The sequence below is a fragment of the Lissotriton vulgaris genome, chromosome 5 (assembly GCF_964263255.1).
Source record: "Lissotriton vulgaris chromosome 5, aLisVul1.2, whole genome shotgun sequence".
NCBI lineage: Eukaryota > Metazoa > Chordata > Amphibia > Caudata > Salamandridae > Lissotriton > Lissotriton vulgaris.
In genome coordinates, this window is record NC_141693.1 from 24500824 (window position 1) to 24645002 (window position 144179).

General features: G+C 45.7%; 1 protein-coding gene across 1 annotated transcript; it reads left to right on the forward strand.

Annotated features, from left to right (window-relative positions):
• Positions 1 to 25540: 25540 nt before the first annotated feature.
• Positions 25541 to 101610, forward strand: LOC147710031 (uncharacterized). The gene is made up of 14 exons (XM_086919310.1): positions 25541 to 27046; positions 32722 to 32760; positions 36884 to 36905; positions 39214 to 39783; positions 40144 to 40404; positions 40456 to 40820; positions 41530 to 41568; positions 70538 to 70576; positions 80197 to 80235; positions 83175 to 83304; positions 85742 to 85780; positions 89351 to 90121; positions 90862 to 90983; positions 100549 to 101610. Exons 1-14 carry the CDS (start codon positions 25541 to 25543, stop codon positions 100831 to 100833), a joined length of 4227 nt encoding a protein of 1408 aa, XP_086775436.1. The 3' UTR covers positions 100834 to 101610.
• The last annotated feature ends 42569 nt before the right edge of the window (positions 101611 to 144179 follow it).

The following is a 144179-nucleotide window of genomic DNA, read 5'->3' on the forward strand; positions in this document are numbered from 1 at the left end:
AGCCGGCAAGTGACCAGACAATGCGTCGAGCAGCAATCAAGCAAAAGGGCCCCACGCAGATCACCTGGATTCTGGAGGGCTGATCTTCTGTACAGGAGATGCTTGGAGCTGGGGCTTCTCAATCCCCAAAGCACTTCATTGAGGATGCCTCTGAAGTTGTGCTGGAAGCGAAGTGCAGTTTCTCCAAGATGGCCGGTCCCGGTCCCACGTGTCTCGTCACACCCACGGATCTCAGCTGCGCTGCAGATGTAGGTAGATGTCAGAGAGGTCTGGAAGTCCAGGTCTCGTCGGGCTCTGAAGTCTGGATCCACTCGGGAAGACGACAAAGTGAACCGCTGGAATGCTTGATGGTGCCTGCTGGTGCAGGGTGGTCACTCCTTGACCACAAAGGAGATTTCTTCAGTCTTCTGTGGAGCAGAACGTCAAAGTCCAGAGTTTCTTCTTGTAGAGTTTCAAATCGGGATTAATCTAATTTGGAATGGGACAAGCTCCTACCTTTATTCTCCTAAAGGGGGCTGTACTATGACTAGGTCCCTTCTATGGGTGGGACCAGGAAGGGGGGTGGTTACACCCCCTATCCTTTGTCCGGTTTCGCGCCAGAGCTGGGGCTGGAGAGCCCCAGCATCTGGTTTGAACCATGTATGCACAGGGACACCTTGTGTGCCCCAGGCATGTCTCATTCCTTTCAGACCTGTCCTACCTAATACACAAAATCCTGTCTGGGGTGGTGCTAGCACCTCCCAAGGCAGGAAACCCTTTGTCCAGGCCTCCCTCACTGGAAGGACTCCCAGCAGCAGGAGGTCAGACTTGTGTCTGTGGTGGCAGCATCCATTTTGTGATGCTGAGGCTAGAGTTAACTTTAACCAGGGTTCACAGTTACATACATGTCGTGTCCCTCTAAAAGGGTGGAATGCTACCCCCGTCGCCGAAATTGGCGAGGAGGTAGTATTCCAATTCGTATGACACCTTACTCGACATGTTTTGATAATGCTATGCCAAAGTTAGCAATAACCGCAAGGATTATAATGCACTTAAGAGTATATGGTATAGCGTTATCATGGAAACAGCTGAAGGACTTGGTTTCGAAAGCTGCAGACAGACTCAGCTCATGCCAGAGCACCATCTCACATAATTCCAAACACTCTGCCTCCAGGATTGTTAAGGCCTGCCATAGGAGTGACTTATAGGAGTATTTGTGTCCATTTTAGGTTTAGATATAGGTATACTATATCTAAAGCAAAGGGTGATTACACCCCTTGCCCCAGCTGATTGATCAGCCAGTTGTGTCAGATTTGGATGGCCAGCCAGGGGTGGCATAATACATGCTGCAGGCCCTGGGAGCCCTTGGATGCACTTATGCCCTCGGTACCTATGGTACACTGTACAAGGACTTACAAGAGTGACCCAATACCAATTGGTAAATGCACCTAAAGTACATGGATGTCAATTTAGAGAGAGAACAGCTAGGCTGTAGGTCTGATTAGCAGGCCCACAGCCAAGGAACGTCGTAAACCAGTAAAGCAAAAAGCAAAAATCTGGGGTGACCATAGGATTGCAGACCCTACTCTCCTACATAACCCCCCCAAACGTAGGGACATTAAACTAACCTTGACCAGGTGAGTTTTCCTGTTCGAAGTGGAAATACCTGGAGAGACCATCTGCATTGCCATGGTCAGTCCCTGGTCTGTGTTCCACTGTAAAGTCCATCCCCTGTAGGGAAATGGACCACCTAAGAAGTTTGGGGTTTTCACCCTTCATTTCATTTAGCCACAAGAGGGGCTTATGGTCGGTCTGAATCTTGAAGTGAGTTCCAAACAAGTATGGCCTCAACTTCTTCAGGGCCCAAACCACAGCAAAGGCATCCCTCTCAATAGCTGACCAACGTTTCTCTCTAGGGGTCAGCCTTCTACTTATAAAAGCAATGGGCTGGTCATGACCATCAATATTCAGCTGAGATAGAACAGCTCCCACACCCAACTCAGAATTATCTGTTTGGACAATGAAGGTTTTGCAGTAGTCTGGACTCTTGAGAATAGGTGCAGTGCACATGGCCTGCTTTAGGTCATCAAATGCCTTTTGACAGCTAACTGTCCACTGAACTTTCTTTGGCATTTTATTACTTGTCAGGTCATTAAGAGGGGTCACAATTGTCCCATAATTTCTGACAAATTTCCTGTAGTAACCAGACAGGCCCAAGAAAACTCTGACCTGTGTCTGAGTGGTTGGAGGAGTCCAGTCCTTTATAGCCTGTATCTTGCTCTCCAATGGTTGAACCTGGCCTCCACCTACAAGGTGGCCCTGGTACACAACCTGACTCTGCCCTATCTGGCACTTGGTGGCCTTGATAGTGAGGCCTGCCTTTTGCAGGGCCTCCAAAACTTTCCTCAGTCGGATCAGGTGATCCTCCCAGGTGGAGCTGAAGACAGCAATATTATCTAGATATGCTGCACAAAAGTCATCCAACCCAGTAAGGACTTGGTTCACCAACCTTTGAAAAGTGGCAGGTGCATTTTTCAAACCAAAGGGCATCACCACAAATTGGTAATGACCTCCTGGGGTAGAAAATGCTGTTATGGCCTTGGCATCCTCAGCTAACCTGATTTGCCAATAACCAGCTATTAGGTCAAATATACTCAAGAATTTGGCAGAAGCCAATTTTCTCTATGAGTTCATCTGCTCTAGGTATTGGATGGGCATCTGTCTTAGTGACAGCATTGAGACCCCTGTAGTCTACACAAAACGTAATCTCTCTCTTACCATCCTGGGTTTGAGGTTTAGGCACTAGAACTACAGGACTAGCCCAAGGGCTCTCTGAGGGTTCAATGACTCCCAATTCCAACATCTTTTGTACTTCTTTCTTTATGCAGTCCTTGACGTAGTCAGGTTGCCTGTAGATTTTGCTCTTCATAGGCAGACCGTCACCAGTGTCCACCTCATGGGTGCACCAGTTTGTCTGACTGGGGGTCAGAGAGAACATTTGTCTAAAGGATTGAAGAACCTGTTTGCAATCATTTTGCTGATGCTCAGAGAGGCTGTCAGAAAAGACCACACCATCTACTGACCCATCATCAGGGTTCTGAGTGAGCTGGTCTGGGAGAGGGTCACTCTCTACCTCCTGTCCCTCATCTGTGGCCATGAGCAAGCCCATGTCCGCCCTGTCAACAAATGCCTTGAGCCTGTTCACATGAAGTACTCTGTGAGGGCTCCTAGGAGTGCCAAGGTCCACCAGGTAGGTGACCTCTCCCTTCTGTTCAATGATGGTATGGGGTCCAGACCATTTGTCTTGGAGAGCTGCTGGGGCCACTGGCTCCAACACCCACACCTTCTGTCCTGGCTGGTAAACAGTTAGGACAGCCTTTTGGTCATGCCAAGCTTTTTGAAGTTCTTGGCTGGCCTCAAGGTTTTTAGATGCCTTCTCCATTTACTCTGCCATCTATGCCCAAATAGAAGCTCAAATGGCTGTAGCCAACCCCCTTCTGTGGGACCTCTCTGTAAGCAAACAGAAGGCAGGGTAAAAGGATGTCCCATCTTCGCCTAAGCTTTTCAGGTAACCCTTTTATCATCCCTTTTAGGGTCTTGTCGAATCTCTCCAAAAGCCCATTGCACTGTGGGTGATAGGGTGTGGTAAATTTGTAATTTACTCCACACTCCTTCCACATTGCAGTCAAGAATCCTGACATGAAGTTTGCACCTCTGTCAGAGACAACCTCCTTTGGAAACCCCACTCTGGAGAAAACTCCAAGTGGGGCCCTGGCCACAACAGGAGCTGTAGTGGTCCTAAGGGGAATAGCTTCTGGATACCTGGTGGCATGATCCACTACCACCAGTATAAATCTGTGCCTATTGCATTTTTAATTCTTGTGTTTCTTCTGCCAAGGGGGGCTTAGGCTCGAGGCTATCTCCGACTGAACCCTTATTTCTTGTTGTGAAGTTACTGCCCAGGTTCCCACGATTACAGGGCTCCTCCATAAATGATCCTTGCTGAATAAAATGGATAGTGCCTGTGAGGTGTTCATAGGTTACCTGCGCCCTTCACAAGTGCAATCCAGGCATCCACCCACAGGGTGCCGCAGCCCTCTGAGCCCCTTCTACCTGTCATCAGGAGCCTAGTGCAGAGGCCGAGAGGGCTGACCTATGTACTGGCACTGTTCATGCAAACACCAAAGGCCTGAATTCCGGAGCACGGCTCAGGTATCAATCAATCAGTCAGGGGTTTATAAAGAGCACTACTCACCCATCAGGGTCTAAAGGAGCTGAAGGGGGTCCCGAAGGGGGGCAGCTCCTGATCAGTTGAAGAGCCAGGTCTTGAGGTCCTTCCTGAATGAGTGCAGGCTAGGGGAGCGTCTGATGTTCACCCGGAGCTCGTTTCAGGCCTTGACTGCGATGTAGCAGAAAGCTCTCCCGCCTGCTGTGTGTCTGCGGATGCGAGGGACCTCTGCTAGGCAAGGTCAGTAGAGGTTCCTTTTGGGTACATGGAAGGAGATTCTCTCGTTGAGGTATTTGGGTCCAATGTTGAGGGACTTGTAAGTGTGGATGAGGAGCATGAAGATGACTCTTCTTGACTGGGAGTCAGTGGAGGTCTCGTAGGTGTTGGGTCATGTGCTCGTGGCATGGTGTTCCGAGGACGAGTCTGGCTGCAACGTGCTGGATGGTCTGGAGTCTGTGTATAATAGTTCTGTTGATTCTGGCGTATAGGGCATTGCCGTAGTCCAGTCTGCTGGTGATGAGTGCGTGAATGACGGTCCTTCTGCAGTCGGGGGGATCCATTTGAAGGTCTTGCGCAGGATGTGCAGGCAGTTGAAACTGGTATAGGCAACAGTGTTGATTTGGCGGTTCATGGAGAGGGAGGAGTCGAGGATGTTGCCGAGGTTTTGTGCGTGGTCTGTAGGGGGGGTCGCTTTCCAAGGGCGGAGTGCCTCCAGGTGCTGTACCATGCGGAGAGGGAGGGGTGGAGGATGAGGACCTCAGTTTTCTCTGAGTACAGCTTCAGGCAATTGTCTTTCATCCAGGCTGCAACGTCCTTCATTCCTGTGTGAAAGCTGAGACTCGTGTCTTCAGGTTTTTTGTGGCGAGAGGATGAGCTGGGTGTCTTTGGCGTAGGATACTGTGCTGAGCCCATGCTGTCTGACGATAGCAGCAAGGGGGGGCCATTTCGATTTTGAAAAGCGTTGGTCTGAGCGACGATCCTTGGGTACTCCGCAGTTTATGTCAGTGGGTTCGGAGAGGAAGGAAGGGAGTCTGATCCTCTGGTTTCTGCCGGAGAGGAAGTATTGGATCCAGTCGAGGGCGGCTCCTTGTATTCCTGCGTCGTGAACTGCAGCTGTAAGCGTACTATGAGAGACAGTGTCGAAGGCAGCGGAGAAGTCTAGGAGGATGAGGGCCGCGGTGTGTCCCTGATAGAGTAGCATGCGGATGTCATCCATGGTGGCGAGGAGGGCGGTCTCGGTGCTGTGGTTTCTGCGGAATCCAGATTGAGAGGCGTGGAAAATAGAATTCCTTTGATGAAGGTGGTCAGCTGGGCGTTTACGAGTCCCTCTGTGACTTTAACTGTGAAGGGGAGGAGAGAGATGGGCCAGTAGTTTTTCAGGTCTGTTGGGTCGGCTTTTGGCTTCTTGAGGAGGGGTTTAACCTTCACCCAATTCCAGTCGACTGGGAAGATTCCAGATTTGAAGGAGGCGTTGATGGTCCCTCCTAGTTCGGGTCGGATGGCGGTGGCGGCCTTGTGGAATATGTGCGCTGGGCAGGGGTCCATAGGGGCCCCTGAGTGGGTTTTCCTTATGGTCGTGGTGATGTGTTCGATGGTGGTCGGATTCCAGGTCATGATGGTTGGCTTGCCTGCAGTGGCGGGGTTTGGGGGAGGTGTCCGGCCTTTGTTTGTTATAGATTTAGCAGTTACAGGGAGATGCAAGGGACAAGACGTGGAGCCTGCCTCACTGGAGCCAGGAGTGTACCTTTAAGCCCTTGTTAACGATCCACCCCTCCCTACATGATTGGCTTTAGTGGACCTGGTCTTTGGTGATATCTGACAGACATTATGTGAGGTCTTTACCTTTCCAATCAGTCAATCAAGACAATACATTTCTTTATTTCCAGTCAAGTGTTCCTGTGTTAGCTGTTGGCTGTAGAGTATTTCAGTGGATTAGAAAGCAGAGTAAAACATAGTTCAATGGATTTAATTTTCTCATCAAAGAATTTAGCAAGTTCCTATTATTTTACATATGGATCTTTAAAGAAAGGGTAGGTCTATTAGGTAATTTTACACTTTCAAGAGATATTTTTTTCTAAATTTGTGTCTTTTAGAGAATCTTACAGCCTCCCATAAATTTCTTTATAAATATATGTTGAGAACCATGGTCCATGGTTCTTTTTCTGTTCCATTTTTAGAGATACTTGTTGTAGGAAGTGGTGGGGCATTAAATGTATGAGAGTGCAGATATGGGGGAGGTTAATGAAGGGTGTTAGTGACAAGGTGATGATTTCAATATTATGGGCTAGATGTAGGTAATAGCAAATTACCGAATGGTAAATACCGAATTTTACCGATTCGGTATTTACTAATCGGTAATTGCTATGTAGGAAAAAAAATCGGTAAAAATACCGAATCTGTAAGATTCGGTAATTACCGATTCGGTAATTACCGAATCAGTATTTGCCATTGATTCCTATGGGCCTTTAAGCCCATAGGATTCAATAGAAAAATACTGATTCAGTAATTACCGAATCGGTAAAAATACCGAATTTCCAAGGGGGACAGGGTGTCACTTTGACACCCTGTTGCACCCCTGTTTCTGGCTTGTGTGCCATGTGACACACATACTTTCCCTTAGGGCATGTATGTGTGCCACATGGCACAGGTGTACATGTACAGATGTGCATGTACACAGAAATTCGTAATTTACCACCCAATAGTATTGGTTGGTAAATAACTAATTTCTAACGGCCTGTGGCACTGTAAACTGTGCCACCTACATATTGAATTACAGAATCGGTATATTTACCGATTCGGTATTTCACCGAATCAGTAAATTTACCGAATCGGTAAATATACAGATTCTGTAATTTTCTAGCCCCCTACATTACAATACCCAAATACCGGTCGGTAACGGCCGAAATCGGCCATTACCGACCGGTATTTGGGCTCCTACATCTGGCCCTATATCCCTTACAGTTTGATCAAAGGTTTTGACTTGTGAAACTCAAAGGGAGAAAGTGTTAGACAATAACCATATGAAGCTATGCGGATTGGGAAATTGAACAGAAGAGGGTCTTTCTAGAAATAAAAAATTCAAGAATAGAGTTTAATATGTAAAATCAGGATATTTTAACTGACAGATTGAAACTTGAAGAAGCGTTGCTGATCCCGTGGCTGAGGTGTAATAAAAATGTTATGTCTGACCTTGGCCATCCAGAGTACTCAAGAATCCGGGTACAATGCAGTCGATGACCAGAAAGGAATTAGAAAAACAGGGTCTGATTCTTTTGGACACTATAAGACTGGTTACTGAGAGTACAAAACCTTACGTTCAGCATAATCAATTGATTTTATCTTCTTTTAATACCCATCGTATTTATTGTTTGTACCTGGTGGCTATGACAGATTTGTATTAACTCATTTTATATGTAACATTTATCACAGGCTCGTGAGTTTCCCAGGTATGAATGATTTGTCACAAACTCTAGGTCCGTGTCTGTGCGACAATTGTTCAGAACAATCGACAATACATGTATTTTTATTCTGCAGATTTTATAGTAATTTGAGGAAAGTTTGGATTGTCCCGATTCTGAGGGAGTTGGGTCTGAGACAATGTCGTCCAGCTTTCCTCACGCTGCAGATCATGGATGATATCTACAGGGACTGGAGGATATGAATGTTTTTTAAAAAAGTACTTGGCCACTGGAAAACAATTGTATTTGTAATCATGGAGCATAATATGATTTTTTTTGTATGATGATCCTTAAAAAAATGTTGCATATATTATTACATTTTTTAAGTTTTTGAATGATTGCATTGTTAATATGTACTTTTATGATTGTATTATAAAGCAATCGAATGAAGTCATTTTGAATTTGAGTTTAATATGTAGTCTTAAAACACTGTTGGACAAGTTAATTGTACACTAAGAAAGAAGTGACCATGTTGGCAGCTGTGTCATTTGAATGACCCCAGAGAAGGTGAAAATTGAATAGGAAAATAACGCTATAAAAACAGATGAACTAAGTTATAAAATGTTCCATCATTGCTCAAGGAGTTTGCAGTAAGCATGGGCGAATTTTGCGAATCTCGCGTTCGCGAATTTTGCGGATTTGCGAACTCGCAATCCGCAAAATCTCGCGAATTTGCGGATTTTTTTTTGTGTGTTTGCGCGGGTTTCTGCCAGTTCGCGAGGGTTTTGTACAATTTCGCAAATTGCGAACTTACCTGTCGGGTAGCAAGTTTCGCGAACTTGTTGTTTCTACGTGTCCAGCCTGTTTGGGACACTCTTCTTCATCACTGCCACTCTCTGTCACCACTGCCACTCTCTGACTACTCATGCCACCCTCTGGCCCACCCATGCCACCCTCTGTTTCATCACAGCACCCTCTGGTTGTCCAGGCAGTGTACATTATTGTGGCAACGCAAGCACACCTTCCCTGCCTCAAGTGACCTGAATTAATTTGGGGCTGATTAATGTGTCACAGAATATTTTTTTAGCTGGCACCTGCTTCCTTAGTGCTTCCTGATTAGTGATCTTTTGCACTTGCTAAGTGCTTTCATTGTTGCAAAATTAGTTACAACACCTGCCCTGCCCCAACTGACAATAATGAATTAGGGGCTGATTAATGGATTTGAACTTCCAGCCTGGCTCCTGCTTGTCTCCCTTAGCTGTAATTCAGGACCTTTGTGGCATATGTGTAACTATTCTGAGGTTCAGAGCAGGGTCACATAATAGTTGCAACTGGCAACTGAACTCTGGAGGGGCCCCTCAGGAAGCACTACAGGAAATGGCTACTAATGATGAGCCTGAACTTTTGAACCTGGTAAGTAGTTTCAGTTTTGCTAAGATCGTATTTCTGCAATTTTGCACTTATTCGCGGGGCGCGAAGTTGTACTGGGAAGCCGCGAACTCACGCGAACAGTGCGAGCAGTGCGAGCAAAATCCGCTGCTCGCGGATTTGCGGATTTTGCGGGAGATTCGCGAATCTCGCGGATTGCGAATTTACCGAAAATCAGCAAAATCCGCGAGCGAAACGGATTTTCCGCCCATGCTTAGTTGGCAGATCACAGCTAGTCTGATGGGGTGACTCTGGAGATTTGAGTACCAGGTTCAGTCATTCAAAGGAGGAGTGGGGGTCAGCAGGAAGTCGTTTGCAATGAAATGAGATTTTGCAGAAAATGCAAGCACTCGGTGTCTGACAGGCCTGTTGAGCACCGTGGTGCTGCCGGAGCACCAATATGTCAGATAGGCCGTCCAACACTACAACCCACCACCACACCTACCACCACAAAGACATAGAATATTAGACTATACTGGAATATGTAACACCCATATTGTTCAAGACGAGTCATTGACAAAATTAAGAGCTTGATTTAGATCTTTGCGGATGGGTTACTTGTCACAACAGTGACGGATATCCTGTCCGTCCAAAAATTAATTCCGTAGGATACAATAGCATTTATATTTCAAAGGATGGGATATCCGTCACAGTTGTGATGGAGTAACCCGTCCGCCGAGATGTAAATCAGGCCCTAGGATACAATAGCATTTATATTTCAGAGGACGGGATATCCGTCACCGTAGTAATTGAGTAACCCGCCCACCGAGATCTAAATCAGGCCCTAGGATACAATAGCATTTATATTTCAGAGGATGGGATATCCGTCACCGTAGTAATGGAGTAACCCGTCCACCGAGATGTAAATCAGGCCCAAGGATACAATAGCATTTAGGCCCTAGGGTTTCGTGGTTAAGATTGAGCTTCTTCCGGTCAGAGTATTGCTGCGGTTCGAATATGAAGATGACACAAAAGAGTGTAAAAGGCTGCCCAGGGGAATGGTGTCATGCAGAAAAGGCTCCAGTGGCGTCTGAAAGAGATTTTCAAGACTGACTTTCCCTAAGGAGAGAATGGCGATATGGTGGTCTATTTCGAGAGACACTAAGAAAGAGTGATGCAAAGTCATGATTGCGGCCATCAAAGCGGAGAGATACAAACCAGCGATGTCGCGACAAGGCTGAACGTTGCTATTTTGGAACTATTCACATTGGCAGAGGGCAGCAGTCCAAGATATGTCTCAGAGCATCTCATATGTCGGTAAGATTGGTATCAGCGGGATACAGTGGGGGCTTGGTTGAGGGGTACTTTAAGGTCAGATAATGTATATGAGCAGTGGGTCCCTATTTAAACATAAGATCTACAGCAGTTTGTGAATTAACATTTTACATTGCATGAGCGTTTTGAATGGTGCTTTGTTATTGTACAGTATCTTTGGAATCATGTTTGACACTTTTACAGGACAACTGGAGGCATGGATGCTTTTTATTGGTTGTTTCTGGAACATCTGGGATGGTTTTTATGACTGAATAGCGGTGTATTAAAACATGCTTCATAGTTCAACAACGTCTGGGTGCTGTTTGATTTAATTGTTAACCTAGCATGCCATTTTGTAGTTGAACCATTGAGTCTGCAATGGTGATTTATTTTGGAAAAACTGAACATTGACTGGTATTTTAATACTGAACAGCCAGTTTGTAACGGTGATGTAGAGTTCCAGAGCTGTGGTCAGGGTAATGCGTCATATGACTGCTTGTTTCTGAAGCAGTGTTTATTATTATGCACTGGGATCTTAAATGCTGTTATATTGTTGAAGAGCTGTGTTACATTTGGGGGTCTCTGGTTGGCACAGGTAGGTACTTGTGACAAGCAGGGACCCTCTCCTCTAGTCAGGGGGGAAAGGGGATTACACTCTTAAAATAACCCCTGCTCACCTTCTAGGTTGCGTGGCGTGAGTAGTCATGGCTTATTTCAGAGGCGTTGTAAGTTAAGCAGTTGTGACCACATACAGTAACCCAGTGACAACACTACAAATGGACACCGCACAGGTTTTATATAAAAAATAAGTAGACTTTATATAGAGTTACCACAAGACCATTAAACGACAAAAATACACACTATGATTACTTTAAGATGGTAGATTAAGCTTAGTTCAGTTCAGTTCTTAGATGCAACACTCTGCGTCAATGTACCTTAAGTTGCGTTGCGCTTCCACAACAAGCAATGTCGCAGCGATGGGAAATGCAGCAAAAGTCAGGTGCAAAGAAATAAAGACGTGAAGATCTTCCAGATGCGGCGTGCTTCTCGGGGATGCGAGAAACTCTCTGTTCGATGTGTGGACTGCAGCGGCGACACCCTTACGATGCAACGGCAACAGCTCCAGCGGCAACGCTCTTCTCCACAATGCGTGAAGCTTCCGCTCGATGTGACAACTATAGCGGCAACATCCAAGATGCGATGGCAGCAGCTCCGACGGCGGCGCGCTTCTCATGGAAGCAAGGTGCTCTTGGCTGATGCGGTGCAATGCAACAGTTCCAGTGGCGACAACTCCTTCGGAGTTGCGACGGTAGGCACAGCGACAGCGACACGCTCCGACCTCGTTGCGTGATTCTTCTCCTGATGCGGTGAAGTGCGACAGCTCCAGCGGCAATACCCTCCTTCTTCGGAGTTGCGACGGCAGCAGCAGCGACGGCGCCACGCTTCCTCTTCGTTGCGGCACGCTTCTCTCCGATGTGGTGCAGTGTGACAGATCGAGCGGCGACACCCTCCTTTCTCCGGAGTTGCGACTGCAGGCACAGCGACGGCGACACGCTTCTTCTCGCTGGGTCGCGCTTCCAGCTCTTTGCGACACGCAGTTCCTCAAAGGCCCAAAACAGCAGCAGGCACTTCCAAAAGAACTCTGGGGAGCTGGGGGTGAAGTCTGTTGTCCCAAGTTCAAAGCAAAGTACACAAAGTTCCTTTCTCCTTCCTTTGGCAGTAAGGCAACCACTGCAGGCCAATCCCCCAAGCAGCACTTCAGCTTGGGAATAGTCTCTCCTCAGTTTCTTCATGTTCCTCTCCACAGTAAAGGTTTCTTCTTGTAGTCCAAACGTGATCTAATTTCATTGGATCAGGATCCCAATATTAATACCCAGAAATCCTTTGTTTTCTGAGGGGAGAGGGGCCTTTGGCCAGTCCAAACCAGTTCTGAAGCACTCGGTTTACCAGACTTCTCCTTTCCTTTCACAGTGTAGGGCATGCACATCAGACGCTCCACAGGAGGTGGAGCCAGCATTGTGGAAGGCAAGTACAGTCCTGGAGCACTTTGTTGACAAGACTCCTTTTATTCTTTCAGTGTGCAGGGCAGAGACATCAGCTACTCCCCAGGGGGTGGAGCCAGCATTGTGGAAGGCAGGCCCAGCCCTATTCACAGTTCAGGTGCACTCCTCCCTCCCATCAAGATGCAGATCTCTCTATTCACCACTGGGTGACTCAGCCTGTCTCCTGGAATTCCCCAGCCCTGTCACTCACAGAAACCAGACATAGGAATACACAAACTATCAGAGGCAGGTTTGAATGGTTAGACAAGCAAATACCTACTTTCTAAAAGTGGTATTTGCAAACACAGAATATTAAAATAAACTTTACTAAAAGATATATTTTATTATTCTGAGTTCAGGCATACTAAACTCGAATTTCTACCATGTTCTCTGAGCCTGTTAGGATTGAAAAATGTAACAATTCTAACAGCCCATTCTGGCCTATAGAGAGCAGGTAGGCTTGCAATAGTGAAAAACGAAAAAGGCTGTAATTCACTATTAGGACATGCCACACACATCAGGGCTTGTCCTACCTTGTACTTACAATGCACCCTGCCATTGGGCCTACCATAGGTGTGACTGATATGAAGAAAAGGGAAGGTTCAGGGACTGGCAAGTGGGTGCACTTGCCCAGTCAGCATGACAGTACCAGACTGCACGCAGGCTCTGCAATGGCAGACCTTAGACACATTTTGCAAGGCTGCTTCTGTGGGTGGCACAACCAGTGCTGCAGGCCCACTAGCAGCATTTGGATTACACGCCCTGGCACACTGAGTGCACTAGACTGGGGTCTGACAAGTAAACAAAAGTAGCCAAACATGGAATCACTAATCCATACATCAATTTGCATTAGGGAGCACTTGCACTGTGGCACTTGATAGCAGTGGCACCGTGCCCAAAGCATCTAACACAGCAAAAACACATGAGGCTACAGCAAAAATGGAAGGGAGACCCACGCCAATGCTGCCAGGTATAACAAGCTGTAACTGTGTTCACATGTTATTTGTTAACACCTGTATACACAATGGGATTTGTTAGGTCATTTTATCCAAAGCGCTTTGTGTTCTGCACTGTTTCTTCGAATAATTATTTGTATTCTATTAATGACGCTGTCCAGAACCGTCCTTTATTATTCAACAGTTGTATCTAAAAAAGTATTTTATTGTTTATTAGAATATTGGAATATTGGGAGCTCCATTGAAAACAATGGAGTGCTCCAGGTATCTAATGGCCGGTAGAAGCCCTGAGTTACAACATTCCAATGTTTGTTCTAAGCTGTTGCTGTGAAGGAAGGCCTAAGGAGCCCGAGAGGGTTTCAATCCGCCTCGGACTCTGTGAGGCCCTTCTTTTACAAATTTGAAAATTCTGTCCTCTAGCGGCAGAATGTTCTTATAGCCTTAGAGCCCTCATAGCTGGGCTCTACCAGCCATTAAAGTCCTGCTCCCTTGTTAAATGCCTCGCCTTCAGCTAGGGCCTTTAATGCTGGAGCGGGCCTTTAATGGCAGGTAGAGCCCAGCTATGAAGGACTCTAACGCTACAGTAGTTCTTTGCAGAATGTTTCTCATTGTTTCTTGGATGGTGTTGTACTGCTGAGCAGTTGTATCAGGAAAGACGTATATTGTTGAGTTTAATCTGGGATAGAATTGTATTAATGAAACCATTCCATGGAATGATGTATCATTGTTCAACTTTTGTGTCTGGAATGGGGATTGATGATTTGTGTGCAGTTTACTTCTTTAAAATCACAAGTTTCAACTGGAACGGAATCCACTGAATAAACAGCGATTCATTGATTTGAAAATGCATTTTTGAACAGTCTTCTCGTCAATGTGCTTTTTTTATGATTGCTCAATTGTATCTGGAATGGTTTTATTGGTTATTAGATTTGAAAGCATGTATTTTATTGTCCCAGGGTGTTTCTGGAGTGGTTTCATTACTATTACAGTTGGCTGCTTGCATCTGGAATAGCATTTGAACCTGGAATTGTTGGTAATTGGTTTCACCTGGAACCCTGCTTAATTGACAATTGTCTGCTCCCGGGATGCATTGTTATGATTGAAGAATTTCAACTGAAGTCACGTTTTGTTGTTCATCCTTTATATCTGTAATATTTCTGTATTGTGACAGTTCTCTGGAGTGGTGTTTTTTGCTGACGTGTAGTCCTGATTTCTCTTGTGAATGGGTTGTACCTGGGAGTTGTGCAAGTATTGTTCTTTTTCGGGTACTTGTGCATCAAGTGATTCTCACGTCCCATCCAACGTCAGGTCCAATGACTCACAACATTCCGATTTCAAATCAACATTTTTTTTTCCATTCATCACATCCTAAAGCTTCTATTTTGGGGCTGTCATTTTCAATAATTGGGTTTTCAGAAAACGAGTGACTGCGCTCTGTGCCAGCCCTGAGAGCCACTCCCATGGACCTGGAGACAATGGGGTGTGTCGTGGTGATTGCACGGAGCGTGCACACTTGCAGATATCCATATATATATAGATGTATACACAGCTATATATATACGTACACACGCAGCACCTCATTCACTTGTGGATGCATACCTGAAGCTGCGGCCCTGTACCCTGTGGAGTGTGGATTATCAAGCAGCCAAGGAAAGGATTCCGGAGCCATGACCCGAGAACGAAGAGGGTCAAAGGTCCCCTTAGGGGGCCTCCTCCTGCTGCTGGTCATATGTCTTCACACCACAGGTAAGACCCTTAACTGGTAAACGCGTCTTCAAAACTAGAGTAGTGCATAACTAGCCAGCAACAACTGTAAATCTGACAATTAAACTTAGCCTCTCATCCTTCAAGGTCGATACATTGAGTGCCCATTGAGCTGGGCACCGCTGACACTGTGATTCCAGTGCTTTGGGAGTTTGATGATGACAGAGCAAGCAAAGAACGCAGTTATTAATATATTTACTTAAATAACTGAGGAAAGATGGTACACTTTAGGATCGTCTGAGGCCCCAGTAGAAAGATTGTAGCTGTGTGCGAAATTCACGTCATTTCATTTTGTGTAGTGATACAGCAAAAAATATACAAAATGAAAAGAAATGCCAGTCTGTCACTTTGCTCTATTATTTGTGAAAAATGAGTCTTTCTGACCATTTGGATGCGAGGACGCAGTTCACACTAGTAAAAGCGCCTCTCCCAGCAGGCGCTCGTGGTCTGTTGAGGCGCCTTGTTCCCCGCTCCTACCATGTCATTTAACCACAATAAATGAGTTATGTGACATGGCGTACAGGTGTATTTTGGACCTCCTTTCGGGGATGGTTACACTTAAAAGTGGAGTTTCTGTGGAATGACTCACCCTGGAGAGCTGTGGAGGATGGGAGGGGTGAAAGGTCACCTGTGAGCGGTGTGTACAGACACCCTGTGGGTGGGCGCCAGGGACCCCTTCCACAGACCAGCAGGGTGAGCGCACCAGCCTCTGGACTGGAGATGGGGAGCTGCTCGTGCCATGGTGAGGTCACTTCCTGTAGCAGCCTGGAGAGTGCGTGCAGTCCTTTGCTGCCAGGCGCTGCACACTCATGTCTGAATTGTTGCTGGAATAATAGGGGTTCCTTTCATTTTAATGCTGCGTAGGATAGAGTTTTGGGGTATCAGATACTTTAGATTACCGCATGTTCAGAGAAGGTTTGGTTGAAAGTTGTATTTACCTTTGATTATTGGACCTCTGTGTCTGGAATGATGAACAGCTGCATTCAGAATGATTATGTATTATTGGAAGGTTATATATAGAGTGTTGCTTTGGAATGCTGGTATATGTGAAATACCTTCCTCTTGATTAGTATTTCAATATCGAACAGCATCTTTGGACTGATGTCTACAGTTGTACAGAATATCTGGGGGGATGGCTCATTGATTCGTTTGTATCTGCAATGGTGCTTTAATGTTCTTATCCGGAATGTTTTTTATGATTGAACATCTGTGTCTCAAAACATGCTTCATAGTTAAACAATGTCTGAGTTGCTGGTTGATTTGATTGATAACCTCGAATGGCATTTGTTTGTTGCACAGTTGAGCCTGCAGTGGTATTTTATATTGGAACAACTGAACAGTGACTGTTGTTTTAACAAAGAACAGTTCAGTTTGGAGTGGTGATTTAGAGGTGTGTTCAGAGTGATGCTTCATCTGACTGCTTGTATATGGTATCTAGAATCGTGTTTTATTGGTTTTCCGATTGCGATTAATATATTCTATTGAGCTCGCGTGTTTCTGGAATGGTTAGAAAGTTGGACAGTAGTATAGAGAATCTATTTCCTGTTGACTGCTTGCATCTAACCTGCCATTTTATTTTCTAACATTGAGACTGGAAGGAGGCTTTGTTGGTAATTGTTTTTACCTGGAACGCTGCTTACTTGCTAATGGTATGCTCCTAGAATGTAGTTTTATGATTGAGCAATTTCAACCTGAATCATGTTTTGTTATTCATCGTTTACATCTAGAATATTTCTTTTTATTGTTCATAGTTTCTGGAGGTTTTTCTCCACTTAATTGTAGGCTTGTTTTTATTCTGGATTGGTTTTATGCAGGTGTGTTAGTATTTGGTTTTATCTGTTTTTGTATTTTATAAGCCATAGTGTTGCATTCTCATTATATTGTATTTTATCCCTGCACCTTTAAATGCTTTGTTATGTTTCAGTTTCTCACTGTTCTATTAGAACCTTTGGATTTCACTATCCATCAGAGTCAGTTATTGCATCTACTGCTCTGGCTTGGCTGTCCTCATTTGTTGCTGTGCCGCTCACCAATAAACCTTGGACTACAACTTATCTGTTTCATGGATTTCTTACACATAGCTTGAATGTAGAATATGTCTTACTGTCGCTATTTTTCTTTGAGACAGTGGATATTTATTAAACAATTATTTGTGAAATTGTGTTAATTGAAAGCTGTATCTGGAATATCATTTTATGGAGATGTGTGTAAGTTAATAAAGGTTGTTTTAATTCCACGTGATATAGGCCTAGATGTAGGTAATAGCAAATTACCAAATGGTAAATACCGAATTTTACCGATTCGGTATTTACTATTCGGTAATTGCTATGTAGGTAAAAAATTTGGTAAAAATACCGAATCGGTATTTGCTATTGAATCCTATGGGCCTTGAAGCCCGGGTAAGGATGCCCCTTGGTTCACGCCAGCACTGAGGGACCATAAAAAGAAACTTAGAGCCCAAGAAAGAAGCTGGAGGAAAACTAAACTGGACTCAGCCAGGAACCCCTACCGTGCCTCCTTGAACGCATACAAAAAACACATCATCCTTGCCAAAGCCGAGTACTACGAAGCCTGTCTAAGTAAGGCAGTCAACGTGCAGAAAGAGACTTTTAAGATCCTGTCGGAGTTGACCAAAAAACCAGACAGCGTTTAGTCTCCCATAAACTGCAATTGCTTTCAGGATTATTTCTTGGAGAAAGTAAGAACCATCATCCAGGACATAAAAAATGGGCCGCTTAATGGAATGGCTACACCTATAATCCCCCAAAATCAAACTGACTGTGCTATCACACTGTTCCCAGAGATTGACATCTTGAGCCTGCAGCAGTTGATGGCCAGAATCAAATCTGGATCTCCAGCGGACCCTTGTCCACCTAAAGTTTTTCAGGCAGCCCGTCCACTATTGGAAGAGCAAGTCATCCATCTCCTAAATAGATCCCTGGAATTAGGACAACTACCAGCAGCACTTAAGGAAGCGCGGGTAAGACCGCTGTTGAAAAAACCTGGCGCAGACCCCGCAATACTAAAAAACTATAGGCCGATCTCTCAGCTACCATTCCTCTCTAAAGTACTGGAGCAACATGTATTAAAATCTTTGTCCATGTACTTGGAGTCCCACTCCCTGCTTCACGAAAGACAAGCAGGGTTCCGAGCACACCACAGCACCGAGTTGGTGATGCTCTCGGTGCTGGATGAACTGAGAGGCTTGGCTGACGGTAAAAAACCGAGTGCCCTGATTTTATTAGACCTTTCAGCGACGTTCGATACCGTCAGTCATGCGCTGCTACTGGAAAGGCTGAGTGACTTTGGCATCAAAGGCCGGGCTTTCGAGTGGTTGCAGTCCTTTCTGTCAGGAAGGACACAAAGAATACAATTCGGAGAAGAAATCTCCGCAGTGGGAGAAATAGAATGTGGGGTACCTCAGGGCTCGGCCCTATCCCCACTGCTGTTTAACCTATATCTGCAGCCTCTGATTGCCTCCCTGGCGAGTATGGGCTGCACAGTATATAACTACGCAGACGACACGCAGCTGCTGCTGAGTGTTGACAATACAAACATCGCCCAACTCCACACTCAGAATATCTTGAGACACACGGTCCAGTGGATGACAGGAAACCTCCTAAAAATCAATCCAGACAAGACTGAGGTCTTGGTTATTTCATCTACCACCTCACCATGGTGTGACCTCTACTGGCCCGCAGAGTTAGGTCCAGCCCCAAAACCCAGTTTGAACGTGAAGAGCCTGGGGATCAAACTGGATCGTGACCTCTCTATGGTCAGCCAAATCTCTTCAGTGGTGGGCAGCTGTACTAATATCATCCGACAGCTACGGAAATTAGTGCCTATCATTTCCCAATCTATGCTACGTTCCATCGTCGCAGCTACTGTGATTTCACGCATAGATTATGGAAATGCCCTCTACCTTGGCCTACCAAAAACTTTGATAAATAGGCTACAGGTGGTGATGAATGATGCCGCTCGTCTTATCTTCAGACAGCCAAGACACACTAAAGCATCCCCCCTGCTACAAAGCCTCCACTGGCTCCCTATTAAGGAGCGAGTGGAATTTAAAAATCTGTGCATCGCCCATAAAGCCATCTATGGCATGGCACCTGCTTACATCAAAGATCGCCTGGCAATGTATAGCCCAAAGAGAGCTCTTAGGTCCTCAGACTCTCAGCTATTAGTCTGCCCTCGGTACAAACTTGCCACCAAGGGCGGTAGAGCCTTTTCGGTGCTGGTTCTGCATTTATGGAACACACTACCTGAGCCACTACGAAAGGAAGGAAACCTCCTACGTTTCAGAAAGGGGCTGAAAACGCTGTTGTTCAGGAGAGCCCTGTGAGCCACGTAGGCTAGTGGATGCCCTATGTACTGTCAAAGTTGTTGTTTACCATCGATTCCCGAGCGCTTAGAGGCCTGTAGGTGATTGAGCGCGCTACAAATCAAAAATAACAATAACAATAACAACAAATACTGATTTGGTATTTACCGAATCGGTAAAAATACCGAATTGCAAAGGGGGACAGGGTGTCACTTTGACACCCTGTTGCACCCCTGTAACTGGCTTGTGCGCCATGTGGCACACAGACATGCCCTTAGGGCATGTCTGTGTGCCACATGGCACAGGTGTACATGCACAGATGTGCATGTACACAAGAATTCGTTATTTACCATGCAATTGTATTACATGGTAAATAACGAATTCTAAAGGCCCTGTAGCACTGTTAGAAGTGCTACCTACATAGGAAAATACAGAATCGGTAATTTTACCGATTTGGTAACATTACTGATTTGGTAAAATTACCGAATCTGTATGTTTTCAGTGCCCCTACATACCAATGTCAAAATACCGGTCGGAAACGGCTGAAAATCGGTATTTTCGGCCAATTCCGACCGGTATTTTGACACCTACATCTGGCCCATAATGTTCTGTTTTGAGATACTTGAGCGTCAGATGATTCTTACATTTCATCAGACATCGGGTCCTTCTTACTCAGCATTCCAGTTTCAAACAACATTTTTACACTCATCCATCATTTACCAAAGCTTCTATTTTGGTGCCATCAATTTCAATAATTGACTTTTCAGAGAATGAGTGATTGGGCTGTGTGCCAGCCCTGAGAGCCACTCCCATCGACTTAGAGACAATGGGGTGTGTCAGGGATGATGGCCTGGAGTATATGCAGACATGTAGATGCATATATAAAGGTAGTACAAGACACACCACTTGTGAATACATTTCTGAAGTTGCTGCTCCAGCTATTTGTGGAGGGTGGATGTTTTAATGATTCATAGTGTGACATTTTCTGATGTCAGATACTGTGGAATTACCTCACTCTGGGAGCACTCCTAAGAAGGATTGCTTTAAGGATTTGTTTTTCTGCTGGGCTGGGGTTTTTGAGTGTTCAAATACTAAACAATTGCCACAAATTAATGAGAGAGCAGCCACGTTTTAAGCTGCTTTCTAAAAGCTGTCTGCTTGTTCTGGCTTTGTTAAAGAAAAAGAAGAGAGTCCACTTGGTGGCCCCTGAAAGGCAAGGGGTCTAAAGCCTTGTTGGGATTTTTGTTATCTGAGGAACTTTAAGGAATTGAGCAGAGGATGGCCGTAAAGTTCCTGAAGAGGAGCAGGAAGTGAGCAGTTGTTTGATATCTGCCGGGCCCTAATTGTGTAAATCCATAAAAACGATTACAATTATAATATATCACATTTTACCTATAATTTCATCCTTTTCTATGACAACAGAGATCGCTTTGGCAGCAAGAGGTTGCCCAGCATCCCTTTAATGTTGCATGGGCAAAATATAGAGGCCATACCAAAGTCTCCATTCTTATATGTTTAATTTAATTTAATTTTAATTTAAAAAGAACTTATAGAGCGCACGTACACTGAGTCAGTTTCATGGCGCTGGTGAGGTCCCTAAAAGAATGAAATAAAAGAGCTAGTGATGATAGGATAGCTAGGTGCCAAAAGCCTGCTGGAATAAAAATGTTTTTACTGACCTCCGGAACTCCATGTAGGAGGAGGAAAGTCTTAAAGACAGGGGGAGGCCGTTCCAGAAGGTGGGAGCAAGCACAGCAAACTTCTGCCCTCCTGCCCGCTTCTTTTTGAACCGGGGCGTGGTTAGTAAGGCTAAGCTAGAGGAGCGAAGGTCTCTAGAAGGAACATAGAGAGAAATAGCCGAATTAATGAAGGCCGGGGCTGTACCTGCTCTTGCACTTATGTTGTGAACATAAGTGCTGAGTCATTAGAAACAGTAACAAGACATCTGCTGAGGCAAACACAAGGCTGATGCTGGGCATAAGCAGAATGGATGGATGTAAAATGGTTCGTGTGAGACGTAAGTTAGGTACATAGATAGGGGCCAAGGATTAGATTTCATCCAGATCTTAAAATCACCCAGTAGTAAGAACTTACAGGAGTCAAGAATAAAGTCAGACAGGGGCGTGGCTTAGCAGCATGCCGAGCTAGACGCAAGGCTCGGGAGCTCCCGGCCATCGCTACCAAAATCCGACATAAACTTATTGCCACAGACTTCAAAATCACCACACAGATCGCCTGAAGGGACGCTGAAGCTGCGACGCCGCCAAGAGAGGTCCGCTGACTCGCAGAAAGCCTGTTTTCCGCGATTTCCCGGGTCAGAGGCGGAGGGGAAGGCGAAACTAAGATGGCGCCCCGGGATCGGCGTTAGCCTCAGCCGGACACCGGACGACGAGGAGCGGAGCGCAGCTACCTAGAGGTGCACACACTGGCACTACAGGGTGAGGAGCAGGAGAAGAGGGTACTGCGACCCGCCTGATCACACAGACTGACCCCGGGGAACGGTGGAGCCGCTGTGGTCGGACGAGGTACTGGCGGCGAGGAGTCCGGTAGCCGGTACCGGGGAAGAATGTCGCGCTGCACGGCGGACCCCGGCCGGACCTTGAGACACCCGGCGGCGGTGACCCAAGTAAGAAGAGGGAGTCCCCCCCCCCTCCACACTGACCCTCGGCCGCGACCGCACTTTACCAACATGGCGGCCTGACCTGCGGTCCGGGGCTCGGGACTGCCGGGGGGGACTTGGCCTGATCGGAGACCAGTGTGCGCTACCCGAGGGACCTCCACACTTGCCCGCAGACGATCAGGCACAGCGGCAAGAGGCCCGTGCAACTTCTTCAAACGGGGCTGCCCATCACCAACATGGTGCCTAAGTAGGCATCCCCGCGCCTGACAACGACGCGCCCGGGAGCAGCATTGGCGTTGCCGCGCAGAGGAGGCGGACAGCAACAAGAGGGGGCGCCGGCGGACCTGGGGGCTAGTCAGGGCCGGTCCAGGGGAGGAGGCTCAAGTCTACGCCGGCAAACATCGGAGTGAGGTGGCCCGAGGAGAGACACGAAGGTGGGGCCCTCTGTTGCTGGGGTGACAAGTCCAGAGGAGGAAGACGGCGCTGCCTCCGGCCTAGCTTATATCGGACCACGGACCTGGAGTTTTGCCTGTTCCCCCCCCCCATCCACGTGGGCCTTACCCCTCGTGACCAACTGCCCATCCACTACCATCGACGAGCGCTTGGCAGCTGGGCGAGATCCGCCCAAGGGCCCCGAGAGACTTGAGGAACACGGATACCGAGGCGCAGCAGGGGCGATTAAAGATTAACTTACGGGGTGGAGGAGACCCAACGGGCAGAGAGCGGGAACACGTGAAGCCCTCCTGGGACACACAGTGGACTCTGGCGGCTGCCACGCGCGAGCCCTAGCAGCATACAGACCGCATCAACCAGCGCACGGGGGAGTGGACCTCGCCGGCAACAGAGCCATACGCCTCGTCCGCGGGCGAACATGGGAAAGAAGGATCCTGTTCCTAAAGCCCTGAAGCAAGGCCCTATGGACAATTTCGCGACTTCCCGCCCGGGAAGGGATCACCCCAACACAGCTCAGGAAGGCTCGCCAGACACCGATAGACTCCTAGCGGCCATTCAAGCCTCAAGATCCGACATCCAGGAATCGAGAGCTGCGCTGGAAGTTAAAATAGGCGAGGTGGGATCCGAGGTCACCCTCCTCCGGCAGGATTTCAGGAACCTTTTGGCGCGAGTAACGGAAACTGAGACACGAATTGGTGAGGCGGAAGACTCTCTTACCACGCTCCGCAAAGAAATGGTGGAACTCCAAGCATCTCACAAACAACTCCTTTGGAAGGTGGATGATGCGGAAAACAGGGCACGCCGCAACAACCTACGCTTTGTGGGCTTTAGGGAAGGAATTGAAGGGAACGATATGGCGGCCTTCCTTCACAAGTGTATTTATTTATTTATTTCTAAATTTCTAAAGCGCGAACAAATACCATAAATGTTGTCTCGGCGCTGACCACGACCTTCCCGACGGCGCGCTTTTTGGCGTGCTTCGTAATTGAAAGAGCCATTAGGGCACTGCTGGCGAAGCCCCCGGAAGGTGCAAGACCTAGACCAGTGATAGCACGTTTCCTGAACTTTGCGGATAGGGACCTAATTCTTCGTGAGGCCAGGAAAATGGGGGAGATCCGGCTAGAAAAAACCAACATCATGATTTTCCCGGACTATAGCCAGGAGGTCCAGAAACAGCGTCGTTCCTTCGACCTGGTGAAAGAAAAACTGAGGACACTAAAGATCACCTACATGCTGCTCTTCCCAGCGAAACTCAAGGTTCTCTACAAAGACAAGTCAATCTTCTTCACACACCCTGAGGACGCGTGGCAGTGGCTGGAGGAGAGGCCTATCCTCAACAGCAGAGAGGCGGCAGGACGCGAGGAATTGGACAGGTCACTGAGAGAAAGAGTCAGCTGGGGGCTCCCAAAACCACAAAGGCGGAAGTCAAGGAGGCTGCACTCCCGCACTCCTGGGACGCCATATCAAGCCGGCACGTCCGCGGGGGCCAGAAGAGGGCGATCGGAATCGCCGGGAGAATACTCTACGGCGGGCGCACGGCGACAGGTCCCACGACAATCGGCACTCTCAGACGGAGACGGCGAGGATCGACAGGAAGATGGAGAATCAGACCCTGAGGAGGTGGACCACAATGAGGAACGGGACTCGATGCACCCGCCGGAGAAGGAGATCCACCATCTGGAACGGGACTCGTCTGGCAAACAGAGTGGAACTGACTCCGCCACGCAAGACTCACACTCGTGAACACTGCAGAGTGGCATTCTAGAGAAGACGGCCGGGAGGCACGAAGACACGCAAGTTGACAGTCCTCTCTTGTGTTTTGTTGTCTTTCCCATGTCCAGTGTATATGTTTTCTTTCCTTGAACTGGTTGAGACATTGGGCTAGAAACGACACTGGACCTAGTGCTCTCACAGCCTTTCGAGTTGGGGTGAAAGGTGAGGGCTAGTTAAGTTGAGGGGAGGAGTGGGTGGGTGACAGACCGTCTCCCGCTGAAAGCTCGGTCCTATATTGGGATGAGCCTGGAAGGGGAGGGTGGTGGGGAGGGGGGGGGGGTTCAAGGGGGACCAGAGTTATTTTGAGTTGGGGGAGGGGGGGACAAGGTTGGGGGGTAGCCACAGTTGGGGGACACGCACGAAAACATACTCTGCCACTTTCACAGACACACCCACCGTACGCACCGCTAACAGCTGAGAATCAACACATACGATGGCAGGTACACTAACAGCGCAACCAGGGGAGGAAGAGGCATTATCCATTTTAACGTGGAACGTTAATGGCCTCGGGTCGAAAGTCAAACGGGGCCTGGTGAACACATATATTAAGAGGCTAGCACCGGATGTCGTTCTCCTGCAGGAGACTCCCCTTAAAGGTGACAAATGTGCATTCATTGCGAGAGGTAGGCTCAGAGCCCTGGCACACGCGGGGTACACCTCGGACTCGAGGGGAGTAGCGATCCTGGTTAAGAAGTCACCACCTTTCTGCGTCACACACACGTGGAGCGACCCACAGGGCACATACGTGGGGGTTCAAGGGACGTGGAGGAGACAGCGATACACTATAGTGTCGGTCTATGCGCCGCCTAAGCTTCAACCACGTACACTGCAAGCGATCACGTCACTCCTCATCGACACGGCAGACACCATACAGATAGTGGGAGCTGACTTCAATGACGTGATGTCGGACGAACTGGACCGTACGGGGTAAATACGTAGAGGAGGATCACAGACAGTTCTGGCACAAACGATGACCACACTGGGACTCACAGACTTATGGCGATGGCGACACCCCACACAACCCGCCTACTCCTTTTACTCAGGGGCACACAAAGTCTTCACCAGACTAGACTATCTTTTTATGGCTAGGCAACACTTAACGGCGGTCGATGTAGTGGACTACAAGGCAAAGGGTATTTCTGACCACTCGCCCCTATACGCGAAAGTGGGGGGGGCGAGACGGAGGAGAAGAACTGAATGGCGCCTGGCGGCATGGGACATCCAATCCCCAGACCTTGCCCGCGGCGTCAGGGCGGACATTAAAGTGTACATAGCCGAAAATGAAGGGTCTGTTGCTTCTAAGATAACCCTCTGGGAGGCGATGAAGCCAGTACTAAGAGACAGAATACAGGGTAGACTAAAAGAGGCGAGACAGAGGCAGCAGGAGGAAGTGGCGGCCTTGGAGGCCTCCATCCTGACACTGGAGGAGGACTATCAGGCACATAAGGGGGAGGACACGTTGCGGCGCCTGCTGGATGCCCAACGGAAATATAGGGAGATGGTGTCAAATGAGGCAAAGACACAGTCGCTGGCGACTCTTCATCGTCTATACGATGTGGGGGATAAGTCCGGTAGGCTTTTGGCCTGGCTCAGCAGGAAGGAAAGAGATGCACGGTGGGTAGAGCAAATCAAAACGGGTGATGGTGATGTGCGCTGCACCGACGCTGGGATAGCGGAGGCGTTCGCGACCCACTACGAACAATTTTACACAGCTAGAGACCTAGGAGACGTAGCTGTGGCGCTACAATACCTGGAACAAACGGAGATGCCAGCCCTATCTCCTGAAGCCAGTGCGGCCCTGGATGCCGACATAACGCTTGACGAGATTGCAGACGCCATAGCGAAACTAAAAACTGGCAAGACGCCGGGCCCCAACGGGTTCCCTGCGGAATTCTTCAAAAAAACGTCAGACCTCCTGACGCGACAACTTAAAAATCTCCTTACTGAATCTTTCCAGAAGAATGCGCTACCACCAGACCTCGCGCTGGCCACCATCGTGCCGATCCACAAAGAGGGCAAACCTAAAGAGGACTGTGCATCATATCGCCCCATTTCCCTCCTTAATATCGAAGTGAAGGTGTTAGCGACCATCCTAGCAACACGCATGAGGGGGGTGATCCCAGACCTTGTCCATATGGACCAGTCAGGATTTCTCCCGGACAGGGCGACGAAGCTAAACCTTAGAAGCACTCACAACTGGCTACAGGTGGTCAAGGGCAGGAGCGAACCACACTGGTTCCTCTCCCTTGACGCAGAAAAAGCATTTGACGCGGTGCACAGGCCCTTCCATATGGTGGTGCTCCAGAGGTTTGGCTTCGGTCCGGCAATCTGCCGCTGGATACGGCTCCTATACCATGCCCCGAGAGCTCGAGTGAGAGTGAACGGGAAACTATCCCGCAAATTTAAGGTCGAACGGGTCACTCGCCAGGGATGCCCGCTATCCCCCCTACTGTTCACACTTACCATTGAAATCCTGGCCATTAACATCAGACGGAACCCAAACATCCACGGCTTCTCACTAGACACCTCAGGAGTGATACAGGAAAATATATCACTCTACGCAGATGATGTGCTCCTGTACATCACCAACCCCGACATAACAGTGCCAGAACTATTCCGGGAATTGGGCAGCTTTGGTGCACGAGCTGGCCACACCATCAATTGGCACAAGTCGGTTCTATACGATCCACAGGGGAGGGAGCAATGGGGAAACGTCGCAGAACGCCTGGTCACGACCTCCACGGGCTTTCTATACTTGGGGATATATATCACCCAGGACGAGAAACTCTCCTTCTCCAAAAATGTTGACAGAATCATGGGTGATGCGGTATGTGACATGGACAGATGGAAACGGCTACCGCTCACGCTCTTGGGCCGGGCAGCGATGTACAAAATGATCACCCTGCCTAAGTTCCTCTATGCACTCCAGAATGAATACTACCCACTCCCGACTGATACGATACGGAAGATACATGCAGATCTTCGTACCTTCCTATGGCTGGGAAAGCAGCCGCGAATAGCCCTACAGACTCTCCAACGACACCAATACAGTGGGGGCATATCCCTACCGAATTTGGAGGCCTACTACTGGGCGGAACACCTGACGCCCATAAACGACTGGATCCATGTCCCGGCGGACCACCCGACATATATCCTTGAAAGACACACGCTATCAAACAGAAACATACTATACTATTTATATGGTGGAAAGATTGGGAAGTCGCTGCTACCGGCGACGTCAATCACACTTAAGGCGTGGCGACAAGCAACCAAACGTATGGGCTGGGAGGGAAAGCTCACCAGACAAACACCGTTGTGGCACTGCCAGTGGCTCCCGGAACTTGGTAAGCTCAGGGGCTTCCAACGATGGGACGACATTGGCATGTCCCACATAGGCGACATGATCTACAGGGGGGAATTGAAGGAATTCCAGGCTCTCAAGACGGAATTTGGTCTCCACCACTCACAATTGTTCAAATACATGCAATTGAGACATGCTTGGAGGGCACAAAAGATACAACTCGCGGACATACCTGAGTATGCGCCACTAGAGGGTAGACTACTCCAGGAGCACATATTGGGTAAAGCGGTCTCCCTCACCTATAAAACCTTGACTAATAATATGCTGGGCGACCTAGTGAGACTGAGGGGAGTGTGGGAGGCAGAGGTGGGTGAGATGGAAGATATTGACTGGGAGATGGTCCTTATGCACCCCCGGGAGGTGGCGATCAAGTCCAGGCTCCACCTCATCCAGTTCAACATGCTACATAGGACATATTTTGATAGGGTGAAACTGCTCAGGATGGGGAAAATAGCAGACGCTACATGCTTACAGTGCGGTAGTCAGCAGGGGGACTTCTACCACATCCTATGGCAATGTACAAACATACAACACTACTGGTCAGACATCATTACAGAGCTGGGGGAGGTTTTGGGGGCGGAACTCACCTAGGAGCCTAAGCTAGCCCTACTGGGCCTGACCACTGAAGTGGACCTGCCTCGACCCCAGCTCATTTTTCTAGTTCTAGCGCTAGTAGTCGCCAAGAGAGACATAGCAAAATATTGGGGAGCAGCAGAATTGCCGACCCTTGAGGAGTGGACACGGGGGCTCGACCTCTACATGGCAGCGGAGAGGGTGACCTATAAAGCGAGGGGATGTCCTAAAAAGTTCCGACGGGTGTGGGCCAAGTGGAGGCAGTATCACGGTCTAGAGGGAGGGCAATGAGGGAAGGAGTTGGAAGGGAGAGGAGGATTGGAATGTGAACTGTGAAATACCAAGACATGTGTTGACTATGCCACCCAACAATGAGGTACCGCAGGTACATGAGACCCCGTGGGGTAACAGAAATGCTGAAATGAGCGGTTGCGGGGGGGGAGGAAGGGGATGGAGTGGGAATTGTGGTAGTCAGATTGGTCTATGTGCGTGAACAACGACTCCTGGAAACAACCCAAGGTGTATCAAGTGGCTATACAGTTTACAAGTTGAAGGGGGGAGGGAGGGGGAGTTGAGGGTTCAGTGGGATTCAAGCCCAAACCACAAAAGCAGATGTTTACGGTGATATAGACTATCTCTACCGGCTGAACTGGTGTGCCTTCAACATACATTTTACAAACGCCGCCCAACCTCCGGGGTGTGGGCTGAACGGCTGTGTGACGAAGTGTTTTCTATGCATATTGCCTCTCCCCCATAGGGGACGGCGGAGAAATCGCATACCATGCTGGTCTTTTCTGCAATAAAAATAATAAAAAAATAAAAAAAAGAATAAAGTCAGACATATAGTCTACAAAAACGTGCAAGGATGACGTTGCGCAGTCAGGTGGGTGATAAACCAACACCCTGGAAATTGTAAAGAGGACTGTAAGAGAAAATGAAAAAGATAACGTCTCAACCTTCGAGAATTCATCAGGCTCAGAGACTGGCTTCCTAAAGTTCACTTTATTGGGTTATTTATTTATTTAAAGAGTTTTATATAGCACTGACTAGACCCGAGGATATCAGGGCACTCTACATTAGGTTCCACAATGTAACAGAAAACGATAAGAATTATATAACAAAGTATTCTGTAAACTACAGGTACACCATCAGTGCTTAATTTGAGCCAGTGCTTTCCGGTGTTCGGCACTGGCATTTAATTGTCAACACCAACACTTGTGACAGTCTGCCAAATGCTGGCACTGTTGTCTAATTTAGAGATGAGGACAACAACAGTTGTTTATTTATTCAATTCACCTAAACAATGACTAATGCCTGTCACCCAAACCTTTATTATGAATTTTTAGGAATAGATGGCATAGCCACACTTGTAGGAGTGTGATGTTAAGTAGTTGTGTTGATACTGCGATTCACAGAGGAAGCAGGAGCAATAGGTGACTCAAGCTGCAGTGATCGCCTGACCAGGCCCCTGCCACATATGTTATTTACAAATTAAGCACTGACTGTGATGACTTTGTTCAAAGTTTCAGTTATAAAACAAAACACTCAAATCATATTTTCTAGAAAAATAATGTGTGAATTTAGAGTGTTTCATAGAAGATATATCTTGAATGAATGAATAGAGGGACTTATAAAGTACACATCTACTACTAGAGTGTCCCTGTGCTAGACCCAGAAGGCAGGTGGACCAGCTTAGTCTTTAAACATGTGGGTGTTCACGCGTCAGAAGAGCTGCAGCCATTTCAATGTAAATTCCAGTGGGTGGCAGTATTGTGAGTAAAAGAATGGCACAGCTTACCCAGAAGAATGCCCTTTGTACTTACCAGAAATCTTCATTACTCAGAGTCATCGTCATCCCTGACACAGTTCTGGTTGCCATCCTCCCTCACGGAGGTGGGATTGATGATATTTTGCTTTCTGTTGTGTTTTTAATGTTTCCCCTTTATGCGATGGCTGGGTAATGGCAGCCATTTTGGGGGAATTATTTTGTTGGCCAGGGAATATTTTCTGCAGTTTTAAGATAACATCTCATGTTTAAGGTCTGGGTCAGCGAAGACAGACGAGGAGAAAATGGTATGTGAGTAGGCCAGCTGTGGAAGACATTTTTGGGAATAAGACCCTGTGCTGAGAGCCATCCCAGAATGGACGATGTCAAGGCAGTTTCCTGGGGTGCGGACTTGAGCAGGCAGGCTTGCCTTTGGCCTGCTGATGGCATGCCTGCTGAGCGGTCACTCAGATGGACAATTTAAATAATCCTCACTGAACATAGTCAGAGTTTGCATAAACTTCTCGTTCTCAGCGTAACGTGGCGTATGCAAAAATCTGCAAGGTCCGCCAACAGAGCGGAGTTCTCTGCCCATGGTTAATTTCTCCTTGCTTTTGCGACTTTGCATGTTCAAAGCAGGAAAAGTTTTTAGCGTGTCTAGGCATAGTACTTTGTACTTAAAGGGTACCGTTCCTGTACAAAACCTATGCCAGACACACACCTTTGTGCTATGGTGCTAATGAATGTGAGAAAGTGCGTGGCGTTCAGTACCTGAAATCTGCGCCCGCACTTGGGAGATGAGCGGAGAGGGCCATATCTCTGTGAATGTCGCTCTTTCATGCTCCCTCCCTGCTACGCAGTGTAGTGCAGCCTCTTTGGGAGCTGTGCTGCATTCCGTAACCGTTTTCAGGCTTTTGCCCAAAATGTGAAGCCTTATTTTCACCATATACATCTGCTTTTCACTGCTCAAGGAGTGAAGTCGTGGGTGAGGCCGGACGGAGACCTCTGCTTCGCGCGCGGAATGTGCAGAGAGTTGCCTCCTCCGAGTTCCGCGGAGAAGGCAAATCTCTGCACACTCCATGGCTGAGCGGAGCTGGCTAGCACCCGCCTCCACCCCGATATAAACAAATATTTATAAATGACATAAAAGTAAAGAAAAACGACTTACCTGGACTGCGGCGACCCCGGGCTGCCCACCTCCTGTTTCGTGCCGTCTCTACGAGCACTGTGCATCTCCCATCTCTTATTGTCATCAGCTGAGCGTTCTGGAATGTTGACAGGTCGTTCGCTGGGACTGACCCACGAGGGGGTTCACTCAAGGGGTGCCTTGTCACCCTCTCGTAGAGTGATGGAGCACGAACTTACAATAAATAGGGACTGGTAATACAGATTCACGTGGAGTCCTCTTTACAGACTGCAGCTGAGGCTTCCTCCACCTCTAATGCTCTCGGCCTCTCTTGTGCAAAGAGCCGAGCCGCAGAAGGACCTAAGAAGCCAGGGCAAAGCTCATGGAATTCCCCAATCTCTGCGATTTCAGGGAACTTTTTTAGGCATGCATGGATAATGTGCATTCCAGCTGGAGATGGGTTCGCCTAGAACATGTCTTGCTGAGAGATATTTCCTGCATGAACCGGTCTCCTGATGATATTTTCTGAAACTTTTTTTGTGAGGGACGTGCTAAGCACAAAAAGTGAAGCACAATACCGGCGAGTCAGATTCCGCTCTTAAAGGATATTTTTATTTTATAATTTCTTCAAACTACTCATCTTACTATAGCCCTTTGGCCTCTATTTTGTTCACATTAGGAGTTTTCTTGGATTAGGTTTGTTTGTGCCTGCACATCTGCTCCCTCTGGCCAGAGGTTTGAGTCCACCTACACAGATGTAATGCTCTCATAGGCGCTAGAAGTAGGGGTACGGGGGGGGGGTGTCGCAGCATCCCCAAAATACACAATGTGGGATTTCAGAAGATGAGTGAGCAAAAAAAATGTCTTTAGATATTGTTTGAATCTTGTCACATTTACTGTGCATTTCAAGCTGGAGGGCAAAGGTCAGGCCCTGCCTTCTCACACAATGGTGCTTATTCATTCAAAATGGAGATCATTTTTGACTTCTCTTTCTCTGACTGCAATCTGAGAGAATATTGCAAAGTCAAGTACGTGTCAACATTGCTGGGGTACAGGGACTGTGAAAGGAAAGGCTGCAGGGTGCCTTTATTGTAAAACAACACAAGTTAAATATCTGTAAATTAACTGTGCAAATACTTCAAAATATATCAGCATTTAGCAAAGGACGAAAGAAGCACAGTTTTTGTAATGCTGATGTGGGACAGAAACAAATATTTGATTAGGATTAAAACAAATTAGCACACTTTTCGTTGGTCATTTCCTTGGTCTTGGGCACAGGGTAAAAATTTGCTGAGACCCAATTTCCACACAGTCTCGTGGGTACGCTGTATAGTTTTACCAGTACAACTGTATGCCTGTGGAATTGTAGTGGCCATTTCAATGGAAAATGTGCTGTCTGGAAATGCCAGTGTGCTGCCTCGCAATGCGTTAATAATATATTTTCAGTCAGTGTCCACCCACAGCCCGCCCCCACAATGCACTGCCAGCTACATACCACACCATTACCACTTTGCTGCTGAGTAGGCGTGGCTCATTTATCAATCATTGTTCTTTCTGATATGCTGGGGTTTGCCATTATCCCTAGTACTTCAGCGATGTAACACTGATGGCAACCCCCACCGGGAAAATTGTTCCAGCTCCCCTGAATGTTCTAATCATAACTTATTGTCTCCACAGTTGGACAAACCATACCAGATACCACAACTGCAGCTGCCGGTAAGTTAAGCCTCTTATGCCTTTCATTTCTTGACATTTCTACTTCTTTTAGACACATTTCTTGAAGTCTTTACAAACACACCTAGGCGCTGGTTCATTGAACACCTTCCCTCCATTTCTAGCGCCTTGAAACAAATCAGGCATCTCCTTTCTCAGGGCCCAGCTTTTAGACCCTTTTACCTTCCTGCTTCTCCATCACCCACCCCCTTGCCGTCATATTTATGTACTCCACTAGACCACTCAGCACCCTCTAAACACACTTTATCCTAATCCAAATGCCACTAAATATTTATTATGTTTAAGAATCATCCATCCGAGGTTGAACCATCTAAAGAAAGACACACCATTGAATGCAGGTCTGTGCCCCTGACCTTTAACACCAAGATGGAGTTAGCCTAAGTCTGGTGACCTGCAGCCCCTCCCCCTTTAATGGAAAAGAGAAGATGTCTCTACTCCAAGTCTGCCTAGTAGTAGCCCATTCTTTATGTTTAGTATTCTGTGGTCTTTTGCTGCACCCACTTGTGCCTCGGTTGTGCCCTCAAGCCCAGAAATGACTAGATCAAAGGAATGAAGGGATGCTGCTGACACTAATTAAAAACTAGCATAATGTCTTCTATATATTGTTCCTCTCATTGGTGCAAAGCAACAGGCAAAGTAAACAGCTAGTCCAGTTATATATTGTATATTGTGTAAGTTATGCTCCTTAAGCTATCATGAATGTATACATTGTCCCTGCTTAAATAACATAAACGCTCATTGGTAGAAAAGTAGAATGGTACTTAGTCTGATCAAATGCTCCTCTTGACTTCCACTGGAGGTGAGGCAAAAGGTGCACTACACAGCCAACAAGTGTTTCGCCCTTCTAATGCACACAGACTTGGGGCTTCCTCAGGGTTACAGCAATAATCAACACATATATAAGATAAACAGTGGTCACACTTGTGTCACTGGAATTGTGCTAATCAACTTATATAATTGTCTCATTTATGAGATAGTGCATAAAGCATGAGATAAGCTATTTTTGGAGCTGAAAAAAATAATTTTAAAGTGAAAAAAACTTACTGATCATAATTAGAAATGGAGAGCAAGGAATCTCTAAAGGAAAAATGCAGTAGATTCTTGAGTAAAGTTTTCTACTTGAACTGAGTTCCCCCAGAGTACTGATCCCAGAAGGATTTTCTCTATAGTATTCCCTCTCACAGTACTTGAGGGGATCTACTGCTAAAATGAGGGCAGTGCGTAAATGAAGTATAAACTCAGATTTGAGTGGGCAGTAACAATAGCAGAGTGTTTATGGACAACTGTAATTGCGGGTATTACACAAATTATTATACAAAACAGGATATTGTACAAAGTATTATACAAAAACAGGTTTGAATCAAACTCATTGGGGTAAGTGGCAGAGCGTGGACAACTGTGAGTGGTGCTTGGATAAAGGGGTTGGAGGTCCCCAACTAGGTTTGGCAAGATTTGGAGGAGGGTTGAGTTTTGGGGTTAGGGATATATCACAGAAAGTTGTCTAGTTAGACCTATAGCCAATATTACTTTGGGGGTATATTTAGAATGTTGTTTTATTTTCAAGAATATGGGAGACAATGAAACTTCTAAAGATAGAGGTGATGTGAAGACAAGAGAAGGAAGGTCCAAGTATTGTCTGTGAGAGAAGCCCCTAAATTGGCACTGCTTTGGGAGATAAGCAATCTTCTATTGTTTTTACCTGTATCAGGGCTAAATGAGATACAAGAATGGTGATATAGGGTAAAAATCATCATGTGTGACCCTGTAGAGAAATGTTGGATAAGGGTTGCAATGATTACAGACAGGATCTGGGTCCTAATTTATTAGTATAAGGCAGATGTGCCAGTGTTGAGGCACACCTGTTGGGAATAGTAAAATTACTTTACCTCAATTCTCTCAAAAAGAAAAGCCTTAAAACATAAAAAGTATTCCATTAAAGGTCTTGCAGACTACTCAGATTGTGAATTACCTATAAGAGAGTAGGCCAAAATAATCAGAGGAAGCCATCTCATGGACAGGTCAGTTTGCAGTAAATAGTCACCAGGTGGTCTGGAATCCAATACGACAAAACTGACAATAAAACCAGACTTCCAGACAGGAGATTGGCTGGCGGAAGCGCAAAGCATTCTTGTCACGGTGACATGATGGGTCATGCGTTAATCGACTTCTGCATAAATATATTGGGGGGAGAAAGAAAAACAGGGTTGAAGAACACTAGACCACCCTCTCTCTTACCAGGAACTGACTCGCCTGTGTCTAGTGGTACGTGCTGTGTATGGCCATCTTTCTTTAAAGACCAGGAAAAGACCCACCTGTTCCTAGCCTGAGCTCTGGACTGCCCTCTGTATTTAGTGACCAGGAAAGGACCCACTTTCCCTTGTGGCACGAACTCTGCACCACCCTCTCCCTGTAATGACAAGAAACAACCCCGCCTGTTCCTAGTGACATGAGCTCTCCACCACCTCCTCTCTTTGACCATAAAAGGACACACCTGTCCCTAGTGGCACGACCTCTGCACCACCCTCTCTCTTTGACCAGTAAAGGACGCACCTGTCCCTAGTGGCACAACCTCTGCACCACCCTCTCTCTTTGACCAGTAAAGGACGCACCTGTCCCTAGTGGCACAACCTCTGCACCACCCTCTCTCTTTGACCAGTAAAGGACGCACCTGTCCCTAGTGGTATGACCTCTGTACCACCCTCTCTCCTTGACCAGTAAAGGACACACCTGTCCCTAGTGGCACGGCCTCTGCACCACCCTCTCTCTTTGACCAGTAAAGGACACACCTGTCCCTAGTGGCACAACCTCTGTACCCCCCTCTCTCTTTGACCAGTAAAGGATGTACCTGACAGCAGCGGCACAACCTCTGCACTGCGCTATCTCTTTAAAGGACAGGAAGGGCCCCACCTGTCTCTAGCCTGGAGCCCTGTAATCCCTCCATTTCTAGCAACCAGGTAAAGACCATGCAAATCCTAGACACCTGGGGCTATATACCCCTACTTTTAAGGATCAGGAATAAAAAAATCTCCTGCAACCAGTGGCCAGGAGCTATTGACTCCCTCTCAATCTAAGGGCCAGCACTGGACCAGCTTGACCCTGTGACATATATATCTCAGCATCTCCTTATCGACTAATGACCAGGGCACTGCCTGGTAACAAGGAGCCATGTAAACCCCAGAAGCTAGACCTTTCTGACACCCTCTCTCTATATCTAATGTCCAGGACTGGACTCACCAGCCCTAAGCGGTGATTGTAGGGGGGTCTGTGTCACCCGTAGCTTTATACTTGGACAGAGCAGCCTATCTTCAGCAAATTGGACCTCAAATAGACACTTGAGTCAGTGCAAAGGAATCTCTCTATGCGAGTTAGTTTAGTCTACAGACATCTTACTGCTGTCTCTGCTTGATATACTGTGTAATGCTAGCTGCTGAGAAATGCTCCCTTTAGTTGGCTCTTGTCTAGATTGACACCTATGCTCTCTCCTGCTGCAAGGGTCATATTGCTGGTGGTGCTCCCTTCTCTTAGATTTGCTCCTGCCAGATGGTAGTGGTCCAGTCTGGTACCTGTGGTCACCTTGGTTGGCTATGCTCTCTTCTGATGCCACCCCCTGTGGCTGCTTGTTCTCTAGCCTTCTGTGCCCCAGTCAGAAGGCTGTGGTTCAGTTCTATCTCCTTGGCTGCGCTCCCTTCTGCTGCCTAACCTATTGTGCTCTATTTGTTGTGCTCTAGTCAGATGGCTGTGGTTCTGTTCTTGTTTCTTGGCTGTGCTCCCTGCTGCTGTACACCATCTTATGCTATATTCTGCTGTGGTTGTGCTCTCTTTTCCTGGCTGCACAACATGTTAAGGGCTTTGATCAAACTTGCTAATCATGAGCCTAAATGTGTGTCTGCTCCATCATACTGGCTATACTCCCAGATGCTAGATGCTCTGCCTGCTTATTCTGTGCGTTGCAGCAGGCTCTGTTCCATCTGGACATCTCTGCTCACTGCTGTTACCTCCGTGACATTCTGCTGGTCGTGCTTCCTTCAGCTGGCTCCAGTCCCTTTAAGCAACTATGCTCCCTTCTGGTAACTGGGTTATTTAAAGACGTTAGGGTTCCCTGTAGATGTCACTGCTTCAGCAGGAAGGTATGTATGTATGTATGTATGTATAGGCATTTATATAGCGCACTACTTACCCGGAGGGTCCCAAGGCACTTCGACCGCTGCGAAACCCTTCCTGGCTTCCCTGAGAGATGGTCCCTTAATGGGTATCTCCAGGGTGAGACCAGGCATCCCCGGCGGTCTGGTGGGGCCGTTAGTGAAGATGAGGCAAGCTAATGCCCAGAGTTGCCGAGTGTGATCGCTGATCAGAGTGGGCACCGAGGCGAAAGAATTATCGAGTCCGCTGACCCTGGCCCAGAAACCTGCCGCGCCGGGAATCGAACCCTGGTCCCGGGCCGTCCTCTGCTCTCGGGTCTGCCGCCTCTAACCAGTGAGCCACACTACAGCACAGGTGGTGCTCCCTCTGTCATCTTGACTTACTGCTGCTGAGCAGCTCCTACCTGCTGCCTATGCTCTCTTGGCTGGCTGCTGTCCCCTCAGACCATGCAGCTAGCTGTCTCTAATAATTTTATTTGTATGCTGTCCATCTTACAACATCATGTCCCCTCGTTCTGCTTGGTGCTTTGCGAATTTCAGCTCACATCCTGCCTGTTGCCACTCGGGCTGTGTTTATGCATGCTGGTGGTTTTTCCTTTAAAAACAGAATTAACTTTAATACTTGATGGAAATAACCTCCAAAAATTGTCTTATTTTTGTGCATTAGCAACACCAACACCAGCTGCCACAACAGCAGTAACAACCGCAGCAACAACAGCCACCACTACAGCTGACACTACAGCAGCAACAACCGCTGGTACAACAACAGCAACAACGGCTGATACAACAGCAACAACTGCTGTCACTACAGCAGCTACAACAGCTGGTACAACTGCAGCAACAACATCCATCACTACAGCTGCCACTACAGAACCAACAAAAGTAGCTACCACTGCATCCACAACAGCAATGACAACATTAGCCACAACTGCAGCCACAACAGCAGCAACAACAGATACAACAACAGCCCCAACAACAGGTGAAACTACAGCTGCCACTACAGCAGCAAAAACGGCTGCTACAACAGCAGCAACAACGGCTGCTACAACAGCAGCAACAACAGCTGCTACAACAGCAGCAACAACGGCTGATACAACAGCAACAACTGCTGTCACTACAGCAGCTACTACAGCTGGAACAACTGCAGCAACGACATCCATCACTACAGCTGCCACTACAGAACCAACAACAGTAGCTACCACTGCAGCCACAACAGCAATACCAACATTAGCCACAACTGCAGCCACAACAGCAGCAACAACAGATACAACAACAGCCCCAACAACAGGTGAAACTACAGCTGCCACTACAGCAGCAACAAAGGCTGATACAACAGCAACAACTGCTGTCACTACAGCAGCTACAACAGCTGGTACAACTGCAGCAACAACACCCATCACTACAGCTGCCACTACAGAACCAACAGCAGTAGCTACCACTGCAGCCACAACAGCAGCAACAACAGATACAACAACAGCCCCAACAACAGGTGAAACTACAGCTGCTACAACAGCAGCAACAACGGCTGACACAACAGCAACAACTGCTGTCACTACAGCAGCTACAACAGCTGGTACAACTGCAGCAACAACACCCATCACTACAGCTGCCACTACAGAACCAACAACAGTAGCTACCACTGCAGCCACAACAGCAATAACAACATTAGCCACAACTGCAGCCACAACAGCAGCAACAACAGATACAACAACAGCCCCAACAACAGGTGAAACTACAGCTGCCACTACAGCAGCAACAACGGCTGCTACAACAGCAGTAACAACGGCTGCTACAACAGCAGCAACTGCTATCTCTACAGCAGCTACAACAGCAGGAACAACTGCAGCAACAACATCCATCACTATAGCTGCCACTACAGAACCAACAACAGTAGCTACCACTGCAGCCACAACAGCAATAACAACATTAGCCACAACTGCAGCCACAACAGCAGCAACAACAGATACAATAACAGCCTCAACAACAGTTGAAACTACAGCTGCCACTACAGCAGCAACAACGGCTGCTACAACAGCAGCAACAACGGCTGCTACATCAGCAGCAACAACAGCTGCTACAACAGCAGCAACAACGGCTGATACAACAGCAACAACTGCTGTCACTACAGCAGCTACAACAGCTGGTACAACTGCAGCAACAACATCCATCACTACAGCTGCCACTACAGAACCAACAACAGTAGCTACCACTGCAGCCACAACAGCAATAACAACATTAGCAACAACTGCAGCCACAACAGCAGCAACAACAGATACAACAACAGCCCCAACAACAGGTGAAACTACAGCTGCCACTACAGCAGCAATAACGGCTGCTACAACAGCAGCAACAACGGCTGCTACAACAGCAGCAACAACAGCTGCTACAACAGCAGCAACAACGGCTGCTACAACAGCAGCAACTGCTGTCTCTACAGCAGCTACAACAGCTGGAACAACTGCAGCAACAACATCCATCACTACAGCTGCCACTACAGAACCAACAACAGTAGCCACCACTGCAGCCACAACAGCAATAACAACATTAGCCACAACTGCAGCTACAACAGCAGCAACAACAGATACAACAACAGCCCTAACAACAGGTGAAACTACAGCTGCCACTACAGCAGACACAACGGCTGCTACAACAGCAGTAACAACGGCTGCTACAACAGCAGCAACTGCTGTCTCTACAGCAGCTACAACAGCTGGAACAACTGCAGCAACAACATCCATCACTACAGCTGCCACTACAGAACCAACAACAGTAGCTACCACTGCAGCCACAACAGCAATAACAACATTAGCCACAACTGCAGCCACAACAGCAGCAACAACAGATACAACAACAGCCCCAACAACAGGTGAAACTACAGCTGCCACTACAGCAGCAACAACGGCTGCTACAACAGCAGCAACAATGGCTGCTACAACAGTAGCAACAACCGCTGGTACAACAGCAGCAACAACGGCTGACACAACAGCAACAACTGCTGTCACTACAGCAGCTACAACAGCTGGTACAACTGCAGCAACAACATCCATCACTACAGCTGCCACTACAGAACCAACAACAATAGCAACCACTGCAGCCACAACAGCAATAACAACATTAGCCACAACTGCAGCCACAACAGCAGCAACAACAGATACAATAACAGCCCCAACAACAGGTGAAACTACAGCTGCCACTACAGCAGCAACAACGGCTGCTACAACAGCAGCAACAACGGCTGCTACATCAGCAGCAACAACAGCTGCTACAACAGCAGCAACAACGGCTGATACAACAGCAACAACTGCTGTCACTACAGCAGCTACAACAGCTGGTACAACTGCAGCAACAACATCCATCACTACAGCTGCCACTACAGAACCAACAACAGTAGCTACCACCACTGCAGCCACAACAGCAATAACAACATTAGCCACAACTGCCGCCACAACAGCAGCAACAACAGATACAACAACAGCCCCAACAACAGGTGAAACTACAGCTGCCACTACAGCAGCAACAACGGCTGCTACAACAGCAGCAACAACGGCTGCTACAACAGCAGCAACAACAGCTGATACAACAGCAACAACTGCTGTCACTACAGCAGCTACAACAGCTGGTACAACTGCAGCAACAACATCCATCACTACAGCTGCCACTACAGAACCAACAACAGTAGCTACCACTGCAGCCACAACAGCAATAACAACATTAGCCACAACTGCAGCCACAACAGCAGCAACAACAGATACAACAACAGCCCCAACAACAGGTGAAACTACAGCTGCCACTACAGTAGCAACACCGGCTGCTACAACAGCAGCAACAACGGCTGCTACAACAGCAGCAACAACAGCTGCTACAACAGCAGCATCAACGGCTGATAAAACAGCAACAACTGCTGTCACTACAGCAGCTACAATAGCTGGTACAACTGCAGCAACAACATCCATCACTACAGCTGCCACTACAGAACCAACAACAGTAGCTACCACTGCAGCCACAACAGCAATAACAATATTAGCCACAACTGCAGCCACAACAGCAGCAACAACAGATACAACAACAGCCCCAACAACAGGTGAAACTACAGCTGCCACTACAGCAGCAACAACGGCTGCTACAACAGCAGCAACAACGGCTGCTACAACAGCAGCAACAACAGCTGCTACAACAGCAGCAACAACGGCTGATACAACAGCAAAAACTGCTGTCACTACAGCAGCTACAACAGCTGGTACAACTGCAGCAACAACAGCCATCACAACAGCTGCCACTACAGAACCAACAACAGTAGATACCACCGCAGCCACAACAGCAGCAACAACAGATACAACAACAGCCCCAACAACAGGTGAATGCGTTAATAATATATTTTCAGTCAGTGTCCCCCCACAGCCCGCCCCCACAATGCACTGCCAGCTACATACCACACCATTACCACTTTGCTGCTGAGTAGGCGTGGCTCATTTATCTATCCTTGCTCTTTCTGATATGCTGTGGTTTGCCATTATCCCTAGTACTTCAGTGATGTAACACTGATGGCAACCCCCACCTGGAAAATTGTTCCAGCTCCCCTGAATGTTCTAATCATAACTTTTTGTCTCCACAGTTGGACAAACCTCACCAGATACCACAACTGCAGCTGCCAGTAAGTTAAACCTCTTATGCCTTTCCTTTCTTTAAATTTCTACTTCTTTTAGACACATTTCTTGAAGTCTTTACAAACACACCTAGGCGCTGGTTCATTGAACAACTTCCCTCCATTTCTAGCGCCATGAAACAAATCAGGCATCTCCTTTTTCAGGGCTCAGCTTTTAGACCCTTTTACCTTCCTGCTTCTCCATCACCCACCCCCTTGCTGTCATATTTATGCACTCCACTAGACCACTCAGCACCCTCCAAACACACTTTATCCTAATCCAAATGCCACTAAATATTTATTATGTTTAAGAATCATCCATCTGAGGTTGCACCATCTAAGGATAGACACACCATTGAATGCAGGTCTGTGCCCCTGACCTTTAACACCAAGATGAAGTTAGCCTAAGTCTGGTGACCTGCAGCCCCTCCCCCCTTTAATGGAAAAGAGAAGATGTCTCTACTCTGAGTCTGCCTAGTAGTAGCCCATTCTTTATGTTTAGTACTCTGTGGTCTTTGCTGCACCCACTTGTGCCTGGGTTGTGCCCTCAATCCCAGAAATGACTAGATCAAAGGAATGAAGGGATGCTGCTGACACTAATTAAAAACTAGCATAATGTCTTCCATATATTGTTCCTCTCATTGGTGCAAAGCAACAGGCAAAGTAAACAGCTAGTCCAGTTATACATTGTATATTATGTAAGTTATGCTCCTTAAGCTATCATGAATGTATACATTGTCCCTGCTTAAGTAACATAAACGCTCATTGGTTGAAAAGTAGAATGGTACTTAGTCTGATCAAATGCTCCTCGTGACTTCCAAAGGAGGTGAGGCAAAAGGTGCACTACACAGCCAACACGTGTTTCGCCCCTCTAATGCACACAGACTTGGGGCTTCCTCAGGGTTACAGCAATAATGAACACATATATAAGATAAACAGTGGTCACACTAGTGTCACTGAAATTGTGCTAATCAACTTATATAATTGTCTCATTTATGAGATAGTGCATAAAGCATGAGATAAGCTATTTTTGGAGCTGAAAAAAATTATTTTAAAGTGAAAAAAACTTACTGATCATAATTAGAAATCGAGAGCAAGGAATTTCTAAAGGAAAAATGCAGTGGATTCTTGAGTAAAGTTTTCTACTAGAACTGAGTTCCCCCGGAGTACTGAACCCAGAAGGAGTTTCTCTATAGTAATCCCTCTCATAGTACTGGAGGTGATCTACTGCTAAAATGAGGGCCGTGCGTAAATGAAGTATAAACTCAGATTTGAGTGGGCAGTAACAATAGCAGAGTGTTTATGGACAACTGTAATTGCGGGTATTACACAAATTATTATACAAAACAGGATATTGTACAAAGTATTATACAAAAACAGGTTTGAATCAAATTCAGTGGGGTAAGTGGCAGAGCGTGGAAAACCGTGAGTGGTGCTTGGATAAAGGGGTTGGAGGTCCAAAACTAGGTTTGGCAAGATTTGGAGGAGGGTTGAGTTTTGGCTTTAGGGATATATCACAGAAAGTTGTCTAGTTAGACCTATAGCCAATATTACTTTGGGGGTATAGTTAGAATGTTGCTTTATTTTCAAGAATATGGGAGACAATGAAACTTCTAAAGATAGAGGTGATGGGAAGACAAGAGAAGGAAGGTCCAAGTATTGTCTGTGAGAAAAGCCCCTAAATTGGCACTGCTTTGGGAGATAAGCAATTGTCTATTGTTTTTACCTGTATCAGGGCTAAATGAGATACAAGAATGGTGATATAGGGTAAAAATCATTTGTGACCCTGTAGAGAAATGTTGGATAAGGGTTGCAATGATTACAGACAGGATCTGGGTCCTAATTTATTATTAAAAGGCAGATGTGCCAGTGGTGAGGCACAACTGTTGGGATTAGTAAAATTACTTTACCTCAATTCTTTCAAAAAGAAAAGCCTTAAAACATAAAAAGAATTCCATTAAAGGTTTTGCAGACTACTCAGATTTTGAATTACCTATAAGAGAGTAGGCCAAAATAATCAGAGGAAGCCATCTCGTGGACAGGTCAGTTTGCAGTAAATGGTCACCAGGTGGTCTGGAAGCCAATACGACGAAAATGACAATAAAACCAGACTTCCAAACAGGAGATTGACCGGCGAAAGCGCAAAGCATTCTTGTCACGGTGACATGATGGGGCATGCTTTAATCGAATCCTGCATAAATATATTGGGGGGAGAAAGAAAAACAGGGTTGAAGAACACTAGACCACCCTCTCTCCTTAATGACCAGGAACTGACTCGCCTGTGTCTAGTGGTACGTGCTTTGCATGGCCATCTTTCTTTAAAGACCAGGAAAAGATCCACCTGTTCCTAACCTGAGCTCTGGACTGCCCTCTGTATTTAATGACCAGGAAATGACCGACTTTTGCTTGTGGCACGAACCCTACACCACCCTCTCCCTTTAATGACAAGAAACAGACCCGCCTGTTCCTAGTGACATGAGCTCTCCACCACCCTCTCTCTTTGACCATAAAAGGACACACCTGTCCCTAGTGGCACGACCTCTGCACCACCCTCTCTCTTTGACCAGTAAAGGACGCACCTGTCCCCAGTGGCACGACCTCTGTACCACCCTCTCTCTTTGACCATAAAAGGACACACCTGTCCCTAGTGGCACGACCTCTGCACCACCCTCTCTCTTTGACCAGTAAAGGACGCACCTGTCCCCAGTGGCACGACCTCTGCACCACCCTCTCTCTTTGACCAGTAAAGGACGCACCTGTCCCCAGTGGTACGACCTCTGCACCACCCTCTTTCTTTGACCATTAAAGGACGCATCTGTCCCTAGCGGCACGAGCTCTGTATACCCCCCTCTCTCTTTGACCAGTAAAGGATGTACCTGACACCAGCGGCACAACCTCTGCACTGCGCTATCTCTTTAAAGGACAGGAAGGGCCCCACCTGTCTCTAGCCTGGAGCCCTGTAATCCCTCCATTTCTAGCTACCAGGTAAAGACCATGCAAATCCTAGAAACCTGGGGCTATATAACCCTACTTTTAAGGATCAGGAATAATAAAATCTCCGGCAACCAGTGGCCAGGAGCTATTGACTCCCTCTCAGTCTAAGGGCCAGCACTGGATCAGCTCGACCCTAATGACATATGTATCTCAGCATCTCCTTATCGACTAATGACCAGGGCACTGCCTGGTGACAAGGAGCCATGTAAACACCAGAAGCTAGACCTTTCTGACACCCTCTCTCTATATCTAATGTCCAGGACTGGACTCACCAGCCCTTAGTGGTGATTGTAGGGGGGGCTGTGTCACCCGTAGCTTTATATTAGGACAGAGCAGCCTATCTTCAGCAAATTGGACCTAAAATAGACACTTGAGTCAGTGCAAAGGAATCTCTCTATGCGAGTCAGTTTAGTGTACAGACATCTTACTGCTGTCTCTGCTTGATATACTGTGTAATGCTAGCTGCTGAGAAATGCTCCCTTTAGTTGGCTCTTGTCTAGCTTGACACCTATGCTCTCTCCTGCTGCAAGGGTCATATTGCTGGTGGTGCTCCCTTCTCTTAGATTTGCTCCTGCCAGATGGTAGTGGTCCAGTCTGGTACCTGTGGTCACCTTGGTTGGCTATGCTCTCTTCTGCTGCCCACCCCCTCTGGCTGCTTGTTCTCTAGCCTTCTGTGCCCCAGTCAGAAGGCTGTGGTTCAGTTCTATCTCCTTGGCTGCGCTCCCTTCTGCTGCCTAACCGATTGTGCTCTATTTGTTGTGCTCTAGTCAGATGGCTGTGGTTCTGTTCTTGTTTCTTGGCTGTGCTCCCCGCTGCTGTGCACCCTCTCATGCTATATTCTGCTGTGGTTGTGCTCTCTTTTCCTGGCTGTACAACATGTTAGTGGCTTTGATCAAACTTGCTATTCATGAGCCTAAATGTGTTTCTGCTCCATCATACTGGCTATGCTCACAGATGCTAGATGCTCTGCCTGCTGATTCTGTGCCTTGCAGCAGGCTCTGTTCCATCTGGACATCTCTGCTCACTGCTGTTACCTCAGTGACATTCTGCTGGCTGTGCTTCCTTCAGCTGGCTCCAGTCCCTTTAAGCAACTATGCTCCCTTCTGGTAACTGGGTTCTTTAGAGACGTTAGGGTTCCCTTTAGATGTCACTGCTTCAGCAGGCAGGTTGTGCTCCCTCTGTCATCTTTACTTACTGCTGCTGAGCAGCTCCTACCTGCTGCCTATGCTCTCTCGGCTGGCTGCTGTCCCCTCAGACCATGCAGCTATCTGTCTCTTATAATGTCCCCTCGTTCTGCTTGGTGCTTTGCGCATTTCAGCTCACATCCAGCCTGTTGCCACTCGGGCTGTGTTTATGCATGCTGGTGGTTTTTCCTTTAAAAACGGAATTAACTTTAATACTTGATGGAAATAACCTCCAAAAATTGTCTGGGCTTGAGCTCCGTCCGGCCGGCCCCGGGGTGCGTGAGCCCCCAGTCCTGCAAGCCATCAGAGGGCCCGGGTGCTGGGGACAGGGCTCCACCGGGACCCAGGGAGGCTCTCCCCGGCCTGGCTAGGGTTCGGAAGCTGGGACCGGGTCCGGGGCTTGAGCTCCGTCCGGCCGGCCCCGGGGTGTGTGAGCCCCCCCCGTCCTGCAAGCCATCAGAGGGTCCGGGCGCTGGGGACGGGGCTCTATTGGGGCCCGGGGAGGCTCTCCCTGGCCTGGCTAGGGTTCGGAAGCTGGGCCCGGGGCTTGAGCTCCGTCTGGCCGGCCCCGGGGTGCGTGAGCCCCCCGTCCTGCAAGCCATCAGAGGGTCTAGGCGCTGGGGACAGGGCTCCATTGGGGCCCGGGGAGGCTCTCCCCGGCTTGGCTAGGGTTACGAAAACTTGGTTAGGGGCCCGGGGAGCAGGTGTGGCTGGCTTCATCCACTACGCTGTCAGAGCGTAGTTTTCTGCCCACCCCTAATTGACCATGTGGTTCCGGAGCCCCCGTCCTGCGGCCTAGCGAGTGTCTGGGTGCCCGTGATGGGGTCCATCGGGTCAAGGGAGGCTCCCCCAACCTGGCTGGGATCATAAGCAGGGACCGGGCCAGGTGGGGGGGTGGCTGGGCGGAGTGCCACTACGCAGACTACGCAGAATTTTCGAGAAAAAAACCCAGGAAAACGGGGGCACGTCCTGAGGGTCCGTGTGCCCTGGAAAGGGGTCCCTCGTGCCTGGGCAGACTCCCTGATCTCCCCGGGCTGGTTGGAACCCAGGAGCCCTGCAGCCCCTGAGGCCCGGAGCCCTGCACTCCCCGAGCCCTGGAGCCCCGGAGCCCTGCAGCCCCCGGAGCACTGCACCCCCGGAGCCCTGCAGTCCCCGAGCCCTGGGGCCCTGCAGTCCCGAGCCCTGGAGCCCCGGAGCCCTGCAGCCCCTGGAGCCCTGCAGCCCCGGAGCCCCGGAGCCCTGCAGTTCCCGAGCCCTGGAGCCCCCAGAGCCTTGCAGCCCCGGAGCCCTGCAGCCCTGGAGCCCTGCAGTCCCCGAGCCCAGGAGCCCCGGCGCACTGCAGCCCCGGAGCCCTGCAAGGGCAGGCGGGAGCCCTCCCGCAGAGGCTCGGTGCAAGCAGATTGGCGTCATTTCGGTCCCGGCCATCAGGTCACCCCTCTCGTCTCGGCCATCTTGTCGCACCCGATGCTTTCCTATGGGGCGACCAGATGGCCGGGCTTCCCTGGAAGTCCCGATGAGGTGCCATTCGCCTCCCGGATCCCAGGCAGGGCTCCAGGAGGTCGGGCACGTTTGCGCACTGGGTCCCCTCTGTCACCTTGAGGGCACGGATTACAAGAAAGGGGGGTAATTTTCCTCCGGATTAGTAGGGGCAAGGGTATGCCTGGACACCCTCCCGGGTGGGCGGTTCCCTGCCGGGGACCAGATGGGCTGTGTTCCCAGGCCACACCTCCCAGGCATCCGGGGCTCCCTCCTCCGGCCCGCGGCATTGCAAAGTACCCGGGATGGGCTCCATGGGTCCCGGGCCCTGCAACCCCGGAGCCCCGCAGCCCTGCAGTCCCCGAGCCCTGCAGCCCTGGAGCCCTGGAGCCCCGGAGCCCTGGAGCCCCGGAGCCCTGCAGCCCCCGGAGCCCTGCAGCCCCCGAGCCCTGGAGCCCTTGAGTCCCGGAGCCCTGCAGCCCCGGAGCCCCGGAGCCCCGGAGCCCTGCAGCCCTGGAGCCCTGCAGCCCTGGAGCCCCGGCGCCCTGGAGCCCCGGAGCCATGGAGCCCGGGAGCCTCGGAGCCCTGCGGCCCCGGAGCCCTGGAAGGGCAGGCGGGAGTCCTCCCGCTGAGGCTCGGGCAGGCAGATTGGCATCATGTCGGTCCCGGCCATCTGGTCGCATCTTTCCACTCAGACATCTGGTTGCACCCAATGCTTCCCAATGGGGCGACCAGATGGCCGGGCTTCCCTGGAAGTTCCGGTGAGGTGACATTCACCTCCCGGATCCCAGCCAGGGCTCCAGGAGGTCGGGCACATTGGCGCCCTGGGTCCCTTCCGTCACTCGGCATGCACGGGTTCCCAGAAAGAGGGGTAGCCTTCCTCCGGATTACTAGGGGCAAGGGTATGCCCGGACACCCTTCCGGGGCTGGCGGTTCCCTGCTGGGGACCAGATGGGCGATGACCGGGCAACACCACCCAGGCGTCCAGGGCTCCCCACTCCAGCCTGCAGCTTGGCAAAGTACCCAGGACGGGCTCCATGGGTCCCTGGCTGTCCTCCCCGTGGATGAGGCCCAGCGTGGGGTTTCAGAGCCCCCATGAGCCCTGCGGCCCCGGAGCCCTGGAGCCCTGTGGCCCAGGAGCCCTGCAGTCCTGGAGCCCGTGAGCCCTGGAGCCCGTGAGACCTGGAGCCCGGGAGGCCTGCAGCCCCCGAGCCCTGCAGCCCCGGAGCCCTGCAGCCCAGTGTGAGAACTTGGCCTGATATATGATGCTCACTAGTTCTAGTGATCACCTTGTATCAGTCCAAACAACCCTTATGGTGATTGGTTGTAAGTCAACCTTATAGACCAGCTATCCTAATGGTAGCATGGACAAAGCAGTCTTAGGCTAAACTCTTTTGGCATGTGAAGCCAGCTGTTTTACCACATATAACCCCTTGAATACCAGATGAAAGGACACCACACAGGTTGTTATGAAAATAAACAATATATTTATTAATAACAAAACACTTCTGAACTCTTTATGAGATCAGAGGGCTAAGCACATGACAAGACTCTTAGGAAAAATACGTTTAAGTTGCACGAATACAATGTTGCCCTAGGGGCACGTCAAACCATATACTAAACAAGTGGTACAAGGAAATCGATAGAAGGGATGGAGCTGTCCAGAGGCTGTAGGATCGCTGGGACTACGCTACCCTAACCTTAGGTAAGGGGCAGGAGTTCCACGGGACGCGTGTGCAGAGTGTGAACTCACACGCGAGATGTGGGACAAAGTCAATGGACAGTACAATTTACGAAAAAGGTGAGTACGGACAGTTCTGACTGGTTAGGACTAAAACGACTGGAAATCTGGACACTAGGAGAGTCAATCTACCCTTGAGCACCAAAATGCTCTTGTTACCTCACCCACGGGCTGCGGGTGCATAGGTGTCAAAGTGTGTCGGGTTTCCGCGTTGAAGTCAATGGAGCCTTGAAGAAAGATGCTGCAGGCGACCAGGAGGAAGATGTCCGGTGTGATCCAAGGGTGGATCAAGGAAGATGAAGACCTGAAAGCAGAGGGGACAATGTTCAAAGTCACCAGCCAGTGACTGGAGTGGAACCAGGAAGGAACCAGATGCTGTCTTCGCGATCAGGTGAAGAGTGGACGCTTGACTCTGCAGCCACATGGACCAGGAGGTGTCTTCGATGACCAGGATGGAGGCACGAGCTGTCCCACGCAGGCTCTCGCTGTCAGCAGTGTTGGGTCCGGATTTGGCGTCAACAGGCCTTGGCAAAGGCAACCCACGCAGTGAGTGGAAAAGGCGTCTGGTGCGGACCAGGAGGGTCCGGGGTGCTTCTCCTTTGCAGGGAAGCAAGGGCCTGTCTGGAGCAACTAGACCAGCAGTGTAGATTTCAAGGATTGTCGCCTAGGAGGCCACTAGCCAGCCGGCAAGTGACCAGACAATGCGTCGAGCAGCAATCAAGCAAAAGGGCCCCACGCAGATCACCTGGATTCTGGAGGGCTGATCTTCTGTACAGGAGATGCTTGGAGCTGGGGCTTCTCAATCCCCAAAGCACTTCATTGAGGATGACTCTGAAGTTGTGCTGGAAGCGAAGTGCAGTTTCTCCAAGATGGCCGGTCCCGGTCCCACGTGTCTCGTCACACCCACGGATCTCAGCTGCGCTGCAGATGTAGGTAGATGTCAGAGAGGTCTGGAAGTCCAGGTCTCGTCGGGCTCTGAAGTCTGGATCCACTCGGGAAGACGACAAAGTGAACCGCTGGAATGCTTGATGGTGCCTGCTGGTGCAGGGTGGTCACTCCTTGACCGCAAAGGAGATTTCTTCAGTCTTCTGTGGAGCAGAACGTCAAAGTCCAGAGTTTCTTCTTGTAGAGTTTCAAATCGGGATTAATCTAATTTTGAATGGGACCAGCTCCTACCTTTATTCTCCTAAAGGGGGCTGTACTATGACTAGGTCCCTTCTATGGGTGGGACCAGGAAGGGGGGTGGTTACACCCCCTATCCTTTGTCCGGTTCCGCGCCAGAGCTGGGGCTGGAGAGCCCCAGCATCTGGTTTGAACCATGTATGCACAGGGACACCTTGTGTGCCCCAGGCATGTCTCATTCCTTTCAGGCCTGTCCTACCTAATACACAAAATCCTGTCTGGAGTGGTGCTAGCACCTCCCAAGGCAGGAAACCCTTTGTCCAGGCCTCCCTCACTGGAAGGACTCCCAGCAGCAGGAGGTCAGACTTGTGTCTGTGGTGGCAGCATCCATTTTGTGATGCTGAGGCTAGAGTTAACTTTAACCAGGGTTCACAGTTACATACATGTTGTGTCCCTCTAAAAGGGTGGAATGCTACCCCCGTCGCCGAAATTGGCGAGGAGGTAGTATTCCAATTCGTATGACACCTTACTCGACATGTTTTGATAATGCTATGCCAAAGTTAGCAATAACCGCAAGGATTATAATGCACTTAAGAGTATATGGTATAGCGTTATCATGGAAACAGCTGAAGGACTTGGTTTCGAAAGCTGCAGACAGACTCAGCTCATGCCAGAGCACCATCTCACATAATTCCAAACACTCTGCCTCCAGGATTGTTAAGGCCTGCCATAGGAGTGACTTATAGGAGTATTTGTGTCCATTTTAGGTTTAGATATAGGTATACTATATCTAAAGCAAAGGGTGATTACACCCCTTGCCCCAGCTGATTGATCAGCCAGTTGTGTCAGATTTGGATGGCCAGCCAGGGGTGGCATAATACATGCTGCAGGCCCTGGGAGCCCTTGGATGCACTTATGCCCTCGGTACCTATGGTACACTGTACAAGGACTTACAAGAGTGACCCAATACCAATTGGTAAATGCACCTAAAGTACATGGATGTCAATTTAGAGAGAGAACAGCTAGGCTGTAGGTCTGATTAGCAGGCCCACAGCCAAGGAACGTCGTAAACCAGTAAAGCAAAAAGCAAAAATCTGGGGTGACCATAGGATTGCAGACCCTACTCTCCTACATAACCCCCCCAAACGTAGGGACATTAAACTAACCTTGACCAGGTGAGTTTTCCTGTTCGAAGTGGAAATACCTGGAGAGACCATCTGCATTGCCATGGTCAGTCCCTGGTCTGTGTTCCACTGTAAAGTCCATCCCCTGTAGGGAAATGGACCACCTAAGAAGTTTGGGGTTTTCACCCTTCATTTCATTTAGCCACAAGAGGGGCTTATGGTCGGTCTGAATCTTGAAGTGAGTTCCAAACAAGTATGGCCTCAACTTCTTCAGGGCCCAAACCACAGCAAAGGCATCCCTCTCAATAGCTGACCAACGTTTCTCTCTAGGGGTCAGCCTTCTACTTATAAAAGCAATGGGCTGGTCATGACCATCAATATTCAGCTGAGATAGAACAGCTCCCACACCCAACTCAGAATTATCTGTTTGGACAATGAAGGTTTTGCAGTAGTCTGGACTCTTGAGAATAGGTGCAGTGCACATGGCCTGCTTTAGGTCATCAAATGCCTTTTGACAGCTAACTGTCCACTGAACTTTCTTTGGCATTTTATTACTTGTCAGGTCATTAAGAGGGGTCACAATTGTCAGAAAACTCTGACCTGTGTCTGAGTGGTTGGAGGAGCCCAGTCCTTTATAGCCTGTATCTTGCTCTCCAATGGTTGAACCTGGCCTCCACCTACAAGGTGGCCCTGGTACACAACCTGACTCTGCCCTATCTGGCACTTGGTGGCCTTGATAGTGAGGCCTGCCTTTTGCAGGGCCTCCAAAACATTCCTCAGTCGGATCAGGTGATCCTCCCAGGTGGAGCTGAAGACAGCAATATCATCTAGATATGCTGCACAAAAGTCATCCAACCCAGTAAGGACTTGGTTCACCAACCTTTGAAAAGTGGCAGGTGCATTTTTCAAACCAAAGGGCATCACCACAAATTGGTAATGACCTCCTGGGGTAGAAAATGCTGTTATGGCCTTGGCATCCTCAGCTAACCTGATTTGCCAATAACCAGCTATTAGGTCAAATATACTCAAGAATTTGGCAGAAGCCAATTTTCTCTATGAGTTCATCTGCTCTAGGTATTGGATGGGCATCTGTCTTAGTGACAGCATTGAGACCCCTGTAGTCTACACAAAACGTAATCTCTCTCTTACCATCCTGGGTTTGAGGTTTAGGCACTAGAACTACAGGACTAGCCCAAGGGCTCTCTGAGGGTTCAATGACTCCCAATTCCAACATCTTTTGTACTTCTTTCTTTATGCAGTCCTTGACGTGGTCAGGTTGCCTGTAGATTTTGCTCTTCATAGGCAGACCGTCACCAGTGTCCACCTCATGGGTGCACCAGTTTGTCTGACTGGGGGTCAGAGAGAACATTTGTCTAAAGGATTGAAGAACCTGTTTGCAATCATTTTGCTGATGCTCAGAGAGGCTGTCAGAAAAGACCACACCATCTACTGACCCATCATCAGGGTTCTGAGTGAGCTGGTCTGGGAGAGGGTCACTCTCTACCTCCTGTCCCTCATCTGTGGCCATGAGCAAGCCCATGTCCGCCCTGTCAACAAATGCCTTGAGCCTGTTCACATGAAGTACTCTGTGAGGGCTCCTAGGAGTGCCAAGGTCCACCAGGTAGGTGACCTCTCCCTTCTGTTCAATGATGGTATGGGGTCCAGACCATTTGTCTTGGAGAGCTGCTGGGGCCACTGGCTCCAACACCCACACCTTCTGTCCTGGCTGGTAAACAGTTAGGACAGCCTTTTGGTCATGCCAAGCTTTTTGAAGTTCTTGGCTGGCCTCAAGGTTTTTAGATGCCTTCTCCATTTACTCTGCCATCTATGCCCAAATAGAAGCTCAAATGGCTGTAGACAACCCCCTTCTGTGGGACCTCTCTGTAAGCAAACAGAAGGCAGGGTAAAAGGATGTCCCATCTTCGCCTAAGCTTTTCAGGTAACCCTTTTATCATCCCTTTTAGGGTCTTGTCGAATCTCTCCAAAAGCCCATTGCACTGTGGGTGATAGGGTGTGGTAAATTTGTAATTTACTCCACACTCCTTCCACATTGCAGTCAAGAATCCTGACATGAAGTTTGCACCTCTGTCAGAGACAACCTCCTTTGGAAACCCCACTCTGGAGAAAACTCCAAGTGGGGCCCTGGCCACAACAGGAGCTGTAGTGGTCCTAAGGGGAATAGCTTCTGGATACCTGGTGGCATGATCCACTACCACCAGTATAAATCTGTGCCTATTGCATTTTTAATTCTTGTGTTTCTTCTGCCAAGGGGGGCTTAGGCTCGAGGCTATCTCCGACTGAACCCTTATTTCTTGTTGTGAAGTTACTGCCCAGGTTCCCACGATTACAGGGCTCCTCCATAACTGATCCTTGCTGAATAAAATGGATAGTGCCTGTGAGGTGTTCATAGGTTACCTGCGCCCTTCACAAGTGCAATCCAGGCATCCACCCACAGGGTGCCGCAGCCCTCTGAGCCCCTTCTACCTGTCATCAGGAGCCTAGTGCAGAGGCCGAGAGGGCTGACCTATGTACTGGCACTGTTCATGCAAACAACAAAGGCCTGAATTCCGGAGCACGGCTCAGGTATCAATCAATCAGTCAGGGGTTTATAAAGAGCACTACTCACCCATCAGGGTCTAAAAGAGCTGAAGGGGGTCCCGAAGGGGGGCAGCTCCTGATCAGTTGAAGAGCCAGGTCTTGAGGTCCTTCCTGAATGAGTGCAGGCTAGGGGAGCGTCTGATGTTCACCCGGAGCTCGTTTCAGGTCTTGACCGCGATGTAGCAGAAAGCTCTCCCGCCTGCTGTGTGTCTGCGGATGCGAGGGACCTCTGCTAGGCAAGGTCAGTAGAGGCTCCTTTTGGGTACATGGAAGGAGATTCTCTCGTTGAGGTATTTGGGTCCAATGTTGAGGGACTTGTAAGTGTGGATGAGGAGCATGAAGATGACTCTTCTTGACTGGGAGTCAGTGGAGGTCTCGTAGGTGTTGGGTCATGTGCTCGTGGCATGGTGTTCCGAGGACGAGTCTGGCTGCAACGTGCTGGATGGTCTGGAGTCTGTGTATAATAGTTCTGTTGATTCTGGCGTATAGGGCATTGCCGTAGTCCAGTCTGCTGGTGATGAGTGCGTGAATGACGGTCCTTCTGCAGTCGGGGGGATCCATTTGAAGGTCTTGCGCAGGATGTGCAGGCAGTTGAAACTGGTATAGGCAACAGTGTTGATTTGGCGGTTCATGGAGAGGGAGGAGTCGAGGATGTTGCCGAGGTTTTGTGCGTGGTCTGTAGGGGGGGTCGCTTTCCAAGGGCGGAGGGCCTCCAGGTGCTGTACCATGCGGAGAGGGAGGGGTGGAGGATGAGGACCTCAGTTTTCTCTGAGTACAGCTTCAGGCAATTGTCTTTCATCCAGGCTGCAACGTCCTTCATTCCTGTGTGAAAGCTGAGACTCGTGTCTTCAGGTTTTTTGTGGCGAGAGGATGAGCTGGGTGTCTTTGGCGTAGGATACTGTGCTGAGCCCATGCTGTCTGACGATAGCAGCAAGGGGGGGCCATTTCGATTTTGAAAAGCGTTGGTCTGAGCGACGATCCTTGGGTACTCCGCAGTTTATGTCAGTGGGTTCGGAGAGGAAGGAAGGGAGTCTGATCCTCTGGTTTCTGCCGGAGAGGAAGTATTGGATCCAGTCGAGGGCGGCTCCTTGTATTCCTGCGTCGTGAACTGCAGCTGTAAGCGTACTATGAGAGACAGTGTCGAAGGCAGCGGAGAAGTCTAGGAGGATGAGGGCCGCGGTGTGTCCCTGATAGAGTAGCATGCGGATGTCATCCATGGTGGCGAGGAGGGCGGTCTCGGTGCTGTGGTTTCTGCGGAATCCAGATTGAGAGGCGTGGAAAATAGAATTCCTTTGATGAAGGTGGTCAGCTGGGCGTTTACGAGTCCCTCTGTGACTTTAACTGTGAAGGGGAGGAGAGAGATGGGCCAGTAGTTTTTCAGGTCTGTTGGGTCGGCTTTTGGCTTCTTGAGGAGGGGTTTAACCTTCACCCAATTCCAGTCGACTGGGAAGATTCCAGATTTGAAGGAGGCGTCGATGGTCCCTCCTAGTTCGGGTGCGATGGCGGTGGCGGCGTTGTGGAATATGTGCGCTGGGCAGGGGTTCATAGGGGCCCCTGAGTGGGTTTTCCTTATGGTCGTGGTGATGTGTTCGATGGTGGTCGGATTCCAGGTCATGATGGTTGGCTTGCCTGCAGTGGCGGGGTTTGGGGGAGGTGTCCGGCCTTTGTTTGTTATAGATTTAGCAGTTACAGGGAGATGCAAGGGCCAAGACGTGGAGCCTGCCTCACTGGAGCCAGGAGTGTACCTTTAAGCCCTTGTTAACGATCCACCCCTCCCTACATGATTGGCTTTAGTGGACCTGGTCTTTGGTGATATCTGACAGACATTATGTGAGGTCTTTACCTTTCCAATCAGTCAATCAAGACAATACATTTCTTTATTTCCAGTCAAGTGTTCCTGTGTTAGCTGTTGGCTGTAGAGTATTTCAGTGGATTAGAAAGCAGAGTAAAACATAGTTCAATGGATTTAATTTTCTCATCAAAGAATTTAGCAAGTTCCTATTATTTTACATATGGATCTTTAAAGAAAGGGTAGGTCTATTAGGTAATTTTACACTTTCAAGAGATATTTTTTTTTAAATTTGTGTCTTTTAGAGAATCTTACAGCCTCCCATAAATTTCTTTATAAATATATGTTGAGAACCATGGTCCATGGTTCTTTTTCTGTTCCATTTTTAGAGATACTTGTTGTAGGAAGTGGTGGGGCATTAAATGTATGAGAGTTCAGATATGGGGGAGGTTAATGAAGGGTGTTAGTGACAAGGTGATGATTTCAATATTATGGTTTAGATGTAGGTAATAGCAAATTACCGAATGGTAAATACCGAATTTTACCGATTCGGTATTTACTAATCGGTAATTGCTATGTAGGAAAAAAAATCGGTAAAAATACCGAATCTGTAAGATTCGGTAATTACCGATTCGGTAATTACCGAATCAGTATTTGCCATTGATTCCTATGGGCCTTTAAGCCCATAGGATTCAATAGAAAAATACTGATTCAGTAATTACCGAATCGGTAAAAATACCGAATTTCCAAGGGGGACAGGGTGTCACTTTGACACCCTGTTGCACCCCTGTTTCTGGCTTGTGTGCCATGTGACACACATACTTTCCCTTAGGGCATGTATGTGTGCCACATGGCACAGGTGTACATGTACAGATGTGCATGTACACAGAAATTCGTAATTTACCACCCAATAGTATTGGTTGGTAAATAACTAATTTCTAACGGCCTGTGGCACTGTAAACTGTGCCACCTACATATTGAATTACAGAATCGGTATATTTACCGATTCGGTATTTCACCGAATCAGTAAATTTACCGAATCGGTAAATATACAGATTCTGTAATTTTCTAGCCCCCTAATTAATTAATTAATTAATTAATTGTGGGTTTATATAGCGCTAGGATAGACTCCCGGAGGAGTATCTCCGCGCTTCGACCGCTGCGAAACCCTTCCTGGCTTCCCTGAGAGATGGTCCCTTAATGGGTATCTCCAGGGTGAGACCAGGCATCCCCGGCGGTCTGGTGGGGCCGTTAGTGCAGATGAGGCAAGCTTATGCCCAGAGTTGCCGAGTGTGATCGCTGATCAGAGTGGGCACCGAGGCGAGAGAATTATCGAGTCCGCTGACCCTGGTCCAGAAACCTGCCGCGTCGGGAATCGAACCCTGGTCCCGGGCCGTCCTCTGCTCTCGGGTCTGCCGCCTCTAACCAGTGAGCCACACTACATTACAATACCCAAATACCGGTCGGTAACGGCCGAAATCGGCCATTACCGACCGGTATTTGGGCTCCTACATCTGGCCCTATATCCCTTACAGTTTGATCAAAGGTTTTGACTTGTGAAACTCAAAGGGAGAAAGTGTTAGACAATAACCATATGAAGCTATGCGGATTGGGAAATTGAACAGAAGAAGGTCTTTCTAGAAATAAAAAATTCAAGAATAGAGTTTAATATGTAAAATCAGGATATTTTAACTGACAGCTTGAAACTTGAAGGAGCGTTGCTGATCCCGTGGCTGAGGTGTAATAAAAATGTTATGTCTTACGTTGGCCATCCAGAGTACTCAAGAATCCGGGTACAATGCAGTCGATTACCAGAAAGGAATTAGAAAAACGGGGTCTGATTCTTTTGGACACTATAAGACTGGTTACTGAGAGTACAAAACCTTACGTTCAGCATAATCAATTGATTTTATCTTCTTTTAATACCCATCGTATTTATTGTTTGTACCTGGTGGCTATGACAGATTTGTATTAACTCATTTTATATGTAACATTTATCACAGGCTCGTGAGTGTCCCAGGTATGAATGATTTGTCACAAACTCTAGGTCCGTGTCTGTGCGACAATTGTTCAGAACAATCGACAATACATGTATTTTTATTCTGCAGATTTTATAGTAATTTGAGGAAAGTTTGGATTGTCCCGATTCTGAGGGAGTTGGGTCTGAGACAATGTCGTCCAGCTTTTCTCGCGCTGCAGATCATGGATGATATCTACAGGGACTGGAGGATATGCATGTTTTAAAAACAATTGTATTTGTAATCATGGAGCATAATATGATTTTTTTTGTATGATGATCCTTAAAAAAATGTTGCATATATTATTACATTTTTTAAGTTTTTGAATGATTGCATTGTTAATATGTACTTTTATGATTGTATTATAAAGCAATCGAATAAAGTCATTTTGAATTTGAGTTTAATATGTAGTCTTAAAACACTGTTGGACAAGTTAATTGTACACTAAGAAAGAAGTGACCATTTTGGCAGCTGTGTCATTTGAATGACCCCAGAGAAGGTGAAAATTGAATAGGAAAATAACGCTATAAAAACAGATGAACTAAGTTATAAAATGTTCCATCATTGCTCAAGGAGTTGGCAGTAAGCATGGGCGAATTTTGCGAATCTCGCGTTCGCGAATTTTGCGGATTTGCGAACTCGCAATCCGCAAAATCTCGCGAATTTGCGGATTTTTTTTTGTGTGTTTGCGCGGGTTTCTGCCAGTTCGCGAGGGTTTTGTACAATTTCGCAAATTGCGAACTTACCTGTCGGGTCGCAAGTTTCGCGAACTTGTTGTTTCTACGTGTCCAGCCTGTTTGGGACACTCTTCTTCATCACTGCCACTCTCTGTCACCACTGCCACTCTCTGACTACTCATGCCACCCTCTGGCCCACCCATGCCACCCTCTGTTTCATCACAGCACCCTCTGGTTGTCCAGGCAGTGTACATTATTGTGGCAACGCAAGCACACCTTCCCTGCCTCAAGTGACCTGAATTAATTTGGGGCTGATTAATGTGTCACAGAATATTTTTTTAGCTGGCACCTGCTTCCTTAGTGCTTCCTGATTAGTGATCTTTTGCACTTGCTAAGTGCTTTCATTGTTGCAAAATTAGTTACAACACCTGCCCTGCCCCAACTGACAATAATGAATTAGGGGCTGATTAATGGATTTGAACTTCCAGCCTGGCTCCTGCTTGTCTCCCTTAGCTGTAATTCAGGACCTTTGTGGCATATGTGTAACTATTCTGAGGTTCAGAGCAGGGTCACATAATAGTTGCAACTGGCAACTGAACTCTGGAGGGGCCCCTCAGGAAGCACTACAGGAAATGGCTACTAATGATGAGCCTGAACTTTTGAACCTGGTAAGTAGTTTCAGTTTTGCTAAGATCGTATTTCTGCAATTTTGCACTTATTCGCGGGGCGCGAAGTTGTACTGGGAAGCCGCGAACTCACGCGAACAGTGCGAGCAGTGCGAGCAAAATCCGCTGCTCGCGGATTTGCGGATTTTGCGGGAGATTCGCGAATCTCGCGGATTGCGAATTTACCGAAAATCCGCAAAATCCGCGAGCGAAACGGATTTTCCGCCCATGCTTAGTTGGCAGATCACAGCTAGTCTGATGGGGTGACTCTGGAGATTTGAGTACCAGGTTCAGTCATTCAAAGGAGGAGTGGGGGTCAGCAGGAAGTCGTTTGCAATGAAATGAGATTTTGCAGAAAATGCAAGCACTCGGTGTCTGACAGGACTGTTGAGCACCGTGGTGCTGCCGGAGCACCAATATGTCAGATAGGCCGTCCAACACTACAACCCACCACCACACCTACCACCACAAAGACATAGAATATTAGACTATACTGGAATATGTAACACCCATATTGTTCAAGACGAGTCATTGACAAAATTAAGAGCTTGATTTAGATCTTTGCGGATGGGTTACTTGTCACAACAGTGACGGATATCCTGTCCGTCCAAAAATTAATTCCGTAGGATACAATAGCATTTATATTTCAAAGGATGGGATATCCGTCACAGTTGTGATGGAGTAACCCGTCCGCCGAGATGTAAATCAGGCCCTAGGATACAATAGCATTTATATTTCAGAGGACGGGATATCCGTCACCGTAGTAATTGAGTAACCCGCCCACCGAGATCTAAATCAGGCCCTAGGATACAATAGCATTTATATTTCAGAGGATGGGATATCCGTCACCGTAGTAATGGAGTAACCCGTCCACCGAGATGTAAATCAGGCCCAAGGATACAATAGCATTTAGGCCCTAGGGTTTCGTGGTTAAGATTGAGCTTCTTCCGGTCAGAGTATTGCTGCGGTTCGAATATGAAGATGACACAAAAGAGTGTAAAAGGCTGCCCAGGGGAATGGTGTCATGCAGAAAAGGCTCCAGTGGCGTCTGAAAGAGATTTTCAAGACTGACTTTCCCTAAGGAGAGAATGGCGATATGGTGGTCTATTTCGAGAGACACTAAGAAAGAGTGATGCAAAGTCATGATTGCGGCCATCAAAGCGGAGAGATACAAACCAGCGATGTCGCGACAAGGCTGAACGTTGCTATTTTGGAACTATTCACATTGGCGGAGGGCAGCAGTCCAAGATATGTCTCAGAGCATCTCATATGTCGGTAAGATTGGTATCAGCGGGATACAGTGGGGGCTTGGTTGAGGGGTACTTTAAGGTCAGATAATGTATATGAGCGGTGGGTCCCTATTTAAACATAAGATCTACAGCAGTTTGTGAATTAACATTTTACATTGCATGAGCGTTTTGAATGGTGCTTTGTTATTGTACAGTATCTTTGGAATCATGTTTGACACTTTTACAGGACAACTGGAGGCATGGATGCTTTTGATTGGTTGTTTCTGGAACTTTTGTGTCTGGAATGGGGATTGATGATTTGTGTGTCGTTTACTTCTTTAAAATCACAACAGTTTCAACCGGAACGGAATCCACTGAATAAACAGCGATTCATTGATTTGAAAATGCATTTTTGAACAGTCTTCTCATCAATGTGCTTTTTTATGGTTGCGCAATTGTATCTGGAATGGTTTTATTGGTTATTAGATTTGAAAGCATGTATTTTATTGTCCCAGGGTGTTTCTGGAGTGGTTTCACTACTATTACCGTTGACTGCTTGCATCTGGAATAGCATTTGAACCTGGAATTGCTGGTAATTGGTTTCACCTGGAAACCTGCTTAATTGACAATTGTCTGCTCCCGAGATGCATTTCTATGATTGAAGAATTTCAACTGAAGTCACGTTTTGTTGTTCATCCTTTATATCTGTAATATTTCTGTATTGTGACAGTTCTCTGGAGTGGTGTTTTTTGCTGACGTGTAGTCCTGATTTCTCTTGTGAATGGGTTGTACCTGGGAGTTGTGCAAGTATTGTTCTTTTTCGGGTACTTGTGCATCAAGTGATTCTCACGTCCCATCCAACGTCAGGTCCAATGACTCACAACATTCCGATTTCAAATCAACATTTTTTTTTCCATCCATCACATCCTAAAGCTTCTATTTTGGTGCTGTCATTTTCAATAATTGGGTTTTCAGAAAACGAGTGACTGCGCTCTGTGCCAGCCCTGAGAGCCACTCCCATGGACATGAGACAATGGGGTGTGTCGTGGTGATTGCACGGAGCGTGCACACAGGCAGATATCTATATATATAGATGTACACACAGCTATATATATACGTACACACGCAGCACCTCATTCACTTGTGGATGCATACCTGAAGCTGCGGCCCTGTACCCTGTGGAGTGTGGATTTTCAGGTAGCCAAGGAAAGGATTCCGGAGCCATGACCCGAGAACGAAGAGGGTCAAAGGTCCCCTTAGGGGGCCTCCTCCTGCTGCTGGTCATATGTCTTCACACCACAGGTAAGACCCTTAACTGGTAAACGCGTCTTCAAAACTAGAGTAGTGCATAACTAGCCAGCAACAACTGTAAATCTGACAGTGAAACTTTGCCTCTCATCCTTCAAGGTCGATACATTGAGTGCCATTGATCTGGGCACCGCTGACACTGTGTGTGTCTGAATTGTTGCTGGAATAATAGGGTTTCCTTTCATTTTAATGCTGCGTAGGATAGAGTTTTGGGGTATCAGATACTTTAGATTACCGCACGTTCAGAGAAGGTTTGGTTGAAAGTTGTATTTACCTTTGATTATTGGACCTCTGTGTCTGGAATGATGAACAGCTGCATTCAGAATGATTATGTATTATTGGAAGGTTATATATAGATTGTTGCTTCTGGAATGCTGGTATATGTGAAATACCTTCCTCTTGATTAATATTTCAATATCGAACAGCATCTTTGGACTGATGTCTACAGATGTACAGAATATCTGGGGCGATGGCTCATTGATTCGTTTGTATCTGCAATGGTGCTTTAATGTTCTTATCTGGAATGCTTTTTATGATTGAACATCTGTGTCTCAAAACATGCTTCATAGTTAAACAATGTCTGAGTTGCTGGTTGATTTGATTGATAACCTCGAATGGCATTTGTTTGTTGCACAGTTGAGCCTGCAGTGGTATTTTATATGGAACAACTGAACAGTGACTGTTGTTTTAATAAAGAACAGTTCAGTTTGGAGTGGTGATTTAGAGGTGTGTTCAGAGTGATGCTTCATCTGACTGCTTGTATATGAAGCAGTGTTTATTGTTAATCAGCTGTACTTGCATGGTGTACTATTGTTGTAAACCTCCATCTGTGAACACATTTTATTGAGGAACGGGTGCAGATATAAAGGGTCTTAGTCCTTGGCTTGATCCGTATGCTTTGTGTTGTGCACTAATTCATTCTATAATTATTTTTATATTGGAGACCGCGTCCCCAGCTCTCTTTTCTTTCCACCGGTTGTGTCTTGATTGTGTAATGGTTCTTTGCACGATGCTCCTGATTGTTAATTGTTTCTTGGGCGGTATTGTTTTGTTCAGGACTTGTATCAGGATAGACATTTAATATCGACTCAGATAAGCAACATCATGTTATTACTGAAACAATTTCCTGGAATGGTGGATCGTTGTTCAAGAGTGGTGTCCGGAGTGGGGCTTTTTATTGATTGATTGCGTGGATATAGTTCAGTGCTTTATTGTGACACCGATTGCAGCTGGGATGGCATTGTATTGTTCACTGAATAAACTTCGACGCTTCATTGTTTTGAAAATGGCGATTTGACCAATCGTCTCTATAGTATTGTTTCATGGTTGAACACTGGTATCTAAAATCGTGTTTTATTGGTTGGACAGTGGTATAGAGAATCTATTTCCTGTTGGCTGCTTGCATCTAACCTGCCATTTTATTTTCTAACATTGAGACTGGAAGGAGGCTTTGTTGGTAATTGTTTTTACCTGGAACGCTGCTTACTTGCTAATGGTATGCTCCTAGAATGTAGTTTTATGATTGAGCAATTTCAACCTGAATCATGTTTTGTGATTCATCGTTTACATATAGAATATTTCTTTTTATTGTTCATAGTTTCTGGAGGTTTTTCTCCACTTAATCGTAGGCTTGTTTTTATTCTGGATTGGTTTTATGCAGGTGTGTTAGTATTTGGTTTTATCTGTTTTTGTATTTTATAAGCCATAGCTTGAATGTAGAATATGTATTACTGTCGCTATTTTTCTTTGAGACAGTGGATATTTATTAAACAAGTGTTTATAAAATTGTGTTAATTGAAAGCTGTATCTGGAATATCATTTCATGGAGATGTGTGTAAGTTATTAAAGGTTGTTTTAATTCCACGTGATATAATGTTCTGTTTTGAGATACTTGAGCGTCAGATGATTCTTACATTTCATCAGACATCGGGTCCTTCTTACTCAGCATTCCAGTTTCAAACAACATTTTTACACTCATCCATCATTTACCAAAGCTTCTATTTTGGTGCCATCAATTTCAATAATTGACTTTTCAGAGAATGAGTGATTGGGCTGTGTGCCAGCCCTGAGAGCCACTCCCATCGACTTAGAGACAATGGGGTGTGTCAGGGATGATGTCCTGGAGTATATGCAGACATGTAGATGCATATATAAAGGTAGTACAAGACACACCACTTGTGGAGACATTTCTGAAGTTGCTGCTCCAGCTATTTGTGGAGGGTGGATGTTTTAATGATTCATAGTGTGGCATTTTCTAATGTCAGATACTGTGGAAGTACCTCACTCTGGGAGCACTCCTAAGAAGGATTGCTTTAAGGATTTGTTTTTCTGCTGGGCTGGGGTTTTTGAGTGTTCAAATACTAAACAATTGCCACACATTAATGGGAGAGCAGCCACGTTTGAAGCTGCTTTCTAAAAGCTGTCAGCTTGTTCTGGCTTTGTTAAAGAAAAAGAAGAGAGTCCACTTGGTGGCCCCTGAAAGGCAAGGGGTCTAAAGCCTTGTTGGGATTTTTGTTATCTGAGGAACTTTAAGGAATTGAGCAGAGGATGGCCGTAAAGTTCCTGAAGAGGAGCAGGAAGTGAGCAGTTGTTTGATATCTGCCGGGCCCTAATTGTGTAAATCCATAAAAACGATTACAATTATAATATATCACATTTTACCTATAATTTCATCCTTTTCTATGACAACAGAGATCGCTTTGGCAGCAAGAGGTTGCCCAGCGGCAGCATCCCTTTAATGTTGCATGGGCAAAATATAGAGGCCATACCAAAGTCTCCATTCCTATATGTTGTGAACATAAGTGCTGAGTCATTAGAAACAGTAACAAGACATCTGCTGAGGCAAACACAAGGCTGATGCTGGGCATAAGCAGAATGGATGGATGTAAAATGGTTCGTGTGAGACGTAAGTTAGGTACATAGATAGGGGCCAAGGATTAGATTTCATCCAGATCTTAAAATCACCCAGTAGTAAGAACTTACAGGAGTCAAGAATAAAGTCAGACATATAGTCTACAAAAACGTGCAAGGATGACGTTGCACAGTCAGGTGGGTGATAAACCAACACCCTGGAAATTGTAAAGAGGACTGTAAGAGAAAATGAAAAAGATAACGTCTCAACCTTCGAGAATTCATCAGGCTCAGAGACTGGCTTCCTAAAGTTCACTTTATTGGGTTATTTATTTATTTAAAGAGTTTTATATAGCACTGACTAGACCCGAGGGTATCAGGGCACTTTACATTAGGTTCAACAATGTAACAGAAAACGATAAGAATTATATACCAGAGTATTCTGTAACCTACAGGTACACCATCAGTGCTTAATTTGAGCCAGTGCTTTCCGGTGTTCGGCACTGGCATTTAATTGTCAACACCAACACTTGTGACAGTCTGCCAAATGCTGGCACTGTTGTCTAATTTAGAGATGAGGACAACAGCAGTTGTTTATTTATTCAATTCACCTAAACAATGACTAATGCCTGTCACCCAAACCTTTATTATGAATTTTTAGGAATAGATGGCATAGCCACACTTGTAGGAGTGTGATGTTAAGTAGTTGTGTTGATACTGCGATTCACAGAGGAAGCAGGGGCAATGAGTGACTCAAGCTGCAGTGATCGCCTGACCAGGCCCCTCCCACATATGTTATTTACAAATTAAGCACTGACTGAGATGACTTTGTTCAAAGTTCCAGTTATAAAACAAAACACTCAAATCATATTTTGTAATAAAATAATGTGTGAATTTAGAGTGTTTCATAGAAGATATATTTTGAATGAATGAATAGAGGGACTTATAAAGCACACAGCTACTACTAGAGTGTCCCTGTGCTAGACCCAGAAGGCAGGTGGACCAGCTTAGTCTTTAAACATGTGGGTGTTCAGGCGTCAGAAGAGCTGCAGCCATTTCAATGTAAATTCCAGTGGTTGGCAGTATTGTGAGTAAAAGAAGGACACAGCTTACCCAGAAGAATGCCCTTTGTACTTACCGGTACAAAAGGGGTGCCACTGGATTCAAGCAAGCCGGGCTGAAGACGGCTGGAATGCCAAAAACCGGTCCTCAGAAGCTTGTTTCCGGTCCAGGGAAGGCATGGCTTGGCAGTTCGGGCTGGACTGTTCCCATGAGGCACAGGGTCAGACTGATTTGCATATAGCCATGTCTGAACTGGGGTGGCAGAGTGGGATAAAGAACGGTGATGGATTCAACCCAGATCTGTTGACTGGGTGTGAGTGTTTAATTGGTTCAGATGCTCCGTCCATTACCACCCCCTTTTGTATCGCTTTGTACTTACCAGCAATCTCCAATACTCAGAGTCATCGTCATCCCTGACACAGTTCTGGTTGCCATCCTCCCTCACGGAGGTGGGATTGATGATATTTTGCTTTCTGTTGTGTTTTTAATGGATCCCCTTTATGCGATGGCTGGGTAATGGCAGCCATCTTGGGGGAATTATTTTGTTGGCCAGGGAATATTTTCTGCAGTTTTAAGATAACATCTCATGTTTAAGGTCTGGGTCAGGGAAGACAGACGAGGAGAAAATGGTATGTGAGTAGGCCAGCTGTGGAAGACATTTTTGGGAATAAGACCCTGTGCTGAGAGCCATCCCAGAATGGACGATGTCAAGGCAGTTTCCTGGGGTGCGGACTTGAGCAGGCAGGCTTGCCTTTGGCCTGCTGATGGCATGCCTGCTGAGCGGTCTCTCAGTTGGACAATTTAAATAATCCTCACTGAACATAGTCAGAGTTTGCATAAACTTCGCGTTCTCAGCGTAACGTCGAGTATGCAAAAATCTGCAAGGTCCGCCAACAGAGTGGAGTTCTCTGCCCATGGTTAATTTCTCCTTGCTTTTCCGACTTTGCATGTACAAAGCAGGAAAAGTTTTTTAGCGTGTCTAGGCATAGTACTTTGTACTTAAAGGTTACCGTTCCTGTACAAAACCTATGCCAGACACACACCTTTGTGCTATGGCGCTAATGAATGTGAGAATGTGCGTGGCGTTCAGTACCTGAAATCTGTGCCCGCACTAGGGAGATGAGCGGAGAGGGCCATATCTCTGTGAATATCGCTCTTTCATGCTCCCTCCCTGCTACGCAATGTAGTGCAGCCTCTTTGGGAGCTGTGCTGCATTCCGTAACCGTTTTCAGGCTTTTGCCCAAAATGTGAAGCCTTATTTTCACCATATACATCTGCTTTTCACTGCTCAAGGAGTGAAGTCGTGGGTGAGGCCGGACGGAGACCTCTGCTTCGCGCGCGGAATGTGCAGAGAGTTGCCTCCTCCGAGTTCCGCGGAGAAGGCAAATCTCTGCACACTCCATGGCTGAGCGGAGCTGGCTAGCACCCGCCTCCACCCCGATATAAACAAATATTTATAAATGACATAAAAGTAAAGAAAAACAACTTACCTGGACTGCGGCGTCCCCGGGCTGCCCACCTCCTGTTTCGTGCCGTCTCTACGAGCACTGTGCATCTCCCATCTGTTATTGTCATCAGCTGAGCGTTCTGGAATGTTGACAGGTCATTCGCTGGGACTGACACAAGAGGGGGTTCACTCAAGTCAAGTCAAGTCAATTCATTTGTATAGCGCACTACATACCCAGAGGGTCTCAAGGCGCTTGAGGAAGGGTGGGGAATTACTTGTCGAATATCCAGGTTTTAAGCTGCTTTCTGAAGGCTAGGTGGTTTTGAGTAAGGCGGAGGTGAATGGGAAGGGAGTTCCAGGTTTTAGCCGCTAAGTAGGAGAAGGATCTTCCTCCCATGGTGGTTTTGTTGATGCGTGGAACAACAGCCAGGGCTTGGTTGGAAGAACGTAACTGGCGGGGGGGGGGGGGGTGTAGAAGGAAATTCACCTTTTGAGGCATTCGGGTTCAAGTTCGTAGAGTGCTTTGTGTGCGTGGGTGAAGAGGTGGAACGTTATCCTCTTATTGACAGGGAGCCAGTGGAGGTCTTTCAGGTGACCGGAAATGTGGTCTTTACGCGGGATGTCTAGTATGAGTCTGGCTGAAGCGTTTTGGATGCGTTGGAGTTTTTTCTGAAGTTTTGCGGTGGTACCGGCGTACAGGGTGTTTCCGTAATCCAGGCGGCTAGTAACCAGTGCGTGGGTGACCGTTTTTCTAGTTTCGGTGGGGATCCAGCGAAATGTTTTTTTGAGCATGCGAAGAATGTTGAAGCAAGAAGATGAAACGGCGTTGACTTGTCTGGTCATCGAGATTGAAGAGTCCAGGATGACGCCCAGGTTCCGTGCGTGGTCCGTTGGGATGGGTGCTTTTCCTAGGGCCGCTGGCCACCAAGAGTCGTTCCAGGCGGAAGGGGAAGTGCCTAAGATGAGACTTCTGTTTTGTCTGAGTTCAGTTTAAGACGGCTGTGCTTCATCCACTCGGCTACTTCTTTCATCCCTTTATGTAGGTTGGTTTTGGCGGTGTTAGGGTCTCTGGTGAGTGAGAGGATAAGTTGAGTGTCATCAGCGTAGGAGATGATGTTGAGGTTGTGTTGGCGTGTGATGGTCGCGAGGGGACTCATGTATACGTTGAAGAGGGTGGGGCTGAGTGAAGATCCTTGTGGCACGCCGCAGATGACTTCAGTGGCTTTTGACTTAAACGGTGGAAGGCGGACTCTCTGAGTTCTTCCGGCAAGGAACGAGGTGATCCAGTCCAGTGCTTTTCCTTGAATTCCGATGTTGTTGAGGCGTTGTATAAGGGTGCTGTGACAGACTGTGTCGAAGGCTGCGGAGAGGTCAAGGAGGATGAGGGCGACTGTGTCTCTGTTGTCCAGTAGTGTTCGAATGTCGTCTGTTGCTGCGATGAGAGCGATTTCGGTGCTGTGTTTGGCTCGGAAGCCGGACAGTGAGGGGTCGAGGGATTTGTTGGATTCGAGGAAGGCGGCGAGCTAGTTGTTGACGGCTTTCTCGATGACTTTGGCCGGGAATGGTAGGAGCGAGATGGGGCGGTAGTTTTTGAGTTCGGTGGGGTCTGCTGTGGGTTTTTTCCGAAGGGCACTGAGTTCGGCGTGTTTCCAGCTTTCCGGGAAGGGGGCGGAGTTGAGGGAGCAGTTGATAACGTCTCGGAGGTGGGGTGCGATGATGGAGTCTGCTTTGTTGAAGATGTGGAGGGGACATGGATCTGTGGGGGATCCTGAGTGGATGGAGTTCATCAGGTGAATGGTGTCCTCAGTGGAGATTGGGTTCCAGTCATAAAGGATGTTCGAGGGGGGTTTAGGTTTGGAGGTAGGTTGGGTGGGTTGGTCTCCGGGTTGGTTGTTGAAGCTGTTATGCAGCACGAACTTACAATAAATAGGGACTGGTAATACAGATTCACGTGGAGTCCTCTTTACAGCCTGCAGCTGAAGCTTCCTCCACCTCTAATGCTCTCAGCCTCTCTTATGCAGAGCCGAGCCGCAGAAGGACCTAAGAAGCCAGGGCAAAGCTCATGGAATTCCCCAATCTCTGCGATTTCAGGGAACTTTTTTAGGCATGCATGGATAATGTGCAATTCCAGCTGGAGATGGGTTCGCCTAGAACATGTCTTGCCGAGAGATATTTCCTGCATGAACCGGTCTCCTGATGATATTTTCTGAGACGTGCTAAGCACAAAAAGTGAAGCACAAAACCGGTGAGTCAGATTCCGCTTTTAAAGGATATTTTTATTTTATAATTTCTTCAAACTACTCATCTTACTATAGCCCTTTAGCCTCTATTTCGTCAGCATTAGGAGTTTTGTTGGATTAGGTTTGTGCCGTGGAGAAGTGTGGCTCACTGGTTAGAGGAGGCAGACCTGGAAGCAGAGGTCAGCCCGGGACCAGGGTTCAATTCCCGGCTTGGCTGGCTCTTGAGTCGTGAAAAGACCAAGGAATCGACAATTCTCGCTCCCGTGCCTACTCGATTCACGGGTTCACACTCTGCGACTCTGGGCAATAGCTTGCTTAATCTCCACAACGGCCCCTCGCGGCGGGATGCCTGGCTTTCACATTGCGGATACCCTGCCGGGGTTATCTCACAGGGGAATACCAGGATGGGTTCCCTAAGCAAGAGCTTAGAAACCGGTTGGTGATTTTCGCTATATAAATTCCTGTACATTTATATTTGCCTGCACATCTGCTCCCTCTGGTCAGAGGTGTGTGTGAGTCCACCAACACAGATGTAATGCTCTCATAGGCGCTAGAAGTAGGGGTACAGGGGGGGTGTGGCAGCATCCCCAAAATACACAATGTGGCATTTCAGAAGATGAGTGAGCAATAAAAATGTCTTTAGATATTGTTTGAATCTTGTCACATTTACTGTGCATTTCAAGCTAGAGGGCAAAGGTCAGGCCCGGCCTTCTCACAAAATGGTGCTTATTCTTTCAAAATGGAGATCTTTTTTACTTCTCTTTCTCTGACTGCAATCTGAGAGAATATTGCAAAGTCAAGTACGTGTCAACATTGCTGGGGTACAGGGACTGTGAAAGGAAAGGCTGCAGGGTGCCTTTATTGTAAAACAACACAAGTTAAATATCTGTAAATTAACTGTGCAAATATTTCAAAATATATCAGCATTTAGCAAAGGACGAAAGAAGCACAGTTTTTGTAATGCTGATGTATGACAGAAACAAATATTTGATTAGGATTAAAACAAATTAGCACACTTTTCGTTGGTCATTTCCTTGGTCATGGGCACAGGGTAAAAATTCGCTGAGACCCAATTTCCACACAGTATCGTCGGTACGCTGTCGGTACGCTGTATACCAGTACAACTGTATGCCTGTGGAATTGTAGTGGCCATTTCAATGAAAAATGTGCTGTCTGGAAATGCCAGTGTGCTGCCTCGCAATGCGTTAATAATATATTTCCAGTCAGTGTCCCCCCACAGCCCGCCCCCACAATGCACTGCCAGCTACATACCACACCATTACCACTTTGCTGCTGAGTAGGCATGGCTCATTTATCTATCATTGTTCTTTCTGATATGCTGGGGTTTGCCATTATCCCTAGTACTTCAGTGATGTAACACTGATGGCAACCCCCACCGGGAAAATTGTTCCAGCTCCCCTGAAAGTTCTAATCATAACTTTTTGTCTCCACAGTTGGACAAACCTCACCAGATACCACAACGGCAGCTGCCGGTAAGTTAAGCCTCTTATGCCTTTCATTTCTTTACATTTCTACTTCTTTTAGACACATTTCTTGAAGTCTTTACAAACACACCTAGGCGCTGGTTCATTGAACACCTTCCCTCCATTTCTAGCGCCTTGAAACAAATCAGGCATCTCCTTTCTCAGGGCTCAGCTTTTAGACCCTTTTACCTTCCTGCTTCTCCATCACCCACCCCCTTGCTGTCATATTCATGTACTCCACTAGACCAATCAGCACCTTCCAAACACACTTTATCCTAATCCAAATGCCACTAAATATTTATTATGTTTAAGAATCATCCATCCGAGGTTGAACCATCTAAAGAAAGACACACCATTGAATGCAGGTCTGTGCCCCTGACCTTTAACACCAAGATGGAGTTAGCCTAAGTCTGGTCACCTGCAGCCCCTCCCCCCTTTAATGGAAAAGAGAAGATGTATCTACTCCAAGTCTGCCTAGTAGTAGCCCATTCTTTATGTTTAGTATTCTGTGGTCTTTGCTGCACCCACTTGTGCCTGGCTTGTGCCCTCAAGCCCAGAAATGACTAGATCAAAGGAATGAAGGGATGCTGCTGACACTAATTAAAAACTAGCATAATGTCTTCTATATATTGTTCCTCTCATTGGTGCAAAGCAACAGGCAAAGTAAACAGCTAGTCCAGTTATATATTGTACATTATGTAAGTTATGCTCCTTAAGCTATCATGAATGTATACATTGTCCCTGCTTAAATAACATAAATGCTCATCGGTAGAAAAGTAGAATGGCACTTAGTCTGAACAAATGCTCCTCTTGACTTACACTGGAGGTGAGGCAAAAGGTGCACTACACAGCCAACACGTGTTTCGCCCTTCTAACGCACACAGACATGGGGCTTCCTCAGGGTTACAGCAATAATGAACACATATATAAGATAAACTGTGGACACACTAGTGTCACTGGAATTGTGCTAATAAACTTATATAATCGTCTCATTTATGAGATAGTGCATAAAGCATGAGATAAGCTATTTTTGGAGCTGAAAAAAATAATTTTAAAGTGAAAAAAACTTACTGATCATAATTAGAAATGGAGAGCAAGGAATCTCTAAAGGAAAAATGCAGTAGATTCTTGAGTAAAGTTTTCTACTTGAACTGAGTTCCCCCAGAGTACTGATCCCAGAAGAATTTTCTCTATAGTAATCCCTCTCATAGTACTGGAGGGGATCTACTGCTAAAATGAGGGCAGTGCGTAAATGAAGTATAAACTCAGATTTGAGTGGGCAGTAACAATAGCGGAGTGTTTATGGACAACTGTAATTGCGGGTATTACACAAATTATTATACAAAACAGGATATTGTACAAAGTATTATACAATAACAGGTTTGAATCAAATTCATTGGGGTAAGTGGCAGAGCGTGGACAACCGTGAGTGGTGCTTGGATAAAGGGGTTGGAGGTCCCCAACTAGGTTTGGCAAGATTTGGAGGAGGGTTGAGTTTTGAGATTTGGGATATATCACAGAAAGTTGTCTCGTTAGACCTATAGCCAATATTACTTTGGGGGTATAGTTAGAATGTTGTTTTATTTTCAAGAATATGGGAGACAATGAAACTTCTAAAGATAGAGGTGATGTGAAGACAAGAGAAGGAAGGTCCAAGTATTGTCTGTGAGAGAAGCCCCTAAATTGGCACTGCTTTGGGAGATAAGCAATCGTCTATTGTTTTTGCCTGTATCAGGGCTAAATGAGATACAAGAATGGAGATATAGGGTAAAAATCATGTGTGACCCTGTAGAGAAATGTTGGATAAGGGTTGCAATGATTACAGACAGGATCTGGGTCCTAATTTATTATTATAAGGCAGATGTGCCTGTGGTGAGGCACAACTGTTGGGAATAGTAAAATTACTTTACCTCAATTCTCTCAAAAAGAAAAGCCTTAAAACATAAAAAGTATTCCATTAAAGGTCTTGCAGACTACTCAGATTTTGAATTACCTATAAGAGAGTAGGCCAAAATAATCAGAGGAAGCCATCTCATGGACAGGTCAGTTTGCAGTAAATGGTCACCAGGTGGTCTGGAATCCAATACAACAAAACTGACAATAAAACCAGACTTCCAGACAGGAGATTGACTGGCGGAAGCGCAAAGCATTCTTGTCACGGTGACATGATGGGTCATGCGTTAATCGACTTCTGCATAAATATATTGGGGGGAGAAAGATAAACAGGGTTGAAGAACACTAGACCACCCTCTCTCTTACCAGGAACTGACTCGCCTGTGTCTAGTGGTACGTGCTGTGTAAGGCTATCTTTCTTTAAAGACCAGGAAAAGACCCACCTGTTCCTAACCTGTGCTCTGGACTGCCCTCTGTATTTAATGACCAGGAAAGGACCCACTTTCCCTTGTGGCACGAACTCTGCACCACCCTCTCCCTGTAATGACAAGAATCAAACCCGCCTGTTCCTAGTGTCATGAGCTCTCCACCACCCTCTCTCTTTGACCAGTAAAGGACGCACCTGTCCCTAGTGGCACAACCTCTGCACCACCCTCTCTCTTTGACCAGTAAAGGACGCACCTGTCCCTAGTGGTATGACCTCTGTACCACCCTCTCACTTTGACCAGTAAAGGACACACCTGTCCCTAGTGGCACGACCTCTGCACCACCCTCTCTCTTTGATCAGTAAAGGACACACCTGTCCCTAGTGGCACAACCTCTGTACCCCCCTCTCTCTTTGACCAGTAAAGGATGTACCTGACAGCAGCGGCACAACCTCTGCACTGCGCTATCTCTTTAAAGGACAGGAAGGGCCCCACCTGTCCCTAGCCTGGAGCCCTGTAATCCCTCCATTTCTAGCAACCAGGTAAAGACCATGCAAATCCTAGACACCTGAGGCTATATAACCCTGCTTTTAAGGATCAGGAATAAAAAAATCTCCTGCAACCAGTGGCCAGGAGCTATTGACTCCCTCTCAATCTAAGGGCCAGCACTGGACCAGCTTGACCCTGTGACATATATATCTCAGCATCTCCTTATCGACTAATGACCAGGGTACTGCCTGGTGACAAGGAGCCATGTAAACACCAGAAGCTAGACCTTTCTGACACCCTCTCTCTATATCTAATGTCCAGGAATGAACTCACCAGCCCTTAATGGTGAATGTAGGGGGGGGCTGTGTCACCCGTAGCTTTATACTTGGACAGAGCAGCCTATCTTCAGCAAAATAGACCTAAAATAGACACTTGAGTCAGTGCAAAGGAATCTCTCTATGCAAGTCAGTTTAGTGTACAGACATCTTACTGCTGTCTCTGCTTGATATACTGTGTAATGCTAGCTGCTGAGAAATGCTCCCTTTAGTTGGCTCTTGTCTAGCTTGACACCTATGCTCTCTCCTGCTGCAAGGGTCATATTGCTGGTGGTGCTCCCTTCTCTTAGATTTGCTCCTGCCAGATGGTAGTGGTCCAGTCTGGTACCTGTGGTCACCTTGGTTGGCTATGCTCTCTTCTGCTGCCCACCCCCTCTGGCTGCTTGTTTTCTAGCCTTCTGTGCCCCAGTCAGAAGGCTGTGGTTCAGTTCTATCTCCTTGGCTGCGCTCCCTTCTGCTGCCTAACCTATTGTGCTCTATTTGTTGTGCTCTAGTCAGATGGCTGTGGTTCTGTTCTTGTTTCTTGGCTATGCTCCTTGCTGCTGTACACCATCCATGCTATATTCTGCTGTGGTTGTGCTCTCTTTTCCTGGCTGTACAACATGTTTGTGGCTTTGATTAAACTCGCTAATCATGAGTCTAAATGTGTGTCTGCTCCATCATAATGGCTATGCTCCCAGATGCTAGATGCTCTGCCTGCTTATTCTGTGCCTTGCAGCAGGCTCTGTTCCATCTGGACATCTCTGCTCACTGCTGTTACCTCCGTGACATTCTGCTGGTCGTGCTTCCTTCAGCTGGCTCCAGTCCCTTTAAGCAACTATGCTCCCTTCTGGTAACTGGGTTATTTAAAGACGTTAGGGTTCCCTTTAGATGTCACTGCTTCAGCAGGAAGGTTGTGCTCCCTCTGTCATCTTTACTTACTGCTGCTGAGCAGCTCCTACCTGCTGCCTATGCTCTCTCGGCTGTTTGCTGTCCCCTGAGACCATGCAGCTATCTGTCTCTTATAATTTTACTTGTATGCTGTCCATCTTACGTCATCATGTCCCCTTGTTCTGCTTGGTGCTTTGCGAATTTCAGCTCACATCCAGCCTGTTGCCACTCGGGCTGTGTTTATGCATGCTGGTGGTTTTTCCTTTAAAAACGGATTTAACTTTAATACTTGATGGAAATAACCTCCAAAAATTGTCTTATTTTTGTGCATTAGCAACACCAACACCAGCTGCCACAACAGCAGTAACAACCGCAGCAACAACAGCCACCACTACAGCTGACACTACAGCAGCAACAACCGCTGGTACAACAACAGCAACAACGGCTGATACAACAACAACAACTGCTGTCACTACAGCAGCTACAACAGCTGGTACAACTGCAGCAACAACATCCATCACTACAGCTGCCACTACAGAACCAACAACAGTAGCTACCACTGCATCCACAACAGCAATGACAACATTAGCCACAACTGCAGCCACAACAGCAGCAACAACAGATACAACAACAGCCCCAACAACAGGTGAAACTACAGCTGCCACTACAGCAGCAAAAACGGCTGCTACAACAGCAGCAACAACGGCTGCTACAACAGCAGCAACAACAGCTGCTACAACAGCAGCAACAACGGCTGATACAACAGCAACAACTGCTGTCACTACAGCAGCTACAACAGCTGGTACAACTGCAGCAACAACATCCATCACTACAGCTGCCACTACAGAACCAACAACAGTAGTTACCACTGCAGCCACAACAGCAATAACAACATTAGCCACAACTGCAGCCACAACAGCAGCAACAACAGATACAACAAAAGCCCCAACAACAGGTGAAACTACAGCTGCCACTACAGCAGCAACAACGGCTGCTACAACAGCAGTAACAACGGCTGCTACAACAGCAGCAACTGCTGTCTCTACAGCAGCCACAACAGCTGGAACAACTGCAGCAACAACATCCATCACTACAGCTGCCACTACAGAACCAACAACAGTAGCTACCACTGCAGCCACAACAGCAATAACAACATTAGCCACAACTGCAGCCACAACAGCAGCAACAACAGATACAACAACAGCCCCAACAACAGGTGAAACTACAGCTGCCACTACAGCAGCAACAACGGCTGCTACAACAGCAGCAACAACGGCTGCTACAACAGCAGCAACAACAGCTGCTACAACAGCAGCAACAACGGCTGATACAACAGCAACAACTGCTGTCACTACAGCAGCTACTACAGCTGGAACAACTGCAGCAACGACATCCATCACTACAGCTGCCACTACAGAACCAACAACAGTAGTTACCACTGCAGCCACAACAGCAATAACAACATTAGCCACAACTGCAGCCACAACAGCAGCAACAACAGATACAACAAAAGCCCCAACAACAGGTGAAACTACAGCTGCCACTACAGCAGCAACAACAGCTGCTACAACAGCAGCAACAACGGCTGATACAACAGCAACAACTGCTGTCACTACAGCAGCTACTACAGCTGGAACAACTGCAGCAACGACATCCATCACTACAGCTGCCACTACAGAACCAACAACAGTAGCTACCACTGCAGCCACAACAGCAATAACAACATTAGCCACAACTGCAGCCACAACAGCAGCAACAACAGATACAACAACAGCCCCAACAACAGGTGAAACTACAGCTGCCACTACAGCAGCAACAACGGCTGCTACAACAGCAGCAACAACGGCTGCTACAACAGCAGCAACAACAGCTGCTACAACAGCAGCAACAACGGCTGATACAACAGCAACAACTGCTGTCACTACAGCAGCTACTACAGCTGGAACAACTGCAGCAACGACATCCATCACTACAGCTGCCACTACAGAACCAACAACAGTAGCTACCACTGCAGCCACAACAGCAATAACAACATTAGCCACAACTGCATCCACAACAGCAGCAACAACAGATACAACAACAGCCCCAACAACAGGTGAAACTACAGCTGCCACTACAGCAGCAACAACGGCTGCTACAACAGCAGCAACAACGGCTGCTACAACAGCAGCAACAACAGCTGCTACAACAGCAGCAACAACGGCTGATACAACAGCAACAACTGCTGTCACTACAGCAGCTACAACAGCTGGTACAACTGCAGCAACAACATCCATCACTACAGCTGCCACTACAGAACCAACAACAGTAGTTACCACTGCAGCCACAACAGCAATAACAACATTAGCCACAACTGCAGCCACAACAGCAGCAACAACAGATACAACAAAAGCCCCAACAACAGGTGAAACTACAGCTGCCACTACAGCAGCAACAACGGCTGCTACAACAGCAGTAACAACGGCTGCTACAACAGCAGCAACTGCTGTCTCTACAGCAGCCACAACAGCTGGAACAACTGCAGCAACAACATCCATCACTACAGCTGCCACTACAGAACCAACAACAGTAGCTACCACTGCAGCCACAACAGCAATAACAACATTAGCCACAACTGCAGCCACAACAGCAGCAACAACAGATACAACAGCCCCAACAACAGGTGAAACTACAGCTGCCACTACAGCAGCAACAACGGCTGCTACAACAGCAGCAACAACGGCTGTTACAACAGCAGCAACAACCACTGGTATAACAGCAGCAACAACGGCTGATACAACAGCAACAACTGCTGTCCCTACAGCAGCTACCACAGCTGATATAACTGCAGCAACAACATCCATCACTACAGCTGCCACTACAGAACCAACAACAGTAGCTACCACTGCAGCCACAACAGCAATAACAACATTAGCCACAACTGCAGCCACAACAGCAGCAACAACAGATACAATAACAGCCCCAACAACAGGTGAAACTACAGCTGCCACTACAGCAGCAACAATGGCTGCTACAACAGCAGCAACAACGGCTGCTACATCAGCAGCAACAACAGCTGCTACAACAGCAGCAACAACGGCTGATACAACAGCAACAACTGCTGTCACTACAGCAGCTACAACAGCTGGTACAACTGCAGCAACAACATCCATCACTACAGCTGCCACTACAGAACCAACAACAGTAGCTACCACTGCAGCCACAACAGCAATAACAACATTAGCCACAACTGCAGCGACAACAGCAGCAACAATAGATATAACAACAGCCCCAACAACAGGTGAAACTACAGCTGCCACTACAGCAGCAACAACGGCTGCTACAACAGCAGCAACAACGGCTGCTACAACAGCAGCAACAACAGCTGCTACAACAGCAGCAACAACGGCTGATACAACAGCAACAACTGCTGTCACTACAGCAGCTACAACAGCTGGTACAACTGCAGCAACAACATCCATCACTACAGCTGCCACTACAGAACCAACAACAGTAGCTACCACTGCAGCCACAACAGCAATAACAACATTAGCCACAACTGCAGCCACAACAGCAGCAACAAAAGATACAACAACAGCCCCAACAACAGGTGAAACTACAGCTGCCACTATAGCAGCAACAACGGCTGCTACAACAGCAGTAACAACGGCTGCTACAACAGCAGCAACTGCTGTCTCTACAGCAGCTACAACAGCTGGAACAACTGCAGCAACAACATCCATCACTACAGCTGCCACTACAGAACCAACAACAGTAGCTACCACTGCAGCCACAACAGCAATAACAATATTAGCCACAACTGCAGCCACAACAGCAGCAACAACAGATACAACAACAGCCCCAACAACAGGTGAAACTACAGCTGCCTCTACAGCAGCAACAACGGCTGCTACAACAGCAGCAACACCGGCTGCTACAACAGCAGCAACAACCGCTGGTACAACAGCAGCAACAACGGCTGATACAACAGCAACAACTGCTGTCACTACAGCAGCTACAACAGCTGGTACAACTGCAGCAACAACATCCATCACTACAGCTGCCACTACAGAACCAACAACAGTAGCTACCACTGCAGCCACAACAGCAATAACAATATTAGCCACAACTGCAGCCACAACAGCAGCAACAACAGATACAACAACAGCCCCAACAACAGGTGAAACTACAGCTGCCACTACAGCAGCAACAATGGCTGCTACAACAGCAGCAACAACGGCTGCTACAACAGCAGCAACAACCGCTGGTACAACAGCAGCAACAACGGCTGATACAACACCAACAACTGCTGTCACTACAGCAGCTACAACAGCTGGTACAACTGCAGCAACAACATCCATCACTACAGCTGCCACTACAGAACCAGCAACAGTAGCTACCACTGCAGCCACAACAGCAATAACAACATTAGCCACAACTGCAGCCACAACAGCAGCAACAACAGATACAATAACAGCCCCAACAACAGGTGAAACTACAGCTGCCACTACAGCAGCAACAACGGCTGCTACAACAGCAGCAACAACGGCTGCTACATCAGCAGCAACAACAGCTGCTACAACAGCAGCAACAACGGCTGATACAACAGCAACAACTGCTGTCACTACAGCAGCTACAACAGCTGGTACAACTGCAGCAACAACATCCATCACTACAGCTGCCACTACAGAACCAACAACAGTAGCTACCACTGCAGCCACAACAGCAATAACAACATTAGCCACAACTGCAGCCACAACAGCAGCAACAACAGATACAACAACAGCCCCAACAACAGGTGAAACTACAGCTGCCACTACAGCAGCAACAATGGCTGCTACAACAGCAGCAACAACGGCTGCTACAACAGCAGCAACAACAGCTGCTACAACAGCAGCATCAACGGCTGATAAAACAGCAACAACTGCTGTCACTACAGCAGCTACAACAGCTGGTATAACTGCAGCAACAACATCCATCACTACAGCTGCCACTACAGAACCAACAACAGTAGCAACCACTGCAGCCACAACAGCAATACCAAAATTAGCCACAACTGCAGCCACAACAGCAGCAACAACAGATACAACAACAGCCCCAACAACAGGTGAAACTACAGCTGCCACTACAACAGCAACAACGGCTGCTACAACAGCAGCAACAACGTCTGCTACAACAGCAGCAACAACAGCTGCTACAACAGCAGCAACAACGGCTGATACAACAGCAACAACTGATGTCACTACAGCAGCTACAACAGCTGGTACAACTGCAGCAACAACAGCCATCACAACAGCTGCCACTACAGAACCAACAACAGTAGCTACCACCGCAGCCACAACAGCAGCAACAACAGTTACAACAACAGCCCCAAAAACAGGTGAATACGTTAATAATATATTTTCAGTCAGTGTCCCCCCACAGCCCACCCCCACAATGCACTGCCAGCTACATACCACACCATTACCACTTTGCTGCTGAGTAGGCGTGGCTCATTTATCTATCATTGCTCTTTCTGATATGCTGCGGTTTGCCATTATCCCTAGTACTTCAGTGATGTAACACTGATGGCAACCCCCACCAGGAAAATTGTTCCAGCTCCCCTGAATGTTCTAATCATAACTTTTTGTCTCCACAGTTGGACAAACCTCACCAGATACCACAACTGCAGCTGCCAGTAAGTTAAACCTCTTATGCCTTTCCTTTCTTTACATTTCTACTTCTTTTAGACACATTTCTTGAAGTCTTTACAAACACACCTAGGCGCTGGTTCATTGAACAACTTCCCTCCATTTCTAGAGCCATGAAACAAATCAGGCATCTCCTTTCTCAGGGCCCAGCTTTTAGACCCTTTTACCTTCCTGCTTCTCCATCACCCACCCCCTTGCCGTCATATTTATGTACTCCACTAGACCACTCAGCACCCTCCAAACACACTTTATCCTAATCCAAATGCTACTAAATATTTATTATGTTTAAGAATCATCCATTCGAGGTTGCACCATCTAAAGAAAGACACCCCATTGAATGCAGGTCTGTGCCCCTGACCTATAACACCAAGATGAAGTTAGCCTAAGTCTGGTGACCTGCAGCCCCTCCCCCCTTTAATGGAAAAGAGAAGATGTCTCTACTCCGAGTCTGCCTAGTAGTAGCCCATTCTTTATGTTTAGTACTTTGCGGTCTTTGCTGCACCGACTTGTGCCTGGGTTGTGCCCTCAATCCCAGAAATGACTAGATCAAATGAATGAAGGGATGCTGCTGACACTAATTAAAAACTAGCATAATGTCTTCCATATATTGTTCCTCTCATTGGTGCAAAGCAACAGGCAAAGTAAACAGCTAGTCCAGTTCTACATTGTATATTATGTAAGTTATGCTCCTTAAGCTATCATGAATGTATACATTGTCCCTGCTTAAATAACATAAACGCTCATCGGTAGAAAAGTAGAATGGTACTTAGTCTGATCAAATGCTCCTCGTGACTTCCAAAGGAGGTGAGGCAAAAGGTGCACTACACAGCCAACACATGTTTCGCCCCTCTAATGCACACAAACTTGGGGCTTCCTCAGGGTTACAGCAATAATGAACAATTATATAAGATAAACAGTGGTCACACTAGTGTCACTGGAATTGTGCTAATCAACTTATATAATTGTCTCATTTATGAGATAGTGCATAAAGCATGAGATAAGCTATTTCTGGAGCTGAAAAAAATTATTTTAAAGTGAAAAAAACGTACTGATCATAATTAGAAATGCAGAGCAAGGAATTTCTAAAGGAAAAATGCAGTGGATTCTTGAGTAAAGTTTTCTACTAGAACTGAGTTCCCCGGAGTACTGAACCCAGAAGGAGTTTCTCTATAGTAATCCCTCTCATAGTACTGGAGGGGATCTACTGCTAAAATGAGGGCAGTGCGTAAATGAAGTATAAACTCAGATTTGAGTGGGCAGTAACAATAGCAGAGTGTTTATGGACAACTGTAATTGCGGGTATTACACAAATTATTATACAAAACAGGATATTGTACAAAGTATTATACAATAACAGGTTTGAATCAAATTCAGTGGGGTAAGTGGCAGAGCGTGGAAAACCGCGAGTGGTGCTTGGATAAAGGGGTTGGAGGTCCCCAACTAGGTTTGGCAAGATTTGGAGGAGGGTTGAGTTTTGGGCTTAGGGATATATCACAGAAAGTTGTCTAGTTAGACCTATAGCCAATATTACTTTGGGGGTATAGTTAGAATGTTGTTTTATTTTCAAGAATATGGGAGACAATGAAACTTCTAAAGATAGAGGTGATGGGAAGACAAGAGAAGGAAGGTCCAAGTATTGTCTGTGAGAGAAGCCCCTAAATTGGCACTGCTTTGGGAGATAAGCAATCGTCTATTGTTTTTACCTGTATCAGGGCTAAATGAGATACAAGAATGGTGATATAGGGTAAAAATAATTTGTGACCCTGTAGAGAAATGTTGGATAAGGGTTGCAATGATTACAGACAGGATCATGGTCCTAATTTATTATTAAAAGGCAGATGTGCCAGTGGTGAGGCACAACTGTTGGGATTAGTAAAATTACTTTACCTCAATTCTCTCAAAAAGAAAAGCCTTAAAACATAAAAAGAATTCCATTAAAGGTTTTGCAGACTACTCAGATTTTGAATTACCTATAAGAGAGTAGGCCAAAATAATCAGAGGAAGCCATCTCGTGGACAGGTCAGTTTGCAGTAAATGGTCACCAGATGGTCTGGAAGCCAATACGACGAAACTGACAATTAAACCAGACTTCCAGACAGGAGATTGACGGCTGAAGCGCAAAGCATTCTTGTCACGGTGACATGATGGGGCATGCTTTAATCGAATCCTGCATAAATATATTGGGGGGAGAAAGAAAAACAGGGTTGAACAATACTAGACTACCCTCTCTCCTTAATGACCTGGAACTGACTCGCCTGTGTCTAGTGGTACGTGCTTTGCATGGCCATCTTTCTTTAAAGACCAGGAAAAGATCCACCTGTTCCTAACCTGAGCTCTGGACTGCCCTCTGTATTTAATGACCAGGAAAGGACCGACTTTTGCTTGTGGCACGAACTCTACACCACCCTCTCCCTTTAATGACAAGAAACAGACCCGCCTGTTCCTAGTGACATGAGCTCTCCACCACCCTCTCTCTTTGACCATAAAATGACACACCTGTCCCTAGTGGCATGACCTCTGCACCACCCTCTCTCTTTGACCAGTAAAGACGCACCTGTCCCTAGTGGCACGACCTCTGTACCACCCTCTCACTTTGACCAGTAAAGGACACACCTGTCCCTAGTGGTACGACCTCTGCACCATCCTCTCTCTTTGACCAGTAAAGGACGCATCTGTCCCTAGCGGCATAAGCTCTGTATACCCCCCTCTCTCTTTGACCAGTAAAGGATGTACCTGACACCAGCGGCACAACCTCTGCACTGCGCTATCTCTTTAAAGGACAGGAAGGGCCCCACCTGTCTCTAGCCTGGAGCCCTGTAATCCCTCCATTTCTAGCTACCAGGTAAAGACCATGCAAATCCTAGAAACCTGGGGCTATATAACCCTACTTTTAAGGATCAGGAATAATAAAATCTCCTGCAACCAGTGGCTAGGAGCTATTGACTCCCTCTCAGTCTACTGGGCAGCACTGGACCAGCTTGACCCTAGTGACAAATATATCTCAGCATCTCCTTATCGACTAATGACCAGGGCACTGCCTGGTGACAAGGAGCTATGTAAACACCAGAAGCTAGACCTTTCTGACACCCTCTCTCTATATCTAAGTCCAGGACTGGACTCACCAGCCCTTAGTGGTGATTGTAGGGGGAGGACAGTCTGACCCGTAGCTTTATACTTGGACAGAGCAGCCTATCTTCAGCAAAATAGACCTAAAATAGACACTTGAGTCAGTGCAAAGGAATCTCTCTATGCAAGTCAGTTTAGTGTACAGACATCTTACTGCTGTCTCTGCTTGATATACTGTGTAATGCTAGCTGCTGAGAAATGCTCCCTTTAGTTGGCTCTTGTCTAGCTTGACACCTATGCTCTCTCCTGCTGCAAGGGTCATATTGCTGGTGGTGCTCCCTTCTCTTAGATTGCTCCTGCCAGATGGTAGTGGTCCAGTCTGGTACCTGTGGTCACCTTGGTTGGCTATGCTCTCTTCTGATGCCCACCCCCTCTGGCTGCTTGTTCTCTAGTCTTTTGTGCTCCAGTCAGAAGGCTGTGGTTCAGTTCTATCTCCTTGGCTGCGCTCCCTTCTGCTGCCTAACCTATTGTGCTCTATTTGTTGTGCTCTAGTCAGATGGCTGTGGTTCTGTTCTTGTTTCCTGGCTGTGCTCCCTGCTGCTGTACACCCTCTCATGCTATATTCTGCTGTGGTTGTGCTCTCTTTTCCGGGCTGTACAACATGTTAGTGGCTTTGATCAAACTTGCTATCCATGAGCCTAAATATGTGTCTGCTCCATCATACTGGCTATGCTCCCAGATGCTAGATGCTCTGCCTGCTTATTCTGTGCCTTGCAGCAGGCTCTGTTCCATCTGGACATCTCTGCTCACTGCTGTTACCTCAGTGACATTCTGCTGGTCGTGCTTCCTTTAGCTGGCTCCAGTCCCTTTAAGCAACTATGCTCCCTTCTGGTAACTGGGTTATTTAAAGACGTTAGGGTTCCCTTTAGATGTCACTGCTTCAGCAGGAAGGTTGTGCTCCCTCTGTCATCTTTACTTACTGCTGCTGAGCAGCTCCTACCTGCTGCCTATGCTCTCTCGGCTGTCTGCTGTCCCCTGAGACCATGCAGCTATCTGTCTCTTATAATTTTATTTGTATGCTGTCCATCTTACATCATCATGTCCCCTCGTTCTGCTTGGTGCTTTGCACATTTCAGCTCACATCCAGCCTGTTGCCACTCGGGCTGTGTTTATGCATGCTGGTGGTTTTTCCTTTAAAAACGGAATTAACTTTAATACTTGATGGAAATAACCTCCACAAATTGTCTTATTTTTGTGCATTAGCAACACCAACACCAGCTGCCACAACAGCAGTAACAACCGCAGCAACAACAGCCCCCACTACAGCTGACACTACAGCAGCAACAACCGCTGGTACAACAGCAACAACAACGGCTGATACAACAGCAACAACTGCTCTCACTACAGCAGCTACAACAGCTGGTACAACTGCAGCAACAACAGCCATCACTACAGCTGCCACTACAGAACCAACAACAGTAGCTACCACTGCAGCCACAACAGCAATAACAACAATAGCCACAACTGTAGCCACAGCAGCAGCAACAACAGATACAACAACAACCCCAACAACAGGTGAAACTACAGCTGCCTCTACAGCAGCAACAATGGCTGCTACAACAGCAGCAACAACGGCTGCTACAACAGCAGCAACAACGGCTGATACAACAGCAACAACTGCTGTCACTACAGCAGCTACAACAGCTGGTATAACTGCAGCAACAACAGCCATCACTACAGCTGCCACTACAGAACCAACAACAGTAGCTACCACTGCAGCTACAACAGCAATAACAACATTAGCCACAACTGCAGCCACAACAGCAGCAAAAACAGATACAACAACAGCCCCAACAACAGGTGAAACTACAGCTGCCACTAGAGCAGCAACAACGGCTGCTACAACAGCAGCAACAACGGCTGCTACAACAGCAGCAACAGCAGCTGCTACAACAGCAGCAACAACGGCTGATACAACAGCAACAACTGCTGTCACTACAGCAGCTACAACAGCTGGTACAACTGCAGCAACAACAGCCATCACTACAGCTGCCACTGCAGAACTAACAACAGTAGCTACCACTGCAGCCACAACAGCAATAACAACATTAGCCACAACTGCAGCCACAACAGCAGCAACAACAGATACAACAACAGCCCCAACAACAGGTGAATGCTTTAATAATATATTTGCAGTCAGTGTCCCCCCACAGCCCGCCCCCACAATGCACTGCCAGCTACATACCACACCATTACCACTTTGCTGCTGAGTAGGCGTGGCTCATTTATCTATCCTTGCTCTTTCTGATATGCTGTGGTTTGCCATTATCCCTAGTACTTCAGTGATGTAACACTGATGGCAACCCCCACCTGGAAAATTGTTCCAGCTCCCCTGAATGTTCTAATCATAACTTTTTGTCTCCACAGTTGGACAAACCTCACTAGATACCACAACTGCAGCTGCCAGTAAGTTAAGCCTCTTATGCCTTTCATTTCTTGACATTTCTACTTCTTTTAGACACATTTCTTGAAGTATTTACAAACACACCTAGGCGCTGGTTCATTGAACACCTCCCTCCCTTTCTAGAGCCTTGAATCAAATTAGGCATCTCCTTTCTCAGGGCTCAGCTTTTAGACCCTTTTACCTTCCTGCTTCTCCATCACTCACCCCCTTGCTGTCATATTTATGTACTCCACTAGACCAATCAGCACCCTCCGAACACACTTTATCCTAATCCAAATGCCACTAAATATATATCATGTTTAAGAATCATCCATCCGAGGTTGCACCTTCTAAAGAAAGACACACCATTGAATGCAGGTCTGTGCCCCTGACCTTTAACACCAAGATGAAGTTAGCCTAAGTCTGGTGACCTGCAGCCCCTCCCCCCTTTAATGGAAAAGAGAAAATGTCTCTACTCCAAGTCTGCCTAGTAGTAGCCCATTCTTTATGTTTAGTATTCTGGGGTCTTTGCTGCACCCACTTGTGCCTCGGTTCTGCCCTCAAGCCCAGAAATGACTAGATCAAAGGAATAAAGGGATGCTGCTGACACTAATTAAAAACTAGCATAATGTCTTCTATATATTGTTCCTCTCATTGGTGCAAATCAACAGGCAAATTAAACAGCTAGTCTAGTTATACATTGTATATTATGTAAGTTATTCTCCTTAAGCTATCATGAATGTATACATTCTCCCTGCTTAAGTAACATAAACGCTCATCTGTAGAAAAGTAGAATGGTACTTAGTCTGATCAAATGCTTCTCTTGACTTCCACTGGAGGTGAGGCAAAAGGTGCACTACACAGCCAACAAGTGTTTCGCCCTTCTAATGCACACTGACTTGGGGCTTCCTCAGGGTTACAGCAATATTCAACACATATATAAGATAAACAGTGGTCACACTAGTGTCACTAGAATTGTGCTAATCAACTTATATAATTGTCTCATTTACGAGATAGTGCATAAAGCATGAGATAAGCTATTTTTGGAGCTGAAAAAAATAATTTTAAAGTGAAAAAAACGTACTGATCATAATTAGAAATGGAGAGCAAGGAATTTCTAAAGGAAAAAAGCAGTAGATTCTTGAGTAAAGTTTTCTACTAGAACTGGGTTCCCCCAGAGTACTGAACCCAGAAGGAGTTTCTCTATAGTAATCCCTCTCATAGTACTGGAGGGGATCTACTGCTAAAATGAGGGCAGTGCGTAAATGAAGTATAAACTCAGATTTGAGAGGGCAGTATCAATAGCGGAGTGTTTGTGGACCACTGTAATTGCGGGTATTACACAAATTATTATACAAAACAGGATATTGTAAATAGTATTATACAAAGACAGGTTTGAATCAAATTCATTGGGGTAAGTGGCAGAGCGTGGAAAACCGTGAGTGGTGCTTGGATAAAGGGGTTGGAGGTCCCCAACTAGGTTTGGCAAGATTTGGAGGAGGGTTGAGTTTTGGGCTTAGGGATATATCACAGAAAGTTGTCTAGTTAGACCTATAGCCAATATTACTTTGGGGTATAGTTAGAATGCTGTTTTATTTTCAAGAATATGGGAGACAATGAAACTTCTAAAGATCGAGGTTATGGGAAGACAAGAAAAGGAAGGTCCAAGTATTGTCTGTGAGAGAAGCCCCTAAATTGGCACTGCTTTGGGAGATAAGCAATCGTCTATTGTTTTTACCTGTATCAGGGCTAAATGAGATACAAGAATGGAGATATAGGGTAAAAATCATGTGTGACCCTGTAGAGAAATGTTGGATAAGGGTTGCAATGATTACAGACAGGATCATGGTCCTAATTTATTATTATAAGGCAGATGTGCCAGTGGTGAGGCACACCTGTTGGGAATAGTAAAATTACTTTACCTCAATTCTCTCAAAAAGAAAAGCCTTAAAACATAAACAGAATTCCATTAAAGGTCTTGCAGACTACTCAGATTGTGAATTACCTATAAGAAAGAAGGCCAAAATAATTGGAGGAAGGCATCTCGTGGACAGGTCAGTTTGCAGTAAATGGTCACCAGGTGGTCTGGAAGCCAATACGACGAAACCGACAATAAAACCAGACTTCCAGACAGGAGATTGACCATCGGAAGCGCAAAGCATTCTTGCCACGGTGACATGATGGGGCATGCATTAATCGACTCCTGCATAAATATATTCGGGGGAGTAATAAAAACAGGGTTGAAGAACACTAGACCACCCTCTCTCTTTAATGACCAGGAACTGACTCGCCTGTGTCTAGTGGTACATGCTTTGCATGGCCATCTTTCTTTAAAGACCAGAAAAAGACCCACCTGTTCCTAACCTGAGATTTGGGCTGCCCTCTGTATTTAATGACCAGGACGAACTCCACACCACCCTCTCCCTTTAATGACAAAGAACAGACCCATCTGTTCCTAGTGACATAAGCTCTCCACCACCCTCTCTCTTTGACCATAAAAGGACACACCTGTCCCTATTGGCACAACCTCTGCACCACCCTCTCTCTTTGACTCGTAAAGGACACATCTGTCCCCAGGGGCACAAGCTCTGCACCACCCTCTCTCTTTGACCAGTAAAGGACACACCAGTCCCTAGGGGCACGAGCTCTGTACCCCCCTCTCTCTTTGACCAGTAAAGGATGTTCCTGACACCAGCGGCACAACCTCTACACTGCGCTATCTCTTTAAAGGACAGGAAGTGCCCCACCTGTCTCTAGCCTGGAGCCCTGTAATCCCTCCATTTCTAGCAACCAGGTAAAGATCATGCAAATCCTAGAAACCTGGGGCTATATAACCCTACTTTTAAAGATCAGGAATAATAAAATCTCCTGAAACCAGTGGCCAGGAGCTATTGACTCCCTCTCAGTCTAAGGGCCAGCACTGGAGGACCAGCTTGACCCTAGTGACGTATATATCTCTGTGGTTGTGCTCTCTTTTCCTGGCTGTACAACATGTTAGTGGCTTTGATCAAACTTGCTATTCATGAGCCTAAATGTGTGTCTGTTCCATCATACTGGCTATGCTCCCAGATGCTAGATGCTCTGCCTGCTGATTCTGTGCCTTGCAGCAGGCTTTGTTCCATCTGGACATCTCTGCTCACTGCTGTTACCTCAGTGACATTCTGCTGGTCGTGCTTCCTTTAGCTGGCTCCAGTCCCTTTAAGCAACTATGCTCCCTTCTGGTAACTGGGTTCTTTAGAGACGTTAGGGTTCCCTTTAGATGTCACTGCTTCAGCAGGCAGGTTGTGCTCCCTCTGTCATCTTTACTTACTGCTGCTGAGCAGCTCCTACCTGCTGCCTATGGTCTCTCGGCTGGCTGCTGTCCCCTCAGACCATGCAGCTATCTGTCTCTTATAATTTTACTTGTATGCTGTCCATCTTACATCATCATGTCCCCTCGTTCTGCTTGGTGCTTTGCCCATTTCAGCTCACATCCAGCCTGTTGCCACTCGGGCTGTGTTTATGCATGCTGGTGGTTTTTCCTTTAAAAACGGAATTAACTTTAATACTTGATCGAAATAACCTCCAAAAATTGTCTTATTTTTGTGCATTAGCAACATCAACACCAGCTGCCACAACAGCAGTAACAACCTCAACAACATCTGCCACCACTACAGCTGACACTACAGCAGCAACAACGGTTGCTACAACAGCAGCAACGACGGCTGATACAACAGCAACAACTGCTATCACTACAGCAGCTACAACAGCTGGTACAACTGCAGCAACAACAGCCATCACTACAGCTGCCACTACAGAACCAACAACAGTAGCTACCACTACAGACACAACAGCAATAACAACAATAGCCACAACAGCAGCAACAACAGGTGATACTACAGCTGCCACTACAGCAGCAACAACAGCCACCACGACATCTGTCACAACAGCAATAACAACAATAGCCACAACTGCAGCCACAACAGCATCAACAACACGTACAACAACAGCCCCAATAACAGGTGACACTACAGCTGCCACTACAGCAGCAACAACGGCTGCTACAAAAGCAGCAACAACAGCTGCTAGAACAGCAAAAACAACAGCCGCTACGACAGCTGCAACTACAGCAGCTACAACAGTTGCAACAACAGCTGTAAATACAGCAGCAACAACAGTTGCCACAACAGCTGCCTCTACAGCAGCAACAACAGTTGCCACAATAGCTGTCTCTACAGCAGCCACAACTGTTGCCACAACAGCTGCCTCTACAGCAGCAACAACAGTAACCACACCAGCTGCCTCTACTTCAAAAACAACAGTTGCCACAACAGCTGCAACTACATCAGAAACAACATTTGCCACAACAACTACAGGTTTAGGTGGTAAGTCATTTTGTATTCCTCCATTTTTCAAAGCTTCACATTAACCATTGGCTAGGTGGTCATCATAACAGCAGAGCTTAAGCAACAGGGAACCTAGCAGGGCTTTACCAATCTATCCTCAGTTTTATTTCTATAGCTGGATAAAGGTATTTTCAGTCATTCTTTAAATGTGGCGCATTCCTGTTTCTGGGGCAGCACACCAGAGCAAGGTTCCTTGCTTTGCAGAGCTGCATGAGAATCTTATAAATTTGCCCCTAGCTGTTTTTCCTTTGTGCAATCAGGGATCAGACAGGTGAGTTTGGCGACATTGAGTCTGCCCTGCTCATGAGGTGCTACAACAGATCCTGGGTTGCCAATACCACTTTGCTAAAAACAATGAAGCCTGCTGAGTTGTATAACAGACCAAATGCTAAAAATTATAGTTTACCTGTGAGGGGTGTTACAACCCTGGCTCCTGCAGTCTTCACATAGTCTTAATAGCAGTGACTGTCTTTAGGTACTCTGATCTCTACTGGCCAGACTCAGTATAGCACATACTTTAGTCCTGGACACCTAAAGCCTACCTAAGGGCTTCTTGGCACCCGGGGGCCCTCTTTGAGGGTGCCCTTAGAGGTGGTCTGCAATCAGCCTCATCAACATCTAGAGCACTGTTGAAATGTATTATAGAAGTTGTGTATGGACTGCCAATGACTGAGTGTTACACCTAACATCCCTAACACATTGTCTTAAATCTCCCACAGGTACAACCACACTCAGCGGAGTAGGCTTTGTAGGTGTCGAAGACCTGAATGTCTGGCAGATCATCCTCGTCAGCCTGGGGGCTCTCGCGCTCACGGCCACGCTGCTCGGCCTCTGTTTCATGGTAAGGACAAACATGGCTGCTGTGTCCTCAGCAGTGAGCCATGGCAGGGTGGTGGAAGCAGGAGGTACTCAATACATGGGGCAGCTCCTCCTGTGTGAAAGTCACTGAATAGGAATCACTGAACGAAAGGCAGTTAATATTAGTCACTGACTGTAAGCCACTGAAGGGTAATCACTCAGCAGGAACCACTAAAGAAGAGTCAATGATTGAGAGTTACAGATAAAATAGAAAGCAAATAATGGAAATTGCTTAATTGAAATCATTGAACTTTAGCCATTGAATGGGAGTCAGTGAATGAAAGTCACTGAGACTGACACAGAATATAACTCACTAAATTGGAATATCAAAATGGAAGCCTCTGAATTACAGTTCCTCGAAAATGAGAAATGGGATGGTAGTATGTCAACAGAGGATACTGACTGGGAGTTATTAACTGAGTGTCGTTTGGGATGAAGCATTGGCTGGGATCTTTAGGTGTGGGATAGTTTTAATCAATTGCTGGCCACTAACCAGATGTCACTGGGAGTTATTGCAGGCCCTTCACTAAATGGGATCCTGAATCCGGAATCTGTTAATGATACTCTTTGAGTGGTAACTACGGAGTGGAAGAACTGATTGGTAGCATTTGGGAGTGATCATTTAGGTACCATCGATAAGAGTCATCAATCAGAAACCAATAACTGGCCCTCAAATTATCTCAACCTATGGGTGTATATGTTTCTGCAATAATGTGAGAATGTTTTGTTTATCTTGGGGTTCGTTCAGGCGTGGTTCATGTATGCTGGTACTTAGCCATGGTGGTATTTGTAGGCATCTGTTATTACATTTAATTACCATCTTTTCTTGACAGGAAGCCGGTGGAGGTTCCTCAGGTGTTGGGTGATGTGGGTCTGTTTGGGTAGGTTGAGGATCAGTCTGGCTGCTGAGTTCTGTATCGTCTGGAGTATTTTCATTAGTTTGGTGGTGGTTCCTGCTTACAGTGCCTTGCCGTAGTCCAGCTGGCTGGTGAGCAGGGTTTGTGTGACTGTTTTTATTTTGCTTATAGAGAGCCATTTGTTGATTTTTCAGAGCATCAGAGGGGTTGAGCCAGGTCTCTGTGATGAAGGTCTAGCCAGGGGCGGGGTGGTGATGGTGTCCCAGACTTTGGTGGCGAGTTTGCAGAGTGATCTGGCATTGATCAGGAGGCATCCGAGCGGTTCTCGGATGGTCTTGTTTGGCAGAGTGGGCATGGTGCGGGAGGTCCTATATTGCAGTTGTAGAGACAGATTTGGCAGGTGAATGGTCCTGCAGTGGAGTGAGGAGTTGCAAGACAGCAGTTGTTTCTGCTGTCCAGGATCCATGGTTCAAAGATCTGCGACTGAGTACTTTTGGGTGCCCGGAGGGCCAGGGTTCCTGGAGCAGAGTGTGGTCCAGATGTGTGCATTCAGGCTTGCCTTTTGGGAGCCTTTGGTGCACTGGCAGTATTACTGTGCTGTTGCATCCATTTAGTAGGTCCTGGGAGGGATGCTGGGGTGGCAGGCAGAAGGAAGCAGATGGCAGGAGGCGGGAAGAAGAAAAAAACTCTGCCAAGTGGGCACACGAGGGCTGAACCTACCTAAATGGGCTGGAAACCTACCTAAAAAGTAAACCAAGCTAAAAAAAAGCTGGCTGACAAGGCTTGCTACCAGGGCTAACCTGCACCGGGCAGGCTCATCCGTGCAGCAGTCCAGTGGAAGTAGGCAAATGGGGGAGGAGGAAACTGACAAGCAGCAAGGGATGCTAGTCGCATTAGGCATTACTGCAATACTCCACAATCATTAAGCACTTCATGGAATACTGTAATACTGCATTCACGCTGACCGTTTTAGGGACATTTTGAACCCATCACCCAAAAAGGCTGCTTTGGATGCCGCTGCAGTACTCAACCATCAATGCACATTTTTAGAGACTATTGTAATACTCCACCCTCTGAGCGTGCTGCAGGGTACTGAATCATTCAATCTCCACTGGACGCTTTAGAGACTATTGTAGTACTAAGAGCTGACTGGATGCTCTGGGGGGTAATACTCGTCCCTAACATTAGCTATCAAAGTCTGTAGAAAGGTCAAGCTTAGCCATCTTTGTCCAGCAGATTTATTCTCTTATCACTTCTCAAGTGCCCACTACTTATTAGGAAATATTATTTGTTTATTACACAATGCTCTCGGTAGTAGTTTTTTTGTTAACACAATATAAATTATAAGAGATCATCTCTCCACCCCCCCACTGTGCCCTCTAGGAGGGAGTTAGTTATTGTAAATACATTTATTGTTAATAAAAATTACCCACAGCTCACATTCATAGCAGTGTATTTAAAAAGTGCCTGCCTAGTCGATGGTTTTGAAGAACTAGAAGGACATTGCATCCTGTATGTTTATAGTGGGGAGATTTGAACCTTTTTCAAAGAGAGCAGATTCAGAGCTATAGGTAACTCACCAGGTAGCGGGTTTCTCTCAGGATGGCAAAGTTGCCTTCTTTCTAAATTGTTGTGGATGGATCTGAGCATAGGTCTCTTTTGGGACGGTATAAATGCTGCTAGTCTTTAATATGGAATGCCACTGAGCAGCTTGTGTGCAGGGGAAAGGATGTTGATCTAAATGCTATCTTTCAATGGATGTCAATATAGCTCCCTGAGACAGTAGTGATGATACCTCTCCGCACTATATCTTTAACATCTCTGTCAGCCGTCTCTGAATATAGAACATGGCTGTAATGGAACTTAGCTCCCTTTTCTATGATTTCTCAATAGGGTATAACAGATCATCTTATAGAGACACAAACAGTCTCTCTCTCATAGATAAAACAATGTCCTCTCCCTTTCCCTAATAGGCTATGAAATATCATCTGCAAAAGACCCCAACATCTTCTCAAAGAATGAACAATGCCCTCTCTCCTCTCATCATTAGGGCATGAAATATGATCTGAAAGAGACCCAAATAGACTCTCAAAAAAGAATGATCATCTCTTATGAACCATTTACAGAGCCTTTGAGAAGGGGACCTCAGCCTCATTCTTCTAGACCTCTCTGCAACCTTCGACACCATTTTACATCGCACTCTTGGAGCCAGACAACACAACGCAGGAATACAAGGATCTGCCCTCGGCTGGATCCAATCCTTCCTCTCCGGCAGAACCCAGAGGATCCGACTCCCTCCTTTTCTCTCCAAACCCACAGAAATCAACTGTGGAGTACCCCAGGGATCTTCAATCATCCCCACACTCTTCCACATCTACATGGCCCCCCTCGCTGCCATTGTCAGACCGCATGGGCTCAGCATCGTATCCTATGCCATCGACATCCAGCTCATCCTCTCGCTCACAAAGGCTCCAGAAGACACCAGACTCTGTTTGCAGGAAGGAATGAAGAACATGGCAGCCTGGATGAAGGACAGCTGCCTGAAGCTGAACTCAGAAAATACCGAGGTCCTCATCCGAGGTCCCTGCACCTCTGCCTGGTGGCCCTCCACCCTCGGGAGCTCACCAACTGCCACAGACCACGCTCACAACCTCGGCATCATCCTTGGTGCCTCCCTCTCCATGAACCGCCAGATCAACGCTGTCTCCTCCACCAGCTTCAACTGCCTTCGCATCCTCCGTAAGACATTCAAATGGATCCCTTCCGACTGCAGAAGGACCGTCATCCACACACTCATCACCAGCAAAATAGACTACGGCAATGCCCTCTATACCGGAATCAACAAAACCTTCCTGCTTAGACTCCTGACCATCCAGAATGCCGCAGCCAGACTGGTCCTCGGGACACCACAGCAGGAGCACATGACCCAACACCTACGAGGCCTCCAATGCCTCCCCTTCGAGAAGAGGATCACCTTCAAACTCCTCACTCACACCTACAAATCCCTACACACCATCAGACCCAAATTGCTCAACGAGAGAATATCCTTCCACGTACCCAATAGTAACCTCCGCTCCACCGACCTCGCCCTGGCAGAGTTCTCCGGCATCCGCAGACACAGAACCGGCGGGAGAGCTTTCTCCCACATCTCAGCTAAGACTTGGATCGAGCTCCCTGTGAATATCAGATGCTTCCCGACCCTGCACACATTCAGAAAGGACTTCAAGACCTGGCTCTTTGACTGATTACGGAGCTGCCACCCCTCGCCTTGAGACCGTCACGAGTGAGTAGCGCGCTTTACCAGCCCCTGATTGATTGATTGATTGATTATATTAATATTTCCATGCAGATTAAAACTCATTAGATCTTCATCCAACATGATTCCCCATCTACCTCGCTGTTGAATTACCCACTCAGTCTGAGAAGTGGAATCAAGTGGAATCAATCAATGCACTATTTGGGATGATCAGAGGGTTATGGTTTCATTCAACCAGGCTTGGTGAAATTTGTGTAATGTCCGTTGCAGAAATTCTGTGAAATACTTAAAAACTATGCAAAATTACACGTTATTACATAAAATACCTTGTGTCTATTTTGGGCAGAGAATGAAGTTCATGCTAAAAGAAATAATGAAGATTATCTGTGACATGAACAACAGACACTATCTTTTTGTTGGTGTAAATTGCTCCTGTTCTCACACAATAGGATTTTTACCCGAACAAATTCTCAATTACGCAGTGTGGTGTAATGGCGTAATCTCAATCATTTCAATTAACAATCATAAAATTAAATTCTAGAAACTACACAAGATTACACCTGCATAAATGAAATTTCCTCTGGGCCTTCTTTCATCGTGGCCGTCACCAGATCTATCATTTTAGCCAATGTAGTGTTTCTATGAAGGAATAATCCATTTTAGTTTCAATATTGTCTCAAATATCTAAGAGGCAGGGATGTCAGAATGGAACCTCACATTTGTTGCTGTATTTTAAAATTGTCACATTAGATATAAAGTTGATAAACTAGTTTCAATTTATGAGCTTAGAAGATAGTGGATGAGTGGGCATCATCTTGTCTGCCCTAAGGACATCAGTGGGGCAGCTGGATCCATTTAACCATCACTCACCTCCAGGTGTTACAGATGGGCAACCAAGGACCTGCCTAAGTCAAGCACCACCTGAACATCCAACAACCAGTCAGACATCTACACTATGCATCACTCTCACTCGTACAAACGCCCCGCATCAACAGAAGCATGAACAAAGGCAGCGCCTTCGCCTGCCATGCAGTGGAGACATGGAATGTCCACTCCCTGCTGCTCCGGATTTCCCTATCTCTATCAGAAATTAAAAAGGAACTCAAGACTTGGCATTTCGACTGAGTCCCTCGGACACTGCAAGCACCTGGATACCCTCTCGGGTGATAAGCTGCACTATACAAATCAACCTATTGATTGCCTGATTAATTGACTGATTAACTTACATGTATGGGAGGGAAATTCTGGGAGATTGCAGTTAGTGCAATATTGGGCAATGATGTCTGTTGTAAATTTAAATGGGTCATTCAGAAATGGGCCCCAGGCCCTCGCTCAACAAATCTTCGATTCCCAGTAACAGTTGGAAAAATTCCAGTGTTGGCAGGCTGTTCTCAGCCTAACTAAGAAGCGTAAGGGATTTAAATTGTTGAGGAGACAGATGAATAAAATATAAATCTTATATTTAATAATCCAGAGGCCAAAGCTGGATTTGAAGGAACAACTCTTTTTGGCTGTTCAGAGCTCAGGGAGTCCTGGGCCACGATGAATCTCCCAATACCAACAGTGTGAGCCCTAATAACAGGACAGTGGCTCCCTGTTTCCCTAATCCAATAAAACACTTTATTGAACAGACCTATGATTTCCTATAATCATCCTGTGACAGAGCACGTCTTAAAAAGAAGCATTACTATTATTTATTGTTGACAAAAAAAAAGCTATCCACAGGACTAGACAACATTCCACTATAATTACTGTGCATTAGTAGGAGCACATGATTGTTGGCTCTCCAACAAAATCTGCGACTGGTGGAGTCAGATCGAATAGGACCTGTTGGGGGGCCCTCAGGGATATTAAATGTTGGTTTGGAGGCAACATTAGTGCCGTTTCTACCCAGCATCATGTGCCAATGCCACTGGTGATTTGTTAGACTGGGAACGAGTGGATAACAGAGACAATAGTAGCTAATTTTTGGTGCTCGGACTCCATGCAATTCGGACATACTAGTGGGACTACCTGGATGCCGCCTTTCTGGAGCTATGGTTAGCACCTGGCAAGGCCCTCTGAGTCAGTGATTGAGAAAGCTGAAGATGAGAGGGTAGGACCTCAGAGTTCAGGACTTGTTTTGTGACCCTGGTCCTGCGGTTTAGAATCCGGAGGGGTGAGTGCAGAGTTCCGTCCCAGTCATTACCAGTGCGCGGCCATCCAGGACCCTGAGCGCTCAGACTTCTGCGTGTTATACGCACTGTCTGGTGCTGCATGCTCTCTCATATACTCAGCAACCTGAGAATTATTTATGTGATCATAAAGGAACATTTTGGATGGATTACACACTTTGCATCCTAATCAGTGATTACCTTTCTTTGTTTATCCCTAAGTGAGAACGTTGGGCGCTGCCTTCTGCTCGGTAATTCTGCATCTTGTCACTAATTGAACATCTTATCTATCATCTGGTGCATGGAAGGGCTGCACATTCCCCCAAGTCCGCTACCACCATCCCTGTTTGTCATCACTATGCAGCTCTGGCCATGTCAGACCTACTTTCGGTTCACTTAACCACAGCCAAAAAATCACAGTCTCTTTATTGGCCTCTACACAATACTTACCTGCAACTTTCATAACATGCATTTGTTTAACCTTTTATATATATATAGATCCTCATTGATAATACTGACACTTCTAGTTGTGAATGGGCAGATTACATAGTTCACGTAAACCAGTTTCGAATAGCGATACACAACAGACTGCCTCGGGTGCAAGCACAGACATGTCAGATGCTTTGCCTTTGGCTGTTTCGGGCACCTTTCAGGGCTCTGAAAAATCACGTGATAATCTGGACCTGAATTTTTTGACAATAGAAGAGACCCGCACAGCTTTGATTTTTGTTTACTACGTGAAAATAAATGTAAACTTGCAGAAAATTTCCTAACAATGCTTCTGCCCTCACAGAATTACACTCTTGAACAGAGGATTTAGCTCAGCAGGTGCACGATCTTGCAAAGTGTATGTGGCTTACAGAAGACAGAAGACAGACTTGAAGATGTGGAGTGCTGCTCCCACCACAATAATATCCACATAATAGGCCTGCCTGAAGGCCTTGTAGACATTGGTGCTACTCTTTATATTGAGCTCTGCTTAAAAATTGAAATAGCTTCTGCATCACTATTTCCTCAGTTCGTAGTGGAACATGCTCACAGAGACGCCGTGAGACGCCGACCTCCAGGATCACCATCAAGGCCAATTTTGCCAGAATCTTAAATCATCAAGACAGAGATGCTATCCTGATGGATGCCAGAAAAAAATTATTAATCAAAGTTGAAAAGGCAAGGGTAATGATTTTCCCTGATTATGCTATTGATGTACAAATAAGAGCTGTTTGTTTATGCAAGTTAAAAAGAAGCTACAACATTTTTGTCTGAAACATACACTATCAATTCCCAGAGAAGCTTTCAATATCAGATGGCCATCATACGCATCTTATACAGAACCAGAAGTAGCCTGGAACTGGGCTGAGTCCTATGACAAAGGAGAACATGACTAACTCCCTAGACAATCCTCAGCCACCACAATACCTGGACAAAGCTGTGTGGTGGCACGGAGAAACTGATTGCACGGACACAGCCGATGAGGCCTCTCTTCATCCCACATATGGCGAGAACAGCACAAAGTGGTCGCACTGGCTTCAGCTTTGTATTATCCATCAAAAACCGCAACATTTATATCTACTGAATCAAGAAAATGTGGTGATGACCCCCAGATGGACACAGAGGAACTGGACACCATTCCCACACCATTGGTTATTCCACAAACTGCTGATGAACTTACCTGAAACTACATCTTTTAAAAAAAATAATACTCTAATATGAAATATGTCATCTATTTACATCCCCTATGACCTCTTTGTAGTACTGCACATAAGTCTCTGATCTGTGATCCTTCTTATGCCTGTTATTTTCAGGTCGGCCACGATAACATTATGCTTGTTGCTGCTCGTACTTACATCTGAGCTTAGTTTGAATGGCAGAGAACGTATCCCACTATTCATGCATATCAGTAGTTCAAAGTGTCTCTACGGGTCTACTGTACACGCCCCACCTTTAGTTCCTTGTCCTGGTGTTGGCATAGTAATTGATAATTATTTTTATGTTTAAGTTTCTATGTAAGACTAACGAGTTCAGAGGTTTCTCCTTTGGGTGGTAACTGTTCATGTGTGTAAATGTCCTTATCTTGCAATGGGATGCTTGGTCTGCGAAGGTGCTCGTTCCACAATTAGATCTTTGGTCAGTAATTCTTTATTGCACATTATGCCTCACAATTCACCATCCCATCTAAACTAATTACGTGGAATAGTAGGGTAATACATTTTATGTAGAAATGTTACAAAGTTCACTATGGTGGAATACTCAGGTTCTTTTTTTGGCAAGAGGCTTGTTCTAGCATGTTCTAATGGTAAGTCCAGCTATAAAGTTCAAGGTACTTGGCGTATGTGAGGGGAACTTTATTTCGGATTAGGTCTGGCTTTCCCTTAGATGTTGAACGTATACATGTACTACATAAAGATAGGCAAGATGGGAAGCCGCTCGAACCTCGTGATATCTCTGCCACAAGTATTACCAAGCTGAATATTGGCACCATACATCATCCTGCCTTGTTGACTGGGTGCTTACACCCTAGATTATTGGGGGTAATTTCAAGTGTGTGTTGGATGCACTAACAGACCAATCATTGTCTCCTCTTCCCCAGTCCCTGCGATACATCATGCCAAGGCCTTCAGCAATGCAGAACTGTTGATGCCCTGGAAGCACAACATTATCAATCTGTGGGCACTCTGTCATCCTGAACATGTACCAGTGCTGATAACAATTGTTTTAAAAGGGCATGAGCTGGGCCCTTATGTCTAGTGTCCGCATTCAACCTAGAACATACCCCAGTGTTGTACAACTGGTGCATGATCGCGCCTGTATGTGATATCTCCTTAAAGTATTATGTTTTCACAGCTCCAGGATGTAGGCAATAATTCATGTAAAATGAACATTTCATAAAGATTCATTTTTTATGATAAGCCATGCCCCTGTTAGAAACATCTCTCCACAGCTGCAGTATGTTCTTCTGTATGGGGGTTCTTTCTATAATATAAGAATGTTGTAAGTAAACAACTCTTCACAGCTTGAGCACACCCTCCGGTGGGGAGATAATGTCTGATGAGCACACATCCCTGAAAGGAGCATCTCACTCACCTACTTCCGCCCCCTGTGGAAGTTGTTGTTCACCAGAGCGTCCCTTAGGTGTGAAGCTTCCCCACAGCAGCAGCTGCTTCAGGATTTCTAGTAATGAGAACAGTCTTCTGCTGTTGCCTACCTTTGGTGTCATTCTGTGTTGAATACATCTCTGATGGTCTGGTGCTGCTATTTACACATTCCTTCTTCCTTCTCTTTCAGGTTTTCTCAGGAGGATTGTCCGGGTTCTTTGGAGGCTCCTATTCGCCAACAGCTGCCAGCGCTGCAAACAACATGACAGAATTGACATCAAGCATGCCAAGATACAACACTCACTATCAACAAAGTGGTCCTGAGATTCAGGGTCAATGGGACCCATCCCACCACCACACCCTGGAGCACCACCAGGAACACAGGGCTCAAGACAATAACCAGGATAATCACCGCCAAGATAGAACTGATGATAACAGGGAGCATGACAGCAGAACATATCGGTTTAACCCTTGAGGAAAACAGCCAGGAAGACTCTACCATGAACTACCACTCTGGAGTCTCACTGAGTGCATGTGTGCATCTCTGTGACTGCAGGAAAAGCTGGTTCTCAGTGTGGAAATGTTTTACTGTTTGTTCAAAATAACACTGCCCTTATGACTCCCTCTGATGATTGCATCCTAATCTCTAGCCATCCGGCCATGAACAAACACTTACAAGATCAAAGGCCTACAGCACACAAAATGTGAGTCCAATTGCCCTTCTCTTAAGCAAACCTGTCCACATTTCTCAGGTTCCCAATTTCCTAAAGAATATGCAACTTTCTAGGAACACCCTCCTTGCCAAGCTGGTGCTCCAGTGGTCCAGCCCTAACACTTCTTAGTGGAGAAGATGATGTGGAGTCTACACTCGTTCCTTCCACCTAACAAATAGGGGCGCCCATTGACACACTCCTGCATGGTAGAAGTGGGCCACGTGGAGAGTTTTTCTGTCATACTCAGATGAACCCTAGGACTATGAGTAGCCATTGCGAGTGGACTACAGCGATGCGGCTCCTGTAAAGCTTTAAAGGCGTCTTATGTACTGACCTACAGTGCAACATATTTATTATTGATATTTATAATGAAGAAAACTAATTTATTCTCTGTATATTTGTGAAGCATTCAGACATCCTGAGTCTATGTGAATTAAGGTACGCTGGGTGGTCTCATTGGCTTAAATGAAAGAACTCCATAAATGCACTCTATGGATAAAGAAGGTCTGCCTGTGAAGACCATCTAGAAACCCAGCCTATGCACCTGTAATAAAATTTCATAACTATAACTTCCCTGTAACCGTAGGTTTTTTCAGTGAATTTCGAAGGCTTTGTTAAGGTTGATTTGTAACTAAATCGTCCCCGTAATCATTGGTTTTTTGGGAGAATTTTGAAAGTCTTTTTTTTCTCCAGAGTATAGCTGTAGACATTTGAGAGTGGGTGTGTAAGTGGCTGTATAGGTCTGTGAGTGCAAGTGTGAGTGATTTTTTGCATGTGTCCCTGACTATGTATTTGCCTGTATGGGTGTAAGAGTGGTCATTTGCTGTATGGGTCTTTGACTGAGCGTGTTAGTGGCTGTCTGGCTCTGTTATTGGAAATATTGGGGGTTTTGTGTCTGTTGCTGGGTTTGTTAGTGCCTGTTTGGGTGTATGAGTAATTTTGCATGCACTAAAGCTTTGCCTTCATTACACTACAGCTATCATTGGCACTATAACTGTCAGTGGCAGGGTCTATTTGGGAAGTGAAATTATTCATATGGCAACCCTTTAGTCAGTGACTTGATGATAAACCTAGTGCTACATGATTCTTTTGACCTGTCTGGGAATATGGTAGTTTGTCTTACAGTGTCTGTGTTCTTCAACTTATGTGATTTTTATAGAAAAGACACGTTAACTGGTACATGTGTGTCCATTAAGTCTACCTTTGTGATCATTTTGAAAAGAGACTCTTGTACAGTTCAGTCACATTGAAAGGGTTTGTGTTGTGGTGGTTGATCAGAGTTCATTTTCAGATTGAATTCCAGGTTCTGCTCTTAAATATAGTGGAGTTGCCTCCAGAATGGTGCAGAGGCCCTTGACAGGGATGGCAGTCTAGGATCAATGGTGCAGGACAGTTCATTGTAAGTATCATGAATTTGATGAATGTCTTCCTAACACCCATATTCCATTGGCTGCTCTGGTGAGGCTCCAGGCTTTCAGGTGACTCGGGATACCTCGCAGAAGTGGAAAAGAAGAGTCATTTCCTGAGAAGCTGCTGCCAGTTCTCACACCCACACTGTCTGGGTCCGTGGCCTGTGCTGCTTTCCATTGTGAATTCAATTTTGAAGACAAACCTGTCCCACAAGGCACCTCCCCTGGTGTGTTTCAAAGTTTTATTTAAAAAATAATAATTTGGGGGGAGTCGCAAATCCATGGGGACCCTTTCTGGTATATATATCTGGTGCCGCCGAAGAGTCACGGCTCCAGTGTATTTTTTTGATAGCACTTAAACACATATATAGACAGTATCAATGTATTGTTTAAGGTTAGAGATTTACTAATAAAGTATTAAAAGTAGTATTATTATAGGGAAAAATAATTTTAAAGGTAATTTAAATACATTTTCGGAAATCGCGATGGCGTCACAACATCATCATGATGGCATCGCAAATTCTATGCCCAGAGGAACAAATGGATTTAATAGGTAGAAACGTCTTTCAATTATTAATATAGAGAGCTTAAACCCCTTTTCTCCATATTTTATGAATGGCTGTGATTTTTCACACTATCTATCTCCCCTGTTAATTTTGTTTCACTTTGTAGGTTTTTTTTTAGACAAAGATGAAATCTGCTCCTCAAGACCACCCAGAGGAACATAATAACTCTTCACTGGAGGAGGAGGAAGTTAAATCCTAGAAAGGAAGTATTGTATGGCAATTCTTATGAGTACCAGCGAGAAGACAAAAAGTTAATAATAATAAAGTAAATGACATTATTTGCAAGAAGATACTCTCAAGAATAAAAGATAAGAAGTACTCCTGGCACCTCAAGACCATTTTTTTATTTTTCAGAGTTTTATATAGCGCAAATTTGACCCGAAGGTATCGGCTATCAGAGAACTTTAAATAGCACCAATTGCGTTACATGAGGATACATTAATTTTTTTGTTAGGCAAGGGGAGATTATGTGATTTGCCCAGAATCACAGGATGGCCAGCGTCATTGCCAGACTCGAACCCTGGGGCATATTATCAAGGGGGCGATAGGCAATTTTCGTCGCTTTAGCAGCCGTTTATCGCTTTTGAGATAAACGTTGCTAATAGGTAGCGGAGTCTTTTGGTGCCCAGATCATATCCTATGCTGACGACACCCAGCTACTTTTCACATGTAACAAGGGAGAGGATTTTGACGGCAATCAGATTGAGAAGTGTCTAGAAGCCGTGTTTGAGTGGTTTCAGAGACACAGCCTGAAATGCAACTCCGATAAGTCGGAGTTGCTTTTCTTCGGAAGCCCACCAAATCCTGAGTGGAGGTCCTGGTGGCCACAGGATATGGCACCGCCTAGAGAAACCTCATTTAAAGCCAAAAATCCGGGCGTCCTATGTGATATAGATCTTTCTTTTAGACCTCAAGTCATAGGAATGACTGGAAAATGCTTTGGCATGTTGAAGATGATGCGGAAATTCCTCCCCCTAATATCTCTTCAACATAAAAAAATCATAGTTCAAGCCCTGATAGGCTCGAGGCTTGACTATGCAAATGCCCTCTACCTAGGCCTCCCCAAATATCTCTTAGCTCGCCTGCAGGTTGTGCAAAACTCGGCCGCAAGAGCTATCTTTGGACTGCGGCGAAGGGCACGTGCGTCAGAGCTGCTGGAGAAATTGCATTGGCTTCCCATTGCCAAGAGAGTCACTTTTAAAGTTTTGACTCTGGCCTTTAAAGCCCTTCATCACATCGGCCCTAAGTATCTCCGGAAACGGATGGCTTTTTATGTCCCAACGAGAACCTTGAGGTCTGCACAACAAGCAAAAGCTATTGTCCCTATAATTAAGCGAGCCCGTACTGGAGGCCGCTCTTTTCGTTATCTGGCACCTTGCTGTTGGAACGAGCTCTCAATTGCTGTGCGATCATTGTCCAATTTGCTCGCGTTTCGAAAAGAGCTGAAGACGTGGCTTTTCACCCAGTAATATCTTTGCCACCTGCGTAGAGCACTGTGTTATGTACTGACTTTTTTTTCTCTTTGCCAAAGCGCCGGGACACTCTTGTGAGTAGCCGCGCGCTATAGAAGAGCTTTATAACATAACATAACATAACAATAGCACGTTATCTCAGTGATAAAATCCCGTGATGCGCGGCGATAAAAATATTGCTGCTAACTCGCTATATGTTGATAATATGCACCCCAGTTCCCCAGATTTGAGGTCGAACGCCCAAGCTGTTAGGCCAATTCCAATCATCTGGCACAAGCAGCGAGAGAACTAGAGCAGAGACAGCAAGCAACATCTGCTGGTGCTGAAGCACAACCAGGCATCTGGGAGCATATTATCAACAAATAGCGTTATTTATCGCTAAGTAGGGTTAGCGTCAATTTTTTTATCGCCTCGCATCAAGGGATTTTGTCGCTGAGATAACGTGCTATTAGCAACGTTTATCTCAAAAGCGATACAATTCCCGGTGATAGTGGCAAAATCCGTGAATATCGCTGAGAATACAGCGATATTCAAGCATTATCGCTAACAGGGTCTTAACCATTATATCCACCTCCCATTGGATATAATGGCTAAGAACTGGTCTGAGCAGGCGTTAGTTTTTGGAGATATAGTCGCTTAGCGCGAATATTTCCATCGCTACACCTGTGCTGCTAGCGATGTTAGCGACTGTTTTCAGTCGCTAACAGGTTGGGTATGTCCACTTTGCATTTCATTAGCGATAAATATCGTTGAAATGCAAAGCGGGCCCCAAACCGCTCCCTATCGCCTACAAGCTGTCGCTAACTGCTGTTAGCGACAGCTTGCTAATAGGACAATAGTATTATCGCTGCTTAGCAGCCAAAACCGGCCGCTAAAGTGGCAAAAATTGCCTATCTCCCCCCTAGATAATATGCCCCCTCATCACTTGATCAAGTCATTAGGGATATTCTAAGAACAGTTCCTGAATTTGCATATGTGGGTTAATTTTGCTTGAAGTACAAAAAAAAAGGTTGAGCATAGGAGAACAGTCAAACCCTGTTCTAGCTCAGATCATCAACACACACAAATGTTAGATTTTTTCTACCATTACAGCAGATTTTGTGCTTTTTGCTCACAAGCACTGTGTTTTAGATATTTCTTGAATAAACAAAAAAAAAACATTTTTAGAGAAAATAAATAAAAAATAAAACATTTAAAATAAATAAAAAAGGTTCTTCCGCTTAGGACAAATGGTCTGTTTCCCATAAATAGGATAATGTCGTAATGAAGAGTGGATACACTTCTGAACCGATTGTACTCTCTGACACAACATGCATCAACACTGACTTTTTTATCATCAAAATCAACCAAAAGCAAACCGAACAATGTTACAACTTACAACAATGCTATGTATGACATACCAGATTTAAACACGGTACTTCCAGTTATATTAACGGATACATCTACACTTAAACAATGTGATTTATGGATCGTTACAGCATACTCTAGCGAGAGTGGGATCTGTGCCACTCAACATATAAGTCTTTCACAACAACACATCGGCCAATCTGCTTCACACCATCAATCTGCTCACATGTTATAGCTACGTAGTCAACTTATTCCCTATTTAGAAAGAGAATGAAATCAATAACTTTACCAATCGCACCATTTACAAATCCTTCCTGAACATTTTAAATTATGTTGCAAAATTACTCTACAGATTGTGCACACTCATAAGGACTTTTCTAATCCTGCAGTCCTGGATACAGATTTCTCTACTGAATCCTATTTTGCTTGTAGTTTTCCATTTATCAGTATTGTCACTCCGTCCTGTTCTATTTTGTTGACTGATGTAATTTCCACAATGAATTCTTTCTCGAGGTTTAGTAACTATTTGTTAAAAGTGGACCACTCCTGAATAGGCATTAAAGAGACTATGGATTTCCCCTCTTCAATGAAATTGAACTTTATCTTTGCTGCTGCGTTGTTAGGGGGAAATAGTTTCTTGATAAGTCGGCGTTCTAAGGTACGTTTCTCCTCCTTTGTCAGAACTCCTACTCGAATATCCTTCAGAATATTTCCGTATTCCACTTCAGATGCTGAGCGCATATTCTTAAATAGTTACTTGTATTGGAAATTTAGCCAGAATTTAGGGCCAGATGTACAACCCTTTCATTTAGCAACTCACAATTTGCGACTCATTGCGGGTCACAAATTACAAGGCGCCTAATGAAATGTACAACAGTGTTATTACACTGTTTTGTGATTCCCAATGGTGTCCCTTCTGTGAAGTTGGCCTGGTATATGCTGACCACTAATTATAGTGGGCACCTTGTACCAATGCAAGCAACCCTTATTGATGATTACGTTAAAGGCAACCTTTATTGAAAGCGATCCTAGAGGTAGCTATGGAGAGCAGCCTTCAGGCTAAGTCTCAAAGGAATGTAAAGCAGCTTGTTTTACCAGCCTATAACCTCCTGAATGACCAAATGAAAGGAGAACCACACAAGGAATATATAAATATATGTATTTATTAATAAACACTCTCAACTAACCTCTTTATGAGATTAGAGAACAAAGCATACAATAATAAATCACTAGAGTGACAGTAAATACACAGAATTCTTCAGGGGGAGACCAAACCATATACCATATAAGAAAGTGGAATAACAACTCCAACTTGATTAGATACAGTGTCTAGAGCATGTAGAATCTCTGGGACCCCAAAGAACCCCCCAAAGTAGTGACAAGGGTGACAAATGGAGGATGTGTGTAGTGTGAGAACACAGGCGCGAGCTCCGTACAACTCTATTGGAAAGTTGTGGTTGGGATTTTAAAGATTAAGGACACTTCGGAGAGGACTTTGAGCAAACTCTTTCAAACATAGAAGGTTCTAAGGTCAGCATCCTTATGAGTACCGGAGTACCCGTGTTACCCTAACCCAGGGAAGCCGGGTGCATAGGTGTCAAGAGATGTCGGGAATCTTCATCGTTTTCAATGCTGTGATGCTGAAAAGTGCTGCTGCCATGAAGATGAAAAGTGTCCGGTGTGATCCAAGCCTAGATCGGAGAAGAGAAGAACATGAAAGCTGAGGGGGCAGAGTCTGGGTCACTTCAGGGTAACCAGGGGCTCGGTAGACGAATGCCCACCAATGTCGGGTGCTTCAGGTGAGTTGACGCAATGCTTGACTCTGCAGCAACGGGGACCAGGAGATGTCAAGGATGACCAAAGTCTGGAGGTGAGCTGTCCCACAAAGTTTGTCGAGTGCTGGGGGGACAGTGTCCAGATGGAACACCAAGAAACCTTGGCAACTGCAACCCACGCGGTCAGAGGAAATCAGTTTCGGTGAGGACCAGCAAGGTCCTGGGAACTCTCCAAGAAATGGAGAGTCAGGGCATTTCTGGCGTAACCAGGAATGCCCACGGAAAGTCAAAGTTACCTACACCGGGACCCACAGGCCAACGGACTAGGGATCGTGAAGGGACCTCAAGAGGAATCACAAAATACCAGCCCAAGGAACACTCGTGGAGTGTAGGCTGGAAATCCTCAGTAAAAACACTGCTCTGGGTCAGGACTACAAGTATCCAAAGCACAGCCTCATGGGTCGTTGGAAAGCATATTCGGCTGCAAATGTACACAGTGGACAGGGGTTCGGGGTGCAATGTCCCCACGAGAGATACGGGCTTCAGAATACCTGGGAGTGCAGATCAACCTCTGAGACCATGGCAACTCACCTCCTGTGTTGCAGTTATCTTCAGAGTCTTCAGGAGCTTCATAGATGCAAAACGGTCGGATGCATCCTGGTGCCTGCTTAGCAAGGAAGTAACTCATTTACTCCAAGGGAGATTCTTCAGTTGTCCAGCGTCGTGCAGAAAGTCGAAGTACTTGATTTCTGTATCATAGTGTAGTCCAGGTAAAATCTAAAGTCCTGTTGTCGGGGGTTCCTACTTTATACCTGAGGAAGGGGTGGGACAAACTCGGGGGACCCACCTATGGGAGGGTCAGAACAGAGGGGTGGCTATACCCATGTCCTTTGTTCAGTTTCACACCAGAGCAGGAGAAAATGGCTCCAGCAACCGGTTTGAGCTGGACTATGCACAGGGATAGCAAATGTGCCCCCAGTGCAGACATGAAATCACTCTCAGAGTGCACCCACCCAGCCCCAGTAAACTAAAGCCTGTTTGGGAGGTGGTCACACCTCCCTGTGACAGGAAACCTATTGTCAAGCCTTCCCCTGCTGGAGTTTTGTCCAGCAGCAGAAGGGCAGACTCGTGTCTATGGCTAGCAGCATCCATCTTGTGATGCCATGGTCGAGAAACCTGGTACTGGGTGTACCGGTGTTGTCATATTACTCCCTCCAGGATGGTGGAATCAAACCTCCCTCACCAGTTACTGGTGGGGAGGTATGATTCCAAGGTGTTTGACACCAAACACAACATGTTTCCTTGCAGCCGTTTTAAAGTTAGCATTTACTGTGAGGTTATATTGCTCTTAAGAGTATATGGTTGGCTGCATCACAGAACAACCCCGGAAAATTGATTCCAAAGGATGCAGAGGGGCTCTGCTCATGCATGGGCACCCTCTCACACAAAACCCAGCACCCTGCCTTCAGGATTGATGAGGCCTGCATTGGGGTAACTGTTAGGTTAATATGTGCAGTGATAAGGTATATATATTTACCCTATATCTAAGTAAGGGATGCATGCACCACCTTACACAGGTTGGAGTAGCAGACCTGTGGTGTCAATTTGAGTGGCCTCTCCGGGTTGGCATAATACATGCTGCAGTCCATTGGATGCCTCTGGTGTACCTATGCCCTAGTTACATAGTATACCATATCCTAGGGACTTATAAGGGTACCCCATAATCCAATCTGGAGTGTACCTAAATTACATGCAATCAATTTAGGGAGAAATCAGATAAACTGAGGTCCTGATTAGCAGGATCCCAGTTAAACTAGTTGAAAAACTGCAAAACACCTGGAAAAAAGTGGGGGTAACCATGCAGTCAGATTCCACCTTAATATAGTTGCAAAATGCAAGGCTCAATATTATCTAAGAGCCTATTGCAAATTCTCAGCCTATTGGGAATGCCAGCCCTCCCAGGGATGGTGGCCTGCTGGGCTCAGCAGACCACCATGTCTGGGACTGCTTTTTTAAGAAAGCATTTTTCTTTTTTCTTTTTTTAATGCAGCCCATTTTCCATAGAGGAAAACTGGATGCATTTAAAAAAGAAAAATGAAACTTTTCAGTTTCATTTTTTTAAGGGCAGGCAGTTGTCTCTAGGACAACTACCTGCTCTTAAAAGTATTTTCCCAGATACTCACATTTGCAAGTGGTTTACCATCGACTTGAAGTAGGCGGTAAACTGCAAGTGTTTTGCGCTGCAAATGCGGATGCAAAACATTAGTACATAGCTTGTTGACTCGCAAATAGGAAGGGACGCCCCTTACTAATTGTGAGAGTTGCAAATGCTATTTTGCAAGTCAGTGACTCGCAAAATAGCATTTGTACATGCTGTTACCCTTTTTTAGGGCCGCAAACGGGAGTATCCTCAATTTGCATCCGCAAAAAAGGGTCGTAAATCTCGCCCTTAGAGTTTAATCATGGAGAAGCATATTGAAAACAGGCTGTCCTTTGATGGGGTTAAGTTGCAATAGGTCTTCGAAGACAATTGAATGCTTTTCTTCAAACAGCACATTGTACTCTGTTTTTAAAATCTGTTGCATTCTTAAGTTAACACAAGACAAGCATTATGTTTGAGACCATGCTCACCTCATCAATTATTAAAGGCTTAATTTTCTTCAGTACTCTTGAGAATTCATGACAAGCTTCACTGGATAACTTCTGTTATTCAAGTTTATTGCCATGTTCATCCGGTAGCATAAACTGTTGATGGAAAGTAATCCCTTTAATGTTTTGTGCAGCGAGCTCAGTTGGTGCTGTTATTACACACAGTACATTTTAATCTGTAGTCCTCTGTAGGTAAGTGGTGAGAACTTTAATTAAAAAGATTTTTCCAGTGCCGGCTTGACCACTGATGTAAATAGTTTAGGCTTCAATGATAAGCATTTGCATTCTTTCTTCTCATGGAGGAATCCATGCCCTTTTTTCTCTTTTACTTTCATATAAATTGTTTTCTGTTCGTCATTCAGTTGTTCAACTAATTGCTCAAAATCAACAATTTCCTGTCTTGCTTGTTCCATTAAAGTTACCGACTCATTCATTGCTATTTCAGCTTTGTTTTCAATAATTGGTTTAACAAGGGGATCTTGACTTAGTGGTCCTGAACTTTGGCTGCTTGATGAACTCTCTTTAGCTACCTCAGCAGGAACCGTTTGGTTCTGCTCAATTTAATCAATTAACATTTTCAAATAGTTTTGGAAGACTTATTTGTAATTTCAATTCAGCACGACAAGGCTTGAAGAGATGTAGAAGTGCCAAATAGAAAAACTCTTTTCAGTCTATGGTTTGGCAACTACATTTTCTATGGTTAATTAGTTTCCTTTTGCTTGTCCCACCAAACAATCATTACATCCAAGCATTGCATATTCCCCTTCTTCTGTGTTTTCTGTTACATTGCTTTTGTGTTTGCAGTGTTCAAGTACTTCATAAAGGCACATGTTTTCTTGATGTGGATTCGTTCTTGGAAAGTATGTGTCCAGCATATTCGGTTTCAAAATGCCTGTACTTTCAGGTTCAAACTCTACTAGATAGTGAATTTCTGAAAAATACTTTAACACTATTTTTTGCATACTTGCTAGGCCAAGACTTATCCAAATGATTCCCCTTGACTTCAAGAACAAATTGGTTGAGCTCAAATGGACACAGCACTCATAGGACCCCATCTCTCTTTGGGAAAGCATTTTCAAGCTGAAGCTGTATAATTGCGTGGTTACAGTTTTGTTTGCAGAAATCTTCTCCCTCATCGCCTCTCTGGTTTCTCTGATTTTGTAATGTATGAAGTGACATACCAAGTAACATCAACAGAGTTTTCTACAACAAATTGTATATCCATATTTGCATTCTGCATTTTGAGAATAACAGGGTTATAGTCATAAAATTACTTGGAGGCCTGTCTTCTTCTCAAGTGATTTGTGTTTTTCGGTGATCTGTGTCAATGTATGTCTGACTGCAGACAAAAAAAATGTAATTCTCCCTTGAGAAATGACACGTTGTGTAAATCCAAATTGACATCTTGTGTAAAATCTCCTTTGCATCTGTATTTTTAATGGCAGTACGGCAGTACATCCCACATCTATGTGTTTGAAAGAGCAGAATTTGTGGTCTCAGGTCGTTTTCAAAACTGCCTGTCGGGATAGCGCATGTCACATACTGTTCTATGAAAAAGAGTGCAGACTCATCGCTGTCTGTTGCAAACTTTGGTGCATCTTTTATTCATAACAGCATGTGAATATGAGGTGCACATTTTGTTTGGTACCCTTTACGCCAAAAGAAATCAGTTACTTTACCCAGAGGAGTATTTCTTTAATTGCAGATGAAAGACAGCATGGCTTAACCCCTTCGCTGCGGCGGCAATTCCGCCGCAGCGCTAGGGGGGGGGGCGAGCGGCACTCGCATGCTCGTGACGGAGCCGCTCCGTCACGAGCCGCGGTTGCGCTGTGCTCATGACGGAGCGGTTCCGTCATGGCCCCGCCCGCTCAATAGAACGCGCCGCGCAGGCGCGAAATCAGCGCCGCGAAAGCGCGGCGGCAGGGCCATGACAGAACCGCTCCGTCATGAGCACAGTGCAACCGCGGCTCATGACGGAGCGACTCCGTCATGAGCATGCATGGGGTTAAAATCTGTGGTTAAAATATCTAAAAATATTAGCAAGCTCGAAAGAGAAAAGTTTTCCTGCTGTCTTCACAATAATGTCCTTAATCTTTGAGTTTGCTTCTCTCAAAAGTTCAAGCAGGTCATCCCACATGTAATCAGAACAAGTGAGTGTCAGAAACAAAGTAGATACATCTAGGTTTCTCAACATACATTTCAGTTCTCCATGACAACAATACCAATATACCTTGCTGCCAATTTGCCACGTCATCAATTTAATCAAGTTTTAGTCTAAGTTTTCATCCTTTCCGTGATTTTAAAGGTTAAATCCTGTCTTTAGTATGTGGTTTACAGCATATGAAAGTCCAGAGATGTCACTCTCAAACAGAAGATGTAAAATGTATGTAATGCACTGGTGAAATCATGGATCCTCTGAATATAATCTGGCTGACTGGTATGCAGCTGCTGGTATATGTACGTGGCGGTCATCATCGTGGACAACTGCTCATATTATTTTGTACCAGGTATAATGTTGCTTTTTTTGTTTCATAACATCCATTAACTCTTGCCAGATTTTTTTGCTCTTGGTAGGGGCACCATTTACAAGAATAATAAGTGGTTCTCAAACATCTCAGTCTACACCAACAGTTTCAATACTCCGTTTTTAGGCCTTTCTCAAGCTCAGTTGGTGGAAACTTCCCTGTTTTCGGTTCCAGGCGTACGATAGCCTGAAATGGGTATATATTTTGTATGAACATTTATTCATAAACATTTCAGTCTCAAAGTTCTTCTTGAATTGCTATCAATTGCTATGTATTGCTCTTGTTGGCATTTTATTATCCTCTAACTTATTATAGCAATCCTTACCTATAATTTTCTGTGGTGACAAATCGAAGCGTTCCTCAACAAGTAAATATGCACCAAATTCTTGCCACTTATCTCTGTTTTCCTGTTCAGTTTTTGAGAATACAAGCCCATTGCAGGTTTGGCTTTTGCCATGAGTGCATCGAAAACAAATACAAACACAATTTGGTTTCTCAGTAGAAACTGTGTTAAACTTTGAAATCTCTTGTGAAAAGTTTTCAAGAGTAATACCTGTGTTTTGTTCCTCTACACCTGTGCACACCAACTCCTCATTTTCAATTGACTCCTGTTCAGGATCAAAGAAACAAAACTGAACATCTTCCCAAACCTTTTATAGGGCTGCTACTGTACTATACACAAGAACTGTATTCATTTCTCCCATTCATAAGGCTAGACCTTGATCATAGTAAAGACTCCTAACTGACTTCCACATTTTAGAATGATGAACGCCAAACATTCTTGAGTGATGAAAGTGTGCTTTGGCACACTTTCGATGATTGACATGCTAGTGAATGTCCCTTCAAATTAGTATACTTCACTACTTTGCATGACTTTGATCTCATCAAAATCCCAATTTTCAGTTTCAGACTTCTGCATGGAACCTTACATAGAAACGCTCTTAATATATCAATTGATTCCTGCCAAACAATGCTAATACTGCTACAATCCCATTTCTATACAGGAGCCTGTCTATGCCTTCCCTGTACATCTTCAGTGATCATTTCTTTAACATTCATATGAACAATCTCCTCCTTTGCAATGATAGTTGTTTCAACTCTATGTACTTATGTGTTCTTTTGAATGTAGCTTTCTTCATTAAAGAGGCTCAGTATTAAATGTACGATTCCAATCTCCTCTGAAGATTTTTCAAAAATGAGCTTTATTAAATATTTTTTTTCCAGCTTTTCCTCTTCATACTAAACATTGTTTTATCCAGTGTTCTCTATCTCTCTACTAATAAGATAACTAGTTTATGCTTCCAGACAAATGTTTCATCAACTACACTTTCTATGTGATCTTTTTGCATGTAAGCCGCTGTTATTCTCTTATATACTACTTTCCAAATTTTATATTACCCTACCTTTCAACATTTTTCTTCTTAGGTCTTTGTAGTATTTCTGCCTTACTTTCAGATGAGTTGTTTTTTAAGAACTTTTTCCACTTTGAACATGATACTGCTTTCTGTTTCTGAGTTCTTCGTAAAACTTCTTTTTAGTCACATCATTTTCCATGTTTTTCATTGTTCTTAAGACTGTTTTAAGAAAGTCCTTAGTTCTCTGACCAGCAAATGGTTTTCCCAGTAGATTCTGTCCATTATCTCCTTTTTTTGCAACTAGTACTGTTTCTTTTGAGCATTTCTCCTCCGTTCCTTTTTAGAACCTTAATTTCTTCTTTGAACACAAGTAGATTTCTGAAAACAAATACAGTATATACTTCATATTCCATACTTCAAGCAACAAAATACCTACATAATTAATGTTATTCATTTTTCATACAGTCCCAAAGCTATAAAATGTAACACTTCTACTCCCTGACAAAGTATATGTCTTGCCTTATAAACACATACCACCCTGCCCTATGAACTACCCACAGCCTACTTTAGGGGTGAGTTATATGTAATAGAAAAGACAATTAAGGCTTGGCAGGGGGTTTTAAATTGGAAGTTGACCTGCCAGTAAAACTACACAGGGCCCGATTCACAAAACGAAGTTAAGTCAAAATCCTAAACTTACTACCATTTTGGTATTCCCAGAAGGCACTTATTCATTTTGGTATTCACATAAAGCACTTACTCATTTCGGTATTCACAGAAGTTAGGAGTCCTAACTTTAGGACTCCTAAATGCCTTCTGTGAATACAGAAAGTCTTAAAGTTAGGATGTTTCTCAGTTTAGGAGTCCTAAAGTTAGGATTCCTACCTTTACTACTCTTAAACTGAGAAAAATCCTAACTTTAAGGCTTTAGGTATTCACAGAAGACCTTCCCCCTGCACCCTCCTGGCCTACATGATTTTGCAGACATCAGGGCGGGAGACACCACTTTAACATCTATCCCAGAGATTTCTGGAGAAGAGCTAGTCAAACTTTGCAGGAAAGTGAAAGCGGGCTCGCCATCTGATCCTATGAGACCGGCGTAATTTATGGAGTCCCTGGTGCACCTTCAACAGCCTATTAGTGCAATACTCAACCTGTCCTTCTCAACTGCCATAGTTCCTAAGGCCTGGAAACAGGCACAAGTTGCTCCTATCAATAAGAAACCTTCACTAGATCCCTCCAAACCCGAAAACTTTAGGCCAATCTCCCTTCTCCCGTGGTTGGCCAAGATTGCTGAGGCCCATGTTAATAATGTTCTTTCTCAGTACATGAGCCAAAATAACAGTCTGGATCCGTCGCAAAACGGATTCAGGCCTGGCCATAGCACGGAGTCCGCCCTTCTTGCCTCTACTGAACATTTAAGGCTGATCCTTGATGCCGGTCAAAGTGCAGCGCTGATTCTGCTAGAACTCAGCGCTGCCTTTGATACGGTTTCCCATGAGATCCTTCTGCACCGATTGGAGGTGGTTGGGATTACGGGAGCTGCCTTACAGTGGTTTCGATCCTTCCTAGAGGAGAGATCCTTTCGGGTTTGGGCACCACCTTACATTTCTCAGTCTCACTCTATCGGCCAGGGAGTCCCGCAAGGTTCGGCACCGAGTCCATCATTGTTTAATTCATATGTGCAACCCCTGGCGGTCGTGGCTAAAGAGTGGGACCTTGAGCTGGTATCATATGCGGTTGATACACAGCTGGTCATTACTCTAGCTGAAGGGCCATCGGTGTCTGCCACGAGGTTTAGAGATGGTATGGCAGCAGTGGCCCAGTGGATGTCTGAGAACAGCCTGCAGCTTAATACCAGTAAAACTGAGGTTCTGCTGGCAGGGAAAAACACTGCCCTCTGGAATGAACATTGGTGGCCGGCATCGCTGGGTACTATACCAACGCCCAAGCCCCTAGTGAAGAATCTGGGAGTATGGATGGATGCCTCGCTTAGCTTTCAGTCCCACACAAAGAGAGTGGCAGCTACTTGCGTGGTCTTGCTAAGAGGCCTAAAACCTATCCTGAAGTACTTTGAGCCAACAGCTCGCCAACTCATAGTTCAAGCCACGATCATCTCTCGCCTGGACTATGCCAGAGTGCTGCTCCTAGGGGCGAACAAAGCCGAGATTTTGCGACTTCAACGAGTCCAGAATCTGGCAGCTAGAACTTTGATTGGGCTCCCTCGCAGATGCTCTGCTAGAGCAACGATTGGAAGACTACACTGGCTCCCGATTGCGTTGCAGATTAAATTTAAAGCCCTTGTCATGGCTTTTAAAATCCTTAAAACCGGGACACCGGTTCTACTACTCCCATTGCTGACCTGGTACAGGCCAACCCGGAGCCTGCGCTCTTTGGGCCAATACTTGGTGGAGGTTCCACGCACCAAACTCTGTCGCATGGGTGGCCGTTCCTTTCGGTTGTTAGCGGCCAAACTATGAAACACCTTGCCGGCCCACATCCGTGGTATTGAGAATCTGCTGGCTTTTCGTAAAGCCATCAAGACTATCTTGTTCTCACTGCCATAGGCTCCTGTATTTGCCTGACTGTCCTTGAGCATGTGTTCTTTCCGATCTAGCAGCGCCGGGATGCCTCTTTGCTGGGGCAGCTGTTGCGCTTTACCAAATCTCTAACATAACATAACATAACAGAAGGCATTTGGGAGTCCTAAAGTTAGGAGTCCTAACTTTACTACTCTTAAACTGAGTAGAATCCTAACTTTAAGACTTTCGGTATTCACAGAAGGCATTTGGGAGTCCTAAAGTTAGGAGTCCTAACTTTACTACTCTTAAACTGAGAAGAATCCTAACTTTAAGACTTTCGGTATTCACAGAAGGCATTTAGGAGTCCTAAAGTTAGGACTCCTAACTCTGTGAATACCAAAATGAGAAAGTGCCTTCTGTGAATACCAAAATGAGTAAGTGCCTTCTGTGAATACCAAAACGGTAGGAAGTTTAGGATTTTGTCTCAAGTTAGTTCTGTGAATCGGACCCACAGGCTCTAAAGTAGCAGGCTCAACACATTTTTAAAGGACTACTTGTGTTGATGGGTGACTATGATAATCATCAGTACCTGACTACATATCTGAGTGAGTGTTTATGTTTCTCTTTAGCTGTGTGTCTGTATGTGTAAGTAACTTTATTGGTACATGAGTGGCTCTCTTAGTGACACAATTGGTGTTTCAATCTGTATGCAAGTGGCTATATGGGTAGCTTACTGGTTCTGTTAGTGTAAGGGTGTGTAACTTTGTGTGTAACTGGATCTGTAACTGCTGCATACATAAGTGCTGTGTGAGTGAATGTCTAGGTGCCACTGCCTGACTAGGTGTAGGAGTAGCTCTATGCTTTCATAAATAGGTTTGTGTGTTGTAGTATAGGTGGGAGACTGAATGTTTAACTGAAGATATGGGTCTAGAAGTGCAAATGTGACTCAAAGAAACTTACAAGCATATGTTTTTCCTTCTAAGCGCATAGCACTCTGTCCTATGGCCTACCTACAGTATTCCTTACAGATGACTTATATGAAGTAGAATTGACATTTAAAGCTTGACAAGGAGTTTTAAATGCCAACTCAACCTAGTAGTAAAACTGCACACACAGGCTTTGCAGTAGCAGGCCTGAGACATGTTTAAAGGGCATCTTGTCTGGATGGCTCACTTGGTTGAGCCAGGATTCAAATACATATCCAAATGATTGTACCAAGTTCTCTTTGCATGTCTCACTACATATGTAAGTTACTATATTGCTATATGACTGGCTCTCTTGCAAACTCTTTAGTCTCTACATGTGTATGTTAGTAGCTGTTAGTAGCTGTTTCGAATCATTACTGGCAAGACTAGTTGACTCTTAGTGTGTGTAAACTGCCTCTCTTAGTGATGGATAAATATCTGCTCTATATGTGACTGAGTGGATGTGTAAGTGCCTCTCTCTGTGGCTGTGAGTGTGAGTGCCTTTAGGATTTGGAAAATAGCTTTATGAGTTGCAGTGTGAATGGGACACTGGATGTTTAACTGAGCACATGGGTCTCGCATTGTGCATGTGACTCACTGAAACTTCAAAACACATGTCTTACCTTCTAAGCATATAGCCCTATGGCCTACCTACAGCTTACTTCACGGATGACTTGTATGTTGTAGAAGGGAGTTTTAAATGCTATACAAAGAGAAAGCTTTAACTGTGGACTAGGGGTTCTGCACCTCACAGCACTTCCTCAAGTGCAAAGGTCCTGTGCACTAAAACCCTGGCAACAGGCCGTTACTTGATGCCACTGTGTCACAGATCCCGAAAAAGTAGCTACAAGTGGGTGTGCGCCAGGCAAAGAAGTCCAAGATATCCTTGTAGTTCGTAAAGTCTTTGTTTTCAATTAGTATTTTCCAATAGTTAATGAAACATTAGGTTCAGCCAACGCATTTTGTTCTCTCACTGAGAACTTCATCAGGGCTTAAGTCAAGCAATACAAAGGTATATATAATAACCAGAAGTCGATGTGGTCCAGAGTGAGTGTTCCAGTGGAGTGCGCTGGATACACGAGGGAATTCCCAGGGCTAAGTAATGCCCAAAAGCTGAAATCAGCAATACCGTTCTAGTTGGTCAGTCCGTGCCCCAGGAAGTTTGAGGCCCAGGGACTTTTATAAATCAGATCAAATCAAATGAGACTTTATTTCGGTTAATATTTCAAACCATAAAAAGTACATACATTGATTACATTTTCAACTTGCGCATCAATACAATATTAAAAAAACATTATACACAAATATCATTAAAAATCATCATGATTGTTAGTTTAGCAAAAAGTGTCCTTCTGGTCCTGACATAGTGCAGTATTGCTTAAAAAAGATCATTGGTCTAAGCAAGTTCTTATTCTCAGTGCAAGTTTTAAAAACGACAAAATATGGAGTACACAATCCTGGTGCAGGAGCTGCAAATAAATAAGGGCAGGTCTAATTTGTTTAAAATCCAATGTTCTCAGCAAATCAACAAGAAAGTAGCGTCTGGGATAATCATAAAACCTGCATAAAAATATAAAATGTAGCATATCCTGAGGAGACTTCCCGTCGCAGCCACAGGAAGCTACATGTTTGCTAAAAATGTCTGATTTGGGTCTTATTAAGAGCTGCTGAAAAGTGTTAAATCTGAACCTAGTCAGCAAGAACTTTTCATGTGAGCTAAAGGCGCAAGCCAGATAGGGCTCCATTCCACCACACGATTTTAGCATGATAAACTTTCTGACACTCGGTTTCAGCACTTCCACACTTTCTCTGTCCGCCAATTTAAACTTGAGATAGGCTCTTTTAACCGCTGTTATGTCCCCCTTCACAATGCCACTCGGATGGGAGAACAGTTTGGGGAACCCCAGCATATCAAAGCAAGATTTCAAGTATTTTAGCCAGGGGATGCGCATACAGCTATCCTGAGATGTTACATCCCGTACAATCTGGTGAGTGAGTGGTATCTCCTTGTTAAGCCACAGCGAAACCCAGCAGATCAGTGGCTTCAGTGCACAGGATTCCTCTATATTTTTATACAGAAGGTCTGGGGTAATAGTTAAGCGCCGCCTCCCGTCAGTCGTTGTCAGATTGCTTGCAAGGCGTGAGGGCATGACATCTGAGAGGCCAAAACCCCTGAGACAAACCACAAGGGGGTTGTGATCACTGAACTCACTATTATTAATATCAAAGGATTCTAAGAAAGGCAACAGAGCTTCAGAAAATAGTATGTGGTCAATAAAGGTGCCTCTACCATGCCCTTTAAAAGTCGGAGTGTCAAAGCTTTTACCGGGATCTCTAATTTCCATGCCCATTGTTAAAACTAAGTCATTCATCATGGAGTTGCAAAATTCACCCTCTGCTGTATGTGCAAAATGTAGCCCATCTGCTCTATCGCAGTTTAAATCCCGTATACACTTCCTGAGGGGATCGCCACAGAGGTGCACATTGAAATCTCCCATGACCATTAGATTAAGGCTGTGTTTCTTCATGGAGGCATTAATATATTCTTCTAGTACAATTAGTTCATTAAATGCTAAGGTGGTATTAGTAGCATTGTAAAAATTGACCAGTCCAACCCTATTGCTTTTGGCAGATAAAACAATACCCTGGGCACATGAACGTTGTACATTGATGGTGAGGATACTCGAAGTTATCAAAACAGAGACAAAGATCACCAATCCTCCCTTTGGTCTTCCTCTATTAGATGGAGTTGCTGGCACAGAGAACGCTTTATAACCTTCTAAGAACATTTCACACTCGACATCCCAAGTCTCTTGGAGGCAGATAACCTTACATTGTTTAATAAAAGAAACCCATTTTTCATCTGCCATTTTGGTTGCTAGACCCGCAACGTTCCAAGACACAATATTCACACATTTATTGGGCTCCTGTGGGTTGGTAGAGTCAATATTGTATGTTAGATCAGCTACATTTAATCCATCCTTACCCACAGGTACTTTATGTCAGTCACACATATCAAGACCGGACAGAAGTTCATATCTGTTATGTGTGTTGACGTTATAGGCCATCTGGCATTGCCCACCGAGATCAAGTCTGTTCCCTGGGTTAGTTGGAAAACCTAGCCCGCCAGAATTAACTACATTATATGTAAATTGCATCCCACTATTCCCAATGTTCGGGGTCAGAGTATCAAACCGAGGTGTTGGCCTGCTCAGTTGTGGGGGTGCCGTACAAAGGTGAGCATAAAAGTAGCCCAGTGGACGAACACAGATACTACCCTCATTGTATACCAGGGATGCAGCTCTCAAGAGTACTGTTGCCACATGTTGGGGGTGTCTGAAATTAGCCACAATGCAATCCCCATTGCCCACTTTGTTAGAGGGCCCTACCCAGTTTACCCTTCTAACTAGCGTTATCTGATCTGAATACCCGACGGGAAAACCGCAGTTCTTATTTAGCCATGAGACTGTCTTGTTTTTTAGAGAGTCATGTGACTCGCCATATGGAGATGCCGGATGGGTGCCAACTGCAGGGACATTTGTTAAGACCACCACAAAAGGCGCACAATCCGGAGGAAGATTTAGATAGCCATTTCTTCTATCAGGTCTAGGGTCTATCTTGTTACCTGTAGTTGGAAGTGAGCCTACACGTGGCTGCGGGTTTCCTGCTTTAGATTGGGGGAGACTGACAGGTGGTGGCCGCTGGGGTCTATTCCCTAGTGTACTCTTTGCTCCTGCTGAATTGACTGCTGCTGGCACATTTTTCCCCTGTTCAGCTTGGGTGGACCTTATTTCTTTTAGTATAGTGCTAGTATCTCCAGCGGCCTTTTGCTGCGCGGAGACAAGCCCCCCAAGCCTGTCTACTTCTTTTACAAGGGAATCGATTTTTTCCACTAGTGGTTTGAGAGCCTCCTCTATCTTCATCCCCAGGCGTGTCTCCATAATTGAGATTAACGCAGTAAACTGCTCATTAGTAATGTTAACACTGGCATTCTGCTTGGGGGGGCCTGAATCAGCTCCCGTGAACACAAAGGGATTGTTAGCTGCTGCCCAGATGTTATCAGTAGTATGGCTAGGGTTTGCTACCGCTAAATTGCTAGTTGGTTGTCCCCCTTTACGTAATGCCGTCTTTCTACACTGCCTTACTGGCCTCTTCTTGGTGGTTCCCCCCTCGCTCGCTTCACTATTTATATCGGGTTGCTCCCTCTCTCCTGAATGTACCATTGCCACAACATTTACAGAGTTGGGTGTTAATGTCAGCATACATGTTGATGGGCTGGCTGGTAGCGGGTCGGGTGCCCTCAGAGAGGGCATTTCCGAGTTGGACAAACTAGCCCCGTTAGTAGCCTCAGTGTCTTGTGCAACAATCAGGGGATCATCCTGTGTACATACTGTGGTATCTCCTTTCCCTAATGAGGCACGCCGATCGCTATTTATCTGGGCGACCTTTTTTACCATATAGTTATCAATGGCATTCTGTCCCAGTGGCATGTTGCCTACTTTAGCCTTAGACATTGAACTTATAGAAAAAACACACACTATAAAAAGATAAACAGTGCAAATGCAGAACCATACAAATTGTAGGCACAATGTTAAAAATGTCTCAGTTGCTACTAGGAATCGACACACAAAAGGGGCCTACCCAGTCCGAGCGGCGCTTCTGGCCCAGACCAGACTCCTCAGGCCTCTGAGGGCCACAGAGGGCCCGCCCTTTGCCCGGGCTTAGCCCGGCGCACCCCCGCGCGCTCCCGCGCAGCGGGTTAAGGATTCAAATATGAAGAGCGTATGACGGGGGGGCGTGGCTAGCAGGGTGCGCAGGCCTGGTCACACGGCCTCGCAGGGACTCCTGGACTACCGAGTCCCTGCGGCGCTCCTCCCCTGCTGCTGCAAGTTCTTTTCAGCCACCACCACGGAGGACCCGGTGCCTCGAAGCGGCACCCGCGGAGCGGGTGCTGCGAGGCGCTGTGTGAGGAATGCTGGCTCCCTGAAGTTGAATCCCAGGAGCAGGGATTTGTGGACAAGCCCTCGCGCTGTCAGTCCGCTTTGCTTCTCGCTCCCCTAGACTTTTATAAGCCCAAAGAGGGGGCCCAGTGCACTCCTTTCCTTTTAGATGCCCCTGGGACATGGCCCACTGAGTCTAAATATTACAGAAGCGCTGGACCCAGTGCCTCACTTTTAAATTCTTTTCGGTGGGACCCACGTATCCGGCGCAACTTCCACAGGAAAAATCCCCCCAGAATATATTTAGTTTCTCTCTGGGTACCTGTAGGACCCCTCCAAGTGGTCTAGGGAGTCAGGGCGTTACTACCCTGCCTTCTTTTCTTTTTTTGTGGGATTTGGTTAAAATAGTCTCCCGAGATGGCTGCAATCACTTCCTAGGTGTTTGCAGCCAATCAGATCTCAGCATAAGGTAAAGAAGGACCATGGAGCCTTCGCATCCAAAAAATACAAATTTACAAATACAAATTTACAAATTTACAAACATCAAGTTACAAGAAGGTTGTGTTGGACCAACAGCTACATTTCTGCCAAACTTGGTGTAATTCCATTCAGCAGCTCGGGATGTAGTAGTGTCTTATCTCCCTATAGAAAATGGCACTAGGATAACGTGTTTTGGCGGACGCTCCCTGGATCTCATCCTCAATTAACGAATCACCCCGAAATGTTCAAGACAGCAGCTGAAGTGAGCGTCATACTAGTTTTGAAAATGTTGTGAGGATTTGTCAAATGCTACTAAAGGTATTGTCAAAACAAAACATGTCTTCCTATGGAAACAACATCCTATCTAATAGTATCTACTGGTGACCGCCAGTAGGTGATGCATTTATACAATAAATGTTAAAGTGTTAAAGTGACATTATTGTTTGATAAAAAAGATCTGATATTGTTTGGAAAAAACCTTTGAAATTCATTGAATAAAACAAAGGTTAAAGTGATGTTACAGTTAGTTGAATATGTCAGTGGCATCATAATGCCTTGAAAAACAAATGACTGAAATTCATCAGTTACAGTTAGCAGAGCTAACTATAACTTGTGCACCTGCCATACACTACTTACAACCTCACATACTACATTCCTCATTGTATGTTCTATGGCATTATTTCTAACATCACGGATGGCATCATTGATGAAATATCCAAGCTGCTTTTGTAAGCATTAATCTATAAAAGAGTGTGGTGTTAGAGCTATGCCATACACTTCATCAGTAGCTGAGTTCATGTTAACATTTAACCGCAGATAGATGGGGAACCCCTACTGCACATGGTGTTTCATCTGTGTACCATAGTTCAGAGAAAACAAAGTTCCTCCAGAGACTCAATTTCTGTTACATAATTAATGCACTACTATAGGCAGCCTTTACCTGTTTCAAACCGTTCACAGTAACCCAAACTACAGTGAGAAATGTAGTGAATATGAGTAAAAAAGTGTGTATTGTAAACAGTGTTTACTCTATAGAGAGAATTTACTCTGTACCACACTGTTTGCAAACAGTAAAAGTCTCATCATAAATACACCACAGAGTATTAAAAAGTATCTAACAACAGCATATGTGGGGGTGGCCTGCCTGGAGTCAAATTGGCTGCATCATCCGAGTGCTCTGGTGATCTGGGCCTCCACCGCTCATTTCTGATGGCATAAGGTCAAGCTGCCTAGTCAGAAACAATCTTCCTGGAGCCTCCAAAAAGATCTGTTCTTACTGTTTACTGATCTGGGGCCATAAAGTGTCTGCCACTCGTCATCGGAGTCAGAAGGCGATGTGCATTGAACCTGTGGCTGGGTTGTCAAAACGGTGGCTGTGGTTTAATTGCCACTGTTGCTGCCTTATGGATGTCGTGGCTCACAGCCCTCAGGTACTGTGACTGCCTATATCCCTTTGGGTGCTGGAGCAGGGCCTGGGTGAGGCTTGAACATACTCTGAGGAGTTGGAAAAACAAAACTGTGGCTGCCCTTACAAAACGGCTGGCACAGTGAAAAGGCTGAAGTGGCCTCTCAGCAGCAGCTTTGGCATATGTGCTAAGGCTGTTGCCCAGCCACTGATCTAAATCAGCGACACTGGAATGGAAGGGGGCTACTTGGAGCCACAAGTGCCCAGAGGGTCACCGGTGATAAAGGTTACTTGATGCTATAAGAAGCGACTTGTGTCACCTGTCTGGGCCTTGTAGTTATATGGGTGCCCTAGATGTGATCCTGTGTTGGAAGAGTGGAGACTACATCTATATTCCTGGTATGATCTGCTGATTACCTTTGTGGGACAGTAAGCTGCAGCGCAGTGTCCTGGGATTCTGAGGAATGTTTAGCGGTTGGGGTCCTTGTTACCTGAGGGTGTGGATGATGGCAGTGACATATGGTCGTTGGGAGCCCAGGAGTAAGGAGCAGTTGCTGTGGTTGCATCATACACTTTACTACAGAGCATTGCCTTTGAAGCTTTGCGAGCCATGGGCAATACCTCTAACTCCAACTGCAGTTCGCAGGTAGACGCTGAAGACCCCTCCTCGGAGATAACCTCTTAATCAGACTTCCTGGAGGTCAAATGATTACCACAAAATCTACAGTCAAGACTCATTGCAATTGATAAAAAAAAATAGGCAAGTGTAATTTCACGATCAACACCGTTGCTGCAAAGTTGGAGAAGCAGGAAGGTTTTCTCATGGAAAAGGATCTTTGCATCTCTACTCTGGAGATTTCACATGTAGATGCATAAAGAGCTGCTACACTAAACAGCTAAAGTCCTGAAAGTGGTAAAGCAACAAAATGAGGACCTGGAGGCCAGATCCAGATGCAATAACCTTCGCATTCTGAGAATAGATGAATCAACCAATACAGGGAAGGGGGAGGCCTTTGTGGAGACCATACTTACAACTCTATTCGGAGTGGACGCTATCTCCAAGGTGTTTTATTGTCAAGTGAGCGAATAGATCATTAGCTGCCTGACCTTCTCCTTGACTACCTGCTTATCCCATTGTACCGATACTGTTTCCGTGATAGATACACTGCACTCATGCTGGCAAGAGACCATGGTGATCTGCAACATCAAGGTGACCTGCAATCCTTCTACCCCAATTTATCCCTGGACAGTTCAGGAGGCATGTTGTGTGTTTCTGCCAGTCAAGAGGAAACTCTTAGACCTCCACTTACAGTACGCTACATTATACCCAGCGAGGCTGTGCAACATTTCTCACCAAGGAACTACCAAGCTCCTCACTGAACCACAGCAGGCGGCTGCCCACATTAAGAATCTCCACATGTCCAGTGCCAGGTGTCACAATGGGTGACCAATCGCTCTCTGGCAGCTTCTGGAATGAACATGTGGTCCTAGTCCTCATGAGGATTTAGGGGCCCCATTTACTCCCATATGATGGAATGGTGCTGGGCACTGCACAACGTTTAACTGCCTCCCTGGTCTGATAATGGACTAACTCAAGACTACTTTAACTAGCTATTGAATGATAATGTTATGACATTTATGATGCAGAGGTCATTATGGTGGAGACATCAGAATTTGGCACACTCCAATGGTAAACTACAGTGTGCGAAATCATATCCCATTGATCTGTTGGATTTCTGTATCAAGGTGTTATCAGATCAATTGGTTCTATTTGTTGGTTAATTTGAGGAGGGGTGCAATAAGTCAGCAATGTTTTGAGGTGGAAGTGGGTGGGAGGAGGGTATTCTTGGGGAATCAGTGTGGCAATGTTCAAATTTGCTCTGTTAAATTAGCGAGGGCAGACGGGGGGGCTTGAGTTCTATACATGATGCCCTACTAGTGGTAACCCAACATACTTTTTTCCTACCAGCAAATATTAATCAGCGAGGGCAAAAATACTCACTTCTTAGTTGGATCGTGCAAAACTTAAGACAAATTGCTTCCTTTTTACAGAGACATGATATTGATAAAGTTTTCTTACAGGAAACACACTTGGCACCCGGACAGAATCCTAGTTTACTTCCTAAATGGGCAGCCTGGATCTATACCACAACCTACTACTCACATGCCAGAAAGGGTGCTATTCTTATTAAACAGGGCACACCATTTTAGCCCGTGCACACAGGAGCAGATCCAGAGGGGAGAGTTTAAAGTCTATGCTACATTGGATGGGTGTTCCACGCTACTTTGTGAGACCAGTTCAAATGCTTTTACCAACCCAATTGCCTGATTGTATTTGACACAACAGTTCTTGGCGTATTTTCAGGTGCACAGGAGAACCCGGCAGGGGTGTCCTCTATCTTCTATTTTATTTGCAAATGCACTGATGCCCCCTGCAGCTACACTGATGCAAAATACAGTGATTAATCCCAGTGATTTTGGGGTAAATTTGTATGTCTGTATTGATGTAACTCAATTTTACTGCTTCAATCACAAGATACTTCTCCTCTGTGAAAATCATTGTGAAATTCTGAAGGCTAAACAACTAGTGCATTAGAACCAGACACGCCCACGCCCAGCTACATTGGTTTGGTTTGAGCTAAGTACGTAGACTACGGTCACTATTAAAGGGCTGCCATGTGTTTCAGTGAGAGCGTGCTCTTAGGGGATGTATGAACAAGCGTGCAAATGAAGGGGATATATTCGTATTGGTCACTGAGGGCCTATGACATTTAAACTGTGTGTGTAAATAATACCACTCTATTTCATTTTTCTTCCATTTAAAAGCATTCAGAAGACTAAAATCGATGAGATGAGTGGAATAAAAATGCAAGAATTCAATTCACCAATGGCATACTTTTTTTGGATGTAAAAGTCATAAAAACAAATACAAGTTTTGAAACTATGGTTAACAAGAAAAGAACAGATCGGAACAATTTATTACTGTTCAATAGCTTTCATCCACCTAATCTTTTCAAAATGTACCTTTCTCACAAATGTTAAGAATTACAAGAATATCATCTACACAGGATGTCTTTACGACAGCACTTGTAGAAAAAAAGAATAATTTCAAACATAGGAGGTATCCTCAGCACATATTAGACAAAGCTGAAGATAGAACATCTTCAATCGCAAGATACGACTTGCTGTTGACCAAAGTTAAAACTTCGCATGGTCTTTGTATCCAAATATTCAACCAAATCCGCTGCAATAAAAAAAGATCTTGAACAGACATTGGGAACTCCCACAGCATGAACTAGACTTCAAAAATCTACTTGTTGAAAAGCCTTCATTTGCATACACAAGAATTCAGAACATCAAAGAAATGTTAACCAATCCCAAAACGGAAAAAGAATTCCTGCAATGGGCACAAAGAAATGCTACAATTGCATACATTGCAATAACATAATTACAGGGAACTCCATTAAAAATCCAATGACGGGAAAACCGGTGACACTCTAGTATTCAGCAGACTGTGCTACATATTTATTATTGATATTTATAGTGGAGAAGTGTGGCTCACTGGTTAGAGGCGGCAGACCCTGAAGCAGAGATCAGGCCTGGGACCAGGGTTCAATTCCCGACGCGGCAGGGTCTAGGATCAATGTCTGCGGACTCGATAATTCTCGCTTCGGCGCCTTCTCTAATCATGGGCCCCACGCTGAAACTCTGGGCAATAGCTAGCTTAATCTCCACAACGGCCCCACCAGCGCTGGGATGCCTGGCTCCGCCCCTCACAGGGAGAGCCAGGAAGGGTTCCACAGCCTAAGCGCCGAGATACCCTCATGGGTGATTCAGCGCTATATAAATCAATAACTATAACTATAATGCAGAGAATGTAATACTCTCTGTACGTCTGCGATGCATTCAGACAGTGAACATGAATTAAGATAAAATGGATGGTCTCATTGGCTGAAATGAAAATATGATGGACAGAATGCTGAATTAATTAAACATTCACCTACAGTCACAGATCTGAGTTGAAGCCATAGTTTTTTGCTCTCCATGCAAGTCTAGTGAGGCCAAGCCAAATGAAAATCAGTCTTGACCCTGCTCCCCATCGGAACAGTCCAGCCCAAACTGTCTGTCTAGGTCCTGCCTGGACTGTAAACAAGCATCCTGGAACCGGCTTCAGGGTATCACCCCTCATCAGCCAGGGTGCATGCTTGACAATGTTCAGCATTCTGTCTACCATATTTTTGTGTTGAAAAGAATGATTACCACAAATGCACACCATGAAAAATGAGGTGCTGTCTGTGAAGACCATTTAGAACCCCTAACTGTGTACCGCCATTAAAATGAAGTTACTTGAAAATCTGGTTTCTGTGTTAATTTGTGCCAATGACGTAAGTCTCAGCCCTGGGGCACTGCACGCTGAGAGTTGGGGTGTGTACCAAAATGTCAAAACCAAAATATTGTCTGACAGACAGTGCTTCATTGGAGCCGGGGGTTGCAAGTGGAGCCTAACAGCGCTTATTTTTGGGGACTGGCACTAATTACTTCTGATCATATTTTCAGCAAGAGTAAGAACAAAAAAAATAAAAGAGGGAAGAAGAGAAAGATGGGAAAGAGTGACAAAGGGAGAAAGCAGGATTGAAAAAGAACTGCAAGAGTGAAGTAAAAAAGCCAAGAGTTTATAATGGTGGATGAGATGGAATCCAGGCTACACAGCCTTGGTATTCAGCACTCCTGATATTCATAATATCAGCTATGCGCTTCTGAGCAGAACATTGAGCCACATTACTTGTTTTTTTAACAAATTGGTAACTATACATATTGTTTGAAAAAAACTCCTTAATAAGAGAAAGTCTACACCCAATGGAACAATATTTTTGTAAACAATAGTCTGACATACAAGGATTGTGGGACATCATTCTGACACTGTTCAGTTATAGTTACTTGTGCAAGGCCTCATGAGTTAGTCTTGCTTAAGTATTCACAAGGTCATCAGGTCATCTAACTGCTATCTGTTCCTCTTCTATGTGCTTGAGTGATTGGGTAAGAAGAGAGACGGCAACTCTACAACCCGCATGTGACAATAGTCCTTTCTAGGACAGCAAGCCATCCCTGAAAAGGGGCATGCATGTATGGCAGGATGGTTGACTGCACAAGACAGCATTCCCTGCAAAACTGGCTCCAGTCACCTCAGTCGCGTAGCAAGGGGGGGAGCACAAATTTGAGAGGTGGCGTTGTTTCACCCCGCTCTTACATTAGTTTGCCGCAGGGCTGCAAACCCAGGATGCATTGCGAGCAGCCCCCGCTTCAGCGCGGCCGTAGGGCGGCAAAGGCAGGGACCGCAACGGGTGGCAAAGTGCCTAGCTATGCCACTGAGTTATCCTCCTAATTTGACTTTTATAATCCTTTGATTATTTCTCCATCCCTCATCAATTCCAAGATTTAGACCTACCCAAATGTACAATTAATAAATTACCCAATGTGTTATCTGTAAGGCTGCCATATAAAGACCAATAACTACCGCTAATAAAGAGATGTGAGCACATCTTGGCTGTAGGGCCAATAAACACCTGGCTATAAAACCTATAACCTAACGCACCCTTAAGATTATACCCCCTCACACTAAGGACTCCAATAAGATAAATCACTACACTGACTGTAAGAACTATACTCAAACCTAATTTGAATTTTATAACCACCTGATACTGAGGGCTGTAATAAGATCACTCCCCACATTGACTGTGAGACCTATTATCAGACACGATATTAAGAATCTAACCACCTGACACTAAGAAATATAATAGGATCAATCACCACCCTGACTGTAAGACCCATCATCAGGCCCAATCTTAAGAATATATCCACCTAATATGATCAATCACCACCCTGACTGTAAGACCCATCATCAGGCCCAATCTTAATAATATATCCACCTAATATGATCAATCACCACCCTGACTGTAAGACCCATCATCAGGCCCAATCTTAATAATATATCCACCTAATATGATCAATCACCACCCTGACTGTAAGAACTTGAATCAAACCCAATGTTACTATTATAGCCATGTGTTCTATATTCACACTCGATTTTAAGATTATTCCAACCTGACATTAAGAAATATAATAGAATCAATCACCACTATGCCTATAAGACCTATAACCAGACCCAATGTGAGCATTATAACCATATGACACTGAGGACTAAATAACATCAGTCACCACCCTGACTGTAAGGCATATAAACCAATAACCAGACCCAATGTGAGTATTATAACCAACGCACCTATAATCACACTCAATCTTAAGATTATCCCCACCTGTTCTTAATAAATATAATAATATCAATCACCAGCATGACTGTAAGACCTATAATCCTATAACCAGACCCAATGTGAGGATTATAACCACGTGACCTATAATCACACTCAATTTTAAAATTATACCCACCTGACATTAAGAAATGTAATAGAATCAATCACCATTGTGACTGTAAGACCTATAACCAAACCCAATGTGAGTGTTTTAAGTATGTGACACTGAGGATTATAATAAGATCAATCACGACCCTGACTGTAAGACCTATAATCAGACCCTGTTTTAGGAATACAACCACCGACACTAAGAAATTTAATATGATAAATCACCACCCTGACTATAAGAACTATAATGAAACCCAATGTGAGTATTATAACCACGTGACAATAAGAACTATAATAGGATCAATCACTACCCTGACTGTAAGACCTAATATCCTATATGTGAGTTTTATAACCATGTGACCTACATTCACACTCAATCTTAAGATTATACCCTCCTGACATAAGAAATGTAATAGAATCAATCACCACCATGACTGTAAGACCTATAACCAAACCCAAGGTGAGTATTATAACCATGTGACATGGAGGACTACAATAAGATCAATCATTTCGTCGACTGTAGTACCTATAATCATACCCAATTTTAGGATTATAACCACATGAAACTAACAAATATAATAAGATTGATAACCAACCTGACTGAAATATCTATTATCAAACCCTATAGGAATATTATATCCACCTGACACTGAGGACTAGGATTAGATGGATCCCAACCCTGACTTTAGTAACTAATACCAATCAATCAATTAATCAGCTGGGATTAATAGAGTACAACTTATCATCCATGAGGGTATCCAGGTGCGGAGTTCTTGCGGTGATCAGTCGAAGAAACGGATCTTGAGTCCTTTTCTGAATTTAGAGATAGAGGATGCTGTTCGGAGATGCAGGGAGAGGCTGCTCTAGCACTTGACGGTAATCATGGTGAAGGAGCATCCACCACTGTTGCTTCTGCGGATAAACGGAGTGTGAGCGAGGGCAAATGAGGCAGAGTGCAAATGTCTGGAAGGACGATGGAAGTTCAGGCGGTGTTTGGCGTGTGCTGGTCCTTGGTTGTGAAGGGCCATGTAGGCATGTACCAACATCTTGAACTGGCATCATTTCTGTATGGGGAGCTAGTGGAGGTTCCGGAGGAGGGGTACGATGTGGGTCCATTTGGCGAGTTCAAGGATGAGTCCGGCTGCTGAGTTCTGTATCATCTGGAGTCTCTTCAGGAGTTGGGTGGTGTCCTGCGTAGAGCGTGATGCAGTAGTTCAGCCGGCTGGTGACTAGGGTTTGAGAAAACGCTTTCTTGGTGTTGAAGGGGAGCCATCTGAAGATCTTTCAGAGCATGCAGAGGGAGTGGAAGCAGACAGAGGAAACTGCATTGATCTGGAGTTTCATAGGGAATTTGCTGTCCAGGGTGATGCAGAGGTTGGGGACATTGTGTGTCGGAATAGTGTGGTACCCAATGTGAGTATTATAGCCACCTGACACTGAGGACTATAATAAGATTATTCACCATGCTGAATGTAAGACCGACAATCACATCCAATCTTAAAAATATAACTGTGAGAAATTGAGTTTTTTATTGAGAAGGACATGATCCCTTCTCAAGCTAAAGCCTCAATCCCTGTCAGCGATAAACACAACAGTCACCAAATTACCCTGTGCTAATCCTCTGGTAGCATGGCACAAAAACAGTCAGCCTTAACCTAAAGGCAATGTGTAGAGTATTTATGCAGCACCCAAACAGTAATAAAGTGAAAACACATCATTTGAGAAATCCTACACATATAGGGAAATATAGAGTGCATGTTCGTACATTACTTGATACCAAAACAACAAAAATACAATCAGTAGAACTAGAGATATGCAATTTTAAAGATTAAGATAAAAATAGTGCTTAAAAGCACAAGGCGCCTACTGTGGTTATCTGGTCGTACAAGACTGGAACAAAAGTCATAATTTAAGGCCAACGATGGTGGAGTGCTGGCCGCATATGGGGACCTGGTAAGACCTGCTGAGAATTGAAAAATATGTTCTTGAAACCGGGGCTGCGCAATGGTGGTTTCAAGGAGCAGTGCAGGGACCTGCATTGAGTTCTGTCACGCTGCGTCACTTCTGATGAAAAGCTACAAAGGCTGCGCTTCAAAGTGCTGTATCCGTTTCAACAAGGAGCTGTGAGGACAGCCAAACGAGTTGTGTTGTGCTATGTCAGTTACCACGACGAGCTTCGCGGGCTGTGTTGAGAGTAGCAGCTTGCTACGTCACTTTTGATGAGGACCACAGCTTGGCTGGCAGAGCAGCTTTATCCTCACTTGCAAGGGTCTAGGACTGGAGAGGCACCACTTGGGGGTTTAGGACTCATAGCAGGCAGAGTCCAGGTGCCGGATTCAAGATGGTTGGATCCGTTTCTGTCCCTGAGGCTCTGTTCAGTTCAGTCATTTAGCTCTTGGAGTCATTGTGGTGGTCCCGACTAAAGGTGCAGGTCCAGTGCTTCATACTCAGACAGCAGGGTAGCACAGCAGTCCTTCTTGCAACAGAGCAGCCATGTCTTCCACAGGTCCAGAAGTGATCTGAAGAATGAGTCAGAGGTTCCAGTATTTATACCTAGTGCCAAAGTGGGAGAAGCTTCTGTAGGTTCACGTCTGAGAGGGTCTGGAATTTCTTCCCTCCTTGCCCTGGTCCCAGTCTGCATAGGGGCCCAATAGGTTAGTGTGAAGTCATTTGTGTGCAAGCTGAGTCAGTACCTTCGAAGTGAAAGTGTGGTAGATGAGAGTTCAGCACCCCTACCAAGTCAGAGATGCCGAATCTTGCCAACACCCAGACCCTCTATTGTGAAGCTGTCTAGAAGGAATACACAAAGACCAACTGGCAACTACAACTAGTCATGTGACCCAGGAACAGGCTACAGGCACCAAATGGTTAGAACAAGGAAACGCCAACTTTCTAAAAGTGGCACTTTCAGATGTGTGGCTCAAAATCTGACTTTATCAATAAAGAGGATTTTAAATGACAGTTGATCAGTCACCAAACCTGACTTTCCTAACTTTTCCAATCAAAGATTAGCACTTACTGAGTGTAATAAGGTACCCCAAAGTTTTTCACTAGCAAGACATAAACAATGTAAAAGTACTTGTTTAAGGTTTTAATTACGTTTAACTGCAAGGCCCCCTGCCCTATGGGCCTACCTTAGGGGTGACATATATGTTGTAAAAATAGTTTTAGATTTGGCAGGGTGCTATATTGCCCAATTGGCATTTTTAAACTGATGGCAACTTACAATAACAGGCCTGAAACCTGTTTTAAAGGGCTACATAAGTGGGTGGCACAATAAGTGCTACAGGCCTACTATAACCCTTTAAATTACCTGCCCTGGGTATATGGTATATCACTTTACTAAGTGCTTAAAACAAAATAAATATGTCAATCAGGTGTAAGTCACGTTTACCATATTTTAGGGAGTGAGCACAAGCACTTTAGCACTGGTTAGCAGGTCCTACGGCCACCAAACACAAATTCATAAAAATAGAAGGTGTGAAGGCGAAAGGTCTGGGGGTAGTCCTGCAGAGACGGCCAAGTGCAACAATAACCACCTGACACTAAGAAATATAATATGATCAATCATCACGCAAACTGTAAGAACTATAATCAAACTCAATCTTAAGATTATGAATTCCTAACACAAACAAATATAGTAAAGGGGAACAATGTTTACTATTCTAAGTTCAATTTTAAAATATTGGGAAAAGTCCATTAATTGAGGGTAAAGTCGCTATTCTTAGTTCAGTCTATCAAACACTTAAGAAAGTGCACACATGGAAGAGGCAAGGATTCGATTTTTGACTCCAATCTAACAATCACTGAGGAAAGGGCACATATGGGCAAGGGGGTTAGATTTACAATTCTGACTCTTGTCTAACAAATACTGGGGAAAGTACATACATTTGAAGGGAGGGGGACGAATTGCTATTTTAACTTCGGCCTAACTAACTGTCACCTACAGGGTGACGACAACGCAACAGCCAGCCCGTTCTTCCTTGCCTGGCCCGTAAGAATGTTTGCATTGTCAGCATTCCCTCCATCATTTGTTTGCTGTAACACTTTTTGCCCTAAATGGGATGGGTATGCCCAGACGTGGGTCTCTTGCTCACTGTGCCACTCAATTCAAGCTAGCCTGGCTGAAGAAGGGTGACATACCCTGAAACTGAACACAGGATGCTTTTTTTCCGGTCCAGGGAGGACGTGGCCTGGCAGTTCGGTCTGGACTGTTCCCATGTGGCACAGGGTCAAGACTGATTTGCATATGGCTGGGTCCAAACTGGGGTGCCGTAGTGGGCAAAAATTCAATGGATTTAACCAGGATCTTTTGACTGTGGGAGAATGTTTGAATTATTTGCCAGCATTCTGTCTATCATTTGTTTACTGTAACACTTTTTGCCCTAAGTGGGATGGGTATGCCAAGATGTCGGTCCCTTGCTTACTGTGCTGCTGGATTCAAGCTAGCCTGGCTGAAGAAGGGTGACATACCCTGAACCCGGTCCCAGAATGCATGTTTCCAGTACAAGGAGGACCTGGCCTGGCATTTTGTCTCAACTTTTCCCATGGGGCATCGGGTCAAGACTGATTTGCATATGCCTGGGTCCAAACTGGGGTGGCGTAGTGGGCAAAAGAATGATGGATTTAACCCAGATCTTTTGACTGTGGGAGAATGTTTGCATTGTCAGCATTCCGTCCTTCATTTGTTTGCTGTAACACTTTTTGCCTAAGTGGCATGGATATGCCCAGATGTGAGTCCCTTGCTCACTGTGTCATGAGATTCAAGCTAGCCTGGCTGAAGAAGGGTGACACATCCTGAAACCGGTCCCAGGATGCTTGTTTCTGGTCCAGGGAGGACCTGGCCTGGCAGTTTGGTCTTGACTGTTCCCATGGGGCACTGGGTCAATACTGATTTGCATATGGCTGGGTCCAAACTGGGGTGGGGTAGTGGGCAAAAGAATGATGGATTTAACCCAGATCTTTTGAATGGGGGAGAATATTTACGTTGTCAGCATTCCGTCCATTATTTGTTTGCTGGCCCGAAGTCAGGCATCTTGGCGGAGTCACGTCATCGCGCAAGACCCAGAACTAAAAGAGGCCGAAAGGTCATGCTGGCCTGTGTTGGAGAGGAAAACCGAAGACGGAGAGTCGAGACGAGTGGAAGAAGGAACCCGTCATGAAGAGGACCCTCTGGAAGAAGAGTGGAAAGGAGCAACGCAGAGCGATCCAGTCCCGTTCAGAAGGGAACGAGAAGCCCAAGCTGAGCAAAAGCCGCCTCACCCCCAGCTGAGGAAGGATACCCGCCACGTCTTAGGATGGGCGTGGCTTTATCAGGCATGTGCCCGTTTCTTTCCATAAAACCAAGAAACAAGAGAAGGGTCAGAGCATAAGGGGAGGAGAGGGAAAAGGGAGGAGGAGAAGAAGAGAAGAGAGGGAGACAAAAGCAATAGCCTTAAGTTAAGAAAGCGGCTTCCAATAAAGAGGCAAACCAAAAGAAAGAGGCAAAAAGTGGAGGCTAAATAAAAGGGAAGGAGAAAAAACACTACCTCCTTAAAAAATGGAGAGAGAAGTGCCCAAAGTACTACACCAATCATTTGAAGCGTTATGGCCTGTTTTGTTTATACTTACTTCACACCGAATATTATTTAGAGCTATAAACGCATACCTCTCGCCTAGCACAAAACCAACGCTATACCCGTAAACAAGGGCAGATACATACCTGCTTCTTTGTGTTCTTTGTCAAGGGTGCTGGAGGAGGGACCCTCGGGTGACCCCGAAAGAGAAGAAGACAAACAAAGGATATCAATAAGGATTATATTGTTTCACATATAAAATAGCTGCATGTACTAAAATAAAGGAACTATAACTAACCATGAGACCACTCTGAGCCATCATTTAACGTTAATCGTAACAAAGTGGTCACACTAACACTGGTGAAAATGCATTCCATGTGTTGCCATATTTATAATTCTAACTCCTGTCTAAGAAAGATTGTGAAAAGTGCATACAATTAATTTAATCTACTATAGATAACATGGAGTAAATATATGGGATTGTTTTGATAAGAGAAAAGCGACAGGCAAAAAACACTAACCTTTTATTCCAGAGTAGCATGCTGCCTGCTGTGGAATGCTTTAACACCTCATCAGGAGTAGTATATACTATTACCTACTGGAGGTCGCCAGTAGGTAGTTATAGTTAAAACCTAGTTTCCATAGGAAATCCGCAACATTCTATTTGGAATAACTTTGGCGCCGGTGGACGAATCTTTGTGAATTTCTCCAAGAAAATGGCCTGCTCCACTCTGTTCCTTCCCTGAAAGTTTGGGGGTGATTCAAGAAGCGGGGGCCGTGAAAAAAGGGGGGACCCAAAACGTGTTTCCCATGCAACTTCCCATAGGACCTTTAGCCAGGGCTACAGCCAGAACGGCTGGATAGAATTACACCAAATGTGGCAAAAAGGTAGAGTTCGGTTCACAGATCACGCTTTTTGTTAAATGGTGTAACTCTGTTCAGTGGTTCCTGAGAAAATCATAAGTATATCTATAGAAGCTTACCGTACTCTGTAATGTACTCTGTACAGTGCGCTTACAGTACGCGTACCTTCCATAGCACGAACTGCAAGCTAATTGGCTGTCAACTGTCTCTCAACACTCCAAACCAGGAAGTGTTGGCAGCCATCTTGTGCCTCGGTAGAACCGAGGCACAAGAAAGCTGAAAACAAATGCGCAAAACATGCAAAGGGGGGAGGGTAGACACACCCTGACCCCCTAGGCCTGCTCAGGGGGCCCCACAAGGACCCCCAAGGCCCCCCTAAAATTGTTCTTTTTTTTTAAATCGCAGGGTCCGCGTACGGTACGCGAACTCCATGAAAAAAAACAAAAAAACCTTGGTCTGCTTTTTTATAAATTAGCCCCAGGGGTCAAAATGTTTTAAAAAGTGTGCGGGGGTCCCAATCCCCCCCACACTGCCCCGGGGACCACCACCCCCCAGGGCTAAGTAATTGTTGTTGCGGAGGGTCATAGAACCCCCCACACGCCCCGGGGACCGCCACCTTCCGGGGGACTTATTTGTAAAATCGGGGGTTCCGTGACGGACCCCCAGCCCCGGGGACCACCACCCCCGGGGCTTTGTTCATGTTGGGAGGGGGGCCGCGTGGCCCCCCCTCCTGGAGTCCTCGATGGCCCTGGGGGCACTCACCCCCAGGGCCGGCTCCTGCAGTGTCCTGGGGTGCCCAATCCTGGGACACTGCTGTTTGCTGTGGTAGGGCAGAGCTTCGCTGCTCCCACCCTACCACAGCATACTGCTTTTCATCAGAGAGACCAGCATGTTAGCTGGTCTCTCTGACGAAAAGCAATGCCAGCTCCCAAAGGACGTGGGGAGCCGGCTGGGACCGTGGGGGCTTTTGGGGTCCCCCCACAGTCCCCCATGTTTTCTTTAGCCCCGGGGGATGGGGTCCCTGAGGATTATAAAAAATTTGTAATAGATGCTATTTTTTTTTACGATTTACCATTAGCATACGGTGCGAATTACGTACGACGTACGGTGCAAAGTCTGTAAGTCATCCCGTAAGCTTACCTAAGCAAGAAAAAGTAAAATATTTTTTGATATTTATGAAGTGAATGTGTCTAGATGTTTGGTGGCTCTAAAAAGAGCCATTGTGTTTATTGGGAGATTTTAGCTCCTTACTAGTATGTTCCGATGCAGAGTCTAAGGTTCCAGAGGAAGACTCTGTTCCCCTCATCTGTAAAATGTACACCATCTCTCCAATATATGTCATGCATATCGAAGCGCAGATTGTTATCGTAAATGGACCCCATTCTATAGTCCTTGAGAAATGCAGATACAGATTTATTCACATGCTTCCTAGCTTTCTCAATTTGTGGACAAAATTGATTGCACTAGTACCATTTCTGTCTTTGACATACATTAGAATAGACAAAGGCAGTTTTAAGGAAAAGTGACATCAGTTCTGTAAAGGTGTCCTTCATAAACATTTCGAGTCCTACCCCAGTCAAAGTGCCTAGGTCATTGCCACCACAGTGCACAATTATGAGGTCCGGGTGTTGGAGATGCATAAAGGATTTCACCAATGGCATCAATTGATGCCACTTTAAACCTATTTGTCCAATCCATTTAATGTCCACATTTTGTAAACCTAAGTCTTTGTGAATTTCTTTCTGTTGTGCGTACCTTTCACTCCAGAAAATATAGCTGTGTCCCACAATCCACACTGTAAACATCTTGAAGAGAAGTCTTGATGCACTCAGATGGAGTCTGTAAATGAACGGGCAGATTGAATTTTTTTTTTCTAAAATGGTGGATAAGTGGAGTTTGGAAAAAAGCAAAGAAGTGATTGGTTGTTTGAAATGTTACTAGCTACAAAAGTAGGGTGCAATTTTCAGTTTTTTAAAAGCCTGTTATTTATTGGTTAAGAAAAAGTGATAGAAAAGAACATTACTTAGGATAAGCTGGTATATAGACAAGTCAAGCACACTTGCTGTTTTGATTTGCAACAATGTATGATGAACATTTCCCCTGTGTTGTAACTTAGGTGTTCCCTGAAGTGTTTCTATGGTAACTGGCAGAATGTGGGATGGGGGAAGGGTTGAAAGTGTTGTCAGTTGGAAGGGGTTCAAAAGTTCAAGCAATTTAAAAGTGTGTTCCATTTTAATTTAATGTGTGAATAAATGTGATTCGTAATTTATTTGTATATGTGTGTGGATTGAATGTCTAGATTGACAGGAAATGTTTGCTGTTTGCTATAGGAGTTGCTGACTCTCTTGGGTTACTTAGGGGGTTTTACAATGATTCCCAATGTTCCGTTTAAAAAAAGAAATAGTTTTGTACGCTTCCAGGACGACTTACGTAATTTGCACCGTACGCGCACAGTAAATCTACCGTAAAAAAAATAGGCTCTTATACAAATTTTTAATAATCCCCGGGGCCCCCAACCCCTGGGCCTTTTTGTATTTGTTTGCGGGGGGGCTGTGTGCCCCATTACAGCCCCGGGGATAGCCACCCCCGGGGCTTCCTTTTTAAAAATAAATAAATTGTGTGGGGGCTCTTTGCTCCCCCACTAGTCCCAGGGACCATCACCTCCCCGGGACTGTAATATTTAATATAGGGTGGTCCGTGATGGACCCCCCAGCACCAGGGATGATCACCCCCGTGCTTTGTTCAGTTGAGAGGGGGATCGTGCGGCCCCCCTCCTGGAGCCCTCAATGGCCCTGGAGACTGACACCCCCCAGGGCCAGATCCTGCAGTGTCCCGGGGTACCAGGACACTGCTGTTTGCTGTGGTAGGGCACAGCCTTGCGGCTCCCACCCTACCACAGCAAACTGCTTTACATCAGAGAGACCAGCATGTTAGCTGGTCTCTCTGACGAAAAGCAATGCCGGCTCTCGAAGGAAGTGGGGAGCCGGCTGGGACCGTGGGGGCTTTTGGGGTCCCCCCACAGTTCCCATCATTTTTTTTTAGCCCAGGGGATGGGGTCCCCGGGGATTATATAAATTTAGTGATAGATGCTATTTTTTAACAATATATTTACTGTGCGCGTACTGTGTGACTTACGTACGACGTATGGTGCAAAGTCCGTATGTCGTCCCGTAAGCTTACCCTAGCTTGAAAAAAATATTTGAAAAAGTATATTTTAGAGATATGTTTGAAGTTTATATGTTTATGTGTTGGTTGCTTCTAACAATAGCTTTTCTTTTTATTGGTAATTATAAGTAGGTACTTATGTATATTCTAAATATGTTAAGAAGCAGTGTTTTATAGAGTGGTGAAATTTTGAACTCTGGTGACAGTTTACATTTGGGGGTAGGGTAGAAAGTGAAGTCAGTTGGCAAGGTTTGAATTATTGAACCGATAGAAATATGTCTTTGGTTTTCAATTATTGGATAAAGGAATTTGATTTGTTAGCACTGTGTATATATGTGTAACTTGAGAGGGAAAATGTGCCATTTATATGGTACTGCTGCAAGCACTGGAGCAGAGAGGTTCTGTATAAGGCTATCTGCTGTGTGAGTGGCTTTCTTCTTAATCTACCAATCAGTTTGAGAAGTGAGTTTAAAAGTTGTAAGGGAATGTATGTGGTGCATTTTATTTTTAGTAAAAGGAATGTGTTTAATCTTGAAAAGTTTGTAGAATTGTAATTTGAGTTTGACTGTATTTGAATAAGTATTGTGATAAAATCATTTGGTAAATTAATGTAGTAGGAAAGCTTTATTCGATTTTAGCAAAATTTTAAAATCATAAAAGCAGCAACACAAAAAATAATCAATACATATTGTGCATAGAAAAACAAAGCTTGTCACATATATATTGTTACGTTTAAGGATTAACTATAGGTACAGTAAATTTAAAAACACATTACACTTTTCCTTTTTCTAAATACACTTTTTAGAAAACCAGCCATAGTGGCCACACACAATTCATCATGTAACAACTGAAGATACAGTAAGGCTAGGCGCCACTGGTACCACGTTCCGCTATTTTTCAGAAAAGGTTTAATCCATCGGGCTCTCTCTTTACAGTAAAATCCACAAAAGCAAATCACATGAAGGGTCAATTGTTCGGCCACCCCATCACATGGGCACTTACAGAGCATTTTGGTCCAATCATTAGTTTTTGGAAATGAAACAAGGCGAAAGAATATATTGAATCTAAACCTTGTGAGTAAAAACCTATCAAATCCCTTGGTGCACCAATTCAAGTAGGGTTGCATGTTACCAGATACTAGCAACATTTGGTGCCGCACAACCGAGCCCTTATTAAGCTCAACCCCGAGCTGCAGGGATTCCAGATGGTACCAGCAATTATTCTTTAGATCTTTCCTCGTGATCTTACATAGCCCCTCTGGTGCGGTAAATAACTCAGGTTTTCCCATATCTTGGCAAAACTTTTGAATATAGGATAGCCATGCTATTTTGTTTGATTTATCCAGGGCCATAACATTGCAGATAATCTCTCTGTTCAGCTCCAAGTCAACTGCAGTCCAAACCCTGTGCCAAAGTAACAGTGGTTGTATCGCTATCAGATCACTGATATGACGAACACCCAGCTCAGCGTGACGATTATACACAGATAAACTAAAAGCTACAGCTAAAATAAACCTTAGAAAAGCATTTTCTACTGTTTTTTTTCCCTGGTGTCTTGGATGCCCCAAACACCAGCACCATATATGGCTGTACTAACACATTTGGCCATATATATTTTAAGTAAAATTTCAGGGGGTCTTTTGCCCATCTTTCGCAAAAAAGGGATAAGTGCTGCAGTCGCTTTTTTAAAGGACAAGGTCCTACTCCTAATGGCCGGACCCCAATGCCCCCCACCTTCAAGAACTAGTCCTAAGTATGAAAAGGATTTAATTGCCTGCACTTTCTCCCAGCCTGCAAACAACTTACAGGTTTTGGATTCACCCCTGGCACCCGTCATCACGAAAAAAAATTTCACATTCAGTTTCAGACCCCTAGAGACCATGAAATTAATATAGGCATCTAGGGCTGTCTGCAGACCTCTCTCTGTCCTGGCCATGATGACGGCATCATCCGCATATAATAGGGACACCACTTGTTTAAAATTAATTCTGGGTGAGTCAATGACTTTAGACACCAAAACATCCTCTACGTCATTGGTGTATAAATTAAAAAGAAGGGGCGCGAGAACGCACCCTTGCCTCACTCCACGCTTCACGTGGAAGGGCTTGGTGCACTCTCCTCCAGTTCCAAATCTCACCCTGGCCCTTGCCCCAGCATAAAGTTGCCTTAAAAAAGAAATTATGGCCTCCTCCACTTTAAGTTCTTACAACACCTTCCACAAACGATCGTGCTTAACGCAATTGAAAGCAGCACTCAGGTCAACAAATGCTGCATAAAGTTTGCCAGCCTTAGCCTGAACATATTTCCCTTGTAGAAGTGTAAAGTTCAGGACCTGTTCAACGGTGCCCATCCCCTCACGGAAGCCGTACTGAACCGGGGACAACACTCCTGCTTCTTCTACCCAAAATAGTAACCGGTTCAGGACAACCCTCCCTGTAATCTTCATAAAAGAGTCAAGAGGAGAGATAGGGCGATAACAAGAGGGACTCTCCCTATCTCCCTTCTTGAAAATGGGAATAATAATAGAATCAGACCAGGTCTTGAGAAATCCCCGCTCACAACTTGCGTCCAGGATTCTCTTCAAAATGGGGGACCATAACTCAACTGAGTATTTGAAAAGATCGATAGGAACCCCATCTAAACCTGGGGCTTTGCCTCCCCTACTCTGCTCAATAGCAGCGGACATTTCACCAATTGAGATACCCAAATTAACTTGGCGAAAGGTCCGGATTGCCTCCTTGTCCATATCCTCTATATCAGCTAACTTTAAAATCCCATCCGGATTATAGACTTCTGAGAAAAAGTTAATCCAGGAATTTTCGCTGATAGCAACCTCTACCCTTGCAATATTGACTTCATTAAAAAATGGTGCATTAACTGCGTGCCAAAATAGGGCACTGTCCTTGGATTGTGCAGCATTAGCCAAATTATTCCAAGCCTCGGATTTGATGTTATTCTTACAGTTATTCCGAGCTAGGCGATAAACTTCCCTACAAGTTGCCACCTCTACCAGGTCCCTTACCTTATTGTGTAACGTGGCTATGAGGCAAGAATGCGCCCTAGCACAGGCAGCATCAAACCAAGAATTAGTAGTCGACCTAGAAGTATGACCTCTCCCAGGACGAGACAAACTATCTCGAATGGTCCGGGTAATTACCTCAAAGGCTGACAAAGTATCCTCATGAGAGGTCTCTTCGTCAAGACACACTTCGATTGAGGCAAGGGATCCCCTGACTATCTTAGCATGCGTTACCTTCGGGTCATTCTTACTCCATTTGATGGCATAGCCGTTTTGTCTGGGCATGTCACAAATTTTTAACCAGGACAGTCTTTCAATCAGAGAACTGTGCGTAACCTGTGGTAAAATAATAGCAAAAGAGAGGGGAAGATGATCACTAAATCCTACAGAATGAGTGGCATAATCCGCAAACCAAGTGGCATAACTTTCAGAAGCAACAATAAAAACAATTACGGTGCCTAGCCCTCTCCCCACAAATGTTGCACTAAACTCTACACGAGGGGAGCACATCCTGTTGACAAAGTCTAAATTAAAAGATGTCAACATATCATTCAAAGTTTCACCCCCTCCAGATGGGAAAAATGTGGGGACGTGACTTCCGAACCCATCCCTATGATTCCACAACCCCCCCCCCGAGCTTGACCGTACAGATTGTGGTTAAAATCCCCCCCACAAACAAT

Bases quoted from the DNA above. Each gene is read 5' to 3' on its own strand.
- LOC147710031 (XM_086919310.1), top strand. From the start codon at position 25,541: ATGAAGCCAGTACTAAGAGACAGAATACAGGGTAGACTAAAAGAGGCG. The intron at 27,047-32,721 runs GTATGTGACATG...TTGTCTCCACAG, and splicing joins ACAGAATCATGGGTGATGCG to TTGGACAAACCATACCAGAT. The intron at 85,781-89,350 runs GTAAGTTAAGCC...TTTGTGCATTAG, and splicing joins TACCACAACTGCAGCTGCCA to CAACATCAACACCAGCTGCC.